The sequence below is a fragment of the Pseudophryne corroboree genome, chromosome 6, assembly GCF_028390025.1.
Source record: "Pseudophryne corroboree isolate aPseCor3 chromosome 6, aPseCor3.hap2, whole genome shotgun sequence".
Classification (NCBI taxonomy): Eukaryota; Metazoa; Chordata; class Amphibia; order Anura; family Myobatrachidae; genus Pseudophryne; species Pseudophryne corroboree.
The window spans coordinates 251,087,354-251,231,532 of NC_086449.1; the positions used below are offsets into that span (position 1 = coordinate 251,087,354).

Sequence of the window (144,179 nt, forward strand, 5' to 3'; positions counted from 1 at the left end):
CGGGCAGCCGCCCAGGAAGAACCCACCGACCTAGTAGAGTGGGCCTGTACAGATTTTGGATCCAGCAAACTTGCCGTGGAATAAGCATGCTGGATAGTGAACCTGATCCAGCGTGCAATTGTCTGCTTTGAAGCAGGACACCTAATTTTATTGGGATCATATAGAACGAACAGCGAGTCGGATTTCCTGTGACGAGTTGTCCTCCTTATGTATACCTTCAAAGCCCTCACAACATCCAAAGACTTTGAAGTAGCGGAAGTGACGGTGATAACTGGTACCACAATAGGTTGGTTGATGTGAAACGCAGACACCACTTTCGGAAGAAATTACTGACGAGTTCTGAGTTCAGATCTGTACTCGTGAAAAATTAAATAGGGGCTCTTGTGAGACAAAGCCCCCAGCTCTGACACACGTCTTGCTGAAGCCAAGGCCAACAGTGTAACAGTCTTCCACGTAAGATATTTTATGTCTACCTCCTGTAATGGTTCAAACCAGTCCGATTGGAGGAACTGCAGCACCAAATTGAGATCCCAAGGTGCTATGGAAGTCACAAATGGAGGTTGGATGCACAAAACACCTTTCAAAAATGTCTGGACCTCAGGTAGAGAAGCCAATTGTTGTTGACAGAAAATTAACAAGGCTGAAATCTGGACTTTTATGGAGCCCAGACGTAGGCCCACATCCACATCTGCCTGCAGAAAAAGCAGGAAACGTCCCAGGTGAAATTCCATCGCAGAATAAGTTCTGCTCTCACACCAAGAGACGTATTTCTTCCAAATATGGTGGTAGTGTTTAGACGTTACCCCCTTCCTGGCTTGGATCAGAGTCAGGATAACTTTGTTAGGGATCCCTCTTCTGGCTAGAATCAGCCATTCAACTTCCATGCTGTCAAACGCAGCCGAGGTAAGTCCTGATAGATGAACGGGCCCTGTTGCAGAAGATCCTCGCGAAGAGGTAGAGGCCACGGATCTTCGAGGAGCATCTCTAGAAGGTCCGCATACCAGGACCTTCTTGGCCAGTCCAGAGCAATGAATATTGCTTGAACCTTTCCTCTTTTTATTCTTTTGAAAATTATTGGGATCAGAGGAAGTGGAGGAAACACGTACACCATCTGATAGACCCATGGAGTCTCTCGACCTGGAACAATACCGCTTGAGCTTCTTGTTGAGACGAGAGGCCATCATGTCGATTTGTGTATATCCCCACCGACATGTCAAGTACCTGAACACCTCCGGATGAAATCCCCATTCCCCCGGGTGCAGGTCATGTCTGCTGAGGAAGTCTGCTTCCCAGTTGTCTACTCCCGGAATGAAGACTGCTGACAACGCCACAGTGTTTTTTTATGCCAAGAGGAGAATTCTTGACACCTCTGACATCGCTGCTCTGCTTTTTGTTCTGCCCTGTCGGTTTATGTACGTCACTGCTGTCACATTGTCCAGAAGGGCGTTGTATATGGCCCTAAATTCCAGAATGTTGATTGGAAGAATGACTTCCTGATTTGACCACCTTCCTTGAAACTTCACCCCCTGGGTGACTGCTCCCCAACCTCTGAGTATTGCGTTCATGGTTAACAGGATCCAGTCCTGAATTTCTAACCTCCGACCCTTGACGAGGTGAGAAATCTGTAGCCAAGGAAGGGGATCCTGGCTTTTGGCGACAGTTGGATCCTCTGGTGCATGTCAAGATGCGATCCGGACCATTTGTCCAACAGATCGAGCTGGAAGGGTCTTGCATGAAACCTTCCGTATTGAAGCGCCTCGTAAAAGGCCACCATTTTCCCCAGAAGGCGAATGCATAGATGCACCTATATCCGGGTTGGCTTCAGGACATCCCGAACCATCGACTGGATTACCAATGCCTTTTCCAACGGAAGGAACACTTTCTGCGACTACGTGTCCAGTATCATTCCCAGGAATGGGAGTCTCCGTGGTGGCTCTAGGTGAGATTTCGGAAGGTTCAGAATCCACCCGTGATCCTGAAGAAGTTTGGTTGAGAGACCATTGCTGTCCAGCAACCTCTCCCTGGACGGCGCCTTTATCAGAAGATCGTCCAGGTACAGAATTATGTTTACTCCCTGCTTGCGGAGTATAAACATCATCTCTGCCATCATTTTGGTGAACACCCTCGGTGCCGTGGAGAGACCAAATGGCAGGGCCTGGAACTGGTAGTGACAGTCCTGCAGTGCAAACTGTACATAAGCCTGATGAGGCGGCCAGATCGGAATGTGAAGGTACGCATTCTTGATATCCAGAGACACTAGGAATTTCCCTTCCTCCAGACCTGAGATCACCGCTCTCAGAGACTCCATCTTGAACTTGAACACTCTTAAGAACGTGTTCAAGGACTTGAGGTTCAGAATTGGCCGTACCAACCTGTCCGGTTTCGGTAATACAAACAAGTTGGAATAGTACCTCTTGTTGTGCAGATGAGGTGGGACTGGAACAATGACTTGAGTCTGTACCAGTTTTTGGATGGCCTGCTGTAAAGTTATTCTTGCCTCTTGTGAAGCTGGTAAGCCTGATTTGAAGAATCTGTGAGGTGGGAGCTCTTGGAACTCTGTAGCCCTGGGAAATAAGAACTATGACCCAGGGATCCCAGCATGAACTTGACCAGATGTGACTGAAAAATTTTAGTAGGGCTCCCACCTGACAGTCTGCCAGGCACTGTGGTCCACCGTCATGTTGAAGGCTTTGAGGAAGCAGAGCCTGAGCTCTGTTCCTGGGCACATGCAGTTGCTGGTTTGCGTGGTTTACCTCTTACGTCTCTGGAGGCCGTAGAAGCACCTCTGCATTTTCCCTTAGACTTGGCTGTCTGAAAGGACTGTACATTTGAAGCTGAATAAGCTTTCCTGGCTGGGGGAGCTGCGGAAGGAAGATACATAGACTTACCCGCAGTAGCTTTGGAGTTCCATTTGTCTAGTTCATCTCCAAACAAGGCCTCTCCTGTGAATGGTAGGCCTTCCAAGCCCTTCCTGGAGTCCGCGTCAGCAGTCCAGTGGCGTAGCCAAAAGCCCATGCGTGCGGACACTGCCATAGCGGTGGTGCGTGCATTAAGCAAACCAATCTCTTTTGTGGCTTCCACCATAAAGTTCGCAGAGTCCTGTATATGCTGCAGGAGTAAAACAACATCTCCCCTAGACAAGGAATCTAACCTCTCAATTTGGTTACCTGACCATTTAGCAATGGCTTTTGTGATCCACGCACATGCAACAGTAGGTCTCTGGGCCAACCCAGCAGCTGTGTACAATGATTTGAGTGTAGTCTCAATTTTACGATCAGCGACAGCCTAGAGACTGATGTGTCCACTATCGGTGGATTTTCCCATTTTCCCAATCCTCCAGAGGAAAAGGAAAGGATGAGAGCAACCTTTTAGGGATTTGAAATTTCTTATCAAGTTGTTTTTGCCAGTGTGGGTACTATGAACAGTGTACTGAGACGCAGCTGTGTACTGTGTCTGGAGACGCATTCCGCCCCGGTTAGAAGCCGTGCGTCTCCGTACACTCATGCCGCCACAATGGCCGGTGACCCGCTAGCTGGGACGCCGGCTTAGTCCTCACCACTCTTCATTCTTCTGGCTCTGTTAGGGGTGGCAGCGTGCTGCGGGAATGTACGCTCGCCGTGGTGTAGCTTGCGAATAGTTCCCTCAGGAGCTCAGTGTCCTGTCAGCGGGGAACGGGACCTCTGAGGGTGGCCTCCCCTCCAAGTCCCACGAAGCAGGCAGGCTGGTGCCAACCAACCCTGCCTGAAAATAACAAACATATAAAATAAATGCAGAAAACTCTTCAGAAGCTTCCTTCAGCGTGACCAGCTCCTCCAGGCACATTTTCTAAACGGAGTCTGGTAGGAGGGGCATAGAGGGAGGAGCCAGCCCACACTATCAAATTCTTAAAGTGCCAATCGCTCCTAGTGGACCCGTCTATACCCCATGGTACTAAATGGAACCCCAATATCCTCTAGGATCATAAGAGGGGGGAAAAACCTTGCTGACCATACACAAATCAGTTCAGTGAAATGTTTAAAACAACAGAAGGCTCTCTGTCCTATTGCAGGTGCATAGGTTCAGGATGAAATGACAAGTGATAGAATCTTCATCACAAAGAAATATCTATCTAGCATATCAATGTACTGTAGTTTCATCAGCTAAGGAATTGGCCACAGTGTACTCAAGTGTTCCAATGTTTTGAGATATCAACAGGGTACAGTTAATGAGGACATGACCAATTCCAGAAGGTGTGACCATATATCCTCCCAATAAAAAAACTCCTGAAAAATACTATAAGTAGCTGGCCTGGGCCTCCACTGGGCCCCTCCAACAGGTTCAGGTAATCAGTACCTGCTCTCACACCATCGGCGCATCTGCAAGTGGGAACAATCTGGCAGTACAAGTAAAGGATATTCTTTATATTGCTACAGTAACTTGGAAGATGGAATTTTGTTTGTAAGGCATATGTTTCAGGATCCACCCTGTCTAGATCCGTCAAAGAGTCAGCGGACACAGAATCAGGCACCCCTGAGCAAATGCTGAAATAATTTGGTGGAATAAATTGGTCACTGGTTGTTATCAGTGGCTGACTGGAACCGTACTTGGACCAGACTGGAACTGAACTGAAGCAGATTGGAACCAGTTGGATACTGGACTGGACTGAAACCAACTTGATACTATACTGGACTGGAACCAACTTGACACCGGACTGGACTGGAACTGGCAGTGCAACAGATAATAGCTACTCTGGTAAGTTTAGTTTAACTGCCCAGAATTCACTTTACAGGAGCTCAGGAGGGAGAATATAACCCGTGGCGAGCGCAGCGCTCGTCCTGCTGCCGGGATCCCGCTGTCGGTATACTGACGGCAGGGTTCCCGGTGGCCGGTTTTTCATACCGATCACTGTAGAAGTGTTTGCTGGCAAGAAACATAGGGAGTTTAGCAGGTAACAGGACTCAGAGATCAATAGCTGGAGTCTGTAAACAATACTGTAGCTGCAGCTGAGAAGAACAGTAGCACCACATTCCTGCATATACCAAGCTCCGGAATGCGATGCATTCCAGAGCTTGGAGCCGGTGGGTAACGCCATCTTTATGTGGCATTACCCTATAGAAACCCATGGGCTACTCTTCGCAATTCCCACTGAGAAGGATCCCTCCCAGCACACCTGCGGCCGCCGCGTCGCTCTACGCATACGCAGAATTACTCCCGGGCCTAACTAACTAATACTAATTGCATCTCTAAGTACATACCAGAAGATTTGTACCCGATATGTGGCAGGATGTACCACATTGCGGATGCGATGCTTAGTACATCCCGACCTCTAAGTTGATATTCCTAATATTGACATGAGAATGTTGACATGGTCTTAATGTCGACAGTGCACATTTCAACATATTCATCATGTCGACATTCAGCATATGGACCCTGATGAAATGTAACTGGTCATAATGGGGAGAAGAATCTACAGTCATGCTAATGTGTAAGAAAAGTAATACAGGGTGAGGCAAATAAGAAACCTCCCAGATCTAAAAGGTTAACAAAAAAGCCATGGTAAATGCTATCCAACATTTTAGTACATAATCTAAAAGTGCATGGAATAGAGTTTATTTTCCATTGGTTGTGAATATGATATTGTCATTTCTCTGCGTATGGTTCTTGGTCGATGCATGTAGACCTCAGCTTTCAGATAACCCCATTAGCTGTGTAGAAGGATGTTTTCCGCCCAGTACCGAAAATTCTGCGTAACGTAGGCAGACAAATGAAAGTGAGCTTCGCCATGAAATTGCAGCGATAATGCCAGAAGCGACACGCCGAGTGATGCGAAACTTCAGAAATCAACTATGGGGTATATTCAATAAGAGTCGGGTACATTCCGACATGCAGTTGTCGGAATGGACCCGACAACCGCTATTCAATGGATGGCCAAATCCGACTGTCGGATTTGGCCGTACCTGGCGTCCTGTCCTGCTGCTGTCAGCGGCTGCCAGCAGCGGCGGGGGGAGCTGGGCTGCTGCGGGCGGCGGGGGGATCTGGGCGGCTGCGTGCGGCGGTGGGAGCTTCCAGCGGCGCCCGGCAGAGGGTGAGGTATGCGGCGGTGGGGGGAGCTGGATGGCTGCGGGGGGAGCTGGGCAGCTGCGTGTGGCGGGGGGAGCTTCCGGCGGCGGGCGGCGGAGACGCTGCAGGGAGAGAGGTGCCTGGCCGGGGACGGCCATCAATGTACCTCTCATCCCTGATCCCCGTAGCCCGCCGCACTGCTCCCCGTCTCCTCACCTCAATCCGACTTGTTTTCAAGTCGGATTGAGTTTGCCGGAAACCGGGCTACAACCCGTCGGGTTTGGCCCCGCTTCCGACAATGCATGCTGATCGGCGACAACATTCCAACAAATCGGGTTTCCCGATAGCATTCCAACAAGTCAGGTTTCTCGACTTGTCGGAATAAACGGGGCCCTAATGAATAGGTCGGAACCCCTTCCGATTTAAAACTGTCAGAAGCTGCCGTCTTTCTGACAAGACGGCAGCTTCCGACAGTTGTTGAATATACCCCTACAAATGTGTATCACGAATGAAGGCCACCATCTGGACGACGTCATATTCAAAATCATTTGAAAATAAACTGTATTTCAGGCACTTTAAGATGTACTAAGGTGGTATCTAATTAGCGCAGCTAATTGATTCGCCGGGGGCTAGCTAATTAGCCCTGATAAGTCAAAGCTTATCCATGATGTCAGCACTTAAGTAGCATAATCTGCGATAAGTGCCCCCTAAACCAGCGATAAGAAAAAAACATAGGTCCACGGCTGTATATCCACTGAGCTGAGACCTTCCTCCTCTTCGTATGCCGAAGTAGAATTTATTGAGCTTTTATCCTCCGATGAATCCTCATCTGAAACATGTGTAGCCTGTCAGGATGAAGAATTACTTACGACTGGCTTATCTGTTTCTTTTAAGAGGCTGCTGCTTGAAATGATAAACCGCAAGCTGCATGTAAGGGTTAATCGTGTAACCTATCCCTGGTATAGGAGTTGGAGGAATTATCCGTTCAGCTATACTTGATAATGTCTGTGTAAACATAGCCCAAGGTGGATCAACCTGCACTTGAATCTGCCTTGTATTTTTCAAGAAACCCTGGTGAAAGCTAAAACAATTTGCACACAAACCATCCTGAACCAGATCCTGAGAGGTTAACACAGCTTTGCAAGACAAACATGATATGAGTGTTGGTGTTGCTGTGAGTGTATCTTCTTCACCCTTGCCGCTCTTATACATGATAAATAATCAACACATCCACAGTGTACTACACAATTTGTGACTGTATTCACTTTAAGCTTTTTAAAGTGACCTACAATCCGACCCTACCCATGCACCAGCATTGAGGATCAGAATAGAAAAAAATGACAGAATATATAGTAAAGTCAGCAATCACACTAGCAGTAAGTCACGCTATACATTAGTACAATAAGCAATATGAGCACATCATCCACTACAACTACATTTCAAGTATGTAGGAGAACATATTACTAAATCATGATTAAACAAATCTACCGTATTCAGACGCATAGCAAAAGAAACAACAGTAATAGTATACAAACTGATATGCAATAGGCACTTATCTAACTATTCATACTGAAAAAGGTAGACAGAGACTCATACCTCCCAGCATTACCCTCTCCAGGAGGGACAGAATGCTCTGCTTCTGGACTTTTCTCCTAATGTATGATTGCTGGCACCTGTATTGAACAGGTTAATGGATAAGAAGGGTGTTTCTGCACAGGTGATGGCAATCAGAAATTAAGAGGGAAGTCTAGGAGCAGAGCATTCTGTCCCTCCTGGAGAGGGTCATGTTGGGAGGTATGGAGACTTGGTGCTGTATTACCCGTACTCAGTAGAGTGGGATACAGGGAGACTCGCCTCGCTTCCAGGACTGATCAATACGTTTGCGAACGCTGAGTGGATCCAGGCGCTACTAGTGTACACTGCCACTCCATGAACCTATAGTGAACACAGACACTCAGCAAACACAGACGCACCAATCACACAGCTGCCTATGCCGCGACTGGGTCCCCTTCGTGTACAGCGTCTGAGACGGAAGCTGGAAACAGTTCATGGCCGGAGACTCGGAGGAAACTGGTCATGAACCGGGGGGAGGGTGGACCAGGAAAGCGTCTGACTCCCCACTGCTGACATCAACCCTAGGGATTGCGGTCTCATACAATTCCTGGAGCCTCTGCTCCCTAAGGCCTAGCGCTGGTGCACCCGAGGTGGTAGCCACGTCAGCGACTGTTTTGTAGTCTCCTCCCAAAACAGTACGGCTGTGTCCGTATTCCCCTTCTAAGCGGAACTGATGACTTACCTTCTCCCCGTGCTCCGGGCCACAGCCTGTTAACGTCTGCTAGACCTGCTATTATATCCGACACAGACGCCCGCCGAAACAGCACTGTACTCATGGGTAAGCATTGTCGCGACCTGGCGGGGAGTTGTTGGAGTGATTCTAAGGTACGTATAAGATGCTTTTTAGAAAGATCACTCAAGAAAAAATAGTAAGACTATAAAAATAAAATAAGAAAGCTTAGGGCTGATAAAAACCAGCAGCCCTCTAACCATGATCCGGCTCCTGCCGCACCAAACAAAAAACTGGATTTGCCTGAGCCAGGAGGCGGGGATATATGGACGGGCCCATTGCAAGCTGGGAGGCCGAAAAGCTTTGACCGACTGGTGCAAATCAGCTGTCGTTTCATCATATCCCAATGTTTTCCTGTGGATGGATAACGTGTGGACCCTGCAGGAGAAATGGGTGTTTTCACAGAACCTAATCGGATAGGGGTGATTAAAAAAGGTGAAAACACCCGTTTTCCACTGCCACGGCTCTATCGCTGGTAACTGGATACACCCCTAACATTTTGAATTGCATTTACAATGCCTTTTTTAGTAAACCTTTAAAATCAAGGCGGTTTGTTTGCCTCACACTGGGCGGGATGTACTAAAGGAAAAATGCTGTAAAACCCACAAAAACGGGGGTTTTACCGCATTTTCAAATGTACTAAGACCCCACCGCCGGTTTTTCGCCGTCCAGGGTGTCGCCATCTCTGGATGGCGATACCCTATAGAAGCCTATGGGCTTCTTATCGCCAACCGCCGCAACCCACCGCCTCCGCCGAAGACCCCCCTTCCCCCGGCATACCTTCCTCCAGGCAGCCCTGGGCCCGGAAGGTAATCTCCTCCTCCCCCTAGCAACGCAGCCGGAGGTCCTTCCGGCTGCAGGGGGGAGAAGGAGGCGCCGGGGACAGCCTGCTGCTGCATGCGGGCACTGTAGAGACCCCTGGGAGGTGACGGAGACCCCCCCGCAGACCACCTCACAGGTATCGCGGTGGGCCTCCATCAGCGCATTGCGATATTGATCGCATATGTTAGTACATATGCGATCAACATCCCTGCAATGCGCGTCGATGTATCTTAATACATCCTGCCCAAAGTATAAGAAAATTAAACAAGTATTTTCTTAAGAGAGCAGGTGTGGTACCAAATATGTGGTTCTTCCAGGATGGTTATTTCTTATGAGATCAGCCAGCTAGTATATACAACCTGTTGTGTGTTATAGAAAGTGGTGACTGCTGGCTGGAATGAGGGAGGTGATTGGAGGCTGCAGGACACGGCGAGGTGTGCGGGGAGGAGCTGCTGGGAATGGGATGGGATGAAGGAGCTGAGTGTATGCAGCCGGCACAGGCACAACATGGGCAGGGTGTTAAGGACAGGGAGCCTCTTACTATCTTGGAACCGGCCACACTGGGAACCTGTAGTAGGCATGCCTTCCACCAAAAGAAGCCGGGGAGCAGGCACCGTGTGCTGATGATGCTATTTGCAGACCAGCTCGGTATTGGGCAGAAGTCACAGCGAGCCCGCACGCTCCTATCCCGCTTAGTAGTATCACCTGCTGGGACAACACTTCCTACGGCTCACTGCTTGGTGTCACGACAGAGGCACATACTGCGACAACTGTCAGCACAGGGCGACAGCTGGTCTCTATATCGGACTCCTGCTGCTGGGGAACCCTGGTCAGCGTCCATGCCCCACTGGCCCAGGGTGTGAGAGAGACCCCGCCGCCAGGACAGCTGTGACTAGTGACCCGCAGCGGCGCGGAGAGCTGACCCCCGGGTACCTGAGTTCCCGGCTGCGATGGGCTCGGCACATGATCTCTCCCAGCTGCGGAGCCTGTTCGCCGCCTGTGATGTGAATGGCTCCGGGCTGGTTGAGCTGGAGGACTTCGCCGCCGTGTGCAGGGATGTGGGCGTACAGCCCCGTCTGGTGCGGCCGCTGTTCCGCAGGCTCGATGTGGATCAGGACGGAATCATCGACTTCGTGGACTTCTCTGCCCGCTTCGAGGAGGTGTCCGAAGCCCTGAACCTGGCAGCATACCGGCCCCCTGAGCCGCCTGCTGGCTGGAAGGAGGTGGAGGGCAGGCTGGGGGGAGAGACCGAGCATCTGACCAGGTACATAGCATCCTCCTAACCGGGGCTGTGCTGCTACCCCTGTGCACAGGAACATGGGGCCACACACCTCTCACCTGCTGCTGCTATCCCGGTCACTCTCACTGCAGATTGTCAGTATATACCCCTTCTGTGTCACCCCTGTCTGTCTACCCCTCCCCTTTAGAATGTAAGTTCTTACGAGCAGGTCCCTCTTCCCTCATGTGCTTATAATTTTTCTTATTTTAATAATCTTCAACTGCTCCAAATCCAGCAGTCTTCTGCCACCTGATACTTATTCCAGTGTCATCTGCTGATGTAGCTATGTTTATGTACCCTGTACTTGTCCTATATTGTCCTCAACTATAAGTCGCTATTTTCCTGTTTTAATTATTGGTTTATGTACTCTTTAATTGGGCGATGCGGAACCCTTGTGGCGCCATATAAATAAAATAAAAAAATTATATATATATATATATATATATATATATATATATATATATATATATTTATTATTATTATTTTTAAATATAGTGGACATGAATGCATGCAGCCCTTCAGTGAGCCCTCTCCATGTCACTGGTGTGGCAGTATGCTAGCAGTCACCATAAACGTGTTTAGTGATGCTGAAAATAAAATATTTTGTTATCATGAATTAGGCCGGAGATTTGTGCGTTTGTGTACAAGAGCCATGCTTTCCAGTTGTCTGTAATGGCCAATGACAGTCCCAGGTTATATTCATGTACTCCTTATTTCTCCCTGTGCCTAAATACTTTTACCCTGCTTTGTATTTTCGCTTGGTAAAGTGGTGTCAATGTGTGGTGCCTCTTACATAAAAGTTGAGAATAATAATATAATACTGACCAATTGCACATTAAGAAGGAGGTTCAAAGGGGTCTATTCGTAAAGAAACCAAAATGCAAATGGTTAATTATGCATCGGTTTGTGTATAGCCGGGATAAGTAGCAAATCATCTCTGCCGCGGTGTCCAGGGCTCCAGCGACGCTGTGTCCTAATGCGGTCCCCTCCTGCAATGTGCGGAGTCAGCCGGTGGGTCCTTGCGCATGCGCCACCTGTTGATCTCCCGGCAGGCCGTAGTGGAAGGCCATGGGGCGGAGCTAGCACCGGGTAGACGTCGGGGAAGCATTGTGCTTCCCTGCAGTTAACGCACCGCAGTTCAGGTTACGACATCCTGAGATGGCAAACCTGAACTCCATGGAGAAGCGGAAGCTGAGCTTTCCGCACCTTCATGAATCGTACTCGCCATACTAAAGTATGGTGATGCGATTCAGGCACGGAGTGGGGGTGCCGCTTGAGTAACCTGCTCTGTAAATTGCGGTAAGCAGAGAAAAGCCCTGTTTAGCGCAAAACAGGGCTTTTCTCTGCTTTATGAATAGACCCCAAAGTGTGAGGTTCCCATGTGTGCACATAGCAGGTTACAACTGTAGGAAAAGCATACTAGTAGCAAACAAAAACAAGAGACACATTCCTGCCAGGTAACCTGTGTTTTATTAGTTCAGACCAGAACCTTGCCACTAGTAGAATCCCCACCTAAAGTGGGCCATACATCTAGGGCCCGAATCCCTGTTCTGTCGACCTGATCTGCCAATTGGCAGACTCTGATGACCTGCAATCCACTGGGGGATTGGCAAAATACAGCGCGTTAAAAATCCCTGATTTGATCATATTTGGGTCAGAATCAGTGAATCGAGGTTTTCTGACATTGGGAGAACTGGGAATTGCTTAGATACTTCCCTGATTTATGGGCCCTTTAAGATGTCTATTTATGTATGTTACATGTAGTTCTCACCACCTTCTAGTAGTCTCTTATAAGTTATATATTGATAACCCGTAGTGTGAATGCAAGAAACTACTGCACCTCCTGATCCGGTACAGGTAACAGGTGACGCTTTGGGTATTGTAACACTCCAAGGACCACAGAGACTGTGGCCGGGATGTAATGAAGTCCGTGTTCAGTGGCTGTGCGGGATGGACATAATGTAGACTTCAGCAGCCAGTTAGTCAGATGTTAGAGCCAGCAGGAGCTATTAAGAAGACAGGGAACATGTTAATCTACTGACATGAACAGTTCTGATAAGTCATGCATTGGCTGTAAGCTTTCAGCATTATTGGCTACCTGAGACTATTATAGCCTTGGCTGGAAGAATACCTTTAATGGCTTTTTCACACAAGGAGTTGTCATACGCTTTATGGGCTCATATAGTTATCATCCTCTACTTTATGCATTGGAACAATAAACCTCCTGCACAATACAATAAAATTCCTGTTGTCATAGGGAGGGCTAGATTTACTGACCTTGGAGGTGAAGTTATGGCTTCTCTATGACAAGAAATGTGACCTCCTCCTCAAAGTGCTGTACCATAGGTTTTAGTTGTAAGAAGTTTGTATACTGTAGATGTTACGGTATCCGTTCACATGGTCGACCATGTTATGGTCGACAGTCATTAGGTCGACCACTATTGGTCGACATTGACATGGACACATGGTCGACACATGAAAAGGTCGACATGAGTTTTTTAACTTTTTTTTCTTTTGGGGAACTTTTCCATACTTTACGATCCATGTGGACTACGATTGGAATGGTAATCTGTGCCGAGCGAAGCGGTAGCGGAGCGAAGGCACCATGCCCGAAGCATGGCAAGCGAAGCGGTGCACTAATTGGGGTTCCCAGTCACTTTACGAAAAAAACGACACCCAAAAAAAGGAAAAAAACTCATGTCGACCTTTTCATGTGTCGACCATGTGTCCATGTCGACCAATAGTGGTCGACCTAATGACTGTCGACCATAACATGGTCGACCATTCATACCGGAACCAGATGTCACAGGCATTGTCCTAGTCACCCAGTTAAGTATCTGTATTTGTAGATGACGTTAGTCAATATTTACTATCAGGGCACTGTCTGCGGATGTGTTCACCGGAAAAATGTTTTGTGTTAAATTATACATTGGAAATCTCTTGCACTCTAAAGGTGCATACACACAGTGCGATGTGTTCTTACGATTTGGACTATATAGTGAAAATCAGAAGAAAAGTTAGCACATATCGCACCGTGTGTACACAGCTTGTGATACTGATGCACTCTCCTGCGGGGTCGGTATCGCAAAATAAAATAGACTGTGCAGGCAAGGCAGTTTTGACTATATTGTGTACAATCTAGCTTCTAGTATAGTCAAAATTGTATATAGTCAAAATCGCAAGTAAATATAGTAAAAATAGGTGGTTCTGGGCTCCGGGGAGTTCAAGGGCAATCACATAGTCAAAATCTCACCGTGTCATATTTATGAAAGCTTTTATTTACTTTGCAAGAAATGTCCATAACAAAAAGGTGTTATATCTTGGATGTAACAAGGAGACAAACGCTTAAGGATTTGCCAATATCTGATACGTGGAGCGTTCTGGAGTTTGGCCATGGCAGCCATCGCCATCTACAGATGGTTTTAACCCATAGCAGCCTACTTTTTTTTTTGCAAAATTTACCGGTGTCGGTAAATGTCCCTTTTACCCCAACCAGCATATAACACGGGTTATTGCACAGGGACGCGCATAACACGTGCTGTTGGCTAGTGTTAAAGGGGCGATTTGGAATAATTCGTGTCGACTGACCTGATATTCCAACTCGGGTAGCTTGCAGGGTTGAACACTGCTTCAACCCGGCAAGCTGTGCTGTGTAAACGGAAGCCGGGTCGATGTGCGTCACCAACCCGTCAATATGCCGGGATGGTGCCTGCAGTAGGAAAGGGGGATGACGCAGGTCGCAGCCGGGTAGCACCCGTGTCAGTCTCTCAGATGCAACACGCGTTTTTAGGTATAAGACTAATCGTTTTGTTAAACCCAGGTAATTTCACTGACATTCAGTAACAAATACTGCAGCAGGCCAATTTCTGCTGAATGAAGTCATTCAGGGTAACAGTACCTTGGATACCTAAAACGTACGGTCCCAGTGGAACATCTAATCTGAAACTATTAGGTGTCAATTAGGGCAAATGGTAAATCTGGTTGCACAATGACAATTTACTGTCTGGGCAGGATGTACTAATGGACATCGCTGCCCAGCGCCACAATGCTAATCGCATATGTACTTACATATGCGATTAGCATTGCAGAGGACAGCTCTTCCAATAAGAGCTCTCCTCCGCGATCCCCAGCAGGATTCGGCCCCGGGAGTCAGTCTGCGCATGCGCAGGATTGCGGGTGCGAGGTATGCTGGTAGGGATCCGATTTATATACCTCACACAGCGCTGCAGAAAGAAGCCCATAGGCTTTTATGGGGTATCGCCAGCAAAAGCTGTTGAACCCCGCTGCGGCACTGACCTGCCGGACGGGGGTTAGTACATTAGGAAAATGCGGTAAACGGGAGTTTACCGCATTTTCCGTTTAGTACATCCCGCCCTCTGTGCTGCCTCTACTCCACTCTGGTTACTTCCTCTCATTCCCGCCTCCAAGATTTCTCCTGCTCTGCTCCCTCTCTGGAACTCCTTCCTTTGCCAAATCAGACTTGCAGCCAGTCTCGCCAGCTTCCACTGCTCACTGAAAACTCGCATTCATCTGTGCTTATTATCCTTCCCCCCGCACCCCCCCTCCCCAATGACTGAAGTGGAAATTTAGAAGTGTGGGTATGGAAATAGCAGGTGGGCTTTACTTAGGCATGCGCAAATCCTGGGCTCCCTGATATATCCATATCCTCACTTCAAAATAATGACACAGTGACCTGGGCCTAATGCCCAGGGTCACTTACCAGGGGCACAAACGGTCTGCCCACTTAACATGCACCACAGGCCTGAGGTCTGACAAATCCCATGAACCTAGTGCCTGAAAACCCTGGTGATATAGGGAGAGTTAAATAAGTGAAGGAGGACGAAGCGGTCTACCATGGCGCTGGGATCACTCTCCAGTCCTCAGCTTCTTGCTTCAGCTGCTGGCCCGTCCTGGCAAGCGCACCTACTCTTCTTTCTTCTGCCTTTGCATCTTCCATGGCCAGCTCTTCCTTCATCTTTTTCTTCCTTAATAGCATAGCACCCATAACCCATCACAGCACCCCTTTCGACTCATCCCACATGACACCATACCTATCCTCACAGAACATCACATCCACCCAGCACCATTCCCTTACCCTCAGAGTCCTCCTCATGATTTTGGTGCCGGCTGTACAATTAGGGGCCGTGATTAGCTAGCAGGTGACCCCAAATTTCAAATGTCACCGGTTGCCCCTTTTTGGCTGCAGGTCCGCATGCTATGATTGGATGGTGCTAAATTTAAACAGATGCTCGCATCTGCATGTTGACCAGCGCTGTGACAGTTTTTGTCGGCCGGTGAAGTGGAGACGGTTCGCTCAAACAGCCTGCTCTCTACCATACTCACCCACGGGCTGCAGTGTCCCACAGGTGGGAAAAGTGGTAGTGTAGCACTCACCGCCAGTGAATAGATGTTATGCTCATGTGCTCGGCTTCTATTCACAGAGCAGGGAGAGCTTGGGCTAGCCCAGCATGTCCACAAGTGCTGGTCACACTCCAAGGGTGACCAACTAAAAAGTGTCGTGATGCCATGCCCCCTTCCCTTATCAAATGCATATGCGACTTTGTGCACGCATAAGTGCCCTATTTCACAGAATGTGCCCTGTCCACTGTTCACCCTAGTGTGAACACTAGAGCACTACCTCCTTCTAAATCTTCAATGTTTCATCCCCTGGCCTTCTCTTCTCCCTTGTTCATCTTCCTGTTATTATAGGCGCATGATGATGATGATGATGATGATGATGATGATGATTATTATTAACCTCTTAGCATGTAAGCTCTTATGAGCAGGTCCCTTCCTCATCACGTTCATCCCCGGCACTATCCTTTCTTCCAGTTCACCTTGTCTCTTCTCTCCTAGGGCCTAATTCAGATCTGATCGCTGGGCTGCATTTTTTGCTGCTTGCGATCAGATAGTCGCCGCCTACATGGGGAGTGTATTTTTGCTGTGCAAGTGTGGAAACGCATGTGTAGCACAGCTGCACAAACTGATTTTGTGCAGTCTCTGCTCAGCCCAGGTCTTTCTTCCTGTGCTATTGAATCCCGCTGATCAGGGCCAGAGCTGACGTCAGACACCCTCCCTGAAAATGTTTGAGCTGGCCTGCGTTTTTCCGGGCACTCCCTGAAAATGGTCAGTTGCCACCCACAAATGGCCTCTTCCTGTCAATCACCTTGCGAACGCCCGCGCGAATGGATCCTTCACACCATTCTGTAACTGACCGGCGAAGGCCGTTGTAGCCGTCCGACATGCCTGCGCATTGCGGTGCATGCCAACTTCGGATCTGATCACCCGCTGTGCGAAAACACACAGCAGCGATCAGATCTGAATCAGGCTCCTAGTCCCCTTCTGCAACTCTGATTCTGCCCTTCATTGTATAAAGTCTTATTGGGACTTCCCCTCCCTGTGACTTGCCACTACTTACCTGTCAAGATATAAGGAGTTACCCAAAATTCGCTTCCTTTCCACAGCTTTCTTGGTGTGTTGGTTACTTGTTCTTTTCTCTGACGTCCTAGTGGATGCTGGGAACTCCGAAAGGACCATGGGGAATAGCGGCTCCGCAGGAGACTGGGCACAACTAAAGAAAGCTTTTAGGTCACCTGGTGTGCACTGGCTCCTCCCACTATGACCCTCCTCCAAGCCTCAGTTAGATTTTGTGCCCGGCCGAGGTTGGATGCACACTAGGGGCTCTCCTGAGCTTCTAAAAAGAAAGTATATAATTAGGTTTTTTATTTTACAGTGAGACCTGCTGGCAACAGGCTCACTGCAGCGAGGGACTAAGGGGAGAAGAAGCGAACCTACCTGCTTGCAGCTAGCTTGGGCTTCTTAGGCTACTGGACACCATTAGCTCCAGAGGGATCGACCGCATGGAACTGGCCTTGGTGTTCGGTCCCGGAGCCGCGCCGCCGTCCCCCTTACAGAGCCAGAAGCAAGAAGAGGTCCGGAAAATCGGCGGCAGAAGACATCAGTCTTCACCAAGGTAGCGCACAGCACTGCAGCTGTGCGCCATTGCTCCTCATACACACTTCACACTCCGGTCACTGAGGGTGCAGGGCGCTAGGGGGGGGTGCCCTGAGCAGCAATAAAAACACCTTGGCTGGCAAAAATACCACAATATATAGCCCCAGAGGCTATATATGTGATAATTACCCCTGCCAGAATCCATAAAAAAGCGGGAGAAAAGTCCGCGAAAAAGGGGCGGAGCTATCTCCTTCAGCACACTGGCGCCATTTCTCCCTCACAGCTCCGCTGGAAGGAAGCTCCCTGGCTCTCCCCTGCAGTCTACACTACAGAAAAGGGTAAAAAAGAGAGGGGGGGCACTAAATTTAGGCGCAGTATATATAACAGCAGCTATAGGGGACATAATTCAGTTAGTCCCTGCATTATATAGCGCTCTGGTGTGTGCTAGCATACTCTCTCTCTGTCTCCCCAAAGGGCTTTTGTGGGTCCTGTCCTCTGTTAGAGCATTCCCTGTGTGTGTGCGGTGTGTCGGTACGGCTGTGTCGACATGTTTGATGAGGATAATGATGTGGAGGCGGAGCAGATGCCTATAGAAGGGATGTCACCCCCTGCGGGGCAGACACCTGAGTGGATGGACTTATGGAAGGAATTGCGTGCACGTGTCGACTCCTTACACAAAAAATTTGACGACATGCCAAATGCGGGACAGCCGGCTTCTCAGCTCGTGCCTGTCCAGTCGTCTCAAGGGCCATCGGGGGCTCTAAAACGCCCGCTACCTCAGATGGCAGACGCGGATGTCGACACGGATACTGACACCAGTGTCGACGACGATGAGTCTAGTCTAATGTCCACTAAGGCCATTCGTTGCATGATTGAAGCAATGAAAGAGGTGTTACAAATTTCTGATATAAACCCAGGTACCACTAAAAAGGGTATTATGTTTGGGGAGAAAAAACTACCCGTAGTTTTTCCCCCATCAGAAGAATTAAATGAAGTGTGTGAAGAAGCGTGGGCTTTCCCTGATAAAAGATTGGTAATCTCTAAGAAGTTACTAATGGCGTTCCCATTCCCGCCAGAGGATAGGTCACGTTGGGAGACACCCACTAGGGTGGATAAAGCGCTCACACGTTTGTCTAAAAAGGTGGCACTACCGTCTCCGGATACGGCCGCCCTCAAGGAACCTGCTGATAGAAAGCAGGAGGCGATCCTGAAGTCTGTATATACACACTCAGGCATTATACTTAGACCAGCTATTGCGTCAGCATGGATGTGCAGTGCTGCCGCTGCGTGGTCAGATTCCCTGTCAGAAAATATTGACACCCTAGACAGGGACACTATTCTGCTAACCATAGAGCATATAAAAGACTCAGTCTTATACATGAGAGATGCACAGAGGGAGATCTGCCGGCTGGCATCTAAAATAAGTGCATTGTCCATTTCTGCTAGGAGAGGCTTATGGACTCGCCAGTGGACAGGGGATGCAGATTCAAAAAGGCACATGGAAGTTTTGCCTTATAAAGGTGAGGAGTTATTTGGGGATGGTCTCTCGGACCTAGTTTCCACAGCAACTGCTGGGAAGTCAGCATTTTTACCCCATGTTCCCTCACAGCCAAAAAAGGCGCCGTTTTATCAGGTACAGTCCTTTCGGACTCAGAAAAACAGGCGTGGAAAAGGCGGGTCCTTTCTGTCCAGAGGCAGAGGTAGGGGAAAAAGGCTGCAACAAACAGCAGGTTCCCAGGAGCAAAAGTCCTCTCCCGCTTCTTCCAAGTCCGCCGCATGACGGTGGGGCTCCACAGGCGGAGCCAGGTACGGTGGGGGGCCGCCTCAAAAATTTCAGCGATCAGCGGGCTCGCTCACAGGTGGATCCCTGGATCCTGCAAATAGTATCTCAAAGGTACAAACTGGAATTCAAGGCGTCTCCACCCCACCGGTTCCTAAAATCTGCCTTGCCGATTACTCCTTCAGACAGGGAGGCGGTGCTAGCGGCAATTCAGAAGCTGTATTCCCAGCAGGTGATAATCAAGGTGCCCCTACTTCAACAAGGACGGGGTTACTATTCCACACTGTTTGTGGTACCGAAACCGGACGGTTCGATGAGACCCATTTTAAATTTGAAATCCTTGAACACATACATAAAAAAATTCAAGTTCAAGATGGAATCGCTCAGGGCGGTTATTGCAAGCCTGGACGAGGGGGATTACATGGTATCCCTGGACATCAAGGATGCTTACCTGCATGTCCCCATTTACTATCCTCACCAGGAGTACCTCAGATTTGTGGTACAGGATTGCCATTACCAATTCCAGACGCTGCCGTTTGGATTCTCCACGGCACCGAGGGTGTTTACCAAGGTAATGGCGGAAATGATGATACTCCTTCGAAGAAAGGGAGTTTTAATTATCCCGTACTTGGACGATCTCCTAATAAAGGCGAGGTCCAAGGAGCAGTTGTTGGTGGGAGTAGCACTATCTCAGGAGGTGCTACACCAGCACGGTTGGATTCTGAATATTCCAAAATCACAGCTGGTTCCGACGACACGTCTACTGTTCCTGGGTATGATTCTGGATACAGTCCAGAAAAAAGTGTTTCTCCCGGAGGAGAAAGCCAAGGAGCTGTCATCTCTAGTCAGAGACCTCCTGAAACCAAAACAGGTATCGGTGCATCACTGCACGCGGGTCCTGGGAAAGATGGTGGCTTCTTACGAAGCAATTCCTTTCGGCAGGTTCCATGCCAGAATCTTTCAGTGGGACCTGTTGGACCAATGGTCCGGATCGCATCTTCAGATGCATCGCCTAATAACCCTGTCTCCAAGAACCAGGGTGTCTCTGCTGTGGTGGCTGCAGAGTGCTCATCTTCTAGAGGGCCGCAGATTCGGCATACAGGACTGGGTCCTGGTGACCACGGATGCCAGCCTTCGAGGCTGGGGGGCAGTCACACAGGGAAGAAACTTCCAAGGACTATGGTCGAGTCAGGAGACTTCCCTACACATAAATATTCTGGAACTAAGGGCCATTTACAATGCCCTAAGTCAGGCAAAATCCCTGCTTCTACACCAGCCGGTACTGATCCAGTCAGACAACATCACGGCAGTCGCCCATGTAAATCGACAGGGCGGCACAAGAAGCAGGATGGCAATGGCAGAAGCCACAAGGATTCTCCGATGGGCGGAAAATCACGTACTAGCACTGTCAGCAGTGTTCATTCCGGGAGTGGACAACTGGGAAGCAGACTTTCTCAGCAGGCACGACCTCCACCCGGGAGAGTGGGGACTTCATCCAGAAGTCTTCACGCTGATTGTAAATCGATGGGAACGGCCACAGGTTGACATGATGGCGTCCCGCCTAAACAAAAAACTAGAGAGATATTGCGCCAGGTCAAGGGACCCTCAGGCGATAGCTGTGGACGCTCTAGTGACACCGTGGGTGTACCAGTCAGTTTATGTGTTCCCTCCTCTGCCTCTCATACCAAGGGTACTGAGAATAATAAGAAAACGAGGAGTAAGAACAATACTCGTGGTTCCGGATTGGCCAAGACGAGCGTGGTACCCGGAACTTCAAGAGATGATCTCAGAGGACCCATGGCCTCTGCCGCTCAGACAGGACCTGCTGCAGCAGGGGCCCTGTCTGTTCCAAGACTTACCGCGGCTGCGTTTGACGGCATGGCGGTTGAACGCCGGATCCTGAAGGAAAAGGGCATTCCGGAGGAAGTCATTCCTACGCTGATTAAAGCCAGGAAAGATGTAACTGCAAAGCATTATCACCGCATATGGCGGAAATGTGTTGCTTGGTGTGAGGCCAAAAAGGCCCCAACAGAGGAATTTCAACTAGGTCGATTTCTGCATTCCTACAAGCAGGAGTGACTATGGGCCTGAAATTAGGCTCCATTAAGGTACAGATCTCGGCTCTGTCGATTTTCTTCCAGACAGAACTAGCTTCACTACCTGAAGTTCAGACGTTTGTGAAAGGAGTGCTGCATATTCAGCCCCCGTTTGTGCCTCCAGTGGCACCTTGGGATCTCAACGTGGTGTTGTTTCTTAAAATCACATTGGTTTGAGCCACTTAAAACCGTGGATCTAAAATATCTCACGTGGAAAGTGGTCATGTTATTGGCCTTGGCTTCAGCCAGGCGTGTGTCAGAATTGGCAGCTTTGTAATGTAAAAGCCCTTATCTGATTTTCCATATGGATAGGGTGGAATTGAGGACTCGTCCCCAGTTTCTCCCTAAGGTGGTATCAGCTTTTCACTTGAACCAACCTATTGTGGTGCCTGCGGCTACTAGGGACTTGGAGGATTCCAAGTTACTGGACGTAGTCAGGGCCTTGAAAATTTATGTTTCCAGGACGGCTAGAGTCAGGAAAACTGACTCGCTATTTATCCTGTATGCACCCAACAAACTGGGTGCTCCTGCTTCTAAGCAGACTATTGCTCGCTGGATTTGTAGCACAATTCAGCTGGCGCATTCTGCGGCTGGACTGCCGCATCCTAAATCCGTAAAAGCCCATTCCACAAGGAAGGTGGGCTCATCTTGGGCGGCTGCCCGAGGGGTCTCGGCTTTACAACTTTGCCGAGCTGCTACTTGGTCAGGGGCAAACACGTTTGCAAAATTCTACAAATTTGATACCCTGGCTGAGGAGGACCTTGAGTTCTCTCATTCGGTGCTGCAGAGTCATCCGCACTCTCCCGCCCGTTTGGGAGCTTTGATATAATCCCCATGGTCCTTTCGGAGTTCCCAGCATCCACTAGGACGTCAGAGAAAATAAGATTTTACTCACCGGTAAATCTATTTCTCGTAGTCCGTAGTGGATGCTGGGCGCCCATCCCAAGTGCGGATTGTCTGCAATACTTGTACATAGTTATTGTTAACTAAAGGGTTATTGTTGAGCCATCTGTTGAGAGGCTCAGTTGTTTTCATACTGTTAAACTGGGTATAGTATCACGAGTTATACGGTGTGATTGGTGTGGCTGGTAGGAGTCTTACCCGGGATTCAAAATCCTTCCTTATTATGTCAGCTCGTCCGGGCACAGTGTCCTAACTGAGGCTTGGAGGAGGGTCATAGTGGGAGGAGCCAGTGCACACCAGGTGACCTAAAAGCTTTCTTTAGTTGTGCCCAGTCTCCTGCGGTGCCGCTATTCCCCATGGTCCTTTCGGAGTTCCCAGCATCCACTACGGACTACGAGAAATAGATTTACCGGTGAGAGAAATCTTACTTTTTGTTCCAAGGAAATGTAAATTTACTGTACCTGTGATATAGCTTGTATACTGTATCTATTACATGCATATTCTCTATACGGTGCCATAACCACTTAACTGTCAATGTCCCCCCCCCCCCCCCCCCAAAAAAAAAGCGCTCAGAAATTGTCGTCTTTTTTTCTTTAGTAAGTGAATTAGGTGTAGAACGTGTATTTAACCTTATCCAAAATGATCTTTGTTAAAAAATAAATAAATAATATTTGTAAAAAAATATATAGTTTTTTTTCACAAACATTGGTCGACACCATTGGAACACTGTACGCATCGCGACCATCGTGACATTCATTGGGACAGCCTGGATAGCTGCCAGGTACACAGTGGGGATTGAGGGGGTTACTTTACACTTCCTCAGCGGCCGCTATTGTCTGCAGCTTGCTGGGTGGGGGGTTCCTGCCGTTCCACCGCAAACACACTTTCTTTCTGGCGGCGACCAGGTCAGATAAAGCACTTGCTAGTGTGGTCGTGTCTGATGCGACCATGCCAGGCACATGGTTAAAAATCTAAAGATAATAATAGTGTGTAGTTATCTTTGGAATACTTGTTGGATATCATGTGTATGGCCAAAATTGACAGATTTGGCATTTTTAAAACTATGTATGACCATGTTAAGACTGCTTTCAACAAGATGTATTATACCTGTTTCCCATTTATTTCCCAATTTTATGAACCTAGGTGTCGGGGAAATCTCATAATTTCTTCTGTGAGCTGACCTCAGAGTTGTGTATTGTCAAAAGTATAAATTATATGTGGCTGGGGACCTTGACATGACGTTTTAAAAGGGGATTGCGTTTCTACATCAATAGCATGTGTTCAAAGCAGATATTGGCAAACTCTGGACATTGAGGTCTGATAAGCCCAATTAGTTTGTCAACAGGGGGGCTCTGTAAATAGACCAGGGAAGTGTGACAAATGCCCCTGCCTGAAACAAATGTTCAGAAATTCTATTTCCTGACTAGCCTCATAAACCTGGAGCTTCAACTCTACCCTTAGGAAGATGTGACACACAGATCACAGGCCTTCTATAGATATTACAAGGAGAGTGACCTTCCACTGCTGGATATGAATGGGCCTAGCAGAGTAAGGGTTAACCTTTCCAAGAGGTTGGGGGCTGATGTGTTGAGTGGCCCGGGGGCCTATAACTACGTGAATCACTGATAGATCCTTGTTCATTCTGATGGAAGTGGCTGCCCATGCCTGGATGGATGTCTGTTTTCTTGTGAAGCTTCCTCACACAGAACTTAATGCACTAAGTAAGAGTAATTAGGTTCTGATTTTCTTTTTTCCCTTTTTGTTTGTTGAGACTGCTAGTATTTATATGTGTATCTTTTCTAAAACTTATATTCTTTGTAATCTTTTTATCCTTGTAAACCTGAAGATATTTCTTAATTATAATAAAAATATAATTAGCTCTGACTGCTGTGTTCTTGAACCCAAGTCAAGCGAACTACATGTTACCTATTTTTTTTCATGAGATATTGAGATTTGTGGTTACAGGTAAAGCTAAAGACGCCTGCAACGTTCGTAATACGTTGAAAAGTCTTTGCTGGTGGCAGCGTTGATACGCACGGTATTGGTGCAACTCTCTGATTGGTGTATCCGGGGCGTGGAGCGGCCAGGGTCCGTGACACTAGGCTTTAGCCATTTATGTCAAAAGTTTTATTTTAATATCCAATAGTTAGGCAAAATAGAAGCAAAGGAAAGATGAGGATTCCTTTGCAAAGTGATTGACAGGAAGTGACCGTTAACTAGCAATAGCGGGATGTGGTTGTTAAAACAGTGACGTGTATCTGACAACAACTGTGAGCCCCAATGTACATAAAAATTACGCCTCTGTGACTACTGCCGGGCCCAATCTGTGTTAGTATAGGTACCCTTAAGCCTGATATTCCTTGTTCTTGTGTATAGGCTGCGTATGTGCACGCAATTACTAATGAGTTGTGGTAGTTCCGGTGGGCGTCTTTTTCCATTTCTTCAATTGCTAATATCTGCATTTGCGTTGCAAAGAAAGTCGCACTTGCAGCTGCATATGCATACTTCTCTGAATCAGGCTTATAGTCTGTGTGAAATGGGTCATATAGGGACATATGCTAATATTATTATATTGTTGGATCCTGTCACAAGCTTCACATAATTTTTGGGTCCGGCAGCATGTTCCTGTTTTATCAGTTGTATTTTTGTGATATCCCAGTCTGCAAGCGGGCTTCATAATTGCTGTCTGACTTACCTTGCCTCTCCACCTTCAACTATGCACTAATGTATTTTGGAAAGATGCTCAGTTTCACTGGAAACCATAAGTAGTCAACCTGTTGTATCTCAGGGAGTTTACAAGTCGCTCTTGGGCTAATTCTTTAACTAATCCACACCTTCTCTTTTCAAAGAATGTCAGTTGGGGAACATTCCATTACATATACACCCATGGTCATTGTCTGTACGTATTATCAGTGAAATCAGAACGTGTGTGAGAGATGTCCTTATAGTCGAGTCTGTAGAGCAGATAGTTGCTGGCCTAATTCAACAGTCCACCAATAATTGGTCACTACTGTAGGTAACCTGGTATGATCATGGCATAAAATGTCACACAAAGGGCCGGATATACTAAGCGGAAAATGTGGTAAAATCCCTGTTTACCGCATTTTCCTGATGTACTAACCCCCGGCCGGCAGGTCAGCGCCGCGGTGGGGTACGCCAGCTTTAGCTGGCGATAGTCCATAGAAGCCTATGGGTTTCTCTCCGCGGTGCTGTGTGAGGGATCCGATCGGATCCCTCCCAGCATGCCCTGCGGCTGCCCCCGTCACCCCGCGCATGCGCAGACTGACTCCCGGGCCGAATCCCGGAAGTCAGGCTGCCGCTGCGCATCGCGGAGGTCAGCTCTCCGCAATGCTGATCGCATATGTTAGTACATATGCGATCAGCACCGTGGCGATGGGCGGCGATGTACGTTAGTACATCCCGCCCAAAGTATTCAAGGTTTTTTTGTTTTTTTTGTATAGCTAAAGTATTAACTATGAAGTGTCCATCAGTGACTTATTTGTCTGCTAATGTCTTTCTTGTTGCTGTAAATTACATTAAATAATCCTCAACAAGGTGTCACAAGTTCTGCACTGGACAGGCAAGGAAACCATTAATAAGAATAAAAGAAAACGAGACATGAACACACAAGTCGTGTGAGAGGTTGCATGTCAAGACAGAACCACTAATGTGAGAACAATAACAATTTGGAAAAGCAATATGAGGAAAAACTATAAAAACGTTAAGATTGTCATTATTGGCACCCTTTTGAACTATTCAAACCAATTTTGAAAAAAATAGATACATTAGACTTGTGATAAGTCACTTGGGATAAATTGTGCTAAAATAGAAATTAGTCACATGGGATAAATTGTAAGTGCTCGTCTGACTTGAATGAACCAATGAATGATATCTTTAATGTTTGAAAAAAGCCTTTTTTTATTCCCTGCAACTTTGTCACAATGCTGATGACAAGGGAGAGATGTACTAAGCCTTGCTGAGTGATACAGTGGAGAGAGCTAAAGTACCATCAAGTCGGTCTTAACTGCCTTGTTATAGACTATTTGAAAAATGACCGTTAGGAGCCGATTGTCTGGTACTTTATCTCTCCACTTTATCACACTCTAAGGCGTAGTACATCTCTCCCAAGAGCTGTCTGAGAGTCAGAACTGCTGTAATTACAAACACACAACCTCTAAAAGCTACAAGGCCATCTTCAAAGACCTTGGCATCCCAGTTTAAACAGTGCGTAATGTTATTAAGATGTTGGCTTCTCATGGAACTGTGAAGAACCTCCCCGGATGTGGGCAAAAGAGCAAAATAAAGACAGAAGTCTTTGAAGGTATGTAAAAATTGTGGGAAAAACACAGTGTAAAAAATTAAAAGAACTGAAGACTGACCTGATACAATCTAGAGTGATGGCTTCAACCTGAACCATACACCATACCCTAAACCAAGAAGGACCCCACTGCTGGGAAAAAAATAAAGAGAAATGACTGATCTTGGGCAAAATGTACCTAGACAAATCACAGTCCTTCCATCAAATGTTTTGTTGACAGACAAAACCAAAATAGAACCCATTGGCAATGCAGACCAGCGGTTTATTTGTAGGTGACAAAACTAAGCTTTTAAGGAGAAGACTTCCCTAACGACAGGTTGAGTATCCCTATTCCAAAATGCTTGGGACCAGAAGTATTTTGAATATCGGATTTTTCCGTATTTTGGAATAATTGCATACTATAATGAGATATCATGGCGAAGGGACCTAAGTCTAAGCACAGAATGCATTTTTGTTTCATATACACCTTATACACACAGGCTGAAGGTCATTTTAGCCAATATTTTTAATAACTTTGTGTATTAAACAAAGTTTGTGTACATTGAGCCATCAGAAAACAAAGTTTTCACTATCTTACTCTCACTCAAAAAATTCCGTATTTCGGAATATTTGGATATGGATACTCAACCTGTACCATTATACATAATGGGGATCCATAATGTTTTGATGCTGCATCTGGTACTGGAGACCTACATTGTAATAAAGGAATCATGAAATTGTAGGATTGCAAAGGAAAAATGGACTGTTTAAAACAGGCCAGCAAAGAGCCCTGATCTTAATCCAATTGAAAATCTTTAGAAAGCTGAAATCTGCCATTGAGAATTGGAATTCTGCAGTCATTCAAAAACTTCAACAAATTGCAATGGAAGAGTGAGAGAAACTACCAGACAGGTGCAAGAAGATTGCCAACAAATCCTTCTTGTAGCCATCTATTTTGCCAAAGGGTGTGAAACCAAATGTTAAGAATTGGGTGTATTTAATATACTGTCTAGGTCATATTATTTCTTCTTTGAGCTTACTAAATGGAAGTTGAAAAGGGTATTTTTTGTAGTTTATATATTTGGACATCCTATTAAATTATTCGGATAATACAAAGTTAGTTTTACATTTATTTCTGAAGATGTTGTATTGGTAGTACTTAAAATTCAAGGGTGCCAGTATTGTTGACCAGAACTGTATGTTTCTAGTGGCGTTTAGGTGGTATACCTAAAGAATCTGGTGATGTAACTCTTTAGGCTCCATTTTAGAGTCTTAACCCCATCTGTAGCTCAAAGGGGTTGTTCCTGCAATTCTATCTGTGAAGGATGTGGCTGCAATGTGATTGACAGTGACAGGAGACACAGTGTTGGGGGGGTGGGGTGAGGCGAACAGGAGCTGGTCGGGACCGTTTTTAGTAAATCTAAACCGGGTAATTAGAGACCAGTAAGTCTTACATCTATAGTGGGGAAAGTACTGGAAGGTATTTTAGGGGATAGTATACAGGAGCTCCTTGAAGCCAATAAGGTTATTAATAGGAACCAACATGGATTTGTGAAGGATAGATCATGCCAAACTAACTTAATAGGCTTTTATGAAACAGTTAGTGCAAACCTAGATCAGGGTAAAGAGGTGGATGTAATCTTTATAGACTTTGCTAAAGCTTTCGATACAGTACCTCACATTAGACTTATCAACAAATTAAGTGAACTTGGGCTAGGGAGCACAATATGCCTTGGATTAGAAATTGGTTGGATAAAAGGGAGCAGTGAGTGGTGGTAAATGTAACTTTTTCGAAATGGACTGAAGTACTAAGTAGCGTGACACAAGGGTCTGTACTAGGACCACTATTGTTCAACATTTTCATAAATAATCTAGAAATCGGTCTAGAGAGCATGGTGTCAATTTTTGCAGACAATACCAAACTCTGTAAGGTTATAAATTCTGAGGGGGATGCCGAGTCTCTTCAGAACTACTTATTTAAACTGGAAGCATGGGCATCAAGATGGAGAATGAGATTCATTATATACAGATGTAAGGTAATGCACTTTGGTAGCAAGAACAAGTATACTACCTACACACTAAATGGGGAAAAACTAGGGGATTCGGGATTGGAAAAAGATTTAGGAGTTAACATAGATAACAAACTTAGCAGTAGTACCCAAAGTAAGAATGCAGCAAATAAGGCAAACAAGGTGTTAGCTTGCATAAAGCTGGCATATGATGCAAGGGATGAGAGTGTTCTACTCCTATTATATAAATCACAAGTGAGGCCACATCTTGAATACTGTGCACAAAAAAAAAAGGATATCCTGGAACTAGAAAAGGTTCAGAGACGTGCAACCAAATTGATTAAGGGGTTGGAGACTCTAGAATATGATGAAAGGCTTGCTAGGCATGTTTACACTGGAAAAAAGGAGATTAAGAAGGGGACATGATAAAAATGTACAATTATATAAGGATACAATACACAGAGCTAGCAGGGGATTTGTTTTTGCTAAGATCAACACAAAGGACACGCAGACACCAGCTTAGGTTAGAGGAGAGGAGATGTCGCACCCAGAGACGGAAAGGTTTCTTCACAGTAAGGACAATACGTATTTGGAATTTCCTGCATGAAAGAGTAGTAATGGCGGACTCAATCACTACTTTTAAGAATGGGCTTAATAAATTCCTAACGGATAAGGATACAGGGTTATGGTGGATAAATCATGCACTATAGTAATAAAAAAATAAAAAAAAAAAAAATAGATGAATATACATAACGGCTAACCATTCACCACAGTTAAAATTTAGTTTTAAAATATTAGTGTAGGAGATCACTAAGAGGTTGAACTCGACGTACAGTTTGTCTTTTTTCAACCTCAGAAACGATGTTACTATGTTTTTGGGGCGGCTGCGTGACATCACACACAGCCGCTCCGGAAAAAAAGATGACCGTACAGCCAGGCTGCGCTGCCAGGGGTCAACCTTAGATCCGATGCGGGGCAGCCTCCCACATAGTGGGCAGCTTGCCCTGTGCTGGGCGGCCCCCAGCATGTGCAGAGATGAATGCAGATCTGGCTGCGTATGCAGCCATCTGCATTCATCTCTGAACAAACCCCTATGTGTACAGATGGCCATTGCACATGTGCATTGGTCAGTAACTCATTGCCAGCAGCATAATAGGGCTCCCGGAGTATCCTGTGCTGGCCCTGCCCCTAAGCTTATGATGTCGGCGTTCTGCCCCTCGCATTCTGAGTGACTGCACAGACTGCAGGGTGCCTGCCTGGAGCATCCAAAGAATGTTCTGGGTGGCAATGCAGCAGTGACACTGGTTGCAGGGTGCTGTTCCATGCGCCTTGCTAGTCAGAAGCAAGGGATGTGGGGCAGCAGCAATGCCACCTGTAGAGCCCTGCGATGGTCCCACTCACACACTCCTACTTACGGCTTTTGTCAGCAGGGGCAGGTTGCTGGCGGGTGCTGAGGAGAAGTGAGACAGCATGTAATTCATGTTAAATACTGATGGCAATGGCATATCTATTATGGGTGCAGTGTGTGTGGTGCACACAGGCCCCTAGGTCCAGGGGGCACACTGCACACCCTGCCCCATATAATTATACTTACCCCTCCGGAGTCCCACATCAGCTGGTTCTGGAGACAGAGAAGGCTTTAACCTCGCAATGTATTTAAACAACCACAGCTGCTGGTCAATTTTAAAGGTTACACCTGAAAACCTGGAATGTTCACAGAGAAGAAGATTTTTTTTTTTTTTTTTTAATAGAATAACCATCGCTACTGTTTTACACAACCATATAGGAAATCTTCCTCCTGGATTGTTATAGTGTCTTCTCTCTCTTTACAATTCGGCACACTTTACTCAAATAGAGAGATACTTACATGTTACTTTTGTCTTACGTTCCTATCTGGGTATCTTTTGTTATATATATATATATATATATATATATATATATATATATATATATATATATATATATATATATATATATATATATATATATATATATATATATATATATATAATTTATTTTTTTATTTTATTCTTATTATTATGATTTGTTCTGTGTTCAATGAGAGAGAACCACAGAAACTGTAATGCCAACTTTCTGAGATTATTAGTTGCCTGGAAGTCGTCAGAAAGTTTTTTGACTTGATTTTTACATTTTAGAACCCGGTCTGGGTATTGGAAACTTGTATGCACTGAATTTGGCCAGTTTATATAATAGTTGACAAGTGGTTGTCCTCAATTTATAATGAGGAGTTTTTCTACTTTTCAGTTGGCATAATATTACTGAATATTTCCTGTATCCACTTCAGCCCCATCCAGTATTGTACAATAAATGCAATTATGATTTTTACTAATTATCTATACATATAATAGAACTGTAGGGTTTTGTCTGTACATAATTTTTTTTTTTTTTGAGAAATGTACATCTAGGGACTGCTTGAACTAGGGAGTGAAAAAAATATTTGGGATTTTTTCTCTACTCATTCCGGCATCACCCATAAACTACTAGATGAATTTGGATCACATTTACACTATTGTATAGCTAATACCCCGTTGAAACATGCACAAATAACCCGGTTTAGACCTGGTATATTGCCAGGTCAACACGGGTCGCTGTGCGGTGTAAAGGGGCCATGGACGAATTCCCGGGTCGCCTGACCCGGTAATTCAACCCGGGTTATTCCCGGGTAATTATCGGGTAAGGTGCAGTGTGAACGGGTGACCTGGGTCCTCGTTCACTGCATAAGGAAAGGTGGTGCGGAGATGATCTCATCTCCCAGCACCGCTTCTGCTCCCGTCCCCTATGCTGGCTCTGTCCCCGCCCCCCCCCCCCCCCCATGGCAACATCACCCGGCATATTTCCATGTCTGGCTTATGGTGTGTAGAGTCCAATGCCGGATCCCACCCGGGAAGAACCCGTTTCCAATTCCCAGGTGGGACCCGGCATTGCTATCTGAAACGGTATTAGTGACCTAGAAAGAAAATTAAGTATGTATGATCTCGATGTGACATCAGGTAGAGTAGCGATAAAGGAAAAAACAGAATCTCTGCACACTGTTGGTGTTCCAATCATGCTTCTGCAGAACTCGACTCCGCTCAAGCTATGCAATGGAACCCCTTACCCCCAACCAGTTTCCTTTTCAATTTAAGCGCCAGCAGTTTCCTCTAAGCGTTTGCTTCACTATGATGGTCAACAAGTCGCAGGGGCAAACACTCAGGAGTGCAGGTGTAGATCTCGGGACCAGCTACTTCTGTGGGCTTGGGAGCAGCTACTTCTTCTGTGGGCAGCTTTACATGGCTTGTACCCCTTTCACACCGCACAAATAACCCAGTATCGACCCGGCATATTGCCGGGTCGGCGTGCGGTGTGAAAGGGGCATAGCCGAAATCGCGGGTCGCCTGACTCAGCAATTCAACCCGGGAATAAAGCAGTGTTATGCCCGTGTTGAATACTGGTTCAGTGGCTGCGTAAACGGGCTCCCGGGTCGATGCGTCCCGGGACCCGTGTACTACAGCAGGGAGAGGCGGCGCGGAGATGATCTCATCTCCCAGCGCCACCTCCGCCCCCCGCTGCTATGGCAACCCACCTGGCAGCGTGAAAGGGGTATTACTCACAAATTAGTTGCCCAAAGCATCTTTTTGTGTTAATCCGTGAAGGAAAAATTGCAAATATGGGCCCTCATTCCGAGTTGTTCGCTCGTTCTTTTTCATCGCATCGCAGTGAAAATCCGCTTGGTACGCATGCGCAAAGTTCGCACTGCGACTGCGCCAAGTAACTTTACTATGAAGAAAGTATTTTTACTCACGGCTTTTTCTTCGCTCCGGCGATCGTAATGTGATTGACAGGAAATGGGTGTTACTGGGCGGAAACACGGCGTTTTAGGGGCGTGTGGCTGAAAACGCTACCGTTTCCGGAAAAAACGCAGGAGTGGCCGGAGAAACGGTGGGAGTGCCTGGGCGAACGCTGGGTGTGTTTGTGACGTCAACCAGGAACGACAAGCACTGAACTGATCGCACAGGCAGAGTAAGTCTGGAGCTACTCTGAAACTGCTAAGTAGTTAGTAATCGCAATATTGCGAATACATCGGTCGCAATTTTAAGAAGCTAAGATTCACTCCCAGTAGGCGGCGGCTTAGCGTGTGTAACTCTGCTAAATTCGCCTTGCGACCGATCAACTCGGAATGAGGGCCATTGTTTACAAAGAGATGTTGTGATCAATGTGTACAATATAAAATATATATCACAGTATTAGATGACACTACTATCTTTGTAAGATTAGTTCCGCTGAGCATTAACAGGGGTGTAGTATGGCTGACCGGCGGTCAGCTTACCGACGCCGGGATCCCGGCAGTATACCGACGCTGGGATCCCGGCGGGGAGAGGCGAGTGCAGAAAGCCCCTTGCGGGCTCGGTGGTGACCTACGGTCGCCACGGGTTCTATTCCCACTCTATGGGTGTCTTGGACACCCACGAGTGGAAATAGTCCCTGTTGGTCGGCATGCCGACTATCGGGATAGTGGGGGTCGGGAAGCTGGAGGAGGTCATGTGATCGTCGGTCTCCCGACCGTCGGTCACATGAATACCACCCCATTAACAGACATTCACACGAGCGAAGCAGCGAACAAACTAAACTATAAATACATACATTTTTCAGTACACTGGGGATGATTTTACTGTTAAGGATTATACACTGCTTTAAATTAAACTCCATACATTATATTAAAACTTTTTTATGTTCTATCAAGAAGTGCTCACTTGGTAAATATATTTGGTTAACTACTACAAAAATGTCACAGTGCTACCAGTGGCTGGTCTGTAATCTGCACAAGTGCCCTCCAGCTACTGTGTAAGATATGTTATGTAGGTGTCTCAGTGTCATTGGATAGCACATGTTTTGCTCTCACCTGTTGCCAAAGATATTTCTGTTTCATGTTTTACTTGTAAAACTTGCCGGGGTGACTGAGTCACTTTCAAGTGTACAAATCAGTGATGTGTCAGTACAATACAATGCAAGTAAAATATGGAACAAATGATTATGAAAAGAGTACAGACGAGTTAGAAAATTTCTGTAGGTGGGTACACTGGTATTTTAATCCATAGTTTGCTGCAGAGGAAAGAGGGCTTGGAGAAGGCAGATTATTAAACCTTGTGCTTTACTGCAGGATTCTGTAACGCTGATTACACACAACCAAACTAGCCAGAAACTGCACCCAAATGATAGCGTGAGCCATTACACTATGCTCTCACTGGATTTTATCACTGAACCCACATGGGTATGGGTCATGAGGGCGACCACTATTGGTCGACATGGTCACATGTCGACGTGCTAGGTCGGCATGAGTTTTTAACTTCTTTTTTTTTCTGTCGTTTTCTTCGTAAAGTGACAGGGAACCCTAATTAGTGCACTGTGTCCCCTCGCATGGCTTGCATGCTTTAGGCAAGGTGTCTCGCTCCGCTGCCGATGCACTCTGCACAGGTTACTATTCCCAATTATAGTCAACGTGAATTGTAAAGTATGAAAAAGTTGAGAAAATGTTTAAAAAAAAAAAAAGTGAAAAACTCATGTCGACCTATTGATCATGTTGACCAATAGTGGTCGACCTAATGACTGTCGACCTAAGTGTTGTTGACCTAATGACCGTTTCCCACCCACATGACCTGGTCCTGCACCACTGAAAGGTTTCCTATCCATTTGCAATACATGTTTGTGGTGACTGATATGCGGGTGTAGTATGTTATGCCGACGGTCGGGCTACCGGTGGCCAGCATACCGGCGCCGGAATCCCGACCGCCGGCATATCGACTGCTGGGCGTGTGCAAATGAGCCCCTTGCGGGCTCACTGCGCTCGCCACGCTGTGGACACGGTGGCGTGCCACGCTATCTATCCTCCCTCCTGGGGGGTCGTGAGCCCCCAAGAGGGAGAAAAGCTCTCGGTATGCCAGCGGTCAGGATTCCGGCGCCGGTATGCTGGTCGTCGGGATCCCGGCTGCTGGCAAACTGAGGACCACCCCTGATATGCTAGTATGTCCAAATGAGGCATCTTGTGTAAACACACAAAAAACTAATAATTTTAAAATGATAATAAAAGGCAGCTTTATATTAATTTATTTAAATCTATAGACTGTCTCGGTCTAGAATTTCCTGCTGAATTAAATCACAGTCTATAAAATACTTGACTTCATACAATAATATCTGGCTAATCCAAAACTAATGTCATTAACCGCATTTCTGACGTTGTCAATGGGATATTATGTGCGGTTGAGAACGCTTACTATGACTGCGGCTTATGTGATGGAGCTTGTTTGGCTAAATGCCTACAAGGCTGAGTCATCAGTCACTGCTGTAATTCTCCACCTAGACTGCAAACATGCAGAGATGTCAGTGGAGGTATTTCTGAATGTGTTGGAGCAGTTTAAATCTTAACTTAGACGTTACACCTGTTTAAAGAAGATAAAAGTAAAGTACCATCGCCCACATTCTTCACAATCCCGGTCTCAACCTGCTGACAGTCATTTCTCTTTACGGTGTTGATACAGCGCATAATCCTGGTTTATTGGCTCTCCATTAGGGAAAGACGTAACATGCCATTGTTGGCAATTAACACTCAGTGCAAATACAATAACTTCAGTAGAGGTTTTGTTTTACAGACAAAGCATTTATGAACAGTCCTTTTTTTGAATTAATTCCTTAGAATTTTGTAGAAACATATTTCTAAGAGAACCTCATAACCTTACGAGACTTCATTTGAAACCTTGTAAAACCACAAATAGAAGAATACATTGTGACCGTTTTCAGTTAGATCTGTTTACAGTAGAGAAGCTGCCAGCTGGTGCCTCCCCTGTCATTAATGATTAAAATAATACAAAGAAGATACTTATGACACATATTCTGTGTCATAAGTATCTTCTTTATACTAATCTAATAATTATTACTATGTTAATGTGTTTGGGAGGGACATGCTTTCAACCCATGATAGCACGCCCCTGTCAGTGAAGCCACAGTGATTGGCCAGCAGATCCGTCACTGGATCCGCTGTCATCACTGTGTGGGCGCGGAGGTGCGGGCGGTGGAGGTGAGAGCATTAGTGGCAGGCAGACTGGAATTTTGCAGAGATTGGCAGCGGAGCGGTACCAATTTAAAAAATAGTGCCTCAGCGTCATTTTTGAAATTCAAGATGGCCGCCACGAGCCAATCACTGCTTGCTGCGTCATCACCCCGCCCCCTCCAGCTGACCTATAAAAGTCAGCGCGAGGCAGCGGCGTCAGTCCGGCGGCGGAGGAGGAGCAGTGAAGAGCTCCTGAAGAAAGAAGACGCAGTGGAAGTCCTGGATGGGCAGCGGCTATGCAAAAGAGATTAACAGCTGTCGCCCACCAGGTGAAGACGGCGGAAGCCCTGGGAAGGCGGCAGCCATGCAAAAGAGCGTAAAGGCTGCCGTCTCCCAGTTGAAGACCCTGACTAAGAAAACTTATTTTCTTTATTGTTTTTTACAGGTGCCAGCGAGCCCTTTATGTCCGGGACTTGTGGTTCTCCAAGTGCCAGCATGCTGGGGCAGGCTTGCTGGGACCTGTAGGACACCTGTAAAGAACAATATTAACAGACAATGAACCCTGCACCCACTGCCACCAGGAGTGTGGGGCATAGCACTGGGCTATCAGCCCAGTGCTGGTTATTGCTCGGGAGGGGGGACCCCATTTGTATTTTTTGGGGTCCCTACTTTCCGAGGAATTCCAGCCCTGGGCTGACTGGTTAGGGGGGCTGATTAATGTTATGGCAGGGGGGACCCCACACTGAGTGTCTCCCCTGATATGGCATTATCCCTCTGGTTGGTTCTGCCTGGTGCTGGTTTTAGTGATGTGTGGGGGACTGCCCTTTTTTTTTTCCCACTCTAATTGGGGGGGTTAGCTGCCAGTGCCTACCCAGCCGCTTACCTCACCGCACGTCACTGGTCCACACACACATTATGGTAGATCAGCAGCAGTCTTAACTGAGCAGAGGTTTTACTTGATGGGAAATATATGATTGTTATATGAATTTTTTTATTAGAGCAATAATACATTGTCTCATTTTGGTTTATATCAATATATTCTAAGCTTAATAGTATCGGCAAAGATTCATTTTAATCACTAACTTTATTCCTTATCACTATTCATTTATTTATTTTGCTTTAAGTGTGGATCTTTTATAATGAGAATATTTAATTTATGAAATAATGAAGGTTACGTATTTACTTTATGTAACATTATTGGCCGCTGTGTGAACCACTAAACAAAAAACTGTCTCTCGCCATGGATTTCTAGACTTTTCTAGTCTTAAACTGTCCTGCTGTGATGAGCCTGTGTTCGCTGCAGCCTTGGGGGTATATTTATTAAAGTGCAGGTTTAAGAACTGGAGATGTTGCCCATAGCAACCAACCAGTGTCTAGCTATTATCTTCTAGAAGGTACTAGGCAGAAAAATAATATACTGTATGTACTGTATATAGCGCTTTTTCTCCAATAGGACCCACGGTGATTAACAGACTATACATAATACAGTACAGACACCAGGAAGTACAGAAAAGCTGGTCTGGAGATACAGAGAGCATGGAGATACTTAAGGAAATGCTTGAGTAAACAGAAAAGTCTTAAGTGTTTTCTGTGAAGGATTCTAGAGTGGGGACCTCTCGATCATTAGTAAAATCTGATTGGTTGCTATGGGCAACATCTTCACTTATAAAAACCTGCACTTTAGTAAATATACCCCCTAATTTCCTGTTCCTAACTGACATAAGTGAGACCAGGTGTGCTCTTCTGCCGCTCTGACCCATCCACTGTGTGCTGTGCATTCAGAGATGGTTTTTGCATACCACTGTGGTAATGGGATGTAGTCGTAATGTCAACACTGTTAAAATTTCATGGTGACAGGTGAGATGTTGACATTAGGGTCAGGCTGCAGGTGGGAGGGAGGGAATACTGTGAGTGGAGGACAGGTTTAGGCACTATATGTAGGGGTAGGCTCTTGGGGTTAGGGATAGCTGTCATATACTTACCAGAACGCCAGAGCTTCAGCTGTCTGACCCAGAAGTGAGATGCTGCTGGGGTCGCTGCAGCCATCTGGAGCAGGTAAGGCACTGCTGGTCCACCAGGATGAAATGTCGACATGTTAGAATGCTGACATTTCATCTGTGTCTACATGATGACTGATGACATGGTCAGCATTGATATTTTGACCATTGCCGACATGATGAATTTCAGCATCATGACTGTAGACATTTGGTACCCAACCCGTGGTAACGCATAGTTACTGGAGTTCCTATTGCACTCCTTGCTGCCTGAACCAGTCGCACCATTCTCCTCTGATCTGTTACTAACCATTCGGTTACATCAATACAACTAACACACAAGAGTTTTGTTATTTATTTTGGTCCTCATTCCCTGTAGCTTCTAGAGACTATTGTGCATGAAAGTCCTGGGAGATCAGCAGTCTTGAAGATTCTCAAACCACCCTGTCTAGCACCATTGCAAGATCAAAGTCACTTACTGCTTATTCAGAGGTGGTCACAGTTACCATAACAGCTGCAAGCTTGTACGTGAAAATATGCAAATGTCACAGCTGATGGGATGTGTACTGAGACTCCCACTGGCAGTATTTGATCCGCCATTTGTGTACAAAGATGCAACCATCATACCCACATTGGACGATCCTCAACCTATGTGACCCTATTGTTATGTAGCATGGCCGTCTGACATAAGATCCGGGGCCACTTTTAATATGTCCGGGGTCACAGATGCAAGCTGTGCCATGCACATGAGACAGTTGCGAAATTCCTTCTGCTTGGCGAACCCCCCCCCCCCCCAATTACCACCCACAAATGTTCCCTGTCTGTTAATCCTCACTGCTGCCGCAACACCATTGTGGCACATGCGCAGTACTCCATTGTGTACATCGGCATTGCATCCATCTGGGAGTCAGGCCTTAGATCACATTCCTCCCCCATTCTGGTGTGTGGTCCGAATAATATCTGCACCTCTTGATGCTGTTATGCAGAGTTGCTGCCACTTCAATAGCTGATTTAGATCTTTGTACTAATGAACAGGTGAATGTAATAAAACAGCCCGTGCGTGCCCATGTGTGGAGTGGATGCCAGGTGTTTTTGCTGTGTGCTAGTGATGCTGAGGGGCAGGGATTTCAGTCTCATCTCTGATTGTGATGGAGCTAGTTCTATATTTCTGTATGTTTTGATTTGTAGTGAAACCAGAGAGCAACTTTGGAACTTATACCAGGAAATCCAAGAAGTCTCTGTGCCCGGACTTCTTGAACAATATGAGAAACTGATTGAGAACATGTCCTATGACTTTCGTGCTCAACGGCTTAACATGGAAAAGCTGGAATCCGTCCTGAAAAGGTTTGTGCTGGGAAATGTATACAGAGCAGATAATAGCACTGGGGCTGAGAGAGCTGAGGATTTTCCACTTCTCCTTCCTGCTGAGTAACCATGGCAATGAGTTAGTATGTGGGGGACACCTGACGCTAGGTGACGTGTTTGCAGTAAGGGGCATTATGCAGCATAGCATGGCAGCAGGACATGAGGGCAGAGTTCTCACTTGTCCTATTAATCTCTCTTTCTATTGCTCAGCCCCACCAAGAAAGTGTAAGTACTTTCGGCTTTGCTTTAACAGTTATTATTTTGACATGACATTTGCATTGCACTTTAGTGTATGTGTTAGTGGGACATTATTGTCATTTTATCAAGTAACACTTGATAGAAAATGTCAGCTCTTTTGGACCATAAAAGCACATTTCCTGTCATGGTTTTATTTGCTGGCAAGTTGTATACAATCTTTGTAGGTGAACTAGAGACAGCAAAGTGGCTGGCCGTCCTTTCATCCGTGAAGTAACTGGGGGAAACAGGAGGACATGTATTATGATACCCTTCATGCTTTCAAAATGTTGAAATCCATTCCTACTTTGTGGCTGGATCTGCCTACACTTTGGTTTACTTCAGTGATAAAAAAAAAGAAGAAAAGTTTTGCCAATTTGTACATGCGTGAACATAGATCCTACTGGAAATAATGCTTTGTCTTGTGGAATGCACACCTCCCCTCCTCTGTTATATTTGTAGAGTACGTTACTGTAAAGAGCGTCTCTGATGCTAAACGCACGTCTTGTCCAGGGTTTCTAGGACAGTGTGATTCCTGTTGCATATCTCTTCCAGGACAGAGGAGACCACAGCCTTGCAGATGGCAGAGTTGGAAGAAGACTTGCAGCATCACTTGACAAAAGTGGAAGGTCAAATACGTGATGAGGTGAGAACACCCACAGGATACCATTGTGTCACTCTGCTATATGATGCTTGTATTATGTGTTTTATCTTACGTTCTCATGTTATACAGTGTTACATGGTGTGCTTACAGAGCAAGTAATCCTATTATTAATCTGTCTATCTCTCTCCCCGGCTGTCTCAAATACCTGCTGGACTGGAGATGACAGGGACCCTTTAAGTGGTTTTAATGGTATGCGGTCACCATACCGATGAACAGGATACAGGTTGTCACAATACCGACGTCTGGATCCCACCAGGGACACCATACCCCTGCCAGAATACCGGTGAGGTAGGTGATTCCCCCCTCTGTGGGTGTCCATGACACGAATAGAGGGAGAATAGAACCTGTGGCGAGCAAAGCTCGCCACCGAGCCCGCAGCATGGCGAGCGCAGTTCCTGATAGTCTTAGAAATATGGATACATCATTTGGAGACTGTAAAGTATAGGTGTACTGTAACTGACAAGGGAAGGAAGAACTGTGGGGTTTATGTACTAAGGCTTGGAGAGAAATAAAATGGGAGATAGCGCCGGCCAATTAATGGCCAATCAGTGATGACTTGACGGTCAGGCGTAAAAAAGTCTTCACACATGTCTGACTGATCCTAGCAGTTTATGCTCTGCCATGGTCAACTGCCAAACATTTCTTCTGCTCCTTCTCAGGGGAGGATCTCAGACACCATGGTCATACTGAAATATCTCCGTGTACTGTATGACCATAATATCTGATGGGTGATAACTTGTCAGATAAAATATCTGTCAGTCCGCCATGCATGTTATGTGACCGTGTATGCCCAGCATAAGGATTTATACTCGAAAGGATTTTAACCCTACATAGTGGATTACATTAGTAGCAGAATGGATAGAACACATCTGATCATTTTTCAGTCATAAAAAAATAACTGTACAGGGACAGTGTAGATTAGAACTAACTTATTCATTATTTCTCTGACGTCCTAGTGGATGCTGGGACTCCGTAAGGACCATGGGGAATAGCGGCTCCGCAGGAGACAGGGCACAAGAATAAAAGCTTTAGGATCAGGTGGTGTGCACTGGCTCCTCCCCCTATGACCCTCCTCCAAGCCTCAGTTAGATTTTTGTGCCCGAACGAGAAGGGTGCAGGCTAGGTGGCTCTCCTGAGCTGCTTAGAATAAAAGTTTATTTTAGGTTTTTTATTTTCAGTGAGTCCTGCTGGCAACAGGCTCACTGCATCGTGGGACTAAGGGGAGAAGAAGCGAACTCACCTGCGTGCAGAGTGGATTGGGCTTCTTAGGCTACTGGACATTAGCTCCAGAGGGACGATCACAGGTTCAGCCTGGATGGGTCCCGGAGCCGCGCCGCCGGCCCCCTTACAGAGCCAGAAGAGCGAAGAGGTCCGGTGAAATCGGCGGCAGAAGACGATCCTGTCTTCAGACTAAGGTAGCGCACAGCACCGCAGCTGTGCGCCATTGCTCTCAGCACACTTCACACTCCGGTCACTGAGGGTGCAGGGCGCTGGGGGGGGAGCGCCCTGAGACGCAATATAAACAGATAATACCTTAGGTTGGCAAAAGAATACATCACATATAGCTCCTGGGCTATATGGATGTATTTTAACCCCTGCCATTTTTACAGAAAAGAGCGGGAGATAAGGACGTCGTGAAGGGGCGGAGCCTATCTCCTCAGCACACAAGCGCCATTTTCCCTCACAGTTCCGCTGGAAGGACGGCTCCCTGACTCTCCCCTGCAGACCTGCTACAGAATCAGGGTAAAAAAGAGAAGGGGGGGCACTATTGGCAGCTAATAATAATAAATAGCAGCTATAAGGGAATAACACTTATATAAGGTTATCCCTGTATATATATATAGCGCTTGGTGTGTGCTGGCAGACTCTCCCTCTGTCTCTCCAAAGGGCTAGTGGGGTCCTGTCCTCTATCAGAGCATTCCCGGTGTGTGTGCTGTGTGTCGGTACGTGTGTGTCGACATGTATGAGGAGGAAAATGATGTGGAGGCGGAGCAATTGCCTGGGTTAGTGATGTCACCCCCTAGGGAGTCGACACCTGACTGGATGATCGTATTAAAAGAATTAAGTGATAATGTCAGCACTTTGCAAAAAACTGTTGACGACATGAGACAGCCGGCAAATCAATTAGTGCCTGTCCAGGCGTCTCAGACACCGTCAGGGGCCCTAAAACGCCCGTTACCTCAGTGGGTCGACCCAGACACAGATACTGAGTCTAGTGTCGACGGTGAGGAGACAAACGTAATGTCCAGTAGGGCCACACGTTACATGATCACGGCAATGAAGGAGGCATTGAACATTTCTGACACTACAAGTACCACAAAGAAGGGTATTATGTGGGGTGTGAAAAAACTACCAATAGTTTTTCCTGAGTCAGATGAATTAAATGAGGTGTGTGATAAAGCGTGGGTTTCCCCCAACAAAAAACTGCTAATTTCTAATAAATTATTGGCACTATATCCTTTCCCGTCAGAGGTTAGGACGCGTTGGGAAACACCCCCTAGGGTAGATAAGGCGCTCACACGTTTATCTAAACAAGTAGCGTTACCGTCTCCTGATACGGCCACCCTCAAAGAACCAGCTGATAGAAGGCTGGAAAATATCCTAAAAAGTATATACACACATACTGGTGTTATACTGCGACCAGCAATCGCTTCAGCCTGGATGTGCAGTGCTGGAGTCGCGTGGTCGGATTCCCGGACTGAAAATATTGATACCCTGGATAGGGACAATATATTGTTAACTATAGAGCATCAGCAGAAAAAGACACCGTCTTTTCAAACTCAGTCCTTTCGTTCCCATAAGTACAAGCGAGCAAAAGGCCACTCTTTTCTGCCCCGGGGCAGAGGAAGAGGAAAAAGACTGCACCATGCAGCCGCTTCCCAGGAGCAGAAGCCCTCCCCTGCTTCTGCCAAGTCTTCAGCATGACGCTGGGGCTTTACAAGCAGACTCAGACATGGTGGGGGCCCGTCTCAAGAATTTCAACGCGCAGTGGGCTCACTCGCAAGTGGACCCCTGGATTCTACAGGTAGTATCGCAGGGGTACAAACTGGAATTCGAGGCGTTTCCCACTCGCCGGTTCCTGAAGTCTGCTCTACCAAAGTCTCCCTCCGACAGGGAGGCAGTTTTGGAAGCCATTCACAAGCTGTATTCCCAGCAGGTGATAATCAAGGTACCCCTCCTACAACAGGGAAAGGGGTATTATTCCACGCTGTTTGTGGTACCGAAGCCGGACGGCTCGGTGAGACCAATTTTAAATCTGAAATCCTTGAACACTTCCATAAAAAGGTTCAAATTCAAGATGGAGTCACTCAGAGCGGTGATAGCGAACCTGGAAGAAGGGGACTATATGGTGTCTCTGGACATCAGATGCTTATCTCCACGTCCCAATCTACCCTTCTCACCAAGGGTACCTCAGGTTTGTAGTACAAAACTGTCATTATCAGTTTCAGACGCTGCCGTTTGGGTTGTCCACGGCACCTCGGGTCTTTACCAAGGTAATGGCCGAAATGATGATTCTTCTTCGAAGAAAGGGCATCTTAATTATCCCTTACTTGGACGATCTCCTGATAAGGGCAAGGTCCAGGGAACAGTTAGAAGTCGGAGTAGCACTATCTCAGGTAGTGTTACGTCAGCACGGGTGGATCCTAAATATTCCAAAATCGCAGCTGATTCCAACGACACGTCTACTGTTCCTAGGAATGATTCTGGACACAGTCCAGAAGAAGGTGTTTCTCCCGGAGGAGAAGGCCAGGGAGTTATCCGAGCTAGTCAGGAACCTCCTAAAACCAGGCAAGGTGTCAGTGCATCAGTGCACGAGGGTCCTGGGAAAAATGGTGGCTTCTTACGAAGCGATTCCATTCGGAAGATTCCATGCAAGAACGTTTCAGTGGGATCTACTGGACAAATGGTCCGGATCGCATCTTCAGATGCATCAGCGGATAACCCTGTCGCCAAGGACAAGGGTGTCTCTTCTGTGGTGGCTGCAGAGTGCTCATCTACTAGAGGGCCGCAGATTTGGCATTCAGGATTGGATCCTGGTGACCACGGATGCAAGCCTGAGTGAGAGGCTGGGGAGCAGTCACACAGGGAAAAAATTTCCAGGGCTTGTGGTCAAGCATGGAAACATCTCTTCATATAAACATTCTGGAACTAAGGGCCATTTACAATGCCCTAAGTCAAGCGAAACCCCTGCTTCAGGGTCAGGCGGTATTGATCCAATCGGACAACATCACGTCAGTCGCCCACGTAAACAGACAGGGCGGCACGAGAAGCAGGAGGGCAATGGCAGAAGCTGCAAGGATTCTTCGCTGGGCGGAAAATCATGTGATAGCACTGTCAGCAGTGTTCATTCCGGGAGTGGACAACTGGGAAGCAGACTTCCTCAGCAGACACGACCTCCACCCGGGAGAGTGGGGACTTCACCCAGAAGTCTTCCACCTGATAGTAAACCGTTGGGAAAAACCAAAGGTGGACATGATGGCGTCCCGTCTAAACAAAAAACTAGACAGATATTGCGCCAGGTCAAGGGACCCTCAGGCAATAGCGGTGGACGCTCTGGTAACGCCGTGGGTGTACCAGTCAGTGTATGTGTTCCCTCCTCTGCCTCTCATACCAAAAGTACTGAGAATCATAAGAAGGAGAGGAGTAAGAACTATACTCGTGGTTCCGGATTGGCCAAGAAGGACTTGGTACCCGGAACTTCAAGAGATGCTCACGGACGAACCGTGGCCTCTACCTCTAAGAAAGGACCTGCTACAGCAGGGGCCTTGTCTGTTCCAAGACTTACCGCGGCTGCGTTTGACGGCATGGCGGTTGAACGCCGGATCCTGAAGGAAAAAGGCATTCCAGATGAAGTCATCCCTACCCTGGTCAAGGCCAGGAGGGACGTAACCGCAAAACATTATCACCGCATTTGGCGAAAATATGTTGCGTGGTGTGAGGCCAAGAAGGCCCCTACAGAGGAATTTCAACTGGGTCGTTTCCTCCATTTCCTGCAAACAGGACTATCTATGGGCCTAAAATTAGGGTCCATTAAGGTTCAAATTTCGGCCCTGTCGATTTTCTTCCAGAAAGAACTGGCTTCAGTGCCTGAAGTTCAGACATTTGTAAAAGGGGTACTGCATATACAGCCTCCTTTTGTGCCTCCAGTGGCACCTTGGGATCTCAATGTTGTGTTGAGTTTCCTAAAGTCACATTGGTTTGAACCACTCACCACTGTGGACTTAAAATATCTCACATGGAAGGTGACGATGCTGTTAGCCCTGGCTTCAGCCAGGCGTGTGTCAGAATTGGCGGCTTTATCTTATAAAAGCCCTTACTTAATTTTTCATTCTGACGGGGCAGAATTGAGGACTCGTCCTCAATTTCTACCTAAGGTGGTTTCTGCATTTCACATGAACCAACCTATTGTGGTACCTGCGGCTACTAGGGACTTGGAGGACTCCAAGTTGCTTGACGTTGTCAGGGCCCTGAAAATATGTTTCCAGGACGGCTGGAGTCAGAAAATCTGACTCACTGTTTATCCTGTATGCACCCAACAAACTGGGTGCTCCTGCTTCTAAGCAGACGATTGCTCGTTGGATTTGTAGTACAATTCAGCTTGCACATTCTGTGGCAGGCCTGCCACAGCCAAAATCGGTAAAAGCCCATTCCACAAGGAAAGTGGGCTCATCTTGGGCGGCTGCCCGAGGGGTCTCGGCTTTACAACTTTGCCGAGCAGCTACTTGGTCAGGGGCAAACACGTTTGCTAAATTCTACAAATTTGATACCCTGGCTGAGGAGGACCTGGAGTTCTCTCATTCGGTGCTGCAGAGTCATCCGCACTCTCCCGCCCGTTTGGGAGCTTTGGTATAATCCCCATGGTCCTTACGGAGTCCCAGCATCCACTAGGACGTCAGAGAAAATAAGATTTTACTTACCGATAAATCTATTTCTCGTAGTCCGTAGTGGATGCTGGGCGCCCATCCCAAGTGCGGATTGTCTGCAATACTTGTATATAGTTATTGTTACAAAAATTCGGGTTATTATTGTTGTGAGCCATCTTTTCAGAGGCTCCCTTTCGTTTTATCATACTGTTAACTGGGTTCAGATCACGAGTTGTACGGTGTGATTGGTGTGGCTGGTATGAGTCTTACCCGGGATTCAAAATCCTTCCTTATTATGTACGCTCGTCCGGGCACAGTATCCTAACTGAGGCTTGGAGGAGGGTCATAGGGGGAGGAGCCAGTGCACACCACCTGATCCTAAAGCTTTTATTCTTGTGCCCTGTCTCCTGCGGAGCCGCTATTCCCCATGGTCCTTACGGAGTCCCAGCATCCACTACGGACTACGAGAAATAGATTTATCGGTAAGTAAAATCTTATTTTTTTGCTTCTGTTATTTATTAAAAACATAACCTAATTAAAAAAAAAAATAATCATTAAGCGAATGGTTTCATTACAATGGTGAATTTGCACACTACCCAGGGGAATGTTAATAGAATAAGTACTTTGAATTTAAATAGCACAAGGCACATGATCTGCATTTCACGTTTGGCACAGTTCCTGTTGTTTGTGGTGCTGTAATTATAATTGTTCATACGTTTGTAACATCCTGATTAGTCACAGCAGTTAGAGGTGATATAAATCCCTAATACTAAGTGGCCAGTAGGGTTTTGGCTTGCATTTACCTGTTAAAGTTCAGAAAACAATGTTACATACACTTGTATCTATATTATCTTCTGAATGTTAATGTTTTCTCATAGGAACAGCAGAGACTTGAAGCTGCTATTCAAGAGTTGCAAAGAAGACATGGGATTGAGATATCTGAAATGCAAGCCAGGATTGACAGGATAGCAAAGGTTGGAAAACCCTTTTAGCCTTTTATGGGTTTTTTTCTGGTCTCTTGCTCACTATTTTAAGTCAGTGATTTCACGTTCTCACATCTGGGGGCTGATGTATAGTTGGATGCAAGTTACACCAAAAACAGAAGTTAATTGTGTCCATTAAAAATCTACCATTTGTACAATATGCAGAGGAGCAGTTATGTGAAGCTGTCTGAAATTGTGCATATTATGTAAAATGTGTTTTTCATAAATTGCACGAACAGTGTAAAATACATTTTAAAACCTCTGTTGCCATGTGGTATAAATATCTTATAGCTCCTAGTGAAATGTATACATTATCAGTTCTAATCAAATGGGAAGAAGATTTGCACGTTTCTTTGTCAGGTGCGGAGTGGAAGAAGTTATTCCAGAATGTAGTTAAAATGTCGAAATGCATTAATCACTTGGAAATGCTTGTTAGATTGATACAAAGATATACACTATACAGACAAAAGTGATTGGACACTGACAGCAAATAGACCAATGAGATTTTATTGATGTCAGTACTTGGTTGGTCCACCCCGTGCAGTTATTACTGCAGACACCCTTCTTGGCAAACTGTCTACAAGTTCCAGGACAGCAGTAGGTGGTATGTTTTGCTATTCATCCTAAAGCACAGTGACCTACTGCGACACTGAAGGTCGAGACTGTATAGGACGCACCCGTTGCTCCAATTCATAGCACAGGTTCTCAGTGGAGCTAAGATTTGAGCTGGACAGTCCATCCGGGTTACCAAATTATCTGTATACCAGTCCAGTGTCACCCTGGAAACACGACATTGCACAGCCTACAATGATCCCCTGCTCAAAGTCGTTTAGCTCCTTCTGGCAAGCCATTTTGTTCTAATCAGTGCCCTTCTACCAGTTTTATACCTGGGGGAGGGGGGCATGCCACTCATTCAAGCTGGGGCTCTGTAAGGAGCAATCTCTATTCATTTATTTAACAGTCCGTGCAGTGTCCATGCTGATCATCTTGCACCAGCGGGGAAGCAATCGCAACAGATATGTTCTCCACATTGCTTTGCATGTGCAATAGTGCTTTCTCTGCCTACATTGTGGACTTGCCTCCAGCTCTCCATGAGCCCCCTGATGCACACGTTTACTGCATGTTCCTGCTCTAATTATCCTGCGGATTGTAAGCTTGTTTTTTCACGATGTGAACTATGCGCCACAAACGTGAAACTTTTAGTTGATCTGTTAATAGAAAACAAAATGTCTACCATGAAAAGCAAATGCTTTATTAGCTGAATTATATATTGTCTACTGTACATGCCATCAGTGACATATTGCTGATGGTGTCCCAGCTACAGCCCCGTTGAAATGTACACAGTTATATTGTTACCAGACTTTGTTGCAAGGTAAAGGGAAGTAATTTGCAAAATAAGAAAGACAAGGCAAGGCTCTATTACCCAGATTCCTCGCTGTACTGTAAATTGTATAATTATGTGGCTGGACAGGTTTTTCTCTTGTCTGAGTGAATAAAAATTCTTTTCAATGTCTTCATCTCTACAAACTTTACCCTGCATGTGAAAACTCTTAAGCTGCTTTAAAGTCAATGTTGACATTATCACAGAAAAATTACGATTAGCAATATATACTGTAGGAGGACATTTACTAAGCAGTGAGCCAGTGGAGAAGTGCCAAAGGCAACCAATCAGCATGGAAGTAACATCTATAATTTGCATACTATAATATATTATACAGAGCTGCTGATTTGTTGATGGGGCAACTTCCACACTGGCTCACTTCTCCGCTTTTATCACTGCTTAGTAAATGTCCCCCACAATTTGCTAAGTGGCCGTGCAATGCATTATTGGTGCAGCTATATGATGTCTCCACCTTTCCTTTGTATACATGCCATGCTATTAGGGTTTACTTACTTGTATATGCCCTACACACTGGCCTGCTCGTCCATATTGGCCTGCATGCACAGGCGATGGGGCAGCAGCGATGAACGAGCGCGGCGCCGCGCTTCGTTCATCGCTGGTGCCTCCACACTCATAGATATGAATGGTATCTCGTTCATTAATGAACGAGATCGTTCATATCTTTGAGTATTATCTGCCAGTGTGTAGGGCCTATTAGTGAGCAAAGTTGATCACTTTCTGGTAGATGCACTTCTTTTTAGTAATAGGCTATAATTTGGAAAAGTTGGAGTCGAGTCTATTGTAAAACTCAGGCATAGGACCTGAGAGCCTTAGGGGTCTATGTACTAAGCCATGGAGAGAGATAAAGTGGAAAGAGATATAGTAGCAGCCAGTCAGCTCCTAACTGCCATGTCCCAGACTGTGTTTGAGTTAGGAGATGGTTGATTGGTACATTATATCCAGTCACTTTATCTTTCTGAGGCTTAGACCCCTTAATTTGACAATAAACTAATGATTTTAGCTACATACTAATACAGCGGTCTTCAGAAAGTGTAATCTAGTTATATGAAATATTTATAGACGCCCAATACCTTTTTCAAACTGAAATCAGACCAACATATTTTTGTTTGCTATAAACTCTCCTACATAATTTACCCACACTTGCTGAAATACAATCATGGTAGAGTCTCCCTAATTGCTACTTCTAGCAGTATATAGAACTCTGACATCTTTGCTCCTTACACTCCAATACAATCTTCCCTGCTGAAATCGCTATGGACCAAATGTTATATATCACGGGTGGGGAACCTTTTTTCTACCAAGGGCCATTTGGATATTTATAAAATCCTTCGGGGGCCGTACAAAAATTATCAACTTAAAAATTAGCCTGTCCCCAGTAGATATGCCCCCAGTCACTTGTTATGCCCCATTAGATATGCCCCCAGACAGTTGTTAAGCCCCATTAGTTATGCCCCCTAGTAGCGCCAATTACACACACACACATTAAAAGAAAAAACAAAACACAGTACTCGCCAGCCCCGCACCAGCTTCCGGACCGTTGCCCTCCGCCTGGCCGCGTGCTCCTCAGAACTATGGGAAAGACGTTATGACATTTCTCCCATAGCACCGCACAGCTGCACGCACACACTGACAGAGCCGGAGCTCAGGAGTGAGCTCTTGCCTCCGGCTGCAGCTGAGGGGCAGAAGCCGGGCACCCGTTAGTAACAAAATCTCAGCAGGCACCCGGCATCTCCCTCGGTTAGGTAAGCCTGGCCGGGCCGGATCAAGTGGCTCTGCGAGCCTTATACGGCCCGCGGGCCTGAGGTTCCCCACCCCTGTTATATATGAATCTGCTGGTCCCAGCGTGATTCCAGTGATATAGCTCCTAGATTTAAAGCAGCAATTACTTTTAAAGAATAACAACCTGGTCTTGCCTTAATGCTAATTGGCGCTTTAAATCTATCTGATTAAATTACGCTAGATTATTTTATTCTATTATTATTTTATTAACCGTTTCTTATATAGCGCAGCATATTCCGTTGTGCTTTACAATTGCTAGAGGAACAAGTCAGATCCTATTACATTTGGGCAACTTCCAATGGCCTAATTTCAGCCATCTTCATTTTACTGATAAGGTGCAATCACAGACTTTCAGGTGATGAAATGGGAGGAGGGAACAGGGAGGCCCTGAGGATTGGACTTCAGTTACACAATACAGGGTTGCTTCTGAGTCCGGTAGCAAAGCAAAAACAGAAAGTAACTTTGCAGCTGGATAAACCATGCTACAGTGCAACACATTTATTATTCTTCATGCATGGTAATGCTGGTTGCGTCTACATGTAGCCCAGAAGCAGCCAACACTTACCCTGTGTGAAAAACACACAATTGCAATATATATCTTAATTTACACTGCAATTAAAAAGTTGAGTTTGGATACGCCCCTCTCACATCTAACTCTCAAAACAGCACAATATGGGTTTGCCAATGGGCACAGTTGCTTGCTCTTGTTGTTCAAAATCAGCCGCTGTGTTTTCACAACCTCCATATATGGGCAAATTCTACAGTACTCCTACAGAATTCCTGAGGGATGGAACAGTAGTCTGACACACTGATGATCGGACAGACAGCAGCACTCTGCTTGACGTGTAGTGGATCTGCTCTTTGAAGCCATTTACATTGCCTTACATTGACATTGGCGTGTGAATGATGTGGGACAGAGACATTGGCGTGTGAATGATGTGGGACAGGGACATTGGGGTGTAAATGATGTGGGACCGGGATGTCGGGGTGTAAATGAGGTGGGACAGGGATGTCGGGGTGTAAATGAGGTGGGACAGGGATGTCGGGGTGTAAATGAGGTGGGACAGGGATGTCGGGGTGTAAATGAGGTGGGACAGGGACGTCGGGTGTAAATGAGGTGGGACAGGGACGTCGGGTGTAAATGAGGTGGGACAGGGACGTCGGGTGTAAATGAGGTGGGACAGGGACGTCGGGGTGTAAATGATGTGGGACAGGGACGTCGGGGTGTAAATGATGTGGGACAGGGACGTCGGGGTGTAAATGAGGTGGGACAGGGACGTCGGGGTGTAAATGAGGTGGGACAGGGACGTCTGGGTGTAAATGAGGTGGGACAGGGATATCGGGGTGTAAATGAGGTGGGACAGAGACGTCTGGGTGTAAATGAGGTGAGATATAGATGTGAGGGTGTAAATGATGTGGGACAAGTATATGGGGGTGTAAATGATGTGGGACGGGTGGGGGAATAAATTATGAGGGACAGGGACGTGGGGTGTAAATGATGTGGGGCAGGGACGTGGGGCGCAAATGATGTGGGACAGGGACGTGGAGGTATAAATGTTGTGGAACAGGGACGTTGAGGTGTAAATGATGTGGGACAGGGACGTGGAGGTGTAAATGATGTGGAACAGGGACATGGAGGTGTTGTTTCAATGGGAGAGGGGTTTTTGAGGTAAGTGTTTATAGAAATGTTTGCAAACTTGTATAAAAATACTGTAACATTACTATACAGATATTTCTGCAGCAAGATACATTGGTTTCCACAGGAAAACATTGGGGTGTAGAGTGGATCTTGATCCAGAGGCACCAACAGGGTAAAGCTTTAGGCTGTCCCAGGATGCATTGGGGCCTCCTCTATAAACCCCACCTTCAGACACTGGAGCTCAGTTTCGAGTTGGTGCCTGCAGCAGCAGGTCACCTTACAGGAGGGCTGCACTGGGCAGCCCTGAAAAAGCTTCTAAGAAGATTTCTTCTCTGGGCTGTCAGCGCTGTATGTCAGGGTGACACGTCAGCACTGTAGCTCCATCATCTCCCAAGCGCCGTTGCATACTCCCGTGGCTCAGTTCCCGGGTGCTTGGGGTGGAGACACTCTGGCTTAGGCACACGGTCGCAGACGCTCTCCTGGTTTGCGTGGCTGCAACGGGGAGGAGGGAAGAGGGTTCCCCAGGTGGGGCCTGCCATTAAATCGCGTTCCGTTCATGACCTAGGGAGATGGGTCGTGGCGCTGGCGTGGACACTGTCTCCGAGCAGGGATCCCACCAGACCACTGGGGCGTCGGAGTACAGGTCGGGTGTGCTAACACCCCATTTAATAAGACTCACAGTACGCGGGGTGGAAGTCAAGCATAGGGGAGGTGGCACTTGACCTGTAGCCACTCCCCCGGCCCAGGGCGCCATCTCTGAACAGATTTTACCGCCCTGGTGCTGCCTCACTATTCCTCACTCCCTGACTGAGACGCTGGGCGCCATCTTCTGACCATAGTTGTGGAGGGACTGCAGGGCAAGATCTCCTTTGTAAAGTCGTCTGTATACCGTGTTGTGACTTTACAAACACTTGAGTATTCTGCATGTCTTTATACAGACAGCGTTAGTTAAGAAAAAGCGTACCTTTTATAGAATATATTGTACGAGGATTCTAATATATACCTCCGATCTAGGACGTGCTGTGATATAGATATACAGTGCTTTGCTAAAGTATTCACCCCCCCCCCCCCCCCTTGCATTTTTCATGTTTTGTTGCCTCACAACCTGGAATTAAAATGGATTGTTTGAAGGTTTGCATTATTTCATTCACAGAACATGCCTACAACTTTGAAGATTTTTTTTATTTTTTTATTGTGAAGCAAACAACAAATAGGACAAAATAACAGAAAACTTCAGCGTGCATAACTATTCACCCCCATGAAGTCAGTACTTTTGTAGAACCACCTTTTGCGGCAATTACAGCTGCAAGTTGCTTTGGATAAGTCTCTATGAGCTTGCCACATGTTGCCAATGGGATTTTTGTCCATTCCTCAAGGCAAAACTGCTCCAGCTCCTTCATGTTGGATGGTATCCGCTTGTGAACAGCAATCTTCCATTCTGACCACAGATTCTCAATTGGATTGAGATCTGGGCTTTCACTAGGCCATTCCAACACATTTAAATGTTTCCCCTTAAACCACTCGAGTGTTGCTTTACCAGTATGCTTCGGGTCATTGTCCTGCTGGAAGGTGAACCTCCGTCCCAGTCTCAATTCACAGGTAGACTGAAACAGGTTTTGCTCAAGAATATCCCTGTATTTAGCACCATCCATCTTTCCCTCGACTCGAAATAGTTTCCCAGTGCCTGCTGCTAAAAAATATCCCCACAGCAGGGGATGGTGTTCTTGGGGTGATGGGATGTGTTGGGTTTGCGCCAGACATAGCGTTTGGTGGCCGAAAAGTTCAATTTTAGTCTCATCTGACCAGAGCACTTTCTTCCATAAATTTGGGGAGTCGTCCACATGCCTTTTGGCAAACTCAAAACATGCCTTCTTATTTTTAACACTAAGTAATGGCTTTTTTTCTGGCCACTCTTCCATAAACCCCAGCTCTATGGAGTGTACGGCTTATTGTGGTCACATGCGCAAATACATCAGTCTCTGCTGTGGAACTCTGCAGCTCCTTCAGGGTTAACTTTTGGTCTCTGTGCTGCCTCTCTGATTAATGCCCTCCTTGCCCGGTCTGTGAGTTTTGGTAGCCGGCCCTCTCTTGGCAGGTTTGTTGTGGTACTTGTTCTTTCCATTTTAAGATGATGGACTTGATGGTGCTCCGGAGGATCATTAAAGATTTTTTTTTTTTTTTTTATAACCCAATACTGACTTGTATTTCTCAACAACTTTGTCCCTGACTTGTTTGGAGAGCTTCTTGGTCTTCATGTTGTGATGCCTCTTGCTTAGTGGTGTTGCAGCCTCTGGGGCCTGTCAGAAAAGGTGTGTTTATACTGACAGATCATGTGACACTTAGATTGCACACAGGTGGACTTCATTTCACTAATTATGTGACTTCTAAAGGTAATTGGTTGCACCAGAACTTTTGAGGGGCTTCATAGCAAAGGAGGTGAATGTCCCTGTCGATCTTATGTTTGTCGATGTAGTGATGTTGTCGATGTTACATTTGCTGATGTACGATCACTGTTGATCTATGTGTTGTCGATGGTTCCGGTATAACACTCCTTTTTCTCTGTACCCCAGTATGCTGTAAAGTTCTTAATGTGATGAAGCACGCTACTGTTTCAACCATTAATGAACAATACTAAAATCATCCCTTTGACACCTTTTAAAAGTCTCCAGCACTTTATTTATGGCTCCGAATAGCCTTTTATATTGTCCTCCTATCTCAGTTGGCACTTTTTTGGAGGTCCAGGGTGGTTTTCACACTTTTAATGCACTCTACCAGGTCATTAAACAGACATGCCGCTGACGCCGGAGACGAAGGAGGGTCACAGGAGAGGCGCACGCTGTGCCCTCCGTGTCCCTCCTTCCCAGCATAGCAGCGGGGGAGCCCGGAGAGGGGTCTTGTACCTGGCACGGAGGGGGGGGGGGGGCGAAGCATATTTGGCACTTGGTGAGGCATATTTGGCACTGGAGGGAGGGGGGGGCGAGCATATTTGGCACTTGGTGAGGCATATTTGGCACTGGGTGGGGGCATAGTTGGCACTGGGGGGGCATAATTGCACTGTGGGGGGGCATATTTGGCACGAGGGGAGCATATTTGGCACTGCGGGGTGTATGTGTACCTGGCTCTGGGGCGGGGAGGGCATATTTGGCACTGGGGGTATATGTGTACCTAGCACTTGGGAGGGCATATTTGGCACTGGGGGTATATGTGTACCTAGCACTTGGGGGGGCATATTTGGCACTGGGGGCATATGTGGCACTGGGAGCACAGCCCTAGCAACAAGCATTACCCCCTGGTTACAAGCACAACACCCAGCTCATAAAATCCCTGGCAACAAGCATTACCCCCTAGGAATGAGCATGACACCCAGTGCATGAAACCCCTGGCAACGAACATTACCCCCTGGCAACAAGCTTGAAACCCAGCACATGATACCTCTGGCAACAAGCATAACACCTACCGCATGAAACCCCTGGCAACGAGCACGACACCCTGTGCATGAAACCCCCGGCACCGTGCATGGAACCAAGAGCATGAAACCTCTGTCAACGAGCAGGTAATTTAAAAGTAATTAGAAGCCTTACTGTAGGATTTAATGTGTAATGGGCATTGCGGTGTGTGGCATAATGTATAACGGACATTGCGGTGTGTCATAATGTGTCACAGACATTACAGTGTGTGGCATACTATATCATGGGCATTGTGGTATAATGTCTCGGGGGCTTTGCAGTGTGTGGCATAATGTATAACGGGCATTGCGGTATGGCATAGGGTATAACAGGCATTGCGATATGTGTCACAGGCATTACGGTGTGTGGTATACTATATCACGGGCATTGTGCTATAATGTATCAGGGGCATTGCAGTGTGTGGCATAATGTATCACGGACATTGCGATGCCTGTCATAATGTGTCAGGGGCATTACGGTGTGTGGCATAATGTGTCGGGGGCATTATGGTGTGTGGCATATTGTGTCATGGGCATTATTATGTGTGGCATAATGTCTAAGGGCTATTGCAGTATGTGTCATAATGTATACTGGGCATTACTATACGGATTAAAAATGACAAATAATGTAAGGGGCATGAATCAGGATAATTTTTTTTCCTGTGGTGGCCAACGTCTGGGCGTGCAGGTTGCAAAATTGGGGTATAAGGTAGTCTTTTCCTGCAATGCCACGCCCCTTTATGCAAAGCCACGCCCATTCCCGCAAGGTCACACCCCTTTTTTCGGCACTCGCAGATTCACCACTTTACGACAATTATAAGGGGGGGGGGGGGGGGTGCGCAAGAGAATTTTTTGGCTTGGGGGAGAAAATTTTTTAGTTACGCCACTGCTCCAGTGGTTTATAGAGGAGACCCCAATGCATCCTGGGACAGCCTAAAGCTTTAGCCTGTTGGTGCCTCTGGATCAAGATCCACTCTATATCCTGATGTTTTCCTGTGGAACCAATGTACCTCACAGAAAGAGTGTTAACCATGGTAAGTCTACTATAACACTCTTTTTTTTTTTTCTGTACCCCAGTATGCTGTAAAGTTCTTAATGTGATGAAACACGCTACTGTTTCAACCATTAATGAACAATACTAAAATCATTTTCTTTGACACCTTTTAAAAGTCTCCAGCACATTATTTATGGCTCCGAACAGCCTTTTATATTGTCCTCCTATCTCAGTTGGCACTTTTTTGGAGGTCCAGGGTGGTTTTCACACTTTTCATGCACTCTACCAGGTCCCATTTTCTAGAAAAGTTGTGCAACCGTAAATTGGCATTTCTGATTGGATCTATCCTTTCTCGGGTGTGCACATTTGTGCAACGTATGTGAGGGTCATGAAACAAACTGCCTTTCACAAACTCTCCTAATTGTATTGACCCCAGAGAGGATGTTTCAAATGACTCTACAAATGACTACAGACCAATTACCCCCTGAAAATCACCATTGCAGAGAGTTATTATTGATTACTTTCCTCTTGTATCCAATGCCAAACCAAGTAATGTAATCTTACAGACATGTACATTTCATAGACTGTAGCCAAACTCTGGTCCAAACATCTACCCTGTTTCTCTGAATAGTAAAACAAATTCTTTACACATTGAATTCTAGAATCCTCTTAAATATCTGCCATTGTTTGTTTTTTGTGTTTTTTCCTCATGAAGAACCAAGATAAACGCAAGGCTCAGGAATCCAAAGAAGAAAGTACTAAACTGAAAAACCAAATATTTGACCTTTCTCAGGTAACTGTCTGAACAGATGCTTGCAGTGATTTGTGTGAACAATGTCTGATAGATGGAAAGTGAGATCACAGAATATGTCTTAAGGGTCTCTGCAGCAGGATGAGCACCAATAAACCATATCCCCAATTGTAAATGTGTGTCAATAGTTTATATGGTATACACAGTTTGTACTGTGCTCTGTTACAAGACTCAGGGGCCCATTTTGCCTGAAGTGACCCATCGAACAAATCCATTATAGACTCAATTTAACAGAAATATGTCGTCCGGCAGCTGAGCAATAGTTGGCCCGGAGCAGTGAGACGTGCCATACCCTTCACCAGGCTAGTGACACAGCTGGCAGGATTCTTGCCACTACTAACAATGCATTCCTTGGCTGCAACACTGTTCACATGGGATCAGTACGAGATCCTGGCAGTCGGGAGACAAACACCGGGAGCCCGACAGCCGGGATCCAGCGGTAAGCGCAGCATGTCCCCTTGCAAGCTCACTGCGCTCGCCGCACTTCTTGCCCGGTGGCAACCGAAGATCGCCACTGGTTTCTATTTCCTCCGGGTGGTGGTGTGGACCACCACCCAAGAGGGGTAACCAGCCGGTAGTCAGGACAATGACCGCCGGTATTTCAGCTGGTGTTGGGATTCTGGCGTCTGTATCCTGACCGCCGGGATCCCGACAGGCGGTCAGTTGACTGCCTCCCATTCACATAGTGGGCAAGAATGAGCTCTTTCCTTTCTGTTTACTATTATATACTGAGGGGCATATGTGATTTTCTGTAAGTCACTAGTAACGTTCTGTTTCAATGGGGCAGATGTAGTAAGCCAGGAGAAGTGATAAGTGCAAGGTGATAACGCATCGGTCAATCAGCTCCTAACTGTCATTTCTCTGACGTCCTAAGTGGATACTGGGGACTCCGTCAGGACCATGGGGAATAGCGGCTCCGCAGGAGACAGGGCACAAAGTAAAAGCTTTAGGATCAGGTGGTGTGCACTGGCTCCTCCCCCTATGACCCTCCTCCAAGCCTCAGTTAGGTTTTTGTGCCCGGCCGAGAAGGGTGCAATCTAGGTGGCTCTCCTAAAGAGCTGCTTAGAGTAAAAGTTTTGTTAGGTTTTTTATTTTCAGTGAGTCCTGCTGGCAACAGGCTCACTGCAACGAGGGACTTAGGGGAGAAGAAGTGAACTCACCTGCGTGCAGGATGGATTGGCTTCTTAGGCTACTGGACACTAGCTCCAGAGGGACGATCACAGGTACAGCCTGGATGGGTCACCGGAGCCGCGCCGCCGACCCCCTTGCAGATGCTGAAGAGAGAAGAGGTCCAGAAATCGGCGGCTGAAGACTTCTCAGTCTTCATGAGGTAGCGCACAGCACTGCAGCTGTGCGCCATTGCTCTCAGCACACTTCACACCAACGGTCACTGAGGGTGCAGGGCGCTTGGGGGGGCGCCCTGGGCAGCAATGAAAGTACCTATGCTGGCTAAAAATACATCACATATAGCCCCTGGGGCTATATGGATGTATTTAACCCCTGCCAGGTTGTCAGAAAAACGGGAGAAGAAGCCCGCCGAAAAGGGGGCGGGGCCTATTCTCCTCAGCACACAGCGCCATTTTCCTACACCGCTCCGCTGCTAGGAAGGCTCCCAGGCTCTCCCCTGCACTGCACTACAGAAACAGGGTTAAAACAGAGAGGGGGGGCACTTATTTGGCGATATTATTATATATTAAGATGCTATAAGGGAAAACACTTATATAAGGTTGTCCCTGTATAATATAGCGTTTTGGTGTGTGCTGGCAAACTCTCCCTCTGTCTCCCCAAAGGGCTAGTGGGGTCCTGTCCTCTATCAGAGCATTCCCTGTGTGTGTGCTGTGTGTCGGTACGTGTGTGTCGACATGTATGAGGACGATGTTGGTGAGGAGGCGGAGCAATTGCCTGTAATGGTGATGTCACTCTCTAGGGAGTCGACACTGGAATGGATGGCTTATTTAGGGAATTACGTGATAATGTCAACACGCTGCAAGGTCGGTTGTCGACATGAGACGGCCGGCAAACCAATTAGTACCTGTCCAGGCGTCTCAAACACCGTCAGGGGCTTTAAAACGCCCATTTACCTCAGTCGGTCGACACGGACACTGACTCCAGTGTCGACGGTGAAGAAACAAACGTATTTTCCATTTGGGCCACACGTTACATGTTAAGGGCAATGAAGGAGGTGTTACATATTTCTGATACTACAAGTACCACAAAAGAGGGTATTATCTGGGGTGTGAAAAAACTACCTGTAGTTTTTCCTGAATCAGATAAATTAAATGAAGTGTGTGATGATGCGTGGGTTTCCCCCGATAGAAAATTATTGGCGTTATACCCTTTCCCGCCAGAAGTTAGGGCGCGTTGGGAAACACCCCTTAGGGTGGATAAGGCGCTCACACGCTTATCAAACCAAGTGGCGTTACCGTCTCCAGATACGGCCGCCCTCAAAGAGCCAGCTGATAGGAGGCTGGAAAATATCCTAAAAAGTATATACACACATACTGGTGTTATACTGCGACCAGCGATCGCCTCAGCCTGGATGTGCAGCGCTGGGGTGGCTTGGTCGGATTCCCTGACTGAAAATATTGATACCCTTGACAGGGACAGTATTTTATTGACTATAGAGCATTTAAAGGATGCATTTCTATATATGCGAGATGCACAGAGGGATATTTGCACTCTGGCATCAAGAGTAAGTGCGATGTCCATATCTGCCAGAAGATGTTTATGGACACGACAGTGGTCAGGTGATGCAGATTCCAAACGGCACATGGAAGTATTGCCGTATAAAGGGGAGGAGTTATTTGGGGTCGGTCCATCGGACCTGGTGGCCACGGCAACAGCTGGAAAATCCACCTTTTTTACCCCAAGTCACATCTCAGCAGAAAAAGACACCGTCTTTTCAGCCTCAGTCCTTTCGTCCCCATAAGGGCAAGCAGGCAAAAGGCCAGTCATATCTGCCCAGGGATAGAGGAAAGGGAAGAAGACTGCAGCAGGCAGCCCATTCCCAGGAACAGAAGCCCCCCACCGCTTTTGCCAAGTCCTCAGCATGACGCTGGGGCCGTACAAGCGGACTCAGGTGCGATGGGGGGTCGTCTCAAGAGTTTCAGCGCGCAGTGGGCTCACTCGCAAGTGGACCCCTGGATCCTACAAGTAGGATCCCAGGGGTACAGATTAGAAATTCGAGACGTCTCCCCCTCGCAGGTTCCTGAAGTCTGCTTTACCAACGTCTCCCTCCGACAGGGAGGCAGTATTGGAAACAATTCACAAGCTGTATTCCCAGCAGGTGATAATCAAAGTACCCCTCCTACAACAAGGAAAGGGGTATTATTCCACACTATATTGTGGTACTGAAGCCAGACGGCTCGGTGAGACCTATTCTAAATCTGAAATATTTGAACATTTACATACAAAGGTTCAAATCGAGATGGAGTCACTCGGAGCAGTGATAGCGAACCAGGAAGAAGGGGACTATATGGTGTCCCTGGACATCAAGGATGCTTACCTCCATGTCCCAATTTGCCCTTCTCACCAAGGGTACCTCAGGTTCGTGGTACAAAACTGTCACTATCAGTTTCAGACGCTGCCGTTTGGATTGTCCACGGCACCCCGGGTCTTTACCAAGGTAATGGCCGAAATGATGATTCTTCTTCAAAGAAAAGGCGTCTTAATTATCCCTTACTTGGACGATCTCCTGATAAGGGCAAGGTCCAGAGAACAGTTGGAGGTCGGAGTAGCACTATCTCAAGTAGTTCTACGACCGCACGGGTGGATTCTAAATATTCCAAAATCGCAGCTGTCTCCGACGACACGTCTGCTGTTCCTAGGGATGATTCTGGACACAGTCCAGAAAAAGGTGTTTCTCCCGGAGGAGAAAGCCAGGGAGTTATCCGAGCTAGTCAGGAACCTCCTAAAACCAGGAAAAGTGTCAGTGCATCATTGCACAAGGGTCCTGGGAAAAATGGTGGCTTCTTACGAAGCGATTCCATTCGGCAGATTTCACGCAAGAACTTTTCAGTGGGATCTGCTGGAAAAATGGTCCGGATCGCATCTTCAGATGCATCAGCGGATAACCCTGTCTCCAACCACGGATGCCAGCCTGAAAGGAAAAAATTTCCAGGGAGTGTGATCAAGTCTGGAGACTTCTCTCCACATAAATATACTGGAGCTAAGAGTAATTTACAATGCTCTAAGCTTAGCAAGACCTCTGCTTCAAGGTCAGCCGGTATTGATCCAGTGGGACAACATCACGGCAGTCGCCCACGTAAACAGACAGGGCGGCACAAGAAGCAGGAGGGCAATGGCAGAAACTGCAAGGATTCTTCGCTGGGCGGAAAATCATGTGATAGCAGTGTTCATTCCGGGAGTGGACAACTGGGAAGCAGACTTCCTCAGCACGACCTCCACCCGGGAGAGTGGGGACTTCATCGGGAAGTCTTCCACATGATTGTGAACCGTTGGGAAAGACCAAAGGTGGACATGATGGCGTCCCGCCTGAACAAAAAACTGGACAGGTATTGCGCCAGGTCAAGAGACCCTCAGGCAATAGCTGTGGACGTTCTGGTAACACCGTGGGTGTACCAGTCGGTGTATGTGTTCCCTCCTCTGCTTCTCATACCTAAGGTACTGAGAATTATAAGACGTAGAGGAGTAAGAACTATACCCGTGGCTCCGGATTGGCCAAGAAGGACTTGGTACCCGGAACTTCAAGAGATGCTCACAGAGGACTCATGGCCTCTGCCGCTAAGAAGGGACTTGCTTCAGCAAGTACCATGTCTGTTCCAAGACTTACCGCGGCTGCGTTTGACGGCATGGCGGTTGAACGCCGGATCCTAAGGGAAAAAGGCATTCCGGAAGAGGTCATTCCTACCCTGGTCAAAGCCAGGAAGGAGGTGATCGCACAACATTATCACCACATGTGGCGAAACTATGTTGCGTGGTGTGAGGCCAGGAAGGCCCCACGAAGAAATTTCAACTCGGTCGATTCCTGCATTTCCTGCAAACAGGAGTGTCTATGGGCCTCAAATTGGGGTCCATTAAGGTTCAAATTTCGGCCCTGTCGATTTTCTTCCAGAAAGAATTGGCTTCAGTTCCTGAAGTCCAGAAGTTTGTCAAGGGAGTACTGCATATACAACCCCCTTTTGTGCCTCCAGTGGCACTGTGGGATCTCAACGTAGTTCTGGGATTCCTCAAATCACATTGGTTTAAACCGCTCAAATCTGTGGATTTGAAATATCTCACATGGAAAGTGACCATGATGTTGGCCCTGGCCTCGGCCAGGCGAGTGTCAGAATTGGCGGCTTTGTCTCACAAAAGCCCATATCTGATTGTCCATTCGGACAGGGCAGAGCTGCGGACTCGTCCCCAGTTTCTCCCTAAGGTGGTGTCAGCGTTTCACCTGAACCAGCTTATTGTGGTACCTGCGGCTACTAGGGACTTGGAGGACTCCAAGTTGCTAGATGTTGTCAGGGCCCTGAAAATATAGGTTTCCAGGACGGCTGGAGTCAGGAAAACTGACTTGCTGTTATCCTGTATGCACCCAACAAACTGGGTGCTCTTGCTTCTAAGCAGATGATTGCTAGTTGGATGTGTAGTACAATTCAGCTTGCACATTCTGTGGCAGGCCTGCCACAGCCAAAATATGTAAATGCCCATTCCACAAGGAAGGTGGGCTCATCTTGGGCGGCTGCCCGAGGGGTCTCGGCTTTACAACTTTGCCGAGCTGCTACTTGGTCAGGGGCACACCCTGGCTGAGGAGGACCTGGAGTTCTCTCACTCGGTTCTGCAGAGTCATCCGCACTCTCCCGCCCGTTTGGGAGCTTTGGTATAATCCCCATGGTCCTGACGGAGTCCCCAGCATCCACTTAGGACGTCAGAGAAAATAAGAATTTACTTACCGATAATTCTATTTCTCGTAGTCCGTAGTGGATGCTGGGCGCCCATCCCAAGTGCGGATTGTCTGCAATACTTGTACATAGTTATTGTTACAAAAATCGGGTTATTACTGTTGTGAGCCATCTTTTCAGAGGCTCCGCTGTTATCATGCTGTTAACTGGGTTCAGATCACAGGTTGTACAGTGTGATTGGTGTGGCTGGTATGAGTCTTACCCGGGATTCAAAATCCTTCCTTATTGTGTACGCTCGTCCGGGCACAGTATCCTAACTGAGGCTTGGAGGAGGGTCATAGGGGGAGGAGCCAGTGCACACCACCTGATCCTAAAGCTTTTACTTTTGTGCCCTGTCTCCTGCGGAGCCGCTATTCCCCATGGTCCTGACGGAGTCCCCAGCATCCACTACGGACTACGAGAAATAGAATTATCGGTAAGTAAATTCTTATTTTTTCAAACCCATAATGATTGGCTGGTGCATTATCACTTTCTACTTATTAAGCATGGAGAAGTGATAAAGCAGTGATAAGTAGCAAGTGATAATGCACCAGCCAATCATTATAGGTTTGAAAAATGACAGGCGCTGATTGATTGGTGCGTTATCACCTTGCACTTATCACTGCTTTATCACTTCTCCAGGCTTAATACATCTGCTCCAATAGGATTTCAAGAGTGTATAGTTTATCAGGACTATTTGGCACCTAAGGAATCCTTTAGTGCCAAATTATGGTTTTGTTTTCAAGACTTATGTAATAGAGTACCAGGGCCGGCGAGCCATTAAGATGGGATTTTCTTCTGTGATTTATGCAGTATATACAGTATGTGTGCAAGACATCTTAGCTCTTCCTGCTTCTAAACACTGTAGACAAGGGTCTCTATATTATTATTATTAATATTATTATTCTTTATATGGCGCCACAAGGGTTCCGCAGCGCCCAATTAGAGTACATAAAAAATCAAACATAAATAATCAAACCGGAAAACAGCAACTTACAGTTGATGACAGTATAGGACAAGTACAGCGTAAATGAACTGTTACATCAGCAGATGACACTGGAATAAGTATCAGGTGGCAGAAGACTGCTGGATGTGGTAGAGTTGAAGATTATTAAAGTAAGACAAAGGATAAGCACATGAGGGAAGAGGGCCCTGCTCGTGAGAGCTTACAGTCTAAAGGGGAGGGGTAGACAGACAGGGGTGACACAGATGGGGAACATAGAGAACGTGGAACAGAGGGTTAGGATGAGATTTGGCTGGGTTTGTTGAAGAAGTTGGTCTTAAGAGCCCGTTTGAAGTTTTGTAGAGAGGTGGAGAGTCGGAGGGGGAGAGGTAGGGAATTCCAGAGAAGTGGAGCAGCACGTGAAAAATCTTGGAGGTAGGAGTGGGAGGAAGTAATCCGTAGTCAGGATAGTCGTCGTGCATTAGCAGAACGAAGAGGAAGGGTGGGAGTGTAAAGGGAGATAAGATCAGAGATGTAGATGGGAGAGGAGTGGGTGAGGGCTTTGTAAGCAAGTGTGAGAAGCTTGAAATGGGTTCTGAAAGGGAAGGGGAGCCAGTGAAGGTCTAGTAAGAGAGGAGAGGTAGACGTAGTTCGTTTGGTGAGGAAAATGAGCCGGGCAGCAGCGTTGAGGATAGATTGGAGTGGAGAGAGGTGTTTGTCAGGAGGAGATTACAGTAGTCCAGTCAGGAGTTGACCAGTGAGTGGATAAGAGTCTTAGTAGCATTCTGGGTCAGAGAGGGTCTGATCCTGGAAATATTTTTTAGATTAAAACGGCAGGTTTGTGAGAGGTGCTGAATGGTTGGTTTGAAGGAGAGGGAGGAGTCGAGGATTACTCCAAGACAGCGCACTTGGGGGCTAGAGGAGATAGTAGTGCCATCAATAGATAATGAGATTGTAGGAGGTGAGGTTATGCGGGAAGGAGGGAAGATGATCAGCTCGGTCTTAGACATGTTAAGTTTAAGAAAGCGCTGGGACATCCAGGAAGAGGTAGCAGAGAGACAGTTGGAGATACGAGTGAGGAGAGCAGGGGAGCGGTCTGGGGAGGAAAGATAGATTTGGGTGTAATCAGCATAGAGATGATATTGGAAACCAAAAGAAATGATGAGCTTACCTAGTAAGGACGTATAGAGAGAGAAGAGGACCAAGGACAGAACCTTGGGGTACACCTACAGTTAGTGGAAGTGAGGGGGAGGTGGAGTCATGTGAGGAGACAGAGAATGAACGGTCAGAGAGGTAGGAAGACAACCAAGAGAGGGCAGTGTCACGCAGACCAATGGAGTGAAGGATTTGCAGTAGGAGAGAATGGTCCACAGTGTCAAAAGCAGCAGAGTGATCAAGTAGAATAAGTAGAGAGTAGTGTCCCTTAGATTTAGCAGCATGGAGGTCATTGCATACTTTTGTAAGGGCAGTTTCAGTGGAGTGGAGAAGACGGAAGCCAGACTGGAATTGGGCAAGCAGTGAGTGTGAGGAAAGAAAGGAAGTAAGGCGGTTGTAGACAATACGTTGAAGGAGTTTGGAGGCAAAAGGAAGGAGAGAGTCGGTAGTTGGAGAGAGTGTTTGGATCAAGAGTAGGTTTTTTAAGAATAGGAGAGATGAGTGCATGTTTGAAGGCAGAGGGGACAGTGCCTGATGAGAGGGAGAGATTGAGAAGGTGGGAAAGATGGGAACAAGCAGAAGGAGAGAGGTAGCGGAGGAGGCGGGAGGGGATAGGGTCAAGTGGGGAGGTGGTGAGGGGACAGGAACGAATGAGGGCCATGACTTCCTCTCCAGATGCATGGGAGAAAGAGGTCAGAGTTGGTGGGAGGGATGGGGAGGAGTGGTAAGGGATGGGAGAGAGCTGGTTACTGATGGTCTGGTGTGATGTGATGTCCTTACGTATGGAGTCAATTTTGGATGTGAAGTAAGTGGCAAAGTCAAGAGCAGAGAGTGAGGGAGGGAGACGAGGTGGAGGTGGGCTGAGGAGTGAGTTGAGAGTGGCAGAGAGGCACCGGGGGTTGGAAGACTGGGAGGAGATGAGGTTCTTGAAGTATGACTGTTTAGCAAGAGAAAGGGCAGCACTGAAGGATGAGAGCATAAGTTTGAAATGGAGGAAGTCCGCCTTAGAGCATGATTTCCTCTAGTGTCGCTCAGCAGTACGTGAGCATTTTTGCAGATATCTGGTGCATTTGGTGTGCTAGGGTTGAGGTGGTAATTTGTGAGGATGAATAGTGGTTGGTGGAGCAACAGAGTCAAGAGCAGAAGTAAGGGATGCATTGTATATGGAAGTGGCTTGTTCAGGGCATGAGAGAGAGAATAGGAGAGAGAAGTGAGTCAAACAGGGAGGAAAGGAATGTGGTGTCAATAGCCTCAATGTTACGCTTAGTGATGGTAGCCTTGGGAGGTAGAGATGGGTAAGTTGAGAGAGAGAGTTTAAAGGAAAGCAGGTGGTGGTCAGAGAGGGGAAATGGGGAATTGGAAAAATCAGAAATATCACAGCGGTGAGTGAAGACCAGATCCAGTGAGTTCCCATTGACATGGGAGGGTGAGGAGGTCCACTGGGAGAAACCAAGTGAAGAGGTGAGGTTAAGGAGTTTAGAGGCAGGGGATTGTGTGGTGATGTCAATAGGGATGTTGAAATCACCTAGGATAATGGAGGGAATGTCAGAAGAGAGGCAGTGAGGAAGCCAGGAAGCAAAGTTGTCGATGAATGTGGAAGCAACGCCAGGGGGGCGGTAAATAACAGCTACTCTAAGATGGACTGGTTGGAAGAGGCGTATAGTATGGACCTCAAATGTAGAGCATGTAAGGGATGGTTCTGGAGGTATGAGTTGGTAGGAGTAACTAGAAGGTAAAAGGACCCCAACACCACCCCCATGGCGACCCCCAGGTCGGGGAGTGTGAGTGACTGTGAGGCCCCCAGCAGAGAGAGCAGCAGGAGAAGTAGTGTCAGAGGGCATAATCCAAGTTTCAGTAATGGCTAGTAGGTGTAGGGAGTTGGAAATGAAAAGGTCATGAGTGGGGACCAGTTTGTTACAAACAGATCTGGCACTCCAGAGGGCACAGGATAGGGGGTATGAGTTTGTGGGAGAGTTGTGAATGAGATTATCAGGGTCGCTGTAGCGATGAGGAGAGATTAACTTTGAGGGCAGGGATAATGAGAGAGTGGTGATGGTGCGAGTGCCTGAGCTAGGAGGGGAGACTGCAGGAGGTGGGCAGGGAGGGAGTTCAGTGTGATGTGGATGGGGGTGTGGGGAGGTGACAGGGAAGGGAGGGATGGGAGCAGGGCTGAGTTGTGGGGTAGCAGGACCATGGGGCAGACGTGAGTGAAAGTGGGGTAACAGGAAAAGAGGGTAAAGAATACAGAGAGGTGGGGAGGGAGGAGGAGGTGTAGGAGACTAGGGTGGAAAGATAAAGACACATGATTAGGTAGACACTAGTGATGTGGGGAGTATAAGAAAGCCTTGACATAGTGTTTAGTAGGTAGATAGGTTGAGGGAAAGTGGAAGGAGTGTCTGTTCAATGGGTGTAGATTTAGTATGAAATGAATCAGAAGCGTAGATAAAGTGGGTGTTGAAATGTATTTGGACCATAAGAAATGAAAAGATTGTGAGGTGTAAGAAGCAATGGTAATTGTTAGATATTTTAAGTGTTTGTAGGTAAGATTGCATTGGTGCAGCTGTGCATTAAAAACAAAATTACAATAATACAGATACAAGCATTTGTTGGTGAAATGGATGGTTTATGAAATGTCCAAGTAAGGTAGTTCCGTGCTATTTAATCAGATGCAACAATCTGGAGGTGAGTGATCTGAAGAGTAAGTGACTCACATTTGTTATTAGTTCCTCTGTTTTCTTTGTTTTGTTAGATTGGTGTGCTTCTGTATTCTTTCTGTTTCACTTCGAATGAACGCTGATGGAACGCTGCTATGTGTCAATTTTATCACGCTTTGATAAAAATGCACGCTTCGAAAATAAATGCACAGCCAAACAGCTTTGCACAGCCTACACCAGAGGTTCTCAAACTTGGTCCTCGTGGGCCCACACAGTGCATGTTTTGCAGGTAACCCAGCAGGTGCACAGGTGTATTAATTACTCACTGACACATTTTAAAAGGTCCACAGGTGGAGCTAATTATTTCACTTGTGATTCTGTGAGGAGACCTGCAAAACATGCACTGTGTGGGCCCCCGAGGACCGAGTTTGAGAACCTCTGGCCTACACCATTGAACTTAAATAGAGGACTACTACAAGTGAAACCAATAATTGCAATCTGTAGCCACACCCCACCCTCTCAAATGCCAGGCAATAGATTACCTTAAAAAAAAACAACCAGGCATTCAACAAAGATTAAACTGGGCCTATATCATTCAAAACTAGAAAAAAGTACTTCAGAATCACATACTATGCAATAATGTTTCAATTTGCATTACCTAGCAGAATTAGCTTTGCATATACAGATATAGGGGGTCATTCCGAGTTGTTCGCTCGCAAGTGGATTTTAGCAGATTTGCTCATGCTAAGCCGCCGCCTACTGGGAGTGAATCTTAGCATCTTAAAATTGCGAACGATGTATTCGCAATATTGCAATTACACACCTCTTAGCAGTTTCTGAGTAGCTCCAGACTTACTCGGCATCTGCGATCATTTCAGTGCTTGTCGTTCCTGGTTTGACGTCACAAACACACCCAGCGTTCGCCCAGACACTCCCCCGTTTCTCCAGCCACTCCTGCGTTTTTTCCGGAAACGGTAGCGTTTTTTCCCACACGCCCATAAAACGGCCTGTTTCCGCCCAGTAACACCCATTTCCTGTCAATCACATTACGATCGCCAGAACGATGAAAATGCCGTGAGTAAAATTCCTAAGTGCATAGCAAATTTACTTGGCGCAGTCGCAGTGCGGACATTGCGCATTAAGCGGGAAATCGCTGCGATGCGAAGATTTTTACCGAGCGAACAACTCTGAATGACCCCCATAGTGCATATACAGATATATATCAGATGTGTATCCTTAAATATTTTTGTGTGCCGAAGATCGGCATTGCTTTTTACCCCCTAGCTCTCAATCACAGCATGTCTATTCAGCACAGGGAAGTCCTACTGCCCTGCTTTTTACCCTGCTCCACACGTTTTCAGAAATATACATGTACCTTATGGCATTATGCATGGCTCTGTCTCTACCAAGTACTGTATATGTATACTGTGTGTGATTAGAATCTCAGGGCACAATTGTGGCAATGTTGCGAGTGTCGCTCATGCTGCCAGCTGTCAGGACATACTGTAGTGGAACTAATTAAATGCAGCAGTTATAAACGAGTATAATAGCCATAATTACTAAAATGTACTGCGCGAGACAGGCTGCCTCTGTTTAATCGCTGCACGTTTCAGCTCTGTGTATTGTTTACTTTGTTTCACACACTGAACGTGTGAAAGGATCTGTCTGAAGGTACTTACAAAGCATACGTTTCTGTAAATACCAGCTATTTATCAAGACATGTTTAACTACATTACACAGTTTGGATTTGAGCCAGAGTGTTAATAAAAGGATACGTTTAGAAGTCCGCAAATAAAAACAAAGCCGTCCTATTTTGTATTTTATTTCTTGTCTAAAACATTGGAGGGAGATGTATGACCAGTTGATCTCTGCTAAATGTGCTTGATCCAGTGCTATGGGGGTCATTCCGAGTTGGTCGCTAGCTGCATTTGTGCGCAGCGATCAGGCTAAAAAATGGCAGTTCTGCACATGCGGCGCAATGCGCACGCACAACGTACGGGCACAACGAACGATGTAGTTTTGCACAGGATCTAGCGATGCATTTCAGTCGCACTGGCTGCTGCAGAGTGATTGACTTGAAGTGAGCGTTTCTGGGTGTCAACTGACCGTTTTAAGGGAGTGTTTGGGAAAACGCAGGCGTGCCAGAAAAATACAGGCGCGGCTGGGCGGGTGTGTGACGTCAAATCCGGAACTGAATAGGCTGAAGTGATCGCAAGCGCTGAGTAGGTTTTGAGGTACTCTGAAACTACACACACAATTTTTGCATGCGCTCTGCGATACATTCGTTCGCACTTCTGCTAAGCTAACATACACTCCCAGTGGGCGGCGGCATAGCGTTTGCACGGCTGCTAAAAACTGCTAGTGAGCGATCAACTCTGAATGACCCCCTAAATCACTACATGTGCCGATATTGCCGTAGCCTTACAGTTCTGTGGCAATGGTATGATGGTAACACTTACTTAAAAACAATAAGCTCACTTTTGTGGCTTACTATTTTTTCACATATCTGCAGGATTACCTAGCGTCCAGCGGTAGCATCCGTCTGCACATGAGATCTGTGTTTTTGTGCCATCTTGCGTGTGCATTGGAGCTGTCCATTAGGTATAACTTAGAACAGAGATGGGGAACCTTTGGACCTCCAGCTGTTATTGAATTACACATCCCAGCATGCCTTGCTACAGTTTTGCTATTGGATCATGCTAAAACGGTTGCAGGGCATGCTGGGATGTGTAGTTCTACAACAGCTGGAGGCCAAAGGTTCCCCATCCCTGACTTAGAACATAAGCAGTGGGCTGATGCGCTACCAGAATTGCTGAGATTCCCGGAGAGGGAGTTCTCTCTCCACTCTGGAGTCCGAGTTGCTAATGCATTTTGCATTATTGCTTCCAGCCTTGTCTCTGTAAGAGGTAAGCAGAAGCAGCTTTAGCGGCATGTATGTGCCTTTTCAATGCATCTTCCCCCTCCCCCACTGCAGTCCAAAACTTACTCCATAAGTTAATTCAAGACTGGGACCAGATTGTTTTGCACATTATGGACCTGACGGCTAATACACGACAGTTTGTGTAGCAACAACTGCGCAAACTTGCACCGCATTTGTTCAAAAAGAGAGAGCATGCATATGTGCCAGTGCAGACTACCATATAGCTGACTCTCGCACCTCCTTACCCTTGGAGAATAGGGGCCATGCAATTGCAGACTGAGTGCAGGGCATGCTCACGCAAATGTGGCTCTTGCAGACCTGTAGTAGCTAGCATATACACCTGTTAGTAGACTGAATGTTTGCGTCTGTTACACACGGCATATGTAAATGCGCAATGATGGTGATGCTTACAAAGAATTAAACTAAAACAAAGGAGTATTCTGCCGTTGCACAGCTACACATCCTGACATGGGTACAGCACTGGCTATGATATATATATATATATATATATATATATATATATATATATATATATATATATATATATATAGTTTTTTTAATTAAGTAGTTTCTGATCATTTTGTGACAAACTAGTATCAGCCACTATAGCTTTTTGTAGCGTTACACGGGTTGTATCATCCAGTTGTGTATCCACAGTTGTGTAATTCTGATCTAATGGGCCTGATTCTGAGTTGTACATTATGCCGATATTCATTCAGTTGGCCCATGTTTGAAGTAGTGCGCGTGTACCTGAATCACTGTGCATGAGTCCCAGTTGTTACCGCACCAAGATGCAGGACAAATTTCAATGCTGGGAGTGTGGTTTTTAGTGGGTGTTCCTGGGAGGTAACGGGGTGGCTAATCAAACACAGGCGGGTCACTGACAGTGCATCTAAAGACACACAACCTCTCACACCGGAGGCAATTGGACTGGTGCAAGTTGGGACAGTGCATCTACAGACGCACAGAGAGTGACGCTGCCGTAAGATGCTGCAAGCGGCTTACGTATTTACGTCTCCGTATTTTAAACACCACTCACGGAATTAGCATAAGCCACAGGCGCGGCTTCATCGACTCCAGCTCAGGCTCGGCTCAACATATGTATATAAATGCTACTAACACTGCTTTAGCTTCGTAATACACTTTCTAGAGCACCGTAACATTGTCATGTCTATTGTGTTTGGAAATCTAGTAATAATTGTTTTATTGTCCTCATTTAGAAATTTGTGTATTCCGAGGGCACTGACGTGTTTGTATGCATTTTATTGCATTGGTTTTTTTTTTCTTTTCTTTCTTTTAAAGGAAAATGAACACTTGAAACAAAACGTACTAGAGACCCAGACCAACATTTCACTACTACAGACTGAACTGGACAAGCTGAAGAATGACTATGCCGATCAGCTGATGCACCATTCACAGTGAGGGATGAGATGGGCATTTCCTAATCAATTAATTGTTTGCTCCTGACTTGGCAGGGCAGAGATCATTAACCACAAAAACTGGGGGCTACAATGAGCACATCTACAGTAACCTGTAGTAGCCAGTTAGATTTGATCAATCTATTGAGCGTTAGAAAATAGGAGCACATGCCTGATCACATTTTCACTCTGTCCTCCATGTAATACAGAGAAAAAGAGATGCTGAAGGCCATGATCGATGAAAGCAGAGCTTACAGCAGCCAAATCCAGATACTTAAGTAAGTAGAACACATTCTTAATTTTTACTTTTTGTTTTTCTTTTTAATGGTTCTTGTACTTTTTTTTTTTTTAAATCAAATTAATAAATAGCCATATGATAATAAAAGAATAAAAGATTGTGAGTTAAAGGTGTGTTTTTATTTTGTTACAAGTAAAGGTGAGTACACGCGGGGAGATTTCTCCTTTCGATTTTGACTATAGTCAGATCGAAAGGAAAGTTAGTGCAAATCGCAGGTTGTTAGCCACTGATCCCAATGCGCACTCCGTGGGGTCGGTATCACAAGGCTAGATAGACTGTGCAGGCAAGTCAATCTTGACTATATAGTACAAAGTATAGTCAAAATTGGAACTTAGTCAAAATCATACAGTACATAGTCAAAATCGAAAGTACAGATAGTCAATATCGGTACTTCTGGACTCTGGGGCAGTTCAAGGGAAATCGCATAGTCCAAATCGGGCATAGCAAGGATCTCACCGTGTGTATGCACCTTTAGACAGACATGACAATACACAGACTTTTTTTTGTGTTTATTTACTTTACAGACCAACATCCATAACTCACACAGACACAAAGGGGTATATGTAAGAGGGTCCAAGTTTCCAAGAGGTGCAGGATGGCAGAGAATGGCCGTAATTTTAAAGCAGTTATCATTTACAAGGCAAAACCAAACTTTGAAAGGTTTATTAGGGCAATTAGGGCTAATGTTAGGTTAGTTTGTACAAGTGAAAAACGCTGTTAATATAAGTAAGCCATGTTTGTGGTCTGCCTGTTGGATTACATCACACTGCATATTTAGCATAATAGAAAAGGGAATTTGTTCTTTGGGCACAGTTGTAGCAACACTGTAGATCCAATATAGTAATCCATACAATAAACGTTAAAGGGGTATCTATGCGACAGTGACATCCAAATGTTATGGCTTACGGCCATGTCTACACTAGGTGTAAAAATCTATCCTCCATATGATACTCTGATCACCGATATACATTACGTTCCATATGTCGCTGAGCATACTTGCTCATAGTTTGAATTTGTCCCTGTAAGACCACAAGGCTTGATGTATGTTTTGTGTTTTACTTTTGCAGTGAAGCCAACAAGTCTCTGTATGACAGTAATGACAGCATGCGATCCGCTCTTACAAACTTTGAAAATGAAAAGAAACGGGTGAGTAATAATTAATGATCATCAGACAATTTAAAAAAGTATACTGTAAATGTCCTTGTCTGCTAGGTAAAACCTGTGGTATGACTATGCATTTACCTCATTTCTCTTACGTCCTAGAGGATGCTGGGGACTCCGTAAGGACCATGGGGATAGACTGGCTCCGCAGGAGACATGGGCACTAAAAAAGAACTTTAGGTATGGGTGTGCACTGGCTCCTCCCTCTCTGCCCCTCCTCCAGACCTCAGTTTGATACTGTGCCCAGAGGAGACTGGGTGCATTACAGGGAGCTCTCCTGAGTTTCCTGAAAAAGTAATTTTGTTAGGTTTTTTTATTTTCAGGGAGCCTGCTGGCAACAGACTCCCTGCATTGAGGGACTGAGGAGAGAGAAACAGACCTACTTTAATGTTAGGCTCTGTTTCTTAGGCTACTGGACACCATTAGCTCCAGAGGGAACGGAACGCAGGTCTCACCCTCGCCGATCGTCCCGGAGCCGCGTCGCCGTCCTCCTCGCAGAGCCGGAAGATAGAAGCCGGGTGAGTATGTGAAGAAAGAAGACTTCAGAGGCGGCAGAAGACTTCAGATCTTCACTGAGGTAACGCGCAGCGGTAACGCTGCGCGCCTTTGCTCCCATACAACACATACACGGCAGGCACTGTAAGGGTGCAGGGCGCAGGGGGGGCGCCCTGGGCAGCAATAGGAACCTCCAATCTGGCTAAAAACGATATATACAGGCTAGGCACTGTATATAAGAGATCCTCCGCCAGTTGTTTGAATATTTTCAGCGGGACCGAAGCCCGCCGCTGAGGGGGCGGAGCTTGTTCCTCAGCACTCACCGGCGCCATTTTCTCCACAGCACACCGCTGAGAGGAAGCTCCCCGGACTCTCCCCTGTTTACCACGGTGAAAGAGGGTTTTAAAGAAGGGGAGGGGCACATAATTTGGCGCAGATTGCTGATAACAGCGCTATCTGGGTAAACATATTGTGTTTTTTCCTGGGTCATTAGCGCTGGGTGTGTGCTGGCATACTCTCTCTCTGTCTCTCTTAAAGGGCCTTGTGGGGGAACTGTCTTCAGATAAGAGGATTCCCTGAGTGTGTGGTGTGTCAGTACGCGTGTGTCGGCATGTATGAGGTAGAAGGCTCTCCTAGGGAGGAGGTGGAGCAAACGAGTGTGGTGTCTCCGTTGGCAACACCGACACCTGACTGGTTGGATATGTGGAATGTTTTAAGTGCTAATGTGAATTTATTGCACAAAAGGTTGGACAAAGCTGAGTCCAAGGAATGTACAGGGAGTCAAGCCCTGCCTGCCCCTATGTCGCAGGGACCTTCAGGGTCTCAAAAGCGCCCACTATCCCATATAGTAGACACTAATACCGACGCGGATTCTGACTCCAGTGTCGACTACGATGATGCAAAGTTACAGCCAAAATTGGCTAAAAGTATTCAATATATGATTGTTGCAATAAAGGATGTACTGCATATCACAGAGGACCCCCCTGTCCCTGACACGAGGGTACACATGTATAAGGAAAAGAAACCTGAAGTAACTTTTCCCCCATCTCATGAGCTGAACGAGTTATTTGAAAAGGCTTGGGAATCTTCAGACAGGAGACTGCAGATTCCCAAAAGGATTCTTATGGCGCATCCTTTCCCGACTAAGGACAGGATACGGTGGGAATCTTCCCCAAGGGTGGACAAAGCGTTGACACGCTTATCCAAAAAGGTAGCGCTGCCATCCCAAGATACGGCTACCCTCAAAGATCCTGCTGATTGCAAGCAGGAGGCTACCTTGAAGTCCATTTACACACATTCTGGTACCTTACTCAGACCGGCGTTAGCATCGGCTTGGGTTTGTAGCGCTGTAGCAGCATGGACAGATACCTTATCGGCGGATATTGATACCCTGGATAAGGACACCATTTTATTGACCCTGGGTCATATTAAAGATGCTGTCTTATATATGAGAGATGCTCAAAGAGACATTGGCCTACTGGGTTCTAGAGTCAATGCTATGGCGATTTCTGCTAGACGAGTCCTATGGACCCGACAATGGACAGGTGATGCCGACTCAAAGAGGCATATGGAGGTTTTACCTTACAAAGGTGAGGAATTGTTTGGGGAAGGTCTCTCGGACCTGGTTTCCACAGCTACGGCAGGTAAATCAAATTTTTTGCCTTATATTTCCTCACAGCCTAAGAAAGTGCCACCTTATCAGATGCAGTCCTTTCGGTCACATAGAAACAAGAGAGTACGAGGATCGTCCTTTCTTGCCAGAGGTAAGGGCAGAGGGAAGAAGCTGCCAACCACAGCTAGTTCCCAGGAGCAGAAGTCCTCCCCGGCCTCTACAAAATCCACCGCATGACGCTGGGGCTCCGCTGAGGGAGTCTGCCCCAGTGGGGGCACGTCTTCGACTTTTCAGCCACATCTGGGTTCACTCACAGGTGGATCCCTGGGCAATAGAAATTGTTTCCCAGGGTTTACAAGCTGGAATTCGAAGAGGTGCCTCCTCGCCAGTTTTTCAAATCGGCCCTACCAGCTTCTCCCCCAGAAAGGGAGATAGTTTTAAACGCAATTCACAAACTATGTCTTCAACAGGTGGTGGTCAAAGTTCCCCTGCTTCTACAAGGGAGGGGGTATTACTCAACCCTGTTGTAGTCCCGAAACCGGACGGTTCGGTCAGACCCATTTTAGATTTAAAATCCTTGAACCTATACTTGAAAAGGTTCAAGTTCAAGATGGAATCGCTCAGAGCGGTCATCGCCAGCCTAGAAGGGGGGGGATTTTATGGTATCCCTGGACATAAAGGATGCATACCTTCATGTTCCCATATATCCACCTCATCAGGCGTACCTGAGATTTGCGGTACAGGATTGTCATTACCAATTTCAGACGCTGCCGTTTGGGCTTTCCACGGCCCCGAGGATTTTCACCAAGGTAATGGCGGAAATGATGGTGCTCCTGCGCAAGCAGGGTGTCACAGTTATCCCATACTTGGACAATCTCCTCATAAAAGCGAGATCACGAGAGCAGTTGTTGAACAGCATGTCACTTTCACTGAAGGTGTTACAGCAACACGGCTGGATTCTCAATATCCCGAAGTCACAGTTGGTTCCTACGACTCGTTTGACCTTCTTAGGCATGATTCTGGATACGGACCAGAAAAGGGTTTATCTTCCGATAGAAAAGGCCCAGGAACTCATGACTCTAGTCAGGGACCTATTGAAGCCAAATCAGGTGTCAGTGCATCACTGCACTCGAGTCCTGGGAAAAATGATGGCGTCTTACGAGGCCATTACATTCGGCAGGTTCCATGCGAGGACTTTCCAATGGGACCTACTGGACAAGTGGTCCGGGTCACATCTACAGATTCATCGGATGATCACCCTGTCCCCCAGGGCCAGGGTATCTCTTCTGTGGTGGCTGCAGAGTGCTCACCTTCTAGAGTGTCGCAGGTTCGGCATTCAGGACTGGATTCTGGTAACCACGAACGCGAGCCTCCGAGGTTGGGGAGCAGTCACGCAGGGAAGAAACTTCCAAGGTCTTTGGTCAAGCCAGGAGACTTGTCTTCACATCAACGTCCTGGAGCTGAGGGCCATATACAACGCCCTTCGTCAAGCGGAGACTTTGCTTCGCGACCTACCGGTTCAGTCAGACAACATCACCGCAGTGGCTCATGTAAACCGCCAAGGCGGCACAAGGAGCAGAGTGGCAATGGCGGAAGCCACCAGGATTCTTCGCTGGGCGGAAAATCATGTAAGCGCACTGACAGTAGTGTTCATTCCGGGAGTGGACAGCTGGGAAGCAGACTGCCTCAGCAGACACGATCTACATCCAGGAGAGTGGGGACTTCATCAGGAGATCTTCGCACAGATTGCAAGTCTGTGGGGACTGCCCCAGATAGACATGATGGCGTCCCGCCTCAACAAGAAATTGCGGAGGTATTGCGCAAGGTCAAGAGACCCTCAGGCGGTGGCTGTGGACGCCCTGGTGACACCGTGGGTGTTCCAGTCGGTCTATGTGTTTCCTCCTCTTCCTCTCATCCCCAAGGTGTTGAGAATAATAATAAGAAGAGGAGTACAGACAATTCTCATTGTTCCAGATTGGCCGCGAAGGGCCTGGTATCCGGATCTGCAGGAAATGCTCACAGAAGATCCGTGGCCTCTTCCTCTAAGAAAGGACCTGTTACAACAGGGACCCTGTCTGTTCCAAGACTTACCGCGGCTGTGTTTGACGGCATGGCGGTTGAACGCCGGATCCTAGCAGAAAAGTGCATTCCGGATGAGGTCATTCCTACTCTGATAAAGGCTAGGAAGGATGTGACAGCTAAACATTATCACCGTATATGGCGGAAGTATGTTTCTTGGTGTGAGGCCAGGAATGCTCCTACGGAAGAATTCCATCTGGGCCGTTTCCTTCACTTCCTACAAACTGGAGTGAATTTGGGCCTAAAATTAGGCTCCATTAAGGTTCAGATTTTGACCCCATCCATTTTCTTTCAGAAGGAATTAGCTTCTCTCCCAGAAGTACAGACTTTTGTGAAGGGAGTGCTGCATATTCAGTCTCCTTTTGTACCTCCGGTGGCGCCTTGGGACCTTAATGTGGTGGTGAGTTTCCTTAAGTCGCACTGGTTTGAACCACTTAATAACGGTGGAATTAAGATTTCTCACTTGGAAAGTGGTCATGTGGTTAGCCTTGGCTTCGGCTAGGCGAGTGTCGGAGTTGGCGGCTTTGTCTCATAAAAGCCCCTATCTGGTTTTCCATGTGGATACAGCGGAATTGCGGACCCGTCCTCAATTCTTGCCTAAGGTGGTTTCATCGTTTCATATGAACCAACCTATTGTGTTGCCTGTGGCTACGCGAGACTTGGAGGATTCCGAGTCCCTTGATGTGGTCGGGGCTTTGAAAATTTACGTGGCCAGAACGGCTCAGGTCAGGAAAACAGAAGCACTGTTTGTCCTGTATGCAGCCAACAAGGTTGGCGCTCCTGCTTCGAAGCAGACTATTGCTCGCTGGATCTGTAACACGATTCAGCAGGCTCATTCTACGGCTGGATTGCCGTTACCAAAATCGGTAAAGGCCCATTCCACTAGGAAGGTGGGCTCTTCTTGGGCGGCTGCCCGAGGGATCTCGGCATTACAATTGTGCCGAGCTGCTTCTTGGTCGGGTTCAAACACCTTTGCAAAGTTCTACAAGTTTGATACCCTGGCTGAGGAGGACCTCCTGTTGCTCAGTCGGTGCTGCAGAGTCATCCGCACTCTCCCGCCCGTTTGGGAGCTTTGGTATAATCCCCATGGTCCTTACGGAGTCCCCAGCATCCTCTAGGACGTAAGAGAAAATAAGATTTTAAACCTACCAGTAAATCTTTTTCTCCTAGTCCGTAGAGGATGCTGGGCGCCCGTCCCAGTGTGGACTACATCTGCAAGACTTGTATATAGTTTTTGCTTACATAAGGGTTATGTTGCAGTTTTGATCAGTCTCGGACTGATGCTGTGTTGTTTCATACTGTTAACTAGTTCGTATATCCCAAGTTATACGGTGTGGATGGTGTGGGCTGGTATGAATCTTGCCCTTAGATTAACAAAAATCCTTTCCTCGTACTGTCCGTCTCCTCTGGGCACAGTTTCTCTAACTGAGGTCTGGAGGAGGGGCATAGAGGGAGGAGCCAGTGCACACCCATACCTAAAGTTCTTTTTTAGTGCCCATGTCTCCTGCGGAGCCCGTCTATCCCCATGGTCCTTACTGAGTCCCCAGCATCCTCTACGGACTAGGAGAAAAAGATTTACCGGTAGGTTTAAAATCTTATTTTTAATCTGCCTATACAGTATAGATGCCTGCATACGAGGGGATCACTGTTTCCTATGAAATGAGCACGCACACAGCATTTGTGCAGAACTGTGATAAAATGTGCTCCCCAAAGAATAGCACATGTCATTGTCAGTGCTGCATGAGAAGCACTTTTCTCCATGGAATGAAATCTATCCCCAAAATATCTGTGTCACTCCCTAACTTTCTTCGAAAACTGACCAGTGTGCACTCACCTTCAAATAAATATAAGTGGAACCCACCTGGTCTGACTAAATTCCCCTAAATCTATCTCACTACTATTATTATTATTATTATTATTATTAGGTAAAAGCCCGTCAAAATGATGGACACCAGGGCCGGATTATAGGGGATACAGTCACTACTCACACCGGAGCTTGGCGGATTTCTGGAAGTCCTGCTGCTGGGAGCCGGGGCTCTGTCAGTCTGAGTGTGTGTGGGTGGCATTAGCCTTTTCTGTATATACATGCTGTATATCTGTAATGGGCAGGCTATAATCATGCTGTACTCTAGACACCAGTACTGACAAGTGTAAACCCACTGGTCCCTGCAAAGGACCCCACCCCTCTGACGGCGTGTAGTATATATAAAGTAGCTGAGCCGATTATCTGCCTCCTCCTCACTTGCATCATCTGCAGCACCAGCTCCGACCCCTTCTCCTCCTGGTCACAGAACTGCTCACCCCACATAGGGTCTCGCCCCTCCTGCCAGACTGATTCACCTTCTCCACTGCCAAAAAAGTGACCACACGTGTCCCCGGTGCCTCTATGCTGAGTGCTGCGGGTCCGTCTGGTTGTTCCTGCATCGGTTTCCTGGTTACTGCTGCTAACCTGTTGCTGAGTCCCGGGGTGGCAACCTGCTGTATATGGAGGAGGGGGGCAAAATATGCAGTATATGGCAAGAGCAGTATATGGAGGAGGGGGGTGCCCGGTTTATAGGGGCCACTATATGGAGGGGCATGGGGGTGCAGTGTATATAGAGGCAGTATATGGTGGGGGGTTGCAGAATATGAAAGAGGATGGGGGTGCAGTGTACATAGTGGTGTGTATGTCGAGGGTCTGAGACTCCAGGTCGACAACAAAAAGGTCGACAAACCTTGGGTCGACACCAATTGGTCGACACACATTAGGTCGACGTGGACAAAAGGTCGACAGGAACAAGGTCGACATGGAAAAAGGTCGACATGAGTTTTTTAATGTTTTTTTTGTGTTTTCTTTGTAGAGTGACCGGGAACCCCAATTAGTGCACCGCGTCCCCTCGCATGGCTCGCTTCGCTCGCCATGCTTCGGGCATGGTGCCTTCGCTCCGCTTCGCTCGGCACAGATTACCGTTCCAATCGTAGTCCACGTGGATCGTTAAGTATGAAAATGTTCCAAAAAAGAAAAAAATTGTGAAAAACTCACGTCGACCTTTTTCCATGTCGACCTTTTTCCATGTCGACCTTTTTCCATGTCGACCTTGTTCCATGTCGACCTTTTGTCCATGTCGACAATTTGTCCATGTCGACGTAAGGTGTCGACCAATTGGCGTCGACCTAAGGTGTGTCGACCTTTTTGTTGTCGACCTGGAGTCCGGATACCGTATGTCGAACGGAGCTCTGTTGGGCGCCCTCCAGTGGCTGTATTATGTATGTAATACTATATTGAACAAATCTGCATCTCTTTCTCTCCACTGTCCCTATCTGCCCCTACCACTCCACTCTCCCCAGTCCCTATCTGTCCCACCCCCTCTCTCTCTCTCCCCCTCCCTTGCCCCTTCTCCAGTATGCAGCAAGTATGAAACAGTCAGATCAGAATTATTGGTATGCGCTCGCCCCCCTGCCGGCATTCCACCGCTCGGGATGCCGATATCAATATGACATTCGGCCTCCCGTGCTGCGGGATATCATACCGAACCTGTATTATTAGTATTAGCAGCAGAAGGTTAGGAGGCTGGAACATCTCCCTGCAGGGATGTATTCCTGGGACCGGCGAATAGGAGACCGACGGTCACATAACTTCCCCCTACATCCCGCCCCCTCACAATCCCGACGGTCGGCATGCCGACCAACAGGAACTATTCCCATTCGTGGGTGTCCACGACACCCATAGAGTGGGAATGCGGTTGCCGCCGAGCCCGCAAGGGGCTTGTTGCGCTCGCCTCCCCCCCCCCCCCCCCCCCTGACGGGATTCTGCTGCCGGGATCCCGGCGTCTGTATTTGACCGCCGGTCTCCTGACCGCGTGACGCATACCACAAGCCTCCCTGCAGTATCACTTTCACTTTTAGCTGTGAGTCATTTGGTCTGTGTGGCGGCCTCTAGTGGCCGCCGGCGCACATAACAGGTGAGCAGCAGCCTTACCCATTTATTATATAGGATTGTTAGTATATTATTTGTATTATTATAGTTATTAGTTACTGTAAGCCAAAATTTTTACTGTTTTAATGTGGCAATATTAAAAATGGGTGTACTACAATATACCGGCGCCAGGATCCCGGCCTCCAGAATGCCAGCAGCGGGGCGTGCGCAAAAGAGCCCCTTGCGGGCTCACTGCACTCTCCACGCTGCGGGCATGGTGGCGCGCTAACGCTATTTATTCTCCCTCCAGGGGTGTCGCGGATACCGACAGCTATTGTCAGGATACGACAACTATCGTTAGTTATCGGGATAATGACGACAACTATTCTCCCAGGAGGGAGAATAGTAGTTGGTATTCCGGCGCCGGTATGCAGAGTGTCGGGATATTGAGTGCCTCTCATTAAAAACTGCCTATTGCACATTTTAAGAAATTACTCTTTCAAGTGCACAAATACAGAATATTATCAAATCTATATTTTATTTTATGAGAAAACACAGTGCTTACTGATCAAACAGGTATTTCAATACATACAGAAATCTGACATGCAAGACAATTTTTCATTTTGATATAAAATGTAAAAGTAGAAGCAGAATTTCTTTTGTACAGAGTATTGCCTCGGGAAAGTTAATTGGACAATTTACCAGCAGCAGGCTGACTGCAAACTGATTTGTTCAGCTTTTACTTTTTGTCGTCTTTGCCCTTGGCCTTCTTCTCTGTAACCTCACAGAAAAAGGCGTGTTGTTTAGATGATCTGTATTACACTTTTCCTTTTTTGTGTTTGCTTTGTCACCCTAGACCATTTCTATGCATCAAAATATACCATAAACGCCGTCTTGCACATCAGACTTTGCCTTAGTTACACGTTATCTTCTGCACGTATACATGAAAAACTTGGTTTCTGTATATTGATTTCTATAAAGATGTAGCTCATTCCTATAGTTTCCTTCCTAACGGAGAATGTATATATCCTTGTCACATTATACCATTACTTTTTAGAGGGGATAAATGAATGTATACAGAGGCTTCATAAACTCTTTTTGAGTGTGATTTATGCATTTGATTGATCCTAATTTCTTCTAATCCATATAGTTTGAAGTTTGTTCAACCTATATGGTTCTTTCTGGCCTAAGGAATTCTAGACCGATTTATAAGCATATTTGAATCTTTAAAGAAGGGTGATTGTTTTCAGAAAAAGGCCTTATTATCATAGAAAGGCAATCAAGGCAAGGTGACAGAAAGCAGTCCTCTGAGTTATGTCTGTTTCCTTCCTCAAAATAAAGTGCTCCATGCTCTTATAGGGAACAGTGATTTGTTTAGTTTACACTATATTAGGACAGTGACCCTAATATTTCATCCTATGGTTTATATATAAGAGGTATTTGGGTAAGATTTACAAGCACTTAGTAAACCTTTAAAGGTATAAATTTTGCTTCTGTCCATACGTTTGCAGTTAAGGAAAAAGGTACAGAAAATCTGCTGTAGAACGAAAGGAATTGATTGGCTTTCATTGTGATAAAATGTGATTTCTTCCTTTTCAGCATTCTTCTCCCAATCCTCAAAAGGAAGCACCTGTGATTACTTACAGCAGGTAGGATATAAATTTAAAAAAATAAGGACTTCCTTTACAAATGGAGATAGTACTATTTTTCTGGAAAATAGTTTCAGGAACTACAGGTCTGGGGGTGGAGTTATTAAAAAAGTGATCGTTTTTAGAAAAGAAGGCACTCAAAATGGACTTTAAAATAAAACGTATCTTATGGGAAACACATTTTGGCTCAGGACATGTTCAGGAACCCAGTTCCTGATTATGTCCTATTTAATGAGAGGTTCAGGAACTGAGTTCCTGCTGAAAAATAGCAGTGGAGATAGTGTTCAAATAATTGGACTCCTTGCTAAACAAAAAGGATCCAGATTTTAAGTTGCTGAAACTAACTAATATCCAGTGGACTGTAAGCTCACATAAATAGGGTCCTTTCTACACTGTGGGCTAAATTTACTAAGGAGATTTTGCCCCCAAGCCTCTAGATTTACAGTACTATTCAGCAATTTGGAGGGTTTAAATAAAACCACTGATGATATTCGTTGATGTGCACTGACTCTAAACTAAACTGCGCGTGGTTTATTGCAAGCCGAGTGTATTTAGGGTAAACTGCCATTTATTAATGTTTAGATAGTACTAAATCTTTCTCTCTTTCTATAATAAACTATTCTGCTTAGCATCTTTTCAGGTCCCCTGGGTATATATACTGGTCGGTGCCAGGGAATTAAAGTAGATAACCATGCCTCTGTTCGTTAATAAAAAACAAGAGCAAGAAACATCAGATAAGAACCACTTGGCCCATCTAGTCTGCCCATGTACATGCGCACACACTTAAACACTAGGGTAAATTGTTTGTTGGGAGCCAATTGACCTACCAGTTTATTTTTGGAGTGTGGGAGGAAACCGAGGTACCCAGAGGAAACCCACGCAAGCACGGTGCAAATATACAAGCGCTACACAGTTAGGGCCATGGCCTCAGTGCTGTGAGGCAGTAATGCTAACCATTACACCATCCATGCTGCATTTTAGCTTTCTTATTAACATTGTCTCATATTACAAATTAACATTGTTTTATAAAAATGGTGCCCCCATATAATTATTAAACATCTTCTCATATATAAATGTAAATAACAGTGTCCCATTTATTTTATTCTGATATAAAAATATTATCCACAATATGTTTTATACTGTGTTTGCACCCTAATGTAGAGTAATGGTTATAAGAAGCTCCCAAATCAAAATGAGTTTGTCTGGTAAGCCCGCCTACGTAATAATAGGCCACCCAATCATGAGCAGCCTTTCATCTCCTCATACCCTAAGAAACATTTCTGAAGGGTAACATCTCTACAAAAACTCCCCAGCACAATGTACATGTAAATGTACCTATGGTATTAAAAGATTTGCAGACATTGTTGCATCACAAAAATAATAATAAAAATAATTAGGTGGTTTTAATCAATCACATATTTCTTCACCGTACAATATTATTAGCAATAATTTGCATTATATTTGTCTATTATAGGAGTTATGGATGTATGAAACTCCTGTTTAATCTGCCGCTTACTGACCAACATTTACACACAAAGCTCCACCAGTAACACAAATGAATTAGAACAGCTGTAGAATCAAGCGTGCGTTGCTTTTTTCATGTTACTGTCTTGAGCATTTTATGTAAAATAACAATTTATGCCGAATGTCACCCTCCTACTCTGACTTTCTCCACAGCTATGCCACAGAGGATGATCCATACCACCGGTTTTCTGATGTAGCCAAGTGGGCCAACAAATGCAATGAAAGTGGAGTGTCCCTGCCTCGCAGCATTGGATACAGTGATGTGGATAGCTCCGCCAGTGAATTTGGCAGTGAACACAGCCACAGCTCCAACGAGCCCTGGGAAGGAAGTGTTTCTTATGTGAATTCTGAAGCAGAGGTAACTGGTTTGTTGTTGGCACATGCCCAAAGGGTGACCATGCACAGCTGGTGCGGATGCCTTTTTACATACTATATAGGCAATGAAGTGTTGTTTTTATGTTGAATTCACTTTACCAGACACTGGAGGCCAGATCAGAAGTTGATGGTAGAACCAAATGGAGTCCGTCTCGACCCGTAAGCCGCAGTGGTTCCTCTGCTTCTTCAAAAAGGCGACTTCCTGCATTTACACCAAAAGTGAGTGAAATGCATTTGCGCTAATGCGAGTCATCTGCTGGAAGGGCCTTTATGTTTTGTGTTCTGTGTTTTCCATCTGAATGTAAATGCTATTGTTTATTGTGTAAATGTACATTGTGCTTATGTTCAATGCAGAAAGAAGGTTTGGTCTTAGGAGAAGGATCCCAATCCCCTAGTCCAATTTATAGGCTCGTGCTGGCTGGAGATGCTGGATCCGGGAAGTCCAGTTTCCTTCTAAGACTGTGTTTGAATGAATTCCGAGGCGACATTCCTACCACATTAGGTTGAGTGAAGTGTTTACACTTTATATCCATGGACTTGAATTGAGGGGAAACAATTATACTACTCTATTTATAGTAATGATTATTATTATTATTATTATTGTGTAACCGTCAGGAAACCTCTTTTCTTTTTTTGAATAAAAAATTGTTAGGAGTGGGGTCTTCCAGGGTGTTGCTTTGTCATACGTACAAATAGAAGCATTGCCTGATTCAGGGCCACATGAGTCTGGTCCTGAAAATGATGAAGGTCCTAATGTGAGCAGAGTTGAGAATTGTGGCCAGGATCATGGAGGAAATGGGTGGCTCCTCCCTCCAACCTCCTCCATCGCTCTCTCCCATTAATAATACAGGCACCACTAACTGATTCACAAAGTCTAACAAAACTGTTCCTGACTAAGCAGGTCTAACAAAACTCCTGACTAAGCAGGCCAGTCCCATATTGTATGCAGGCATGTCCCATTTAATTGCCTGCAAGTGGTTCCTTCTGAAGATATGGTTTGTTTGAGTAAGAGCCATACTGTGCTATTCTCACCCAGCTCTAAACCTTTGCCCTAGATGTTCTGTTTGTTTTTCCTTGCAGATCACCTCTGTGACTGCGGAGTATTTCTGTTATCCCTCTGTATCTTCAGATATGTTTTACTAATAGTGTCTAAGCTCCCCAGTTGCTATAAACATGTCAGTTAAGAATCCTTCTCTTTACATTTAGGAGTTGACTTTCATATGAAGAAACTATTAGTTGATGGAGATTATACAACACTTCAGATCTGGGACACAGCTGGACAAGAAAGGTAAGTGCAAACATTGAAATTATGTGCCTATCTGCATTGATAAGAACACTGTACTCAATTTAAAAATAGAGATGCCTATATTTAACTTAACCCGTCACATGAAGTACATGTAAAACCTTTATTTCTATGTTGTGGAGACTGTTTTTGGCACTGTGACTAGCCAGTTTAGCTTTCCACAATGTTTCACTTATATTTTTTTTAAATCCATCAATTAAAAAATCTGATGTACAGACGTGGACAAATTTGTTGGTACCCTTACAGTTCTTTAAAACAATGCTTCATTCCTTCTGAAAAGTAATATTCTTAAACGCTTTTGCTTAATGTATGCCTTCATGTCTTTGCTATGTCACAGAATAAAGAGAAGAAACTGAAAATATATAAATTCTTGCTTATTCTCTAAAGATCTTTTTAAAGTGACCTGGACAGATTTGTTGGTGCCTCTTAGAAAAGATTACAAATAATTGGATTATATTGCTATTTCAAACTAATTGCTTTCATGAATTAGCATCATACGTTCTCAATCTTCCTTTCAATCATTCAGCCTACTTAAATGGAGAAAAGTAGTTACTCTGCTGTTTGGTATCATTGTTTGCACCACACTGATCATGGACCAGAGAAAGCAAAGTAGAGAGTTGTGTGAGGAGAGGAGAAAGAGAAAATTATAGGCAAGCATGTTAAAGGTAAAGGCTATAACACTATCTCCAAGCAGCTTGATGCATCTTTGATTACAGCAATTATTATTAAGAAGTGTAAAGTCCATGGGACTGTTGTCAACCTACTTAGTTACTACCGCAAGAGGAAAACGGACCCCAGATTAAACATGATAGTGAGAATGGTATATTGCATATTGATAAGCCACAATGCTTCTGGGAGAATGTCCTTTGGACAAATTGGTTAATACTAAAGTTTTTTTGCAAGTCACATCAGCTCTATGTTCAAATGAAAAAATGAAGCTTTCAAGCAAAGGAACACCATAGCTACTGTGAAACATGACAGAATCTTTGTTATATTTTGCTGCATCTGGCATGTAGTGCATTGAATCTGTGCAGTGCACAATGAAATCTCAAGGCATTCTATAGCGAAACCTACTGCCCAGTGTCCAAAATCTGTCTTAGTCGAAGTTTATGGATTTTCAACAGGGTAGTGACTCAAAACACACAGCTAAAAGCACTCAAGAATGGACATTGGACTATTTTGAATTAGCACACTATAATCTCTGATCTGAATCCTATAGAACATCTATAGGAATTGCTGAAACATCCAATCTGGAGAAAGGCACCCATCAAACCTGAGACAGCTGTACAGTTTGCTCAGGAAGAGTGGGCCAAACTACATGCTGACAGGTGCAGAAGTATCATTAAGAACTACAAAAATTGCAGGGATTGGCAATAAAGATTGTGCAACAAAATATTATTTTACAAGGCCAATATTTTTGCCCATTTTCATTTGTTTTATTATTAAAAATATTCTTTTTACCTGAAAGGATACTACCAAATTTGTCAATATCTGTATGAGCCAGTAACCGTTTTGGCGGTACTGAGATTGAGCTGGTTCTCACATAAATTTTCTCTAATATGTATGAATAAGGATTAGTATCATACACAGACAGTTGTGTCCTGATTAATCATTGCTGCAGTTGCGCAAAACAGCCCCTTTCAGTCTTTTTTTTTTTTTTTTAAATAATATCAGAATTAATTAGGTATGCGACACTTGTAATCTGTGTGCAGCCGAGTCTCTGAATCTGTATACGGAGTGCTATGAGTCAGCGGCCACTGCTTCTTTCCATGCAAGATTCTGTTGTGCTTCATACACCGACTCAGTCGCACACAGATATACAAGTATTGCATATCATATCACCGTTGTGTTGCAACTTTGATGCATTTCATGAAGAAGAAAAAAAAAAAAAAACACCTAACACTGGCAGTGTTACACAGTACCTGGCAGCTCACTCGCGCCAGGCATCTCGCTCTGCGTGGCATATTGAGGCTAGATGTATGAGGACACATCTGTAGGTGGTGACAACCAAAGTGTGGATGAAGCCTTTGACTTTTAAATAAATGAAATACAATGTGTAATATATTTTCTCTAACGTCCTAGAGGATGCTGGGACTCCGTAAGGACCATGGGGATAGACGGGCTCTGCAGGAGACATGGGCACTTTAAGAAAGACTTTGACTCTGGGTGTGCACTGGCTCCTCCCTCTATGCCCCTCCTCCAGACCTCAGTTTGATACTGTATCCAGAGGAGCTGGGTGGATTTCAGGAGCTCTCCTGAGTTTCCTGTAAGAAAGCATTTTTGTTAGGTTTTTTATTTTCAGGGAGCCTGCTGGCAACAGACTCCCTGCATCGTGGGACTGAGGAGAGAGAAACAGACCCACTTCTCTGAGTTTCAGGGCTCTGTTTCTTAGGCTACTGGACACCATTAGCTCCAGAGGGAGTCAGAACACAGGTCTCACCCTGGAGTTCGTCCCAGAGCCGCGCCGCCGTCCTCCTCACAGAGCCGGAAGATAGAAGCCGGGTGAGTATGAGAGGAAAAGATCTTCAGAGGCGGCAGAAGACTTCATTGATCTAAACTGAGGTAACGCACAGCACTGCAGCTGTGCGCCATTGCTCCCATACACCTCACAAACGGCAGTCACTGTAAGGGCGCAGGGGGGGGGGGCGCCATGGGCAGCAATATAAACCTCTTATTTGGCAAAAGAGAGCATATATACAGCTGGACACTGTATATATGCATGAGCCCCCGACAATTTTACACTTTTAGCGGGACTGAAGCCCGCCGCCGAGGGGGCGGGGCTTCTCCCTCAGCACTCACCAGCGCCATGTCTTTCTCCACAGCACCGCTGAGAGGAAGCTCCCCGGACTCTCCCCTGCTTATACCACGGTAGAAGAGAGGGTTTTAAAGAAGAGGGGGGGCACATAATTCAGCGCAGATAATAATAACAGCGCTACGGGGTAAACATTAAATCGCTGTGTTTTTCCTGGGTCATATTGCGCTGGGGTGTGTGCTGGCATACTCTCTCTCTGTCTCTCCAAAGGGCCTTGTGGGGGAACTGTCTTCACTAGAGCATTCCCTGAGTGTTTGGTGTGTCGGTACGTGTGTGTTGACATGTCTGAGGTAAAAGGCCCTCCTAAGGAGGAGATGGAGCAAATGTGTGTGTGGTGTCTCCGTCGACAACGCCGACGCCTGATTGGATATGTGAAATTAAGTGCTAAAACGAATTTATTACACAAAAGATTAGAGAACAGACAGGGAATCTACCCATGTCTGTCCCTATGTCACAGAGACCTTCAGAGTCTCACAACGCTCACTATCCAAAATAATAGACACTGATATCGTCACGGAGTCTGACTCCAGTGTCGACTACGATAATGCAAACTACAGCCAAAACTGGCAGAAAAGTATTCAATATATGATTGTTGTAATAAAAGAGGTTTTGCATATCACTGATGACTCATCTGTCCCTGACACGAGGGTACACATGCTTAAGGGGAAGAAAGCTGAGGTAAATTTCCCTCCTCTCATGAAGAAAAAGAGCGGGAATCTCCAGACAAGAAGCTGCAGCTTCCCAAAAAGAATTCTCAGGGAGTATCCTTTCCCTAATGGGGCCAGGATACGATGGGAATCTTCCCCTAGGGTGTACAAGGCATTGACACGTTTACCCAAAAGGTAGCGCTGAATTTACAGCTATCCTCAGGGATCCTGCAGATAGCATGCAGTAAAAGTACTTTGAAGTCCATTTACACACATTCTGATACACTACTCAGACCGGCGATTGTGTCGGCATGGGGTTATAGCGCTGTAGCAGCGTAGACAGATACCTTATCAGCGGAGATTGAAACCCTAGATAAGGATGCCATGTTATTGTCCCTAGTATGTGTATATATATATATATATCTATATCTTTATATGTAAAAGATGTTGTCCATATATATATATATATATATATATATATATATATAAACAAATAGAAAACCACAGCACTCGCCACCCCAGAAGTGGGGTGCAGTGTCCGCACTCGCCACTAATAGGGTGGGGTGCATGAATAAATGATGGGGGTTATAGTTGCCAGGTTTTTATTTTGTGATAGTGTAGGACCTGCATGAAGGTGGGGTACCTTGGCGAGCGGTGTGCAGGCTTCCGTGCATTGGCCAATTCACTAACTAAACCCCCATCATTTATTCATTTATTCCTAGATGTTGTGAGGATAAGTGAGCTTATTTTGGTGAGTGCTGAACTTTCTGATATATATATATATATATATATAACATATATAGAGTCAACGCTATGTCGATTTCTGCTAGACGTGTCCTGTGGAACATGCAATGGACAGGTGATGCCGAATATCTGAGGCATATGGAGTTGTTGCTTTACAAGGGTGAGGAATTGTTCGGAGAGGGCCTCTCGGATCTCGTCTCCACAGCTACGGCAGGTAAATCTAATTTTTTGCCATATATTCCCTCACAATCTAAGAAAGCGCCTCATTATCAAATGCAGTCCTTTCGTTCCAATAAAAACAAGAGAGCACGTGGATCGTCCTTTCTTGCCAGAGGTAAGGGCAGAGGGAAAAAGCTGCACAACACAGCTAGTTCCCAGGAACAGAAGTCCTCCCCGGCCTCTGCTAAATACACCGCATGACGCTGGGGCTCCCCTGAGGGAGTCAGCTCCTGTGGGGGCACGTCTTCGACTGTTCAGCCACGTCTGGGTCCACTCACAGGTGGATCCATGGGCAATAGAAATTGTTTCCCAGGATTACAAGCTGGAATTCGAAGAGTGCCTCCTCGCCGGTTTTTCAAATTGGCCCTACCGAAACAACCCCTGGAAAGGGAGATAGTGTTACATGCGATTCACAAATTGTGTCTGCAACAAGTGGTGGTAGAGGTTCCCCTGCTTCAAAGAGGGCAGGGGTACTACTCAACTCTGTTTGTGGTTCCTAAACCGGACAGTTCGGTCAGACCCATTTTAAAATTAAAATCCCTGAACCTTTACTTAAAACGGTTCAAGTTCAAGATGGAATCACTCAGAGCGGTCATCGCCAGCCTAGAAGGGGGAGATTTTTTTGGTGTCTCTGGATATAAAGGATGCATACCTGCATGTCCCCATATATCCTCCTCATCAGGCGTACCTGAGACTTGCGGTAGAGGATTGTCATTACCAATTTCAGACGTTGCCGTTTGGGCTTTCCACGGCCCCGAGAATTTTCACCAAGGTAATGGCGGAAATGATGGTGCTCCTGCGCAAGCAGGGTGTCACAATTATACCGTACTTGGACGATCTCCTCATAAAAGCGAGATCACGGGAGAAGTTGCTGAGCAGCGTATCACTTTCACTGATTCTCAATATTCCAAAGTCGCAGCTGAATCCTACAACTCGTCTGCCCTTCTTGGGCATGATTCTGGACACAGACCAGAAAAGGGTTTTTCTTCCGAAGGGAAAAGCGCAGGAACTCATGACTCTAGTCATGAACTTGTTGAAACCAAAACAAGTGTCAGTACATCATTACACTCAAGTTCTGGGAAAGATGGTGGCAACATACGAAGCCATTCCATACGGCAGATTCCATGCAAAGACCTTCCAATGGGACCTATTGGACAAATGGTCCGGGTCGTATCTGCAATTGCATCAGCGGATCACCCTGTCCCCCAGGGCCAGAGTATCTCTCCTGTGGTGGCTAAACAGTGCTCACCTTCTAGAGGGCCGCAGGTTCGGCATTCAGGACTGGATCCTGGTGACCACAGACGCGAGCCTCCGAGGTTGGGGTGCGGTCGCACAGGGAAGAAATTTCCAAGGACTTTGGTCAAGTCAAGAGACTTGTCTTCACATCAACATCCTGGAACTAAGGGCCATATACAACGCCCTACGTTAAGCGGAGATCTTACTTCGCAATCGACCAGTTCGGATCCAGTCAGACAACATCACCGCAGTAGCTCATGTAAACCGCCAAGGCGGCACAAGGAGCAGAGTGGCAATGGCGGAAGCCACCAGAGTTCTTCGCTGGGCGGAGAATCATGTAAGCGCTCTGTCAGCAGTGTTCATTCCGGGAATGGACAACTGGGAAGCAGACTTCCTCAGCAGACACGCTCTGTATCCGGGAGAGTGGGGACTTCATCAGGAAGTCTTCGCGCAGATTGCAAGTTGGTGGGGACTACCCCAAATAGACATGATGACATCCCGTCTCAACAGAAAGCTACAAAGGTATTGCGCCAGGTCAAGAGACCCTCAGGCGGTAGCTGTGGACGCCCTAGTGACACCGTGGGTGTTCCAGTCGGTATATGTGTTTCCTCCTCTTCCTCTCATACCCAAGGTGTTGAGGATAATAAGAAAAAAGAGGCGTGAGAACAATTCTCATTGTTCCAGATTGGCCACAAAGGACCTGGTATCCGGATCTGCAAGAAATGCTCACAGAAGATCCGTGGCCTCTTCCTCTAAGGCAGGACTTGTTACAACAAGGTCCCTGTCTGTTCCAAGACTTACCGCGGCTGCGTTTGACGGCATGGCGGTTGAACGCCGGATCCTAGCGGAAAAAGGTATTCCAGATGAGGTCATTCCTACGCTAATAAAGGCTAGGAAGGACGTGACATCTAAACATTATCACCGAATATTGAGAAAATATGTTTCTTGGTGTGAGGCCAGGAATGCTCCTACGGAAGAATTCCATCTGGGCCGTTTTCTTCACTTCCTACAAACTGGAGTGAATTTGGGCCTAAAATTAGGCTACATTAAAAGTTCAGATTTCGGCCTTATCCATTTTCTTTCAAAAGGAATTGGCCTCATTACCTGAAGTACAGACTTTTGTGAAGGGAGTACTGCATATTCAGCCTCCTTTTGTACCTCCGGTGGCGCCTTGGGACCTTAACGTGGTGTTAAGTTTCCTTAAGTCACATTGGTTTGAACCACTTAAGACCGTGGAGTTGAAATATCTCACCTGGAAGGTGGTCATGTTGTTAGCCTTGGCTTCGGCTAGGCGAGTTTCGGAATTGGCGGCTTTATCACATAAAAGCCCCTATCTGGTTTTCCATATGGATAGAGCGGAATTGCGGACCCGTCCTCAATTCCTGCCTAAGGTGGTCTCATCCTTTCATATGAACCAACCTATTGTCGTGCCTGTGGCTACGCGTGACTTGGAGGATTCCGAGTCCCTTGATGTGGTCAGGGCTTTGAAAATTTACGTGGCCAGAACGGCTAGGATCAGAAAAACAGAAGCACTGTTTGTCCTGTATGCAGCCAACAAGGTTGGCGGCACTGCTTCAAAGCAGACTATTGCTCGCTGGATCTGGAACACGATTCAGCAGGCGCATTCTACGGCAGGATTGCCGTTACCAAAATCGGTTAAGGCCATTCCACTAGGAAGGTGGGCTCTTCTTGGGCGGCTGCCCGAGGGGTCTCGGCACTACAGCTGTGCCGAGCTGCTACTTGGTCGGGGTCAAACACCTTTGCAAAGTTCTATAAGTTTGATACCCTGGCTGATGAGGACCTCCTGTTTGCTCAATCGGTGCTGCAGAGTCATCCGCACTCTCCCGCCCGTTTGGGAGCTTTGGTATAATCCCCATGCTCCTTACGGAGTCCCAGCATCCTCTAGGACGTTAGAGAAAATTAAGATTTTAAACCTACCGGTAAATCTTTTTCTCGTAGTCCGTAGAGGATGCTGGGCGCCCGTCCCAAGTGCGGACTACTTCTGCAAGACTTGTATATAGTTATTGCTTACATAAGGGTTATGTTATGGTTTCATCGGTCTTGGACTGATGCTATGTTGTTTTTCATACTGTTAACTGGGTAGTATATCACAAGTTATACGGTGTAATTGGTGTGGCTGGTATGAATCTTGCCCTTGGATTACAAAAATCCTTTCCTTGTACTGTCCGTCTCCTCTGGGCACAGTTTCTCTAACTGAGGTCTGGAGGAGGGGCATAGAGGGAGGAGCCAGTGCACACCCAGAGTCAAAGTCTTTCTTAAAGTGCCCATGTCTCCTGCGGAGCCCGTCTATCCCCATGGTCCTTACGGAGTCCCAGCATCCTCTACGGACTACGGGATAAAGATTTACCGGTAGGTTTAAAATCTTATTTATTATTTATTAAGCCAAGCCCCTATACTGTATCTTTGTATTCCTCCCACACCCAGATCATGTGCTAGTTAGAAAAATATAAACGCAGTTCATTCCTAGTTATGCTGAGAATGTCAGCTCATAGAGCAAGTGGTTAGAGAAAAAGAAGTATTAGTAGCTCGCTCTCTCTCTCTCTCTAAATAATATATATATATTTAAATGTAGAATTTTTTTAATAAAGCCAGATGTGTATATTTTGCACCTTTTTTAGGTTCCGCAGTATAGCAAAGTCTTATTTCCGGAAAGCCCATGGGGTGTTGCTGATGTATGATGTCACATCAGAATCCAGTTTCCTCAATGTACGGCAGTGGATTGACGAGATCAAAGTATGTTCCCTTGTTTTATGGTATCTGTAGATGGAAAATAATGTGACTACAGCTATTTCATATCTACTATCTATGACCAGACCAATTTGTGTAAGGAAGGAGGGTGCTGCCCATAACATTTCTAAAGTTCTAAACTGCACGCGTGAAATGACCGAATCCATTATGGTTCCTATGGCTGACTACTTATTATGTACTGTACATAGTAATCAGCAAAACCATAAATATCCCTAAATGTCTCCTACCCCAGGAATAGATTGTTAAAGGTGCTTTTCACTGGCTGTGGGGGATAGAGCAACTTGTAGCAAATCAGGTAATCAGAATGGTTACAATAGCAGGGATGATTAGTTAAGCAAGAATAGGAGGGTATGTGACAGGGACAGTGGGAGGATTTCAGCAAGAACAGGTGCAGAGAGGGGGTGGGTCAGGTACAAAGTACCCATCCTCTGGGGAGTCCGTGCCTTGGGGTGCGTCCCCCCTGTGTGACAACAGGCTACATTACATGGTTAAAAAAAAAAACTATTAAATGTTGGCTAAAATGTAAGTGTGAGTCGTGCTCCGAGGCCTGCCTGGATTTCTCCTCATACATACAGGCCTGCATGGGCCCCCTTCTCTCTAACGTATACAGTGAGAAGTGCTACTTTATCACATCACCTTATATTATAATGATACAGGTAATCCAAAGCAAGAATCTTTCATGACCATCATTTCCTTAACAAGTTTTATCCAGTCCTGGACACCAGCCGCACTAATGCTATACAGACCTTAGATAGCGCCATTACATTGATTATGTACTGCTGATCAGTTTTATTTATCTTATCCTGTGGCCTCAACCTGACTTTCACCCACGGGAGCGTGCATCGGTATCGCAAGCTGTATACACACTGTGCGATATGTGCTAACTTTTATTATGATTTTGACTATATTGTCAATCATACGCACACATCGTACTGTGTATGCACCTGTACATACTGGGAATTAGGGATTTCTCACAATAGATTCCAAATAGCCGCAGCTTTGTCCACACATTTAGGTGTGTGTTGTACTACAACTAAATGTCACTGTTCTGACAGGGCCGGGATAAAGAGGATATAACGCACATTGTACTTAGATGCAGTTACAAACCATCTGCAGGTAATATTGTGCCGCTGATCACACAATGTACTACTCTCTTGTTACAGAATTCATGTGATAAACCTATACCCCTGATGCTGATTGGCAATAAAACAGACTTGAGGGCAGAAGGGAGCAGGGGAATTCCAACTGCAATAGGGGAAAAGCTGGCCATGGTAAGCAGAGACGCTGATGTCTTATAATGCACTGTACTTGTAGATGACTCTTATGTATTGTTCTTCTATATACAGGCCTATAGCTCCCTCTTCTGTGAGACAAGTGCAAAGGATGGCACCAATGTAGTGGAAGCTGTTCTTCATCTTGCCAGGTAATTTCTCTGACGAAATCTGCTACACTAATCTTTTATTTCTCTAACGTCCTAGTGGATGCTGGGGACTCCGTCAGGACCATGGGGAATAGCGGCTCCGCAGGAGACAGGGCACAAAAGCAAGCTTTTAGGATCACATGGTGTGTACTGGCTCCTCCCCCTATGACCCTCCTCCAAGCCTCAGTTAGGTTTTTGTGCCCGTCCGAGCAGGGTGCAATCTAGGTGGCTCTCCTAAAGAGCTGCTTAGAAAAAGTTTTTAGGTTTTTTATTTTCAGTGAGTCCTGCTGGCAACAGGCTCACTGCATCGAGGGACTTAGGGGAGAGATTTTCAACTCACCTGCGTGCAGGATGGATTGGAGTCTTAGGCTACTGGACATAGCTCCAGAGGGAGTCGGAACACAGGTCACCCTGGGGTTCGTCCCGGAGCCGCGCCGCCGATCCCCCTTACAGATGCTGAAGATCGTGGGTCCGGAAACAGGCGGCAGAAGGCTCTTCAGCACTGCAGCTGTGCGCCATTGTTGCTACACACTTCACACTGAACGGTCACGGAGGGTGCAGGGCGCTGCTGGGGGCGCCCTGGGCAGCAATAATTAATACCTTTTATGGCAAAGAATACATCACATATAGCCATTGAGGCTATATGTATGTATTTAACCCAGGCCAGATATCTCAAAACCCGGGAGAAAAGCCCGCCGAAAAGGGGGCGGGGCTTATTCTCCTCAGCACACAGCGCCATTTTCCTGCTCAGCTCCGCTGTGAGGAAGGCTCCCAGGACTCTCCCCTGCACTGCACTACAGAAACACGGTAACAAAGAGAAGGGGGGCATAATTTGGCGATATTTATATATTTAAAGCGCATATAACAGAAACAACACCTTTTAGGGTTGTTTATATACATTTTATAGCGCTTTTGGTGTGTGCTGGCAAACTCTCCCTCTGTCTCCCCAAAGGGCTAGTGGGGTCCTGTCTTCGATAAGAGCATTCCCTGTGTGTCTGCTGTGTGTCGGTACGTGTGTGTCGACATGTATGAGGACGATGTTGGTATGGAGGCGGAGCAATTGCCGGTAATGGTGATGTCACCCCCTAGGGAGTCGACACCGGAATGGATGGCTTTAATTATGGAATTACGTGATAATGTTAGTACATTACAAAAGTCAGTTGACGAAATGAGACGGCCGGAAAACCAGTTGGTACCTGCTCAGGCGTCTCAGACACTGTCAGGGGCTGTAAAACGTCCCTTACCTCAGTCAGTCGACACAGGTACCGACACAGATGAATCTAGTGTCGACGGTGAAGAAACAAACGTATTTTCCAATAGGGCCACACGTTATATGATCACGGCAATGAAGGAGGCTTTGCAGATCTCTGATACTGCAGGTACCTCAAAAAGGGGTATTATGTGGGGGGTGAAAAAACTACCTGTAGCTTTTCCAGAATCAGAGGAATTGAATGACGTGTGTGATGAAGCGTGGGTTAACCCCGATAGAAAACTGCTAATTTCAAAGAAGTTATTGGCATTATACCCTTTCCCACCAGAGGTTAGGGCGCGCTGGGAAACACCCCCTAAGGTGGATAAAGCGCTCACACGTTTATCAAAACAAGTGGCGTTGCCGTCTCCTGATACGGCCGCCCTCAAGGATCCAGCAGATAGGAGGCTGGAAACTACACTGAAGAGTATATACACACATACTGGTGTTTTACTCCGACCAGCAATAGCCTCAGCCTGGATGTGCAGTGCTGGGGTAGTGTGGTTGGATTCCCTGACTGAAAATATTGATACCCTGGATAGGGACAGTATTTTATTGACTTTAGAGCAATTAAAGGATGCGTTTCTTTATATGCGAGATGCTCAGAGGGATATTTGCACTCTGGCATCGAGAGTAAATGCGATGTCCATATCTGCCAGAAGAAGTTTATGGACGCGACAGTGGTCAGGTGATGCGGATTCCAAAAGGCATATGGAAGTATTGCCATATAAAGGAGAGGAATTGTTTGGGGTCGGTCTATCGGATCTGGTGGCCACGGCAACTGCCGGCAAATCCACGTTTTTACCTCAGACTTCCTCCCAACAGAAAAAGACACCGTCTTTTCAGCCGCAGTCCTTTCGCTCCTATAAAAACAAGCGGGCAAAAGGACAGTCTTATCTGCCCCGAGGCAGAGGAAAGGGTAAGAGAGGGCAGCAAGCAGCCCCTGCCCAGGAACAGAAGCCCGCCCCGGGTTCTACAAAGCCATCAGCATGACGCTGGGGCTTTACTAGCGGACTCAGGAGCGGTGGGGGGTCGACTAAAGATTTTCAGCAATCAGTGGGCTCGCTCACAGGTGGACCCGTGGATCCTGCAGATAGTATCTCAGGGTTACATGTTGGAATTCGAAAGGTCTCCCCCTCGCCGGTTCCTAAAGTCTGCTTTACCAACGCCTCCCTTAGAAAGGGCGACGGTATTGGAAGCCATTCACAAGCTGTATTCTCAGCAGGTGATAATCAAGGTACCCCTCCTACAACAGGGAAAGGGGTATTATTCCACACTATTTGTGGTACCGAAGCCGGACGGTTCGGTAAGACCTATTCTAAATCTGAAATCCTTGAACCTGTACATACAGAAATTCAAGTTCAAGATGGAGTCACTAAGAGCAGTGATAGCGAATCTGGAAGAAGGGGACTTCATGGTGTCCCTGGACATAAAAGATGCTTATCTGCATGTCCCAATTTACCCCTCACACCAAGGGTATCTCAGGTTCGTGATACAAGACTGTCATTATCAGTTTCAAACGCTGCCGTTTGGTTTGTCCACGGCACCTCGGGTCTTTACCAAGGTAATGACCGAAATGATGGTTCTTCTACGAAGAAAAGGCGTATTAATTATCCCTTACTTGGACGATCTCCTGATAAGGGCAAGGTCCAGAGAACAGCTGGAAGTCGGGGTAGCACTAACCCAAGTAGTGCTTCAACAACACGGGTGGATTCTGAATCTTCCAAAATCTCAATTGACACCGACAACACGTCTGCTGTTCCTGGGAATGATTCTGGACACTGTTCAGAAAAAGGTGTTTCTCCCGGAGGAGAAAGCGAGGGAGTTATCCGAACTTGTCAGGAACCTCCTAAAACCAGGAAATGTGTCAGTACATCAATGCACAAGAGTCCTGGGAAAGATGGTGGCTTCTTACGAAGCAATTCCATTCGGCAGATTCCACGCACGAATATTTCAGTGGGATCTGCTGGACAAATGGTCCGGATCGCATCTGCACATGCATCAGCGGATAACACTGTCACCAAGAACAAGGTTGTCTCTCCTGTGGTGGTTGCAGAGTGCCCATCTGTTAGAGGGCCGCAGGTTCGGCATACAGGACTGGGTCCTGGTGACTACGGATGCCAGCCTACGAGGCTGGGGAGCAGTCACACAGGGAAGAAACTTCCAGGGTGTATGGTCAAACCTGGAGAAGTATCTTCACATAAATATACTGGAGCTAAGAGCGATCTACAATGCTCTAAACATGGCGAAACCGCTGCTTCAGGGTCAGCCGGTGTTGATCCAGTCGGACAACATCACGGCAGTCGCCCACGTAAACAGACAAGGCGGCACGAGAAGCAGAAGAGCAATGACAGAAGCTGCAAGGATTCTTCGCTGGGCGGAAAATCATGTCATAGCACTGTCAGCAGTGTTCATCCCGGGAGTGGACAACTGGGAAGCAGATTTCCTCAGCAGACACGACCTTCACCCGGGAGAGTGGGGACTTCATCCAGAAGTTTTCCACATGATTGTGAACCATTGGGAAAAACCAAAGGTGGACATGATGGCGTCTCGCCTCAACAAAAAACTGGACAGATATTGCGCCAGGTCAAGAGACCCTCAGGCAATAGCTGTGGACGCTCTGGTAACACCGTGGGTGTACCAGTCAGTGTATGTGTTCCCTCCTCTGCCTCTCATACCAAAGGTACTGAGAATTATACGGAAAAGGGGAGTAAGAACAATACTAGTGGCCCCGGATTGGCCAAGAAGAACTTGGTACCCGGAACTTCAAGAGATGCTCACGGAAGATCCGTGGCCTCTACCTCTAAGAAGGGATCTGCTTCAGCAGGGACCTTGTATGTTCCAAGACTTACCGTGACTGCGTTTGACGGCATGGCGGTTGAACGCCGGATTCTAAAAGAAAAGGGCATTCCAGAGGAAGTTATTCCTACCTTGATTAAAGCTAGGAAGGAAGTGACCGCACAACATTATCACCGCATTTGGAGAAAATATGTTGCGTGGTGTGAAGCCAAGAAGGCCCCAACGGAAGAATTTCAATTGGGTCGATTCCTACATTTCCTGCAGGCAGGATTGTCTATGGGCCTAAAATTGGGGTCTATTAAAGTTCAAATTTCGGCCTTATCAATTTTCTTCCAGAAAGAATTGGCTTCAGTGCCTGAAGTACAAACTTTTGTCAAGGGTGTACTACATATACAGCCCCCAATTGTGCCTCCAGTGGCACCGTGGGATCTAAACGTAGTTTTGGATTTTCTCAAATCTCATTGGTTTGAGCCTCTCAAATCGGTAGATTTGAAGTATCTTACATGGAAAGTAACCATGCTACTGGCCCTGGCTTCAGCCAGGAGAGTTTCAGAGTTGGCGGCTTTATCGTACAAAAGCCCATATCTGATTTTCCATTCGGACAGGGCAGAACTGCGGACACGTCCTCATTTTCTCCCTAAGGTGGTTTCGGCTTTTCACTTGAACCAGCCTATTGTGGTGCCTGCGGCTACTAGCGACTTGGAGGACTCCAAGTTACTGGACGTTGTCAGAGCATTGAAAATATATATTTCAAGGACAGCTGGAGTCAGAAAATCTGACTCGTTGTTTATCTTGTATGCACCCAACAAGATGGGTGCTCCTGCGTCTAAGCAGACGATTGCTCGTTGGATCTGTAGCACAATCCAACTTGCACATTCTGTGGCAGGCCTGCCACAGCCTAAAACTGTTAAAGCCCACTCCACAAGGAAGGTGGGCTCATCTTGGGCGGCTGCCCGAGGGGTCTCGGCCTTACAACTTTGCCGAGCAGCTACGTGGTCAGGGGAGAACACGTTTGTAAAATTTTACAAATTTGATACTCTGGCTAAAGAGGACTTGGAGTTCTCTCATTCGGTGCTGCAGAGTCATCCGCACTCTCCCGCCCGTTTGGGAGCTTTGGTATAATCCCCATGGTCCTGACGGAGTCCCCAGCATCCACTAGGACGTTAGAGAAAATAAGAATTTACTTACCGATAATTCTATTTCTCATAGTCCGTAGTGGATGCTGGGCGCCCATCCCAAGTGCGGATTGTCTGCAATACTTGTACATAGTTATTGTTACAAAAATCGGGTTATTATTGTTGTGAGCCATCTTTTTTTAGAGGCTACTTCTGTGTTATCATACTGTTAACTGGGTTCAGATCACAAGTTGTACGGTGTGATTGGTGTGGCTGGTATGAGTCTTACCCGGGATTCAAGATCCTTCCTTATTGTGTACGCTCGTCCGGGCACAGTACCTAACTGAGGCTTGGAGGAGGGTCATAGGGGGAGGAGCCAGTACACACCATGTGATCCTAAAAGCTTGCTTTTGTGCCCTGTCTCCTGCGGAGCCGCTATTCCCCATGGTCCTGACTGAGTCCCCAGCATCCACTACGGACTATGAGAAATAGAATTATCGGTAAGTAAATTCTTATTTTTAATACATTCCTGTTTTATAGATTTTTACAGATTTAAAATGTAACTGTGGCTTCGCTGTGTGGAATTATGGTGGAATAAGGATATTAAGTATTTTATTAGTATCATAAATCACCACTTTCAGAAGCAGAATATGGACATTCATTTAGCTATAAGTTTTTTCTTCAAATTGAGAAAGGGTAATTATAGTGAGGGGTCCAACTATTCAACTCCAGACCTTCAACAGGTCATGCTTTGTGGATTGCTTTAATCATGCACAGGTGGTCAGTAATTATCCCACCTGCTTCCACAGACAGACATCCTCTAAATCTGACCTTTTGAGGAAATCTGAGGGGTGAGGTTGAGAACCACTGCACTATTGTATTCAGGATAACAAACATGCAGGGCCATATTGAGGGCAGTGCGACCAGTGCCAGACGCAATGCCACATGGCTCCCCATTCCTGGTCCCTGGTGGCTTCCGCCTCTTTGCTGAGTATGAAGCTGCTGAAGCAAAGCATGGTATGGGGGTTGGGAGGACAGTAGAGAGGATGGGGAACAGGGGTGCCAGGACGCGAGAATGCACAGGTACACAAGCTTGTGTGTTGTGAGAACGTCTTCACACAAGATATGTGTACATTTATCAATCAAGGGTGTATTAAACCTTCCAAATAGAGCGCTTCTGAGTTACTGCAGCTGCTTTTAAAAGACAGTTCAACTGTACTGCCCTACAAATATAAGTAGAGCAGAGGTGAAGTCGGCAGCGCTGTTGCACTTGAAGTGACCGAGAATACACAGGAGAGCTAGCGGTACAGCGTTACGGAGGTCCCAGGTTAAACATCTGTCCACATGCTGGGAAATACCGCATTATTTCTGGTGTCCTGAAGGCCCGGTGAGCTCATTTAAACCCCTTTTCAGACCTGTATAAGGGTGCTTATGTGAAGCATAAAGCACCCTAGTGTGGAGAGATACGCTATGGAACAGTTTGGATTTAATAAAAGTTAATGGATTTTACTACATATCTGACTATTTGATTTTGAATATAAACAATGTTTCTGACACATATAATATTTCCAAGAAAGCCATAAAAGTGGAATATAAATTGCATTTGGCTCTTATGGAGTGTGTGTCGCGTGTTTCAGTTAGGATTTTTAGACCACAAATACTACAACAAATGAAAATAATCAACAAATGAAATAATGACGCATCATTGTGATTGGAAATATTTGGCTTATAAAGTCAGTAACCTGTTGTTTGGATGGATATTTGCAAGGATTAAGACATTTCTTTGCCTTTTTAAATCAAGCGTAATACTGTGTATTATGAGGGTTTCCATCAGGTGAAAAATGGAGTTAATGTTTTATTGAAAGTTAAATATTTTTTTCTACTGTATATGGAATAAGCTGTGAAGTCTGAACGGGGGTGTCAGCGCTGCTGGACTTTTAGTACATTTTTTTTATATGATATATATTTTATTTATCATCCAGGGAAGTGAAGAAATCTGTGGATCTGGTGAAAGAAAACCAAGAAGCGGTGACCAATCTCAGCATTCCAGATAAAAAGTCTAATTGCTGCAAGATCTAACACTGATTACATCTGGGATTGTATTTCCAGACAAGACCATATGAAGGATAAAAGTGATTGGTCCAGCTGACAAAAACTGATAACTGATGCCTTTCACTATTTTGTACCCCAATCTGGGATGGAATTTTGCATTGAACAAAATGCAGCATTTCTCTTCTAAGAACAGCATGCTGAATGAACTCTTATAGAAACATAGGCTCCCCCCCAGACTATTAATTCCTTTGTCTATGTCCTCTGGAAATGTGTATATATATTTTTTTTCTAATTTGGACAAATGGTTCTTCACTGCCTCTAATGTATTGAGAATTGATAGTTGATATTTATCTAATCTACATGATATTTTAAACATTTGGTAACTTCTCAGCAATAGTGATTAAAACATAACTGGTTTGTTACCAAAAATGATGTAACATAGTTTTAGGAGATTTAGAATCTAATGTTTGTTTTGTCAGATTTGATGTGTCAGTTAGACACCAGGCAGAACATTAATAAGAGAATGGTCCTCTATGAGGCTTTTATACGTTTATTTTCTTACTGCAGCATTTTTGGTGCGCTAGGTGGTTACAGCTCACAATTCTGGATCAAACACATTTGCCTTAAATGTCACCTGACTAATGCGTAGTGTTCACTCTAGGCTGTTTTAGCAGGGCGCCGCTCCCTGCCCGTTTTTTAGCAGGCAAAACCCGCCCTGCCCCTTTTGCGGCGCCCTGCTAGAACAGCCGCCCGCTTCCTGCCGGCATCCATTCACGCATTGGGAGAGGGCTGGGGGAAGCCCAGCACCGACGGAGGTGCTGGGCACGCCCCCAACAGTGACGTCACCGGCCACAGACGCTCTCTATAGTAGCGTCTGTGGGCCGCACCGCCCCCTAAACCGCCCCCTAAAATAACGTAGGCGTGGCCACGCCCCCTAATTTGCGTGGCCGCGCCCCCGTTTCGGCCGTGCCCCCGGAGTCCAGCGCCCTGCCCCTTTTCACTCCTAGAGTGAACACTATAATGCGCACACACCATTGGTACTGTAGTGCCTTTGACTATGAACATTTTAAAATAATTGCAAGGGTTTGGTCGTGTACAATTGCTACAATTTTTCTTAACGCTGAATAAAGTTTTTATCTAAGTTATCCCTATATTTATACCATGCATGTATATTACTCTGTGGTTGACTGATGTTCTAAAAACTAACTTGCTGCTTCCTATGCTCTGGTTTAACAAAAGTTAAGTATACTTATATATTAACTATATTAATATAAAATATATTAATATTATACTGCAATGTATAGTACAATATATTAGTGTATCTGGATTATGTCAGAGTGGTTACACTTCACGTGAGCTCCGTGCAGTGCAAATGCATAGAGCAGTATTTCTCAGGAAACGCTCTCTCAGTGCTGGAAGATAGGTGTATTCATTTCTGGCGGCCGCATTAAGAGGTACTAATTACACAGGCCTGCAAAATGTCACTGCTGGCTGTATATAGAGTACCTGAAATTCACTGAAAATTGTCTGCAATTCTCTGGCTAATTTCAAAGCTATTTGGTGTGCTGATTTCAAAAGTAACTCCGATTTTCCTCTAATACGTAAGGATTTCACACAAAATGTGGAGATATGGGAAAACAACTGAGTCACCTGTATTCTGGTGAAATGTAAATGTTATTACCAAAAGTAAAAAAACAAAAAAATAAATTATATACATACATACACAATAAAATAACCATTTTACAATGTTACTTACTTTTACAAGTCCTTATACTGCCTTTTTATTTTCCCTTTAAAGCTTCATTTGGTACTTTTTCTTCTATATATACCACATAAGATTCGTACTATTGCATGGAGAGAGAATCATGGATTAGTTACACTTGAAGTACAAGCTTTATGTAGCCCATAAAGAGGGAGTAGAAGCATTCTGAGGATATTTAAACTGATGGAGCAATCTCAGGGTGGCAGCATTTTATTTTGTAATCCATCACTTTTATTTTATTTACAAACACTTTTTATGGTCATGGGCTATAGGTTCAAGCCAAGCTTTACCAACTTATACATGTACCATCTGAGTTTTAAAATGGCCCATTTGGTGTAAATCTAGTGCTATGTGGCAGATATATATAAGCTTATTTATTACTTGATATGGGACCTCTGTTTGTTGTAAATGTAATTTAAAAGTCATGCACACATTTACAGTAACTCCCTTTTATCGAAAGGCACTTCAATAATTAAATCTAATTATTTACATTTGCAAAATGTTCATCATAGACCTTTGGTTAAAAACGTCTTTAAAGGCAGTTGGGTAAGCTGAAATATAACTGTACAAAGCAGAGTAAAGGAGAGTACATCTGAGATCATGGCAACAAACGATGGAAAATAGTAGGTCAAGAGTCTCCTGATGAATTGTTGCAAGTTCATGTTAAAAGCTAAAAATAAAAGTCCTAAGCAAAATCCGAGATAGATATAGAAGGTATTGTATTTTTTAATAGCTAAAAAGCACAGGTTATGGTAGACCTACCTAGATAACCTTCTTTCTCTGAAGTCCACAGGATCTACCTTGGGATATGCTGAAGAGACAGCGGATTGGGCACCAAACAGTTAAGCTTTTCAGGATGCCCCAGGTCAGCCCCCTATATTTCCCCCTCCTGGCTCAGGCAATTCAGTTGATTCCAAAGCTCAAGGCAGGAGCAGTTTTAATCGAGAGGGAGACCTATTCAGGCGAGAAAACATACTCACAGTAAGAGGTTAGTAAGTGTACAGATTCTCAAATCAGGTGCGCGGGGTGGGATCCCTGTGGACACACTGGACTTCAGAGAAAGAATGTTATCTAGGTAGGTCTACTGTAACCTGTGCTTTCTCTATTAGGGTCCACAGTGATCAACAGGATCTACCTTGGGACTTCCCAAAGCCCGTACTAAGGGGGACGCACCTGATTAGACAGAAGAATCTTACGGCCAAATGCAGCATCCTGAGAGGCAAGTGTGTCAAAGGCATAATGTCTAATGAATGTATTAATGGATGACCATATGGTTGCCTTACAGATTTGTTCAGCTGAGACACCTCAATGGGCTGGCCAAGAAGGACCAGCAGTACCTTACGAGTAGAGTGGGCAGAGACATTATCCAGAATAGGGAGATCAGCTTGGGAGTACGCTTCTGAAATTGTCATCCAAAGCCATCTTGCCAGAGTTTGCTTATTAGCAGGCTATCCTCTTACGAAATCCATAGAGGATAAAAAGAGAGTCTGTCCTTCTTATGGCACTAGTACGATCCACGTAGATCCTTAAAGCACGAACTACGTCCAATGATGCATCTCCCGCAGAAAAGTCCTGTCCCTGAAAAGCCGGAATTACTATTTCATCATTAAGATGGAACTTAGAGACCACCTTTAGGAAGATATCCAGATCTGGTTTGAAGAACCGCTCTAACTGGATGAATACCAGAAAAGGGGGACAACACACCTGTGCCCCTAAATCTGATACTCTTATAGCTGAAGCAATTGCCAGAAGAAAAAGCACTTTGGCTGTCATCCATTTGAGATCAACACGATTCAGTGGCTCAAATGGAGCAACCTGAAGAGCCTTGAGAACTATTTCTAGATCCCATGGAGCTGTTGGATGAACAAAAGGAGGTTGAATGTGAAGCGTTCCTTGGCAGAATGTGCGAACATCCTGTATGTTTGCAATATTCTTTTGAAACCATACAGATCATGCTGAAACTTGTACTTTCAAGGAAGCCACGCGGAGTCCCTTGTCCATTCCTGCTTGAAGAAAAACTAGAATTCTAGAAGCTCTGAAGGACCTAGGATCCAAACTTTTGGCAGTGCACCATTGAACTTATGCATGCCAAATTTGGTAATAGAAGCGAGCAGAGGAAGACTTTCTTGCTTTAAGCATCGTCTGAATTACCTCTTGTGAAAATCCTTTTGCCTTTAAGACTGATGTTTCAAGAGCCACACCGTCACAGACATTTGATCCAGATGTTTGTAGAGACTGGGACCCCGAATGGGAAGATTTGGACATTGAGGCAGTAGGAACGGAGAATCTGCAGACAGCCTCTGCAGATCTGTGTACCAATTTCTTCTGGGCCGCGCCGGAGCTATTAGTATCACGGAGCCCCCTTCCTGTTTGAATTTTCAAATCACTCTCGGTACTAGAGAAATTGGTGGACACGCATAAGCCAGACAAATTCCATCTCGCGGATAGAGTATCCATGAAGATCGCTTCAGGATCCTTTGTTCTTGACCCGTACCTGAGTACTTTGTTGTTTTGATGAGAGGCTATAAGATCCTCTTCCAGCAGACCCCACTTGTTTACCAGAATCTGGAAGACTCATTTGCATGAATGCCATGTCTGCTGAGAAAGTCTGCTTCCCAATTTAGGACTCTTGGTATGAACATTGCTGACACGGCTGGATGATGAAGTTCTGCCCATTTTATTGTGTGGCTTACCTCCTTCATTGCCATTCGACTTTGAGTACCTCCTTGGTGATTGAGGTACGCTACTGACGTGGCATTGTCTGAACAAATCTGAATCTGCTTTCTGTGGAGTATTTCTTTTACCTGGGTGAGTGCCATGTGTATGGCCCAAAGCTCCAGAACGTTGATTGGCAGATGACTTTCTTCCTTGGACCAGCGTCCCTGGAATGAGTACTGTCCTGCCACAGCTCCGCAGCCCTGAAGACTCGCATCTGTTGTTAGAACCTCCCAATCTGTGATCCAAAAGGGCCGCCCTTTGGGGGTCATTCAGACCTGATCGCACGCTAGGATTTTTCGCTGCGATCATGTCAGAACTGTGCATGTATATGCACCACAATGCGCAGGCGCCTCGTACGGTACAAAGCGGATTGTTAGGCGATGGATTGTACGAAGAATCCATTCGCACAGCCGATCGCAAGGAGATTAACAGGAAGAAGGCATTTGTGGGTGTCAACTGACCGTTTTCTGGGAGTAGTTGGAAAAATGCATGCGTGTCCAAGCATTTGCAGGGCGGGTGTCTGACTTCAATTCCGGCCCCGGACAGGCTGAAGTGATCGCAGCGGTTGAGTACGTCCTGGGCAACTCAGAAACTGCATAAAACTTTTTTGTACCGCTCGGGTGCACATGCGTTCGCACACTTGCAAAGCAAAAATACACTCCCCTATGGGCGGCGACGATCTGCTCGCAGCAGTGCAAAACCCCTAGCAAGCGATCAGGTCTGAATCGGCCCTTTGTCCAGATGGGCCGTCTGTAGCCACCAGGCTAAAGACAGATTTACTTCCTGAGGAAGAATCATTGAGTTCTTATCGTCTGATTCTGTCCGTTCGACTTGGAGAGAATCAGATGTTGAAGGGGTCTCGTATGGAACTGAGCATATTCTACCATATCACAAGTCGAGACCATTGATCCCAGGATTCGCATTGCTGCATGGATGGATATTCTCTGACTGTAGCTATTCCTGAATCCTCATTTGTAATGCGGTTATTTTGCTCAAAGGCAGAAACATTCTCTGAAGACTGGTATCCAACACCAGGAGGATTTTTGCCTAATTTGTGAGCCTGTAGGCAGGCTATTTTCACTTGAAGATGGCATTGCAGAGTTTCCTGAGATTAGGCCATGATAAGCAAGTTGTCCAAATATGGGAAAATCTTTATTCCCTGACGATAAAGGTGAGCTGCCATCACTACCATTATCTTGGTAAATACCCTGGGAGCTGAAGCCAGTCCAAAAAGTAGAGCCTGAAACTGGAAATGTTGTTGGAGGATAGCACTGATGGGAAGGTGCTATAGGTACATGTAGGTAAGCATCCTGGATATCCAGGTACACCATGAAATCCCCCGAGTCCTTGATCCAGGATAATGGACCATAAGGTTTCCATATGGAACAGAGGCACCTAGATATATTTGTTCAGAGTATTGAGATTGAGAATGGGTCAGTAGGATCCATTTGGCTTCTGAACTAAAAATAGGTTGGAATAGAAACCACCTCCCCTCTGTGCAGTAGGAACCGGCACTATTACTCCTGACTGCAGTAGTTTTTTCACTACGTCCTCTAGAGCCAAGGCCTTGGATTCGACTGGAGACGAGCTGGTACAAAAAATCTTTGAGGAAGGATCTTCCTGAAGGAAAAAGCGTAACCCTGAAACACCGCTTATCTTACAGGTATCTGTGGTGGAAGTTTTCCAAACCCGTGCAAAAAGAAGTCGGCTTCCCACCCTGGGATCCCCCAGTTTAGAAGCTCACCGTCTGGTTGACCAAGTTTACTTCTTCCTAGTCTTATCTGATGGAGACTGTTTGCTGTAAGCCTTTCCTTTTGCTTTACCTTGGGCCCGAAAGGACCAGAAAGAAGGAAAATTGGTTTATCCTAATCTGAAGAGGGAAACGTCACCTTTTTGGAGTCTGCTTCAGACACAGGAATAATATTTAATTCTGTGCCAAACAAAATATTTCCAACAAAAGGCAACAATTCCACCTTTTCAGATTCTAAATCGGCCTTCCACGCACGTAGCCAAATAGCTCTGCGAGCTGCTACTGTAGAGGATACGGCCTGAGAAGCTACTGTACCCATATCCAGGGCAGCTGCCTCCATGAAAGCAGCTTACTGATTTATACATGCAATATGGGATAGCCGTTTCCTGGAAGCTGTTGAAAGATTGTATTCCAAAGCATCTGCCCAGCCTGCTACTGCCTTGTAATGTACTGCCAGATGTAATGTAGATTTTCGCATGAGTCAAACTACATGTGCATCTACTTTGGGAGGAACCTCCTTTTTTTTTAAACAATCCACAGTAGGAAAAGGATAAAAAGAGCCCCACTTCTCTGGAATCTTAAACTTCTTACTGGATGTAACCCAATTCTCTTGCATAATTTCCTTTAGTTGATGTGAGTTAGGAAATTCTATTTTTACTGTTTTTGGACATTTAAATACAGGTGCTTTAGTTTTTAACACAGGTCAGCTGCTTCCTCAATTGCCAGAATGGATTTAACAGCCTAAATTGAATCGGGTATATCCACTGACAAGGAGTGCTCTTCCTCTCTAGAGGCAGATTCAGAATTGGAAGATTCAGCTTCATCACCTGAAGTGTCTTCTGATTCTGAAAATTGTAAGAAAAAACAATTTGTGTTCCCTAATGCACACTGAGGGAAGAATAATAATACTACATAATAATCAGATAATATGGAGATCTTAGTTGCGTATATCTGCAGATATAGGGTTAAGCCCCCAGGCCGATCGGCAAGGCTTCTCCGTCACTGGGGGTCCCTAATACTAGGTATGGGTCCGGGTGCAGGACCCCATCACATTGGCACAGGTCGGCTACCCCAGGTTAGCACACAGGTGAAAATTAATAAGGGTTAATAAGCACAGAAGTGCTATGTAAGTGGTGTGATTAAAATAATACAAAAATATATACAAAGTGATAGGGAAAAAATAAGTGTTAATAAAGTGTTAGGGTGTGGCGACCTGAAGCCGCCCAGCCATACCGACACAGGGGCCACTGCACCCCACACCCACCCCATAAATAATTACACATATGTCTCGGTCTAAATTCCCAGTGTAAGGCCACATGATATTGGCTTCTACAGTATCTGAGAGCCAGCTTACCTGGAGACACCCCTGACTTCTCCAATGGCACTCTGGAGTCAGCAATCCCTCCTAATGCTGACCCATCCATGCCTCTAAATACAATGCACATATGATGGTAAGCTGCTCAATCAGATTGTGATTTCACTGAGGTGCTAAAAGGGAGGGGTAATTCTGTGTAAGAAAAAAACGATTTGTGTTCCCTAATACACACTGAGTGAAATATGTGATCATAAAGGCCCTTTATAAAGAGCTTTTAACGCAAAACGTATTGGATGGAAAACCCCTTGGCTGCTGTGAAATGAATCTGCTCATCTGGAGAAAGGTAAAGAAGAGGAATAGTAACCTTTGAGGAAGCTTCCTCAAGACACCTACCATCCAACATGAACTAATTGGGAAGTAATACCATAACTAATACACCCATTGACCCGTAAGATCCCAGGGGGTGCGCACATCTGCAATCTGTGACGTTATTTGTGGACTTTTGGGAAATGGGGGTGACCACTTCGGCAGAGGGTGCGGCACCATTGTATTGGGGCACTGGTTTGGAAAATTTCTATACTACCAAGCCCTCCTTGGCCAGTCCGGAACAATGAGGATCGCCTGAACCTTTGCTCTTCTTATGATCTTTAGCACCTTTGGAATGAGTGGAAGCGGAGGGAACACGTACACCGACTGAAACACCCATGGTGTCACCAATGCGTCCACTGCTATTGCTTGAGGGTCCCTCGACCTGGAACAATATCTCTGAAGCTTCTTGTTGAGGCAAGACGCCATCATGTCTATTTGAGGAATTCCCCAAAGACTTGTCACTTCTGTGAAGACCTCTTGATGAAGACCCCACTCTCCTGGATGGAGATAGTGTCTACTGAGGAAGTCTGCTTCCCAGTTGTCCACTCCTGGAATGAATATTGCTGACAGAGCGCTTGTATGTCTTTCCGCCCAGCGGAGAACTTTTGTGGTGTCCGCCATTGCCGCCCTGCTCTTTGTTCCGCCCTGGCGGTTTATGTGCGCTACTGCTGTTATGTTGTCCGACTGTATTAGGACGGGCAGGTTGCGAAGAAGACGTTCCGCTTGAAAAAGGCCGTTGTAAATGGCTCTTAACTCTAGAACGTTTGAGTAAACAAACTTCCTGGCTTGACCATTTTCCCTGGAAGGTTTCCCCCTCTGTGACTGCTCCCCAGCCTCGGAGACTCGCATCCGTGGTTACTAGGATCCAGTCCTGGATCCCGAACCTGCATCCCTCTAGGAGGTGAGAGCTGTGCAGCCACCACAGGAGTGAGATTCTGGTCTTGGAGGATAGGATTAGTTTCCGGTGCATGTGCAGATGGGATCCAGACCACTTGTCCAATAGGTCCCACTGAAACACTCTGGCATGGAATCTGCCAAATTGAATGGCCTCGTAGGCCGCCACCATCTTCCCCAGCAATCGAGTACATTGATGGATTGATACTCTTGCTGGTTTCAGAATTTGTTTGCCCAAACTCTGAATTTCCAGAGCCTTCTCTTCTGGAAGAAAAACTCTCTGTAATTCCGTGTCCAGAATCATTCCCAAAAACGACAGCTGTTTCGTCGGATTCAACTGTGACTTCGGCAAGTTTAGGAGCCAACCATGTTGCTGTAGAACTGTCAGGGAGAGCGCAATGTCCTGCTACAGCTTGTCTTTGGGTCTCGCCTTTATCAGGAGATCGTCCAAGTTAGGGATAATTGTGACTCCTTGTTTGCGAAGGAGAACCATAATTTCCGCCATTACCTTGGTGAAAATCCTCGGAGCCGTGGACAGACCAAACGACAACGTCTGAAATTGGTAATGACAATCCTGAATAGCAAACCTCAGGTAAGCCTGATGCGGAGGATATATGGGGACGTGTAAGTAGACATCCTTTATGTCGACCGACGCCATGAAATCCCCTTCCTCCAGACTGGAAATCACTGCTCGGAGAGATTCCATCTTGAATTTGAATTTTCTTAGGTAAAGATTGAGGGACTTTAGGTTCAGAATTGGTCTGACCGAACCGTCCGGTTTCGGAACCACAAACAGGCTTGAATAAAAGCCTTCTCCCTGTTGTGACGGGGGAACCCTGATAACGACTTGATTTAGACACAACTTTTGTATCGCATCGCTTACAACCTTCCTGTCCGGAAGAGAAGCTGGTGAGGCCGATTTGAAAAATCGGTGAGGGGGCACGTCTTGCAACTCCAGTTTGTACCCCATGGACACTATTTCTAAAATCCATGGGTCCAGGGCTGAACGAGCCCAGAATTGACTGAAGAGCCTGAGACGTACCCCACCAGTGCGGACTCCCACAGAGGAGCCCCAGCGTCATGCGGTGGATTTGGCAGAAGCCAGGGAGGACTTCTGCTCCTGGGAACCTGCCACGGCCTGAGATCTTTTACCTTTTCCTCTTCCTCTATTGGCAAGGAAGGAATAACCTTTGCCTTTTTTGTATTTATTTGGCCGAAAGGACTGCATCTGAAAGTGGTGAGCTTTCTTTTGTTGTGGAGGAACGTAAGGCAAAAATGACAACTTACCCGCGGAAGCCGTAGATACCAAATCAGTGAGACCCTCACCAAACAAGACACTACCTTTATATGGGAGAGACTCTATAGCTTTCTTAGAGTCAGCATTCCATTGATGAATCCACAATGCTGGTGTAGCTGAAATTGCCAAGGCGTTGGCTCTTGATCCCAAAATGCCAATATCTCTCGCCGCCTCCTTTTAGGTAGGCCGCAGCGTCCCTGATATAACCCAGAGTTAACAGGATGCTGTCCCTATCTAGGGTATCTATATCAGATGACAAGTTATCTGCCCATTTTTCAATAGCAGTGCTCACCCACGCCGATGCAATGGTTGGTCTGAGCAGCATACCTGTGGCGACGTAAATGGATTTTAACGTAGTCTCCTGTCTACGATCCGCAGGATCCTGAATGGCTGCCGTGTCAGGAGACGGTAAAGCCACCTTTTTAGACAACCGTGATAGAGCCTTGTCCACAATGGGCGATGATTCCCACTTATCTCTATCCCCAGAGGGGTATGGATATGCCACCTGAATCATTTTGGGAATCAGAAACTTTTTGTCAGGATTTTCCCACATTGTTTCAAAAAAGGTATTCAGTTCATGAGAGGGCGGAAATGTTACCTCAGGTTTCTTTCCCTTAAACATACAGACCCTAGTATCAGGAACAGCAGGGTCCTCCGTGATATGTAACATGTCTTTTATTGCCACAATCATGTACTGGATGTTCTTTGCCAATTTGGGTCTAATTTGGCATCACTGTAGTCGACACTGGAGTCAGTGTCCGTGTCGGTATCTGTGTCTGCCAACTGAGCAAATGAATGTTTATGTGACCCCGAAGGGGTCTGGACCTGTGATAACACATCCTCCACAGATTTCTTCCATGTCTGGTTCTGAGATTCAGATTTATCTAATCTCTTATTAATAGGAGCCACATTAGCATTCAAGACATTTACCCAATCAGGAGTCGGCGGTGCCGACAGGGTCACTCACACAGCCGTTTCTGTCCCTACCACAGTCTCCTCCTGGGAAGTGCACTCAGCCTCAGACATGCCGACACACGTGTACTGACACCCACAGACACACTGGGCAAATAGGGGACTGACCCACGGTAAAGCCTATCCGAGAAACACAGAGGGAGTTTGCCAGCTCACAACCCAGCACTCAATCCCAGATCTGAAACTATAATATAAAGCCCCAGACCAGTAGCGCTTTTATATTTGCACCAAATTATGAGGCCCCCCCCCCCTGTTTTGCACCCTGTTGCTTGTACAGCAATGTTTGGAGGAGAGGACCAGCGTCTCTGCAGCTTCTGTGAAGAGAAAATGGCGCTGGTGAGAGCTGTGAGGGCTAAGTCCCACCCCCTTAATGGCTCGCTTCAGCCCCACTATTTTCTTAATATATATTATTTGGATCTTGTGCCCAGGCACTCCAATCCACTCTTGCCAGCCTTAAAAAGAGGATTTTATGCTGCCCAGGGCGAAGTGAAGTTCTTAGCACACATTTGCGCAAATATGTGGTTCCATTCACCGTGACCAGGTGACTTCATTACATGGGTCCCTAACATAACATCTCTAATACTATCACATTATATATATTTATCTAGATCTTACCTGTAAATAGAGCCCTTATTAATATGCGGTCAGCAATGTAGGAACCTGTGCTAATTAAAACACCTGAGGGTAGATTGCTGAGGGTGTGCCAATACCAGAGTGAAGGAACCTTACCTTCAAGTGTACAATATATACACAAATATAGAGGAAAAAGGGGAAGGGGAAGGGGGGGGGGGTACTGGACTGCACACCCTTATTTAAATTAAAGAAAGCTATACTGTGTGACATCTCGTGTATAAGGGGTAATCTCATGTGGCGTAATGTGTATACGGGATACTACTGCATGGCATAATATGTATAGGGGGTACATAATATGTGGCATAATGTGTATAGGGGGCTCTACTGTGTGGCGTAATGTAAATAATGGACACTGCTGTGTAGTGTAACATGTATAAGGAGTACTACTGTACTGTGTAATGGGAATGGACACTGCTGTGCTGTGTAATGTGAATAACAGACACTGCTGTGTAGTGTAACATGTATAAGGAGTACTACTGTCCTGTGTAATGGGAATGGACACTGCTGTGCTGTGTAATGTGAATAACAGACACTGCTGTGTAGTGTAACATGTATAAGGAGTACTACTGTCCTGTGTAATGGGAATGGACACTGCTGTGCTGTGTAATGTGAATAACAGACACTGCTGTGAGGTATAATGTGAATTAGTACTATTATGTGGTCACACCACTTCCCTACAAAGTCGCAGCCCTCTAATTTATGCACGTGCCTTCGGCAAACACAATCACTATTTATCAAAGGGGGGGGGGTGCCATTACTCTCTCTGGCACAGGGTACTAAAATGTCTAGTTACGGCTCTTGAGGCCGACACATTTCATATTGCTAATTTTTTTTTTTTTTAAGCATTGCAATTTCTCTATCAGGGTCCGCCATGTGTGCTAAGAACTTCACTTATACTCCATGTTAATTGTGAGGGTTTATCAAAATAATTTTTACTATCAGTGCTCCTCCTCTTCATTCCTCATCCCTCCTCCTTATTTCCCCATCATCATAATTCCTACTCCTCAATTCCCCCTCATCATCATTCCTCCTCATTTCCCCAGCAGGGGCAGGCAGAGCTCTCATATTAACTGTGGGTATGGGTCGTTGGGTCGACTCAAATTAGGTCGACATGCATTAGGTCGACAGGGACAATTGGTCGACATGTCAAAAGGTCGACAGGGGTTTTTGGACTTTTTTTGGGTGTTGTTCTCTTCGTAAAGTGACGGGGAACCCCAATTAGTGCACCGTGTCCACTCGCATGCGCTCGGCACAGGTTACCGTTCCCAATTGTAGTCCACGTGGATCGTCAAGTATGAAAAAGTCCAAAAAACTGGGGGGAAAAATGTGAAAAACTCATGTCGACCTTTTCACCTGTTGACCTAATGACCATGTCGACTTGAGGGATATGGTCGTTAGGTCGACATGCATTAACTGATCAGCAAGGAGTCAGAGCACAAGAGACAGGCAGCTGTATCGCTGCCAGATATGGTGTGTGATAGTATCGGTGTGCCTGGTAGAGGATCCGAGCACACTGCTGCTATAGGGAGACAGCAGCTCTGATGGGCCGGTGGCACTGTGGTGCATACACTAACACGGGTGAAGGCAGCTGGTTCTGCCAACAGGACATATGTGCTGTGTGCCAAGCACCAGTTACGGCTCTGAATATAGATATGAACACAGAAAAAGATAGTTGTTGGTTACCACAGACACCAGAAGGCTGTTTCCAGTGTAACAGAATGGTTTATATAAAAAGTGGTAATCACACCTGGGGCGCTGCATTCCAAAAGTAGAAAAAGATAGGTCAGTAAACTACTGTTGACCAGTGGGAATATTATTAACTCTGTTTTTTTTAAAGATTGAGTTTGAGATGGCGAGATGACAACCAAGAAGAAATGGTACAAAGATATTCAGTAACGTGGGCCAACACAAATATTAAGAGATCTGAAGGGATAGGTAAATTTGGATATCATTCACATACAGATTCTACTGAATTGATTTTTTTTTTTTTTTTAAATAAGTGGTATAGATATTGACAAGCTGATAGATAAAGTGGAGGGCCAGTGGATCCACTGGAAGAGTGATTTAATAAGTAGGATGTAAACCACGATAGGGCAACATTTGTGTGAGAGAGTGGTCAATAGTATCAAATGCAGTAGAGGAGGAGAATGAGAAGTGAGCCTTCAGATTTAGTAGAGATTGAGGGCCTAATTCAGACCTGATCACAAAAACTAAATCTTTCTCTAATAGGCAAAACCACGTGCACTGCAGGTGGGGCAGATGTAACATGTGCAGAGAGAGTTAGATTGGGGTGGGTTATTTTGTTTCTGTGCAGGATAAATACTGGCTGCTTTATTTTTACACTGCAAATTAGATTTCAGTTTGAACACACCACACCCAAATCTAACTCTCTCTGCACGTTATATCTGCCCCCCCCCCCCCCCCCATCCCTTGCAGTGCACATGTTTTAGGGTTAGGCACTAGGAGGATGGTTAATAGGCCCTACACACTGGCCGACATCACTCAAAGATATAAACGATCTTGTTCGTTAATGAACGAGATACCGTTCATATCTTTGAGTGTGGAGGCGCCAACGATGAACGATGCGCGGCTGTAGCAGCTATGTGACATCACGCAGCTGCTGTGACCCGGGCAGCGACGAGTAGCTCCCGGCCAGCACGCAAAAGCTGCGCTGGCCGGGAACTACTCCTGAAGTGCAAAAACATCGCCGCTGTGCGATGCTTTTGTACTTCTGCAGCGGGAGGGGGGACTGCCTGACATGCGGGGCGGACTAGCCCTGTGCTGGGTGTCCCCCCGCATGTCAGTGTGCCTGATTGTAGCCCTGCAAAATTTTGCAGGGCTAGGATCATGTCTGAATTAGGCCCTATGTCTCTATATATTAACATGAGGACTGGGACTTGTATCACTCTTAGGGGGTTATCCAATTAGGATGCAGGAGGCAGACAACACACTGATGTAGTGGAAGCAGTCAATGGTGACAGGTCAATTCACTGGTACTGTAGCATGTATGAGCGGCATGCAGGAAGATGAAAAAGCAGACTGTAGCTGGAGACTCTGGCTGAACTGCAGACAGCACACTGGTGATTAGGATCAGCGCTGATTACAGAAGGAGTAATGGTGATTGTAATTCAGCTATCAGATTGGATTGCATAAGCAATCCAACGTGCAGTTTCCCTATTATAAGGGAAACTGCATGCACAATGCACCTCCTTCTGCATTTGCATTGATAAGGATTGCATTTGCATTGATAAGGATTGCATTTGCGTCTTTGCAATTGCAATTCTTGCTGAATGAGGGAGGGCTTGTATTGTAAGTGCTGGATATGTTGCAGATTGCAGTTAGGAGGTAGCATTGTGAGCATGGGGGGTCATTCCGAGTTGTTCGCTCTGTATTTTTTTGTCACAATGGAGCGATTAGTCGCTAATGCGCATGCGCAATGCCCGCAGTGCGACTGCGCCAAGTAAATTTGCTATGCAGTTAGGTATTTTACTCACGGCATTACGAGGTTTTTTCTTCATTCTGGTGATCGTAATGTGATTGACAGGAAGTGGGTGTTTCTGGGCGGAAACAGGCCGTTTTATGGGTGTGTGCGAAAAAAACGCTACCGTTTCTGGGAAAAACGCGGGAGTGGCTGGAGAAACGGAGGAGTGTCTGGGCGAACGCTGGGTGTGTTTGTGACGTCAAACCAGGAACGACAAGCACTGAACTGATCGCAGATGCCGAGTAAGTGTGGAGCTACTCAGAAACTGCTAAGAAGTGTCTATTCGCAATTCTGCTAATCTTTCGTTCGCAATTTTGATAAGCTAAGATTCACTCCCAGTAGGCGGCGGCTTAGCGTGTGCAAAGCTGCTAAAAGCAGCTTGCGAGCGAACAACTCGGAATGACCACCATTGTTCTGGTTTGCAGAATGGAGCTGTAGGTGCTTGCAATGTAGGAACTGCAAGGGATTTGCAAATTGGAGATACAGGAGCCAGGAATCTCCTAGAAGACCAGTTGAACTAGCAAAACATAGGTGCATGGGAATAGTTTGTATAGTGCAAGAGAAAAGAGAAGAGCGAAGAATGTCTCTTTGTTGGCGCACGTAAATGTTTTTTTTATTTAACTTTTAATAGATTCATGATAATGAATCTATTAAAATAGATCTAATCTATTAAAAGTTACATTTAAAAAAACATTTACGTGTGCCAACAAAGAGACATTCTTCGCTCTTCTCTTTTCTCTTGCATAATACAATTGTCTCTGGGTGCACCCTCGAACATCCAATGAATGGTGACTTACTTATTGATGGATAATAATTGGGGCCTTTTCCTTGTAAGTTAATACTATCAATTATTTAGCTAGTGCAGAGCTCATCCCATTCCCCCTATCCTTTTAATGCTCTGAATAGTTTGTATAGGACTGCATTGGGATTGGATACTGGAGTCATGTGAGAAGTAAGTCTCTGTGACTGGCTGTAATAGTATCAGCTGACCACAGGCAAGATGGCTAAATCCATGCAACAGGAACATTAATCTGAAGTTCAATAAATACAGGCTTACCATCCCTTTAAACCGTGACACTCATGAATTACACAGGTTCTGTGGATGATTAAAACTAGGTGAAATACAGGCTTGAGGTCAGCCAGCCATAGAACCTGTGTAATTCATTAGTGTCCCAGATTAAAGGGATAGTATGGTAAACCTAAATTAACAGGAACATTCTGAGATGACTGGCATGTGGAGGCATGCCAGTCAGTGCATTGGCAGTGTCGGGTCAGTTAAAAACAGTGTGACATGGAAGTTAGGAAAGATATCTCACAATATTTATTTGGATTGTTCAAACCAAACACCAAAATGCAGAGAAAATTTGAGTTAAATTACTATAACCGTGGAATGAATGCTGGTTTGTTTCAGTGTCTTGGAAATTGCAGATCTTCTAAAATGTACACATACCTCAGTCTCTAGAGTTTACAGAGAATAGTGCAGACAACAAAAGCCATCCAGTGAGCAGTAGTTCTGTGGGTGAAAAACGGTCAGGGACCTATTTATGAATTACTCATTTGTGGAACATCCCCCAAAAGATTAATCTTCAGTGGGTACTCACAAATAATAAGTATCCCCTGAATGTTTCTACCTAGAGGGGACCGCAGCATATATTAGACATATCTGCTGCTATCCCACTTTAGACCGCAAAAGAATCCTCCACAGAAATCTATGGGGGCTGCTTTGTTGCCGAATTTACCATGATCCGTAATGTAAAGCATTCTTCAGTTTGGCCCCGGTAGCTAAAGCTATCTGAAGATGGTGTTAGCATTTTCAGCTTTTGGGCTACATTTTGCAAAAAGTACTTGGATCGAGATCCATAGGATCCCTCCCTGGCACGCACCACTTGCACAATCGTAGTCAGCAGACCGCACATAAGCAGTACTGCCGCAGCTCCCAGGAACTAGAAGCACAGTGATCAATAGCCAATGCAATCACTTTACTTTGAAACACCAAAAGGGGGTGCACATGTTGGAGCCCCTGTCCCTGCATGCTTTTAATGCTACATCTGGGCAGTAGATGATTTATTATAGCCGTGAATAGCGGTGATAAGAAAATATAATTATCAGGTCAAAAACCTTATTTCTCTTACGTCCTAGAGGATTGTCCACATTAGTACAATGGGGTATAGACGGGTCCCTTGAGAGCCATGGGCACTTTAAGAGTTTAATAGTTTGGGCTGGCTCCTCCCTCTATGCCCCTCCTACCAGACTCAGTTTAGAAAATGTGCCTGGTGGAGCCGGTCACAGCTATGGGAGCTCCTGAGAGTTCTTTTTTTTTTTTTTTTTTTTTTATTAAGAGTTAGGCACAGGGAGGCTGCTGGCAACAGCCTCCCTGCTTCGTGGGACTTAGGGGGGGAGTAGGATCCAACTCTCTGAGGTTAATGGCCCCTATCTCCGCTGACAGGACACTGAGCTCCTGAAGGTGTCGATCTCAAGCCCCCAAGGCTCCCGCAGCACTGCCGCCACCCCGTAACAGAGCCAGAAGACGGTAGCGAGTTGGACGCCAGTGCCTCGACAAGCGGGGAGCCTATGAGAATGGCAGCATCAGGGTAGGAGCGCAGTACTGATGCTGTGCTCCGGAGGGCTCAGAGGTACTGTGGTGCGGCGCTGTGAGGGGCGCCCTGGGCCAGTGCAATACCCTACAGACTGGTCATCTAATATATCAGGGACTCTGTACTGCTGCTAGCATGCGATACCGCAGGCCAGTATAATTCTTACAAGTGCGGGAAGATGCACCATTTTAGGGGGCGGAGCTTCTCCTCAGAGCGGATCCAGCACTCATCAGCGCCATATTCTCCCTGCAGATCACAGGTCAGTCTGACAGGGACCGCTGACCCTCCACATAACTCCAGCTATCCTGTGCGGTACCAGTGGGTTATAGAGGGGGGAGGGAGAGTGTTTATTCACAAAAAATAAAACTAGAAAAACTCCTATGGAGCTCCCCTAGCTGTGACCGGCTCCTCCGGGCACATTTTCTAAACTGAGTCTGGTAGGAGGGGCATAGAGGGAGGAGCCAGCCCACACTATTAAACTCTTAAAGTGCCAGTGGCTCCTAGTGGACCCGTCTATATCCCATGTTACTAATGTGGACCCCAGCATCCTGTAGGACATAAGAGAAACACTGCGTCCGCACGGGCTGTCAAGTTTCAGTTTCTGTTCCTGCTGCTGGTCATTTAAGCAAGGAACAGTTCTTTCTGCACTCGTTTTTGAGCCCTTCCCCCTCTACATGCTGATGCACAAAGCTTATCTGTGTTCAGGGCAGCCCAAGACAACAGTGAGTTTAAATCTTTGAAAACCTTGTTCTCTACAGAAATTTTATGATTCCTTCTGTTGCAAGTGTGTGCTTCCAATTTTTTCTGAATATTCTTTTAAGTGGCACCGCTACCATGGGCATGTATATAAGTGGCACTGCTACCGTGGGTTAGGGATGAGCGGGTTTGGTTCCCTGAGAACCGAATTCCCCCCCCCCCCCAAACATCATGTCCCAAGCCTGGATACGAGTCCGGCTTGGGTAGGACCTCCCACCAGACACGGAAACCAGAACGAAGCAAAACGTCATCATCCCGCTATCGGATTTATTCACATCAGAATGGCGGCAACAGAAGCCCTCGCATTAATATGTCCCAGGTCCTTCATGGCTTCCACCATGAAACCCGCAGAATCCTGTATGTGACGTCAAAACAATTCAATGTCACTTCTATCCATGGAATCTAATTCCTCTAGTAATGTGCCTGACCACTTTACTATAGCTTTAGAAATCCATGCACAAGCAATAGTGGGTCTTAAAGCTACTCCATTAGCAGTGTATAGTGATTTGAGAGTAGTCTCAATCTTGCGGTCTGCTGGTTCTTTCAAATCGGTGGACCCAGGGACAGGTAAAACTACCTTCTTAGACAACCTAGATACAGAAGCGTCTACTACTGGCGGGTTTTCCCACTTTTTCCTGTCCTCCTCAGGGAAGGGAAAGGAAAAGCAATGAGAACCCTTTTTGGGATCTGGAATTTTTTCTTTGGATTTCCCCGGATTTTTCAAACAATGCGTTTAATTCTTTAGACGCAGGGAATGTAAGGGAGGTTTTCTTATTGTCTGTAAAATAAGCCTCCTCTATCTGCTCAGGTATTTTCTCAGTAATGTGTAAAATGTCCCTAATGGCCTCAATCATAAGTTGCACCCCCTTAGCAAGGGATGCCTGCATATCCCCATCACCGTCACCTGTATCAGAGTTGGTATCTGTGTCAACTTGCATTATATGGGCAAGAGCACGCTTCTTTGAGTTAATAGGGGGGAACCTAGATGAGGTATTGGGAGCTGACCATTTCAACACCTCTACAGAATTTCTCAAAACCTGTGTTTGTTTCTCATTATATGACATCCGAGATGAAATCTGAGATATCATTCCCCTTGAGGAATCCACCCATGGGGGTTCAGATTCAGAGGGCTGGGAAAGCACATTGCAGTCCTGTGTACATGGAATAGACTCATCATGTGAAGAAAGACATTCTGCTGCACAAGAGATAGAATCCCTAGTCATGATAATGTGATCTATATAGCAACACACACAGGAAAAGGTCAGCCAGTTTCCACCAGAGTACTTTCAGAGAGTCACAGAGTATAAGGAGCCAGCCACACAGCACTTCAATAGGTAGTGTAACATACAATAAGCCCAGCGCTGCTGGAACACCTTAATGGGTTAATATATAAATCTAAAACACCCCCCCCCCCCCCCCCCCCCCCGGTCTATAACACCCTGGTACCACAGAGGTAAGCTGGAGTTATGTGGGCAGTGCTCCCTGGCAGCTTCTGTCTGTGTGATCTGCAGGGAGAAAATGGCGCTGGTGAGTGCTGGATCTGAGGAGAAGCCCTGCCCCCTGTAATGGCGCGTCTTCCCATATATAATGGCGCGTCTTCTTATATTTTTTATACTGGTCTGAGGTACCTTGCTGCTAACAGCGGGATTAGCCCCTGTTAGCGTAGTTTGACCAATGTTAGGGTATGTTGCAGCCCAGGATGCCCCTCACAGCGCCATACATCCATGTTGCTGAGCCGCCGGAGCGCAGTCTGACAGGACTGCGCTTTCACCCTTGTGCTGCCATTACCACCAGCGACCCGCTTCACGGGCCGCCGGCATCATACAAACCAGTCTCCTTTCTTCTGGCTCTGTTAGGGGGTGGCGGCCATGCTGCGGGAGTGAGCGGTCGCCTCGGGGGCTTGTGATCATCACCTGCAGGAGCTCAGTGTCCTGTCAGCGGAGATAGAAAACCATTAAGCTCTAGGGTTGGTTACTACTCCCCCTCCCCCTAAGTCCCACAAAGCAGGGAGGCTGTTGCCAGCAGCCTCCCTGTACCTAGCTCTTTAAAAAAAAAAAAACTAGAAAAACTCCTCTGTGCTCCCCTAGCTGTGACCGGCTCCACCGGGCACATTTTCTAAACTGAGTCTGGTAGGAGGGGCATAGAGGGAGGAGCCAGCCCACACTATTAAACTCTTAAAGTGCCCATGGCTCCCAAGGGACCCATCTATACCCCATGGTACTAATGTGGACCCCAGCAACCTCTAGGACAATAGAGAAAAAAAGCTTTCCGGGAATTCTAAGGAATGGGGCATTTAAGGCAAACTATGCTGAAGTGTATAAATAAGCATGTTCTAATTCAGTGGTTCCCAACCTCCGTCCTCAAGGACCCCCAACAATTCATGTTTTTCATGTCACTCAGCAGGTGCACAGGTGTTTTCATTACTCACTGACACATTTTAAAAGATCCACAGGTGGAGCTACTTATTTCACTTGTGATTCTGTGAGAAGACCTAGAAAACTGTTGGGGGTCCTTGAGGAGCGAGTTTGGGATCCACTGTTCTAATTTAAGGAAAGGTATTAGTCTACCTATGGTGGCTGACTCCAGTAAAATTTAAAATCATAATAAGGAAACTAGAGATTCTAGCGAAGCATGTGGCAGGAGGTTTCAACAAATTATGGATTATAAAATCACAAATTCCTGTTCTAGGGGAGTGGGCTCATGGTCTGCATTAGATTTAAGTGAATTCTATAGAGGATTTGTTAAAGCAAGTAATATCCCAATAGTTAAACTGGATTTCCCATTTTAATCATTAATGAGTCAGGGTTGGTCTTGTTTACATAGAAGGAGACAAGTATCACGAAAGTCCCAGCCCTGATAATATTCTCAGAACAGTACTCAAGCAATGTGCAGATCAATTAGCAGGTGTCCTATGATCTTCTCATTAGCACAATGCACTATTCCAAAATGTTTTAAAACTACATTGATAGTACCAGTTCCTAAACCTACAATAGTATCAAGTTTGGATGACTTTCTCCAAATTGCCTTAACTTCACGGATTATGAAATGTTTTGAAAAAGTCATTATGGAATATATGAGTAGCATCTCAGTGGACTTTGATTCTCCTCCAATTGCTTATAAACCCAACAGGTCCACAGAAGATGCTGTTCTGATAGTGCTCCATAATGTTCTCCAGCATTTAGAGAATAATTATTCTTATACAACGCTTTTGTTTGTGGACTACAGCTCTGCATTCAGTACTTCTGTACCTTCATTACTGATAAATTCATACAGGTTATACCAGTGGTTCCCAAACTGGGTGATCAGGGCACTTGCAGGGGTGGCCTGGGTTGGTGGTCCAGGACTAATTCATATTATTTTATTGTCCACATCCCACAAATATTTGTTACTGGACAAGCAGATGTGCTACTGTGTTAAGCCTAGATTTGTATGTAGGAGAAATGGCAGACACTTCACCTCTGACAATCCCTTGAGAAAAGGGGTAACCATGAATCTCCATCCTGGTTCCAACCTCCTATAATCAGAGAGCACCATGGAAAACCATGCAGGCTGACACTGGACAGAGCTTGCATCATTGAGGAATTAGGAAATGTACTTATAAGTGGTTGGCAGGGGAAATGCCTATTTAAGTGGTGTTTATAATCCTCAAGGGCCTATCCCTCCCTACACACTGAGAGCAGGTATAACAAGAGCCCAAGAGGGATGGGTGGGTTGTGAAATACTACACTAGCTGGTTCCTGCAAGACCGGCAGTGCTAAGGAACAGTTATCGAGAGACCTAGTCAATGCTCACAGTAAATCTGTATTTCTTAATTTTTCTGAGGCTTGCATGACAAGCAAACTGCTACTACACCTGCACAGGAATCAAACAGTTAATGATCATTTGAGGAACACCAATTCTCCCAAATATTGAAAACCCAGTGATTTGTGACATCCTTAAGCAACTGTTCCACAGGTGACTTATACAATTGTCTGACTTGTAAACATGTGCTGATACACAGCAACCATGGTCTATCCATGTCCAAGACAAAACCAACACCTACACACTTGGGAGTATATGTAATAGGGGTCCGAGTTTCCGAGAGCGGCGGGATGTCGGGCAAGAATTGATGTATTTTTAAAGCAGAATTTTATTTTTTACCTTGTAAAATGATTGCCACATCTAAAATACAGCCATTCTCAGCCAACATCCTACACCTCCAGCAAACGCTGACCCTATTACATATAGGGGGTAATTCCAAGTTGATCGCAGCAGGAATTTTGTTAGCAATTGGGCAAAACCATGTGCACTGCAGGGGAGGCAGATTTAACATGTGCAGAGAGAGTTAGATTTGGGTGTGGTGAGTTCAATCTGCAATCTAAATTGCAGTGTAAAAATAAAGCAGCTAGTATTTACCCTGCACAGAAACAAAATAACCCACCCAAATCTTACTCTCTCTGCACATGTTATATCTGCCCCCCCCCCCCCCCCCCCACTGCACTGCACATGGTTTTGCCCAACTGTTAAAAAATGTCCTGCTGTGATCAACTTGGAATTACCCCCATACCCCATAGAATGAAAAAAAAGTTCACACATTTTCCATAATTATGAGAGCTGAGTGTTGTCTTATTTACAGCATAAGCTCTTGTGTGACAGACATTCAGTACTTGCCATTTACTGCACTATGGGGGTAATTCCAAGTTGATCGCAGCAGGAAATTTTTTAGCAGTTGGGCAAAACCATGTGCACTGCAGGTGTGGCAGATATAACATTTGCAGAGAGAGTTAGATTTGGGTGGGTTATTTTATTTCTGTGCAGGGTAATTACTGGCTGCTTTATTTTTACACTGCAAATAAGATTGCAGATTGAACACACCACACCCAAATCTAACTCTCTCTGCACATGTTATATCTGCCTCCCCTGCAGTGCACATGGTTTTGCCCAATTGCTAACAGAATTCCTGCTGCGATCAACTTGGAATTACCCCCTATGTTGTAAACACTTTGAATGCAGCATTTTATAGGCTGGGGGCATGTGGTGTTGGGAACCTCATGTGGGACATGCGTTAAAGAAGCTTAATAGGAAAACAGACAAACAATTCACCCCCACCTGGCTTCAGAGGCAGATTTACAGCAATTCATTAAACAGGGAGAAAAAAAAAGGAGATTTATGGTAAGAACTTACCTTTGTTAAATCTCTTTCTGCGAGGTACACTGGTTTCCACAGGGAATAACATTGGGGTGTAGAGTAGGACCTTGATCTGATGCACCAACAGGCTGAAAGCTTTGACTTTTCCCAAGATGCTCAGCGCCGCCTCCTCTATAACCCTGCCTCCATGCACAGGAGCACAGTTTCGTTAACCAGTCCAATGCAGTAGCAGGCAAAAGAGACGACAACCGTTAGTAGCCACGTACACCACATTCTCACGACAGGAGAAGGTATCAGCAGCTAATACCATACCAACCCAAAGAAGCTAAGTGCGTCAGGGTGGGCGCCCTGTGGAACCCAGTGTACCTCGCAGAAAGAGATTTAACAAAGGTAAGTTCTTACCATAAATCTCCTTTTTATGCAGCGGGGTAAACTGGTGTTCCACAGGGAATAACATCGGGGATGTCCTAAAGCAGTTCATTATGGGAGGGGGCGCACTGTAGCGGGCACAAGAACCCGGCGTCCAAAGGAAGCATCCTGGGAGGAGGAAGTATCGAAGGCATAGAACCTTATGAACGTGTTCACTGAGGACTACGTAGCTGCCTTGCACAATTGTTCAAGGGTCGCACCACGGCGGGCCATCCAAGAAGGTCCAACAGACCGAGTGGAATGGGATTTAATGGTAGCAGGAGCTGGAAGGCAAGCCTGTACATAAGCATGTGCAATCACCATTCTAATCCATCTTGCCAAGGTCTGCTTGTTAGCAGGCCAGCCACATTTGTGAAAACCAAACAGTACAAAGAGAGAATCAGACTTCCTTATGGAGGCTGTTCTCTTCACATAGATACGGGGAGCCCGTACCACATCCAAATACCGCTCTTTGGAGGATAAATCCGGAGAGACAAAGGCCAGAACCACAATCTCCTGGTTAAAGCCAAGGTGGAAAGAAGACACCACCTTAGGTAGATAACCAGGGCGCTTTCGCAGAACCGCCCGGTCACGGTGAAAAATCAGATAGGGGGACCTACAAGACAAGGCACCCAAATCTGATACCCGTCTAGAAGAGGCAATAGCCAGCAGAAACAAGACCTTGATGGAAAGCCACTTAAGGTCCGCAGATTCAAGAGGTTCAAACGAGACTCTTGCAAGGCCTCCAGAACCACCGACAAATCCAAAGGAGCCACAGGTGGGACATAGGGAGGTTGAATCCGTAAAACACCCTGAGTGAAGGTATGAACATCAGGCAGAGTCGCAAATTTTTCTCTGAAACCATACCAACAAGGCAGAAATATGAACCTTGAGGGAGGCCAGCAAAAGGCCCAATTCCAGGCCCTTTTGTAGGAAAGCCAAAAGTTTGGCCGTACTAAACTTGTAAACGTAATGATTGTTAGATGCGCACCAAGCAAAGTAGACCCTATGGTAAATCCGAGCAGAAGCCGGCTTACGGGCCTTCAACATAGTTTAAATGACCACCTCAGAAAATCCTTTGGCCCTCAGTACGGAAGCTTCAAGAGCCACGCCGTCAAAGCCAGTCGGGCCAAATCCTGGTAAACACAAGGGCTTTGAACGAGGAGGTCTGGTCGTTGTGGAAGCAGAAGAGGACGCTCTAGCGAGAGACCCTGTAGGTCTGAGAACCAATGCCGTCTGGGCCAAGCTGGAGCTATTAGAAGAAGGATTCTTCCTTCTTGCTTAAACTTCCTCACTACTCTGGGCAGGAGTGACACCGGAGGGAACACGTACAGCAGCCAAAAGTTCCATAGAATTGCCAGTGCGTCCACGAACGCCGCTTGAGGATCCCTTGTCGTTGCTCCGAAGACCAGAACCTTGTGATTGTGTCGAGACGCCATCAGGTCTACATCTGGTAAACCCCACTTGTCCACTAGGAGTTGAAATACTTCTGGATGAAGGCTCCACTCTCCGGCGTGTACGTTCTGACGACTGAGGAAGTCCGCTTCCCAGTTGAAGACCCCCGAAATGAACACTGCCAATATGGCTGGCAGATGGCGTTCCGCCCATTGAAGAATCTTTGACACTTCCAACATTGCCATGCGGCTTTGAGTGCCGCCTTGATGATTTATGTACGCCACCATGGTGGCGTTGTCTGACTGTACTTGAACAGGCCTGTTCAGTACCAGATGCCGAGCCAGTTTCAGAGCATTGAACACTGCCCGCAATTCCAGAATGTTTATCGGGAGGAGAGACTCCTCCCTGGTCCACCGACCCTGAAGAGAGTGTTGCTCCAACACCGCGTCCCAACCCCTCAGACTGGCATCCGTCGTCAGAAGGACCCAGTTGGAGATCCAGAACGGACAACCCCTGCTCAAATCGATGGTCCTGCAGCCACCAGGTCAGTGACAGACGGACATCCGGAGACAAGGAGATCATTTGAGACCTGATCCGGTGAGGCAGGCCATCCCACTTGGCAAGAATCAGTTTCTGCAGAGGGCGGGAATGAAATGGAGCATACTCCACCATGTCGAAAGCCGACACTATGAGGCCTAGTACTTACATCGCCGAGTGTATCGACACACACGGGCGAGAGAAGAAGCAACGTATCTTGTTCTGAAGCTTCAGGACTTTCTCCTATGACAAAAACAACCTCTGGTTGTGTGTGTCCAACAACGCTCCCAGATGCACCATGCTCTGGGCAGGGACCAGGGATGATTTCTTCCAGTTGATGAGCCACCCGTGGGCTTGTAGAAACTGGACCGCCTGATCCAAATGACGGAGGAGAACTTCTGGGGAATTGGCCAGGATCAGCAGATCGTCCATAAATGGCAGGATCCGGATGCCCCGACGGCGGAGTGAAGCCGTCACAACTGCCATGACCTTGGTGAAAATTTGTGGAGCCGTGGTCAGACGCGGTAAGGCGCGGAATTGGTAATGGAGATTGCCAACAGCAAACCGCAGGTATTGCTGATGTGACATGGCAATAGGGATATGCAGGTAAGCATCCTGTATATCCAGGGATACCATAAAGTCCCCTGGTTCCAAAGCCAGGACAATAGAGCAAAGGGTCTCCATACGAAACTTGGAGACCCTCACAAACTTGTTCAAAGATTTGAGGTTGAGAATGGGCCGGGAAGAACCATTCGGTTTGGTGACTAGTAACAATGTTAAATAGTACCCCCTGCCCCTCTGAGCCAGAGGCACCAGTACTACCACTCCGGTGTCCAGGAGGGATTGTACCACTAAACGGATAGTTGTTGCCTTCCCCTGATCCGAAGGGATGTCTGTCAGGAACAGCGAGGAGGGGGGGGTGTCTTGAAGGATATAGCGTATCTGTGAGTGATGACTTCCCGCACCCATGCGTCTGAAGTGGTCTTCAACCATACCTGGGTGAACTGTAGAAGTCGGCCTCCCGCCCTGGGATCCCTCAGGGGGAGGCCCGCGCCGTCATGCCACAGGCTTGTCAGATTTGGAAGCCAACTGACGGTTAGCCCAGGCACGTTTAGGCTTGGGCTTGGTGGTTTTGGAAGTGCGAGACTGTTTCGGGTACGCCTGATCCTTTGCTTTACCTGGAGTGCAAAAGGAACAAAAGAATGTACTCTTAGCCTTCGGGGCCGAAGGAGTAGTACTAGGTAGACATGCAGTCTTAGCAGATGCCAAGTCAGAGACAAGCTTGTTGAGATCCTCACCAAAGAGGATGTTTCCTTTAAACGGGAGCACCTCCAGGGTTTTCTTAGAGTCCAAGTCCACCGACCAGGACCGCAACCAGAGAATACGGCGACTCAAAATGGATGTCGTAGCAGCCTTGGCCGACAGAACACCTGCATCTGCAGCTGCTTATTTACTGCAATGAGATGCCGTGACAATATAAGAGGCATTATCTGGCATGTTTAGGAAAATCGGATCGAAATTCAGCCTCCATTTCCTGAGCGCAAGCCTCAATAGCTTCTGCGGCCCAAGTAGCCACAATGGTGGGCCTATGCGCAGCCCCTGCAAGAGTATAGCTTTTAAGCAGCCCTTCACCCGCTTATCCGTCAGCTCCTTGAGATAAGTGACAGTAGTGACAGGCTGAGCAGATGACACCACCAGCCAAGCGATTTGCGAATCCACCGGCGGTGGCGTTTCCCAATTTTTACTCAATTCTGGATAGCGGGCTAGCATCTTCTTGTGCGGGGTGAATTTCTTTCCTGGGTTCTCCCAGGATTCCTGACGTATGTCAACCAAGTGGTCAGAATGAGTTAAAACCAATTTAGTAACCTTCTGACGTTTGAACCTGTCCGGTTTGTTAGATGTAGTAGCAGGCTCAGGATCATCGTCAATCTGAAGAATGAGCCAGACAGCCTCTAATAGATCAGGAACATCCACCTGTGAAACAGATTCCCCATCAGAAACGTCATGATCAGAGTCTGTGGGGTCAGTATACATGCCATCTTCATCGGAAGAGGTATCCGGAACATGCGTGGATTGAGAGGAAGTAACAGCCCGCTTAGAGGACTTCTTAGGTTTAGTCTTAGGCGGGCGAGGGTCAGGAATACATTTATCCAAAGAGTTATTCAATTGCTGTAACTGAGTGGACAGAGCACCTGTCCATGGCTGATTAACCGCAGGGACCATATAAAGGCTGATAAGGCACAGGGGGTCCCATAGGGGGCGCGAGTCTAGTTACCAGCGTAGTTAGTAAATTAGAAAAGGCAGCCCAAGGCGGGCCCTGATGTGCGCCCGTTGTTACAAACTGACTTTGGGGGGTACAGACAGAACCCCCAAAACCTGAACTCTCCACAGCCATGTTATCTTCAAATGCATCTGGGACATCATAACTGCGCACGGCGGAATCAGCCCCAGACCCATCGCCCCCTGTAGCTGACATGATATGAAAGCGTAAACCAGCCCCCCCCCCCCCCCCCCAGTGCCGTGTTACAGCACAAACAGAGGATTTCTGTAAAAATAGGATTTTAATACCTAACGGTAAATCCTTTTCTCTTAGTCCGTAGAGGATGCTTCAAGAACCATGGGGTATAGACGGGATCCACAGGAGACATGGGCACACTATAAAACTTTGAATGGGTGTGAACTGGCTCCTCCCTCTATGCCCCTCCTCCAGACTCCAGTTATAGGAACTGTGCCCAGGGAGACGGACATTTCGTGGAAAAGGATTTTTGAATTATTTTAAACTAAGGTGAGATACATACCAGCTCACACCACTAACACGCCGTACAACATGGTATTCAACAACAACGCATGCAACGGCTTGACCAACAACCTGTGACTAAACTTAATGCAACATGAGCGTAACTACAAGCAAACTGCAGATACAGCCCACACTGGGATGGGTGCCCAGCATCCTCTACGGGCTAAGAGAAAAGGATTTAGCGGTAGGTATTAAAATCCTATTTTCTCATACGTCCTAGAGGATGCTGGGGATGCTTCAAGAACCATGGGGTTTATACCAAAGCTCTAGAACGGGCGGGAGAGTGCACATGACTCTGCAGTACCGATTGACCAAACAAGAGGTCCTCCTCAGCCAGGGTATCAAACATGTAAAACTTCGCAAAGGTGTTTGAACCCGACCAAGTAGCAGCTCGGCAAAGTTGTTACACCGAGACTCCACGGGCAGCCGCCCAGGATGAGCCCACCTTCCTGGTAGAATGGGCTTTCACCAATTTTGGTAACGGCAATCCTGCCGTAGAATGAGCCTGCTGCATCATATTACAAATCCAGGGCGCAATAGTCTGCTTAGAGCCCACAGGACAAACAGAGCCTCTGTCTTCCTAATCTGCGCCGTTCTGGCGACATAGATCTTCAAAGCTCTGACCACATCGAGAGACTTTGACTCCGCCAAGACGTAAGTAGCCACTGGCACCACAATTGGCTGGTTAACATGAAATGATGAAACCACTTTCGGCAGAAATTGCTGACGAGTTTTCAACTCCGCTCTATCAGCATGGAAAAATCAAATAGGGGCTTTTGTGAGACAAAGCCGCCAACTCAGACACTCGCCTTGCAGACGCCAAGGCCAACAACATGACCACCTTCCAAGTAAGGAATTTTAACTCAACCTTGCGTAAAGGTTCAAACCAATGTGATTGCAAGAATTGCAACACCACATTAAGGTCCCATGGTGCCACTGGGGGCACAAAAGGGAGGTTGGATGTGCAGCACGCCTTTCACATAGAAACATAGAAACATAGAATTTGTCGGCAGATAAGAACCACTTGGCCCATCTAGTCTGCCCCTTTTTTTTTTATATATTATTTTTTTATCACTAACCTTATTTGATCCTTATTTCTTTGTAAGGATATCCTTATGTCTATCCCATGCATGTTTAAATTGCTCTACTGTCTTAGCCTCTACCACCTCTGATGGGAGGCTATTCCACTTGTCCACTACCCTTTCTGTGAAATAATTTTTCCGCAAATTTCCCCTGAACCTCCCCCCCTCCAGTCTCAGTGCATGTCCTCGTGTCCTATTGCTTCTCTTCATTTGGAGAATGTTTCCCTCCTGGACTTTGTTAAAACCCTTCATATATTTGAAAGTTTCTATCATGTCCCCCCTTTCCCTTCTCTGCTCCAAACTATACATATTGAGATTTCTTAGTCTTTCTGGGTATGTTTTGTGATGTAGGCCATGCACCATTTTAGTTGCCCTCCTTTGTACAGTTTCTAATGTATTAATATCCTTTTGAAGATATGGCCTCCAGAACTGAATACAGTATTCTAGATGAGGCCGTACCAATGACCTATACAGTGGCATTATTACTTCTTTCTTTCTGCTGCTGATTCCTCTCCCAATGCAGCCAAGCATCTGACTAGCCTTCCTCATTGCCTTGTTACATTGCTTACCTGCCTTTAAGTCATCTGAAATAGTGACTCCTAGATCCCTTTCCTCCTCAGTAGTTTCCAGTATAGTGCCATTAATACTGTATTTAGCTTTAGGATTTTTGAGACCCAAGTGCATGATTTTGCATTTTTTGGCATTAAACTGTAATTGCCAGACTCTTGACCATTCCTCTAGTCTACCTAGATCCTCAATCATTTGTTTTACCCCACCTGGTGTGTCTACCCTGTTGCATACCTTTGTGTCATCTGCAAAAAGGCATACTTTCCCTTTAATCCCATTTGCAATGTCACCAATAAAGATATTAAAAAGCACTGGTCCAAGTACAGATCCCTGGGGTACTCCACTGGTAACATTTCCCTCCTGTGAATGCACTCCATTTACCACAACTCTCTGTTTTCTATCCTTCAACCAAGATCTTATCCATTCAATAATCCTAATATCCAATCCCAAACTTTCAAGTTTATTTAGCAGTCTGCGATGTGGAACTGTGTCAAAAGCCTTACTAAAGTCAAGATAAGCTATATCCATGGCTCCACCTTTATCCATCACTTTAGTCACGCAATCAAAAAAGTCAATAAGATTTGTTTGACATGATCTTCCCCCAGTGAATCCATGCTGTTTGGGATCCAGTAAATTGCCGGATTTGAGATGATCTACAACTCTTTCTTTTAAGAGTGTTTCCATCAATTTCCCTACTACTGATGTAAGACTCACTGGTCTGTAGTTGTTTGCCTCTTCCTTGCTTCCACTTTTGTGCAGTGGGACTACGTTTGCTCTTTTCCAGTCCCCTGGAATTTCTCCTGTAGCTAATGACTGGTTGAATAATTCTGTCAATGGTGCTACCAGCACCTCTTTAAGTTCTTTTAGTATCCTTGGATGTATCCCATCTGGCCCCATAGATTTGTCCACTTTCAGCTTTGAGAGTTCTGTTAGGACCTTCTCCTCTGTAAATGTACTTGTTTCATTTTCCTGAATATCCCTGCAACTTAACTGTGGCCCCTTCCCCTCTCTTTCAGTAGTAAATACTGAGCAAAAATAATCATTAAGATGATCTGCTATTAAATTGTCTCCCTCAACAAGATTCCCAGTGTCCGTCTTTAGTTTTATAATTCCGCCTTTTGTTTTTCTTTTTTCGCTTATATACCTAAAAAAAGTTTTGCCTCCTTTACCCACTGACTGGGCCATTTTCTCCTCAGCTTGTGCCTTTGCACATCTGATTACCTTCTTTGTCTCCTTCTGTCTAACAAGATATATCTTTTTGTCTTCATTATTTTGTGTCTGCTTATATTTCCTAAAAGCCATCTTTTTTGCTCTCACAATATTTGCTACTTCTTTTGCAAACCACACTGGCTTCCTTTTCCTTGTGTTTTTCCTAACAGTTTTGATACAAAGGTCTGTTGCCTTCAATATTGCACATTTGAATGTTTTCCACCTCTCCTGCACTGTTTCCAAGTTCCTCCACTCTGCCAAAGAATCGCTTACACATTTTCCCATCCCTACAAAATCAGCCTTCCTAAAATCCAACACCTTTGTTTTTGTATGGGACGAGTCAGTCTCTGTCTTAATGCTGAACCATACTGCTTGATGATCACTGGATCCGAGGTTTTCACCCACTTTTACGTCTGATAATCTGTCTCCATTTGTAAGTATTAAGTCTAATATTGCGTCTTTCCGAGTGGGCTCCCTCACCAATTGGTGGAGGGATGCTCCCTGAAGGGAATTTAAAATGTTCCTACTTCTAGTGGAACTAGCAACAGACACCTCCCAGTTTACATCAGGAAGATTAAAGTCTCCCATGATTATTACCTCTCCTTTTAATGCCATTTTAGTTATGTCCTGCAATAGGTTCTTGTCAAGTTCCTCTTCCTGACCTGGTGGCCTGTATATCACGCCAATACGAATAATCAACTTTTCCCCTGTTTCTATGGTCACCCAAAGGGCCTCAGTTTTTTCTTCAATACTTTGTATTAATGTAGTATTTATGGCATTTTTTACATACATTGCTACCCCTCCCCCGATTTTTCCAATTCTGTCCTTCCTAAACAAAGTATATCCCGGTATAGCTATATCCCAGTCATGATTTTCATTGTACCATGACTCTGTAATTGCCACAATGTCTAGATCATCCCTTGTCATTATTGCAGTTAGTTCTGGGATTTTATTTACTAAGCTCCTAGCATTTGCACACATAGCTTTTAGAGTTTTGTTTGTGCTTTTTCTGTTCCTAGCTATGTTCTTCTCTCTGCCTATTTTTATTTGGTTTTGATCTGAATTATCTTCTGTTGCTGTGGATATGCTTCCTATTCCCTTTGCCTGCAGAAACAATACCTCTGTGTTGGGGGAGCAGATTTCTTTATTCCTATTTGGTTCACTGCCCCCCTTTGTTAGTTTAAATAGCTCTTGATGAAGCATCCAAACTGTTCAGTTAGTATTTTCGTTCCCGTTGAAGATGGGTGCAGGCCGTCACTTTTGTATAAGCTCCTATCTTGCCAGATGGTGTGACTATGGCCTATAAATCCAAATCTCTCCTCATTGCACCATGTCCTTAGCCAAACATTGAAGTTTCTGATGCAATGAGTTCTGTCTTCCCCTCTGTGTACTGGCAATACTTCTGAAAAAGATACAGTGGTTGCCACCTGCTTCAGAGCAGTCCCTAACTTCCTAAATTCATCTTTTACAGCCATGAGTTCTGCATTTGCCAGGTCATTTGTCCCTAGGTGGACAATGACATCCACCTCCCCATCTTTTCTTGCTGCCTTCACAATTCTTAGCATGCGCTCTTTATCCCTTGGAGCTGTGGCTCCAGGTAAGCACCTTACTTGTTTCTCTACTTCATTTGCATTTCCCAGATGTATTCCTCTAATAATGGAATCTCCCAAAAGAAGTGCAGTCCTTTTTGGAGATTCAATTTTCCTGTTCCATTTCCTGTTCCTATGGTTGGTAGATGTCCCCATATCCTCCTGTTCTGTAGTGCCTCTACTGGTCTGGACTTCTGGAAGGGAGGCCAATTCTTGTTGAAAAAAGATTGATAAGGCCGAAATCTGTACTTTAATAGAGCCTAACTTTAGGCCCGCATCCACACCCACTTGTAGGAAATGGAGCAACCGCCCCAGGTGAAATTCTTCCGTAGGAGCCTTCTTGGATTCACACCAAGACACTTATTTTCTCCAAATACGGTGGTAATGCTTTGCTGTTACTTCTTTCCTAGCCTGAAGAAGTGTAGGAATGACTTCACTGGGAATACCCTTTCGGGCTTGGATTTGGCGCTCAACCGCCACGCCGTCAAACGCAGCCGCGTTAAGTCCTGATACACGCACGGCCCCTGTTGTAACAGGTCCTCGCGAAGAGGAAGAGGCCAGGGATCTTCTATGAGTGACTCCTGAAGATCTGGATACCAGGCCCTTTTTGGCCAATCTGGAACAATGAGGATCGCCTGAACCCTTGTTCTTATAATTTTTATTACCTTCGGAATGAGTGGAAGTGGAGGGAACACATAGACCGACTGAAACACCCACGGTGTCACTAGGGCGTCCACCGCTATCGCCTGAGGGTCCCTTGACCTGGAACAATATTTCTGAAGTTAGTTGTTGAGGCGGGACTCCATCATGTCCACTTGAGGAACTCCTCAACGACTTGTCACTTCTGCAAAGACCTCTTGATGAAGACCCCACTCTCCTGGATGGAGATTGTGTCTGCTGAGGAAGTCTGCTTCCCAGTTGTCCACTCCTGGAATGAAGACCGCTGCCAGAGTGCTGGCATGCCTTTCCGCCCAGCGAAGAATTTTCGTGGCCTCGGCCATCGCCGCTCTGCTCTTTGTACCGCCCTGGCGGTTTATGTACGCCACCGCTGTCACATTGTCTAACTTAATCAAGACCGGCAGACCTCGAAGAAGATGTTCTGCTTGCAGTATGCCGTTGTGGATGGCTATTAATTCCAGAATATTTATGTGCAGACAAGCTTCCTGACGTGACCACTTTCCCTGAAAGTTTCTTCCCTGTGTGACTGCTCCCCAGCCTCGGAGGCTTGCATCCGTGGTCACCAGGATCCCATCCTGAATCCCGAATCTGCGTTCCTCCAGAAGGTGAGAACTGTGCAGCCACCACAGAAGGGAAATTCTGGTCCTGGGAGATAGAATTATTTTCCGGTGCATGTCCAGGTGAGACCCGGACCACTGGTCCAGCAGGTTCCACTGAAGCACCCTGGCATGGAACCTGCCATACGGAATGGCCTCGTAGGCCGCCACCATCTTCCCCAGCAACCGAGTGCAGTGAAGAACTGACACCCTCGCCGGTTTCAGAATCTGTTTTACCATGTTCTATATTTCCAAAGCTTTTTCCACTGGAAGAAAAACTCTCTGTAATTCTGTATCCAGAATCATAACGGGGAACGACAGCCATGTCGTTGGATCCAACTGTGATTTTGCCAGACTTAGGAGCCAACCATGTTGTTGCAGAATCGTCAGTGAAAGGGCAACATTCTTCAACAATTGGTCCTTGGACCTCGCCTTTATGAGGAGATTGTCTAAGTACGGGATAATTGTGATTCCCTGCTTGCACAGGAGAACCATAATTTCCGCCATAACTTTGGTGAAAATCCTCGGAGCCGTGGACAGACCAAATGGCAACGTCTGAAATTGGTAATGACAATCCTGCATAGCAAATCTCAGGTAAGCCTGATGTGGAGGATATATGGGGACATGTAAGTAGGCATCTTTTATGTAGACGACACCATAAAATCCCCCTCCTCCAGACTGGAGATCACTGCCCGTAGGGACTCCATCTTGAACTTTAATTTTTTCAGAAAGAAATTGAGGGATTTTAGGTTTAGAATCAGTCTGACTGAGCCATCCGGCTTCGGGACCACGAACAGGCTCGAATAAAACCCTTCCCCCTGTTGAGACGGGGGTACCGTGACAATTACTTGATTTTAACACAACTTTAGTATCGCAGCGCTTACTATCTTCCTGTCCGGAAGAGAAGCTGGTAAGGCCGATTTGAAAAATCGGTGAGGGGGCACATCTTGAAACTCTAACTTGCACTCTTGGGATACTATGTCTACTATCCAAGGATCCAGGTCCGAGTGCACCCAGACCTGACTGAAGAGCCTGAGACGTGCCCCCACTGGTGCGGACTCCCGCAACGGAGCCCCAGCGTCATGCGGTGGATTTGGTAAAAGCCGGAGAGGACTTCTTCTCCTGGGAACTTGCCACAGCCTGTGACGTTTTTCCCCTTCCTCTCCCCCTCGTAGCAAGGAAGGAGGACCCACGTCCTTTTTTAAATTTGTTGGGCTGAAAGGACTGCATCTGATAGTGAGGCGATTTTTTCTGCTGTGCAAGAACTACTTACCCGCTGTAGCCGTAGAGACCAGGTCAGTGAGTCTGTCACCAAACAAGACCTTACCGTTAAACGGTAAAGACTCCATCGCCTTCTTAGAATCCGCATCAGCATTCCATTGATGAATCCACAATGCTCTCCTGGCAGAGACTGCCATGGCATTGGCCCTTGATCCCAAAAGGCCACTATCCCTTACTGCTTCTTTTAAATACAGTGCAGCGTTCTTGATATGACCCAAGGTCAAAAGCACACTATCCCTGTCTAGGGAATCTACCTCCGATGACAAGTTTTACGCACACTTTTCAATAGCGCTACTCACCCATGCTGCTGCAACAGCGGGTCAGAGTATCGACCCTGTAGTGACATAAATGGACTTCAGGGTATTTTCCTGCTTACGATCCGCAGGATCCTTCAGGGCTGCCGTGTCAGGGGACGGAAGTTCTACCTTTTTGGATAAACGTGACAAAGCTTTATCTACCGTGGGAATGAACTCCCAGCTGTCCCTGTCCCCAGAGGGAAACGGATAAGCCATTGGAATTCTTTTGGGAACATATACCCTTTTGTTGGGATTTTCCCAAGCTTTTTCAAAAAGTGCATTCAGTTCATGAGAGGAAGGAAACGTTACCGTAGGTTTCTTGCCTTAAAACATACAGACCTCGTATCAGGAACAGCAGGGTCCTCAGTGATATGTAATACGTCTTTTATCGCCACAATCATGTACTGAATACTCTTAGCCAGTTTTGGGTGTAACCTGGCATCATAGTAACATAGTATCTAAGGTTGAAAAAAGACAATTGTCCATTGAGTTCAACCTATTTGTGGTCTCCTATGCACGATTATTTTGTATAAAATTTTGACTGATGCTGATGTCTGCCGTTACGTTTTATCCCTCTTTTTTATAATAACCACAGTGCGTGACTATGCCCCGTAACCCTGGATATCCTTATCCATTAGGAATTTATCTAACCCATTCTTAAAGGTGTTGACTGAGTCGGCCATTACAACTCCCTCAGGCAGGGGAATTCCAAACACGTATCGTCCTTACCGTAAAAAAGCCTTTACGCCGTATTGTGCGGAATCTTCTCTCCTCTAACCTGAGCAAGTGTCCACGCGTTCTCTGTGTTGATCTAACCAAAAACAGGTCCTGCGCAAGATCTGTATATTGTCCCCTTATATATTTGTAAATGTTGATCATGTCTCCTCTTAATCTCCTCTTTTCCAGTGTAAACATGCCTAGTCTTGCATGCCTTTCCTCGTATTCCAGCGTCTCCATACCCTTAATTAGTTTGGTCGCCCGCCTTTGACCCTTTTCTAGCTCCAGGATATCCTTTTTGTAGTAAGGTGCCCAGAATTGTACACAGTATTCAAGGTGTGGCCTCACAAGTGATTTATATAACAGGAGTATAATACTCTCGTCCCTAGCATCAACTCCCCGTTGTATGCATGCTAATATCTTATTAGCCTTCTTTGCTGCAGTCCTACTTTGGGTACTACTGCTTAGTTTGCTATCTATGAGGACACCAAAGTCCTTTTCCAGTACAGAATCCCCTAATTTTACCCCATTTAGTAGGTAGGTGTTATTTTTGTTCTTGTTACCACAGTGCATTACCTTACACTTGTCTGTATTGAAGCGCATTCTCCATTTCGCTGCCCAAGCTTCTAATTTAACTAAGTCGTTCTGAAGCGACTCAGCATCCCCCTCCGCATTTATAACTTTACACAATTTGGTATCATCTGCAAAAATTTACACCATGCTCTCTAGGCCTTCTGTTAGGTCGTTAATGAAAATATTGAACAATAGCGGTCCTAATACTGAGCCTTGCGGCACACCACTTAGCACTTCAGTCCAAGTTGAAAAAGATCCATTAACCACAACGCGCTGCTCCCTATTATCTAACCAGTTTTTGACCCAAGTGCATATTGTGCTTCCTAGCCCTGATTCTTGTAGCTTGTAGATAAGTCTCATGTGTGGTACAGTGTTGAATGCTTTGGCAAAATCTAAAAAGATTACATCCACTTCTTTACCCTGATCTATATCCAATACTTTCCCCACAATAGATGTAAGACTAACTGGTCTATAACTACCTGGTTCAGCTTTAGGACTAACTGGTCTATAACTACCTGGTTCAGCTTTACTTCCCTTTTTGAATATAGGCACTACTTCCGCTATACGCCAGTCTTTGGGAACCATACCTGATATTACTGAATCCTTAAAGATCAAAAATAGCGGTTTTGCAAGTTCAGAGTGAAGCTCCATTAGAACCCTTAGGTGAATACCATCGGGACCTGGTGACTTATTAATCTTTAAATGTTTTAATCGGTCACAGACTACTTCCTCACTTAAATAAGTACCTATCAGTGGGATATTCTCATTATTAAGATTATGTGTTAGTCCCTGAATTGGGTCCTCTCTAGTAAATACTGTTGAAAAAAACTAATTTAGTGTGTCCGCTATGTCATTATAATTTTTGCTTAAGACTCCCAACTTGTCTTTTAAAGGGCCTATACTCTCCTTCTTTAATCTCTTGCTATTAATGTATTTAAATATTTTTTGGGGATTCGCTTTGCTTTCCTTTGCTACTAGTTTTTTAGTTTCTACTTTAGCCGCTCTTATTTCCTTTTTGCAAATTTTGTTACATTCCTTATAGTGCTGAAATGACTGCTTCCCCGTCAGATTTGTATTTTTTAAATGCTCGCCTTTTCTTGCCCATAAGTTCCTTTTATCTTTTTGTTAAGCCACATCGGTTTATGATTTTTATTCCTTTTTTTGCTGCTCGTAGGAATAAATTTGAGTGTATTTTTAGCTAGCAGGAATTTTGGTACCTCCCATTTCTCCGTAGTGTTTTTTCCTAAAAACAAACCTTACCATTCAATATCCCTGAAAAATACCCTCATCTTTTCAAAATTCGCTTTGCTAAAGTTTAGAGTCCTAGTTGAGCCAGTATAGGGCTGTTTATGAAAACTGATATTGAATGTGACCATATTGTGGTCGCTGTTTCCTATGGGTCCCCCTACTATAGTACCTGATACCAAATCCCCATTGTTTGTTAATACTAGGTCTAAGATTGCATTGTACCTAGTTGGTTCCTCAATTAGTTGAACTAAGTAGTTATCATTAAGTGTGTTTAAAAACATATTGCCCCTAGCAGTATCACATGAATCGTTTTTCCAGTTTATCTGGTTAGTTAAAATCTCCCATCACTACTATGTCTCCTACTCCTGCTGCTCTTTCAATTTGCTTTACGTATTTGCAGATACGTTGATACCAGGCGGCCTATAGCATACACCCAATACTAACTTTTTTATTCCTTTTCCCCCGCATGTAATTTCTACCCATAATGTCTCGACAGTGTCTACAGTCACCTCCTGAATATCTTCCCGTATATCAGGTTTTAAAAACGGCTTTACGTAAAGAAACACCCCTCCACCCTTTTTATTTAGTCTGTCACTCCTAAACAGTGTATAGCCCTCTAGATTGACTGTCCAATCATGAGATTCGTCCCACCAAGTTTCAGTAATGCCTATAATATCATACTGTTTGCTTGCTGCAAGTATTTCTAGTTCGCCCTTTTTACCAGTAATGCTTCTAGCGTTTACATACATACAACTAAGATAAGTATTTTCCCTTGCGTTAGGGACATCTTTCACCTTATGGAGCAATGATGACCTGTAATCGTCATTGGTTAGTGCTTTGGTAAAATCTCTTTTAGTACCCATGTTAGTAACCTTACCGCCTGCTCTTACCCTCCCCCTAACTTCTCCCCCATTTCGTTTACTACCGCCATCCCCACTATTCTCACTGCATGACCTGTAGTTTCAGGCTAAACCCTCCCCCCAGGCTCCTAGATTAAAATCTCCTCCAACCTTCTAACCATCCTTCCCCCCAGCACCGCTGCCCCTCCTCAGTCAGGTGCAATCCGTCAAGACAAAAGAGATGGCGCCTGACTGAGAAGTCCGCCCAGTGTTCCAGGAACACAAACCTATCTTTCCTGCACCAATCCCTAAGCCACACATTTACCTCCCTAATCTCCCTCTGCCTCCCTGGACTAGCACGTGGCACGGGTAATATTTCAGAGAATATTACCTTAGATGTCCTTGCCTTAAGTTTCTTTCCTAAGTCCCTATAGTCTTTCTTCAGGACATCCCACCTTCCGCTAACTTTGTCATTGGTGCCAACGTGCACCAAGACTGCCGGGTCTTTCCCAGCCCCTCCCAACAATCTATCTACCTGGTCCGCGATATGCCGTACCCGAGCACCCGGGAGACAACAGACAGTACGGCAATCACGGTCCCGGTAGCAGATTGCCTTATCTGCCTTCCTGATGATAGAATCCCCTACCACCACCATCTGACTAGGTACCTCACTATTTTTTATCCCAACTGCCATCCTCCGATTCCTCGTCCAGTCGGGCAAATTTGTTCGGGTTTGATAGTTCGGAGATGTCGAGCCTCCCCCTCTTTTTCTTCCTTCTAACTGTGACCCAGCTGGCTACCTGATCATCATCCTCTTCTACCAGTGACCCCTCGCGCAACTCCTCCACCATTCTGTCTAAACTTCGCTCGAGATTGTGAATCTGCCTCAGTTGCGTAATGGTTTGCTCTAGATCAGTTACCTGGGCTTCCAGGGCAACCGTTCGCACACACCTCGTGCAGATGTAATCACACTTGGCCGGTAGCTCCAGGTGTGCATACATCTTGCACAACATTCACTGAGTGAGGTCCCCAATCACAGCCCCTCCCATATTGTTTGTAAGGTCTAACTCCCTGTTACTCTCAAAGAAAAAGAAGAAAAAAGAAAAAGTAGAAGACAAACAATCTCACTTATACAATAATTAAGATGGCTTATACTTATCTATCTTTGTGCGGTTCTTGGTCCTTCACTTTTATGCAGCCGTAGTACTCTCTCCTGCGGCACCGATACTCCACTTAGAAGTTGCAGTTGTTCCAGCTCACTGCACCTCCTTTTCACGCGGCTTCCAGCTCCTGCTTTTGCTGTTACCAACTCACATACACTTACAAATCCAAGCAGCACTTTAAAATACAAGCCCTTACAATGAGCCATCACTATAGTCGACACTGGAATCAGAGTCCGTGTCGGTATCCGTATCTGCTATTTGGGCAAATGCACGTTTCTGTCACCCCAAAGGGGTCTGGACCTGTGACAAAGCATCCTGCCATGGATTTCCTCCATGTCTGGTTCTTAGACTCAGATTTATCAAACCTCT

The 144,179-nt window shown here is 45.9% G+C and overlaps 1 protein-coding gene across 1 annotated transcript; it reads left to right on the top strand.

Annotated features, from left to right (window-relative positions):
- The first annotated feature begins 9,667 nt into the window (after nucleotides 1–9,667).
- Nucleotides 9,668–104,312, top strand: LOC134931961 (ras and EF-hand domain-containing protein-like). Its single transcript, XM_063925871.1, has 17 exons — nucleotides 9,668–10,469; nucleotides 38,748–38,903; nucleotides 39,714–39,804; nucleotides 46,565–46,660; nucleotides 56,644–56,721; nucleotides 71,599–71,714; nucleotides 71,924–71,992; nucleotides 73,080–73,158; nucleotides 82,854–82,903; nucleotides 84,581–84,785; nucleotides 84,905–85,021; nucleotides 85,157–85,304; nucleotides 86,009–86,090; nucleotides 94,403–94,517; nucleotides 95,696–95,803; nucleotides 95,879–95,955; nucleotides 103,098–104,312. Exons 1-17 carry the CDS (start codon nucleotides 10,156–10,158, stop codon nucleotides 103,192–103,194), a joined length of 1,998 nt encoding a protein of 665 aa, XP_063781941.1. The 5' UTR covers nucleotides 9,668–10,155; the 3' UTR covers nucleotides 103,195–104,312.
- The last annotated feature ends 39,867 nt before the right edge of the window (nucleotides 104,313–144,179 follow it).

Excerpts from the sequence above, each read along its gene's own strand:
- LOC134931961 (XM_063925871.1), top strand. The coding sequence starts at position 10,156 with ATGGGCTCGGCACATGATCTCTCCCAGCTGCGGAGCCTGTTCGCCGCC. Across the intron at positions 85,305-86,008 it reads CGACATTCCTACCACATTAG|GAGTTGACTTTCATATGAAG; the intron begins GTTGAGTGAAGT and ends CTTTACATTTAG. Across the intron at positions 95,804-95,878 it reads TAGGGGAAAAGCTGGCCATG|GCCTATAGCTCCCTCTTCTG; the intron begins GTAAGCAGAGAC and ends TTCTATATACAG.